The sequence below is a fragment of the Cryptomeria japonica genome, chromosome 3 (assembly GCF_030272615.1).
Source record: "Cryptomeria japonica chromosome 3, Sugi_1.0, whole genome shotgun sequence".
NCBI classification, from domain to species: domain Eukaryota; kingdom Viridiplantae; phylum Streptophyta; class Pinopsida; order Cupressales; family Cupressaceae; genus Cryptomeria; species Cryptomeria japonica.
In genome coordinates, this window is record NC_081407.1 from 27,409,731 (window position 1) to 27,553,909 (window position 144,179).

A 144,179-nucleotide genomic window follows, 5' to 3' on the forward strand; every position below is an offset into this window, starting at 1 on the left:
TATAAATGAGCAAAAACTCACCAGGAAAATAGGGGATGGTTAATAGAATCTATTAGAGGCCTTGGGAAGGATTACATTTCTTGCACATTTTATTTAGCTAAACATGTGACAAGCTCACGTTCCAAACCGCAAATTACTAACCATCGACGATCATCCAATTCAATCAAAACATCTCTGCTTTATCGATTAAAGTCCTATTTCACAGACTTCAGTTCTCTGTCGGTAAACCCTATCTTCCGGTAAACCAAATCACTTAGATGACAAAACAAAACATCAAGAACATCAGTAATCATCATTTGACATCAGTTGCCATCAATGACAACACAAATAACTGATCAAGTCATCTAATCAAAAAATCTCAATCTCTTCATTACAAATAGACTTCTATACTTTACCCGTGCAGTCTTTAGTCTTCAACTGCATCACCTTATCTATATCAGTTATGCCAAATACCAACACATTGTACATCAAAAAGTGTCACAACATAGTCATCTCCTATCCCTAAGACTAGCAGCTAGAGGTTAGTGACTTGATGTCCCCTCCTGATTTGGTCGTGGGGGTGGAGCCATGGGTGTGTATCGTGATGTGGAACGCGAGTGACTCCGTGAGGAGCTCCTACGCTCCCTATCCATCATGATCCTGTGATGTGTAGTTGATTCTGCCTGAGTTACTGCTAGATCATGCTCTGTCTGTTGCAGCCTCTCTAACAAGGTACTCTCCCTCTCTCGCCCAACCTCTAACTCCATTGGGAAGGGGGTGAACAGGTCCTCATGCTGCCCAACACTCCTCTGAGGTCTATGCACTATCTGCGCGGAGCTAGGAATGTGTGCGGTGGTGATGATGTCTATCACTGCATTCTGGATAAGGAAGCGTCGCTCCTAAACACCAACTATAGAGATAGAAAGAGGTTTTCATCAATGGCATTCTATATCATCAAATCTAAATAATTAAGATGCATAAATTAAACAATCATAAAACACATTACCTGGATCTCCCTCTTGCCAATGGGGGTCATGGAAAGAGACCTCCTATAACTGGGACCTGCTAGGCTCTCCGCACTCATAATGCCTCTGTACGGTGGGGACTGGAATCAAGATCCCTTATAGGTGATGGTATGATGAAAGGATAAGTATCTGGTAGAATACTGTGGGGGGGGGGTGAATCAGTATATTGAAAAACTGATACAAAGTTCCCAACTCAAACTCAATCAAACAAAGTAAACATATCTCAGTCAAGATCAATATTCATAAGAATACTTGACATCAACCAGTTTGACTGATAAGACAACTTTAACAATAAACAACTTCAATCTTGTAAACAAAAAAAATGCTTAATCATAACTCAATATATTCATCTCTCAATGCTTCTACTTAACATGCCTTATCAAAGATTAACCACATCAACAAATAAGATCACAACCACAAAAGCATTCACCACTTGACACAAATGTTTATACGTGGAAAATCCAAATAGGTAAAAACCATGGTGAGATGGGACTCACAAGGATAGCTATATGAACTCTTCTAAAGTTCACTTTGTTAGGAGCCAAGCTTGTTAAAGCTTTACAATAAGTCCTGTTAAGAACTAATTCCAAACCCGGTTAAGGGATTTACAAATATGCCTTGATTAAAAGCACAATACCTTGTTAGGAGTAACCTCATTAGAGAATTTAAGAATCCAAGCTAATGGACCACTTTGTTAGAGGATTTAATGAGTAACCAATCTTGTTAGAGCTTACCCGGTTAAGGGATTTAACTTCTGTTGTAATTGTTAGAAAACAACAGGTTTTCTTGATATGTCTGAGTAGCACTATATTTGCTTGATTAGATCCTTCTAAGCTTCAATCTACCTTCACTCAAAGTGTATATCCATTCATTGGCTGGGCTATTGCACACTCAATAGGTTTTCTACCAATCTTGCCAACAACTTTACAAACAACTTCATCGACCTTAAATAGAAATCAATTAGGTCAGTAACACAGCAAAAACCTAATTCTCATCATCGAGATTACAAACAAGTCGGTAAAATATTGACCATTAGAAATCATGAGAATCTCTTCACATTCTTCAATAAATTCCAACCGCTCTATGATCATGGCTTCATCGGACTTTGTAACTCATCACGCATTGTGCATTAGATATAATCCACTTTGCTCCTTCCCTAGACAAAAACAAACGCGCCATAACAATTTGAACATATCCTCATTCAATGATCACACATGTCTCCATCATTACTGCTTATCAGATAATAAACCACCAAATTTGATCAATTAGGGTTTAATAGCTAATAGGGTTTACCGGTTTCATTACATAGAAAGGTTTAACCCTTTACACCAGTTCAACTCACAAACTTTGCATACTGGTTTACAACATCTTTCACAAAGCTCTTCTAACCTATTACTAGCCAATATAAAAAAACAACAATATCAACAATAACATGAATACAATTACCAGTTCAATTGACATCAATGACAACATATCATTAATGCAATCTTTATGAGAATGGTGATTTATTCTCAACATTCTTACAACGATGGAGACACCTTTCTAGTAGACATTCCTTTCCCATTCGCGAAGAACAATTAGTTGAAATTTTAATTTCAAGCTTAAATGAGGAAATGGAATTTTACTTAGACATAAAATGTGCTAACACTTTCAAAGACGTCATAGCTCAAGGACTTAAAATAGAGAAAGCCCTTATCAAAAAGGGACTTGTTAAAATATACAATGACAACAAGGAGGGTCCAAGACCAGCCTACAATAGTGACAAACCAAAGTTTTGGGCTAAAACCAAAAACATTGTTAACGATGGTGTCGTAGACACACGAACTGTCAAAATCGCTCAACGCATAATCAAAATTATAGGGGTTGTTGATAATCGCAACAACCCCACTACCAATCAAGGTAATCCTCAAACCAATCCAGGAAATCAACCTTTAAACACACAGCAAGAGGAACCTAAAAATAGATACCTGACTTACAAATCCAATCGCACCTACACACCCTTGGGGGAATCTCTAGAAAAAACATTACACCAGCTCATCTCTTCTGATATTATCACATTACCTAAAACATCACACTATGAACCACAAGTCAAACCTTCCTGGTGGAGAGAAATTATTCTGAATTTCATAAAGGAAGAGGGCACAAAATGAACAACTGTCACTAATTAAAGGATACCGTTCAAGACCTCATTGATCGAGGTGACATAGAAGTGGATGGTCACAATGCAAAAACTTCTAATACTGATCATACTATGTTCAAAAAACCACTCCCATCATATGAGAAAGGAGGTCTCTCCCATAAAGGTAAGAATCAAGATAGCACGACAAATTATACACATGCAGCCTATATCTATACTATCAATAATCTTTATGATGCCAATGAACAAGTTGCTACCCTTACCATCCAAGGCAAGGATCTCGCATGCAATGTTGTTACCTGCTGTATCAACCTTATTTTACCAGGTGCACCATCAAAAGCAGCATATGTGCCCAAACATTATAACCTTATGTACCAATTAGATAAGACACGGGCACTTATCTCCATACTAGAGCTTTTGCATCTATTCCCCTCATATAAAACCATCTTAGATCAATCTCTCCAAGAAGGATTAGTTCCACCCGACCTCAATATAGATCAATTTCAAGCCATGGTTGGAAGTCTCAAATCATCACCATGTCTCACTTTTGCGGAGAATGATGATGCATCCTTTCAACAACCGCATAACACCCCTCTCCACATTGAGGGATTCATTCATAAACACAAAATCAAGCAATTCTTGATTGACAATGGAGTTGGACTTAACATTTTCGCATTGTAGTTAATCACAACATTGGGACATGCAAAAGATGCAATAGATACCAGAAAGAGGATTACCATCAAGGCCTATGATGATGTAGATTGCTCCTCTAAAGGGTGTGTCACTCTGCCAGTAAGGGTAGGACCCATGGTAAATAATGTGGTTTTTCAAGTCCTAGACCTCCCTCTTCCATATAATCTCCTATTAGGTAGACCATGGATTCATGACATGCAAGCAATAGCGTCTACTTACCATCAATGCATCAAGTTCCCACATAACAAAGAAGAGATGACTATCCTTAGTGATGCCAACCCATTCACTTTTTGCAACCATATAAGACATCAACCTGATATCATAGTTCCTAGCAATAGAGAAGCCACTACCTCATCATCTTACATTCACCCACCAAACCTCACCAATCCTCTTATTCCTACACCCAAACAAGAAAAGCTGAAAAAGGAAAGTACAAGATGAAGGCCCAAGAGAGTATGGTAAAGATTTTACCCTAATGCAAAAGATGGTAAAGATTTTACCCTAATGCAAAAGATGGGCTATGATGGCCATAGTGCATTGGGATTCCACAAGAAAGGTGTACAAGAGCCATTACAACCATTGTTACAACCCCGGGATACATCTGGACTTGGATTCAACTTTGGTTTAGACAGCTCTTCTAAGCTCAGGATTCTAGATAAACATAAGAAGACCCCTTCAAAGATCACCACTTCTAGAAGGAGGATAGTATCTATTGCCAATTAACCTTCGAGGTCTAAATTTTCAAGTTACGAAGATACTCCTCAATTTTCTACAAGTAAGCAAAGGAGTTATATTGCCCACCAAACTTTCAGTCTTGGGATAGGACTCTTGTCTACTTCAGACACCCAAGCAACATCAATAACACTATGTGATAAAATTACTGCAGGAGCTATCGACAAACCTGTCACATCAGCAAGCATCCCTATAACACATAGTGATAAAATTATATAGAGTGATTCTGAGACGGATTCACATGAATATGAGTGGGATTCTTCAATGCGATCGTATGCAAAAATATAGTCATGGATCACTATGTCTTACTGACTACAACGCATACCTCGACCATTTGCACATGAACCAGAATGGAGGGGAACTTTCCTTGTCTACGATGTTTTCTTACAGGTGAAATGCTCAACCGTGGTTTCTGATACCTCGGCCAAGATCGATACTACCATGCTCGATGATGAAAATTAATCACTATGAATAAGCCATGGATCACCATTTCATCTCATCTATTTATATTACATTTCGTTGCATATAACCCATTTATTTGTTCATTCATTGTTCATATTTGTTGTCCACATGCAATTAATTCAGGTTTCTATGAGAAAGCTAAGCATATAAGCCTTGTCTTAGGTACAATCACGACGAAGTTCTCTGATACATCATCTCACATCTCCATTCCATATCTGCATTATCCAGCCAAATTGACATTTATATATCATGTAGGAATGGAATTCTCATTTAGTTGTATTTTATTCATTAAGTGCATTCATTATCATTTAGTTGCATTTCAAATCATTAAGTGCATTCATTTACTCATTCAGGTGCATTCATTTATTCATTAAAGTGCATTCATTATCATTTGGTTGCATTTCAATTCATTAAGTGCATTCATTTACTCATTTAAGTGCATTCATTTATTCATTAAAGTGAATTCATTATCATTTAGTTGCATTCATTTATTAAGTGAATTCATTATCATTTAGTTGCATTCATTTATTAAGTGCATTAATTATCATTTAGTTGCATTTCAAATCATTAAGTGCATTCATTTACTCATTTAAGTGCATTCATTTATTTATTAAAGTGCATTCATTATCATTTAGTTGCATTTCAATCATTAAGTGCATTCATTATCATTTAGTTGCCTTTCAATCATTAAGTGCATTCATTATCATTTAGTTGCATTTTATTCATTAAGTGCATTCATCATAAAGTACATTCATTTACCCATTTAGTGCATTCATTTAAAAACATACATGACATTTTTTATATCATTTCATTCATTTAGATTCATTGAGTACATTTTAAAAATGCATAGTTTACTAATGTCATCCATATCATTATCTCATCATTTCAACATATAAAGTATTATCTATCAAATATCATTATTCATTATCTAATCTCATCATTTAGCACAAATCATCATCATTTCATCATATTTATATCATTACAAAAACATCATACATCCATTAAACGTGCATCCACATGTTAGCAAATCATCCACATCATACATATATAAATCATATCATTGACATATACATCTAGAAATCAAACATATCCATCTCATATATCTAGACATAAATCATATCATCATCCTGTATAAAGCAATCATGTCATCAAATAGATGCATATCATATCATCGTCACAACAACTGAGATCTCATCATATATCACATGAAAAAGAACACATGTATCGGAATACAATGATGTCCAAAATATCGGCTACCAAGAGCTATCCAAGTATCAGTATAGTAATAATGTAACAATGCACAGAAGTACCTCAAATGGAACTTTGACCAGATTCCACTACCCCACCACCCTCACCATCTCTCCGAGGAGGATCCATCACACCACCACTACTTTGACCCCTCTGAGACCATTCTGATCTTGCCCGCCACATCTGGGAATAGCTCATCGCTCATTGACTACTCAATACCACCTGCTCATATAATCCTCGCCAGTATTCAATCTTTGCCCCTACTCACCACATCTCCCTCATCATCTCCCCAGTCAAACCCTCTCCCTGCACTCTTGCCAAAACTTGTAATCTATCCCGTAGCTCCCTCACTCTATCCATGACATCATCTCTCTCACACAACTGCAGTCAACTCAACCCCCCGTGCAAAAAGCTAGACATCTCTAGCTGCAATCTCTACATCTCTGTCCTCTAGCAGTACCTCTAACTCTCAGATGTGAAAATCGGTCGTCGTTAGGCGAGTCTGTAACCGTAATATTATCACATCTCATAGGTCTCCCTCTCCCCCACCTACAACTCCCTATCCCATCTCCATCGTCTTATCACCACCCTCTCCACCACCAACATCTCTCCCTCCCTCTCTCATTGCTCCTTGTATCAGCGGACCCTGTGATAGTCGTAAGGGCTGCCCACCTCTGCCTCTCATCTATAACCATCCTCCTCCATCTGCTCCACCTCCCCCTCCTCCACCTCCTCCACCTCCACCTCCTCCTCCAAAACCTCCACCACCTTTACCACCTCCACCTCCTACATCTCCCCTACCATCTCCGCCACCCCTACCTAATCTCCTCCTCGTCCCCTGTCGTAGTGTTTTGTCATCCTCAAATGGTGGCGTGGGATTTGCAGGATCTGAGATCCATGGAATCGGATGAGCAGCTCAATACTGTGTATACTCCTCTATCACCCCCGCATCTGCAACCTCTGCTCGATATGGCCATGGCCTAGCCTGTAATGTCTGAAATTCGACTACCGCCTGCTCATGGGATAATATTGGACCCCACTACAACCTCTCTTTAACTACTCTAGCATACTCACATGAACCTCGGGGCAACCCATGTATACACCCAAACTATCTCATCACCCACCCTGGCAAATGGCTCTCTACCATGTACGTCATCCATCCAATGAGGAATCACCTCATGGACACATATGGCATCGCCTTTGCATCATCCTCGCACTGCTCACACTCTCAGTAGGGGCACCATATCACTGTATCTAACTCATCCAATGCACACCACCAGTACTCTAGCTTCCTCAGCTGGGGCTATGTCATCATACCTCCATACATATATACATAGGGCTGGTCAATCTCCCTAAATTTCAAACACACTGGTCTCGATATCGGAAAGTGCTCCAATGCCTAGATATGAAGCAAGGTAATCCCTACTCCCAGTGATGAAATCACATGGTACACAATATCATGTAAATCCCTATATAAATGTGCCAACCCACATGGTCCCCATGCATATTGAGTTCTCTCACTGATCATCCACTCAATCACCTACCTCCAGTCCACTTCAAACCCGTGCAACCTCCGATCCGGACATAGTAGCCCTCCCACAATACCTGATACCATTGTTGGTAATGCCTCATATGAATCCACTGTCCTCCCACGGAACCGATCCATCAAACACCTCTAAATCTGGATACAGGAATACTAGTTGTAGTGTCACCTCACCTAGCACCTTGTCATATGTCACAAGCTCCCCAATAATCAGGATATGTAGTATCCTCCAGATGTCCTCTAGTGTCACAGTCGTCTCTCCCATCGCTAAATGAAAGGAACTTGTCTCGTTGTGCCATCACTTGGCCAACGCTATCAGTAATCCATGATTCATCTGAATCATGAGTAGGTGCATCATATCATATAAACCTGTTGCACATATACAATCTATCTCTAGATCTGTCAACTGATCTCGTAGGCACTGTGTGGTTGAATGCCTCTCACACATCTGCAAGACCCCTGGGTGATCCTCCTACAAAAACCACAAATCACACAAACACTGTCAATAATCTTTGCTATGCAACACTGCCTCTTACCTAGACTTTATCGGATGCTTTTTCAAAGTATCCAAGTCTCATCGAGTAACTCAACTCAACACTGAACCTAGACTACCAAAAGGTGTTTACATCACTTGCCTAGTCTCAACGGGTTCACTTAGTCTCACAAGTCACTATTACGCATGCAAAAAGAAAATGTTGCTATCAACTATCCATTTGACATTCAATTTGGGGTAACCAACACTGATCCTTCTACATTTATAGGCAAAATCTCTACAACACTGACAAAAGCACCACAATACAATCAACAACTCTATTTACAATATACAAAAGCGCTACCCTAATCAACCATACTATTTTTATCTACAAAAGCGCTACAATGTGTGACACATGTGCTATACTAACCTCATTCATTCAACCAGACAAACACGCTAAAACTACAAAAATAATCGTGCTATACCTCCTATACCAAAGCGCTATATTGGCAATTGCATTAAAACTACTGCACAAAAGAACCATTGCAGCACAAATGCGCTACTTTGGACAACAAAAGTGCTAAAACAATGATTTAGCACCTTTTTCATCCAACATTTCCCCTAGCTATTAAATGCACTAAATGAACTCAAAAGGCAAAAGTCAAAACTAGACTTACTAGGGGACCATACTTCACTCGCTGGTGGTACCTCTACATGCGCTCGAATCGATGATCGGCAATGGGAAACACCATTTTCTCTCTCCTACACTACTGCACAGGGTGTCAAAGGCTCTGGATTTCTATGGCCACTTGTACAAATGAGGATTGTTTTACCCCTTCTCCGCTACATATAGCCTACCGCTGCATCACCCCGTGACCGCCATGACCCCCACGTACTTCTGAGGCTTGCCCTTTCTCCGTTTTACCCTGTTTTCTTCCATTCTCTTGCCATTTCCTCTAAATTCATCTACTCTACTGTCCCCTAACTTCTTTCTATTTTTTGAGAGATCCCCCAATTTTCTAAAAAAAATTCCCATCTCTCAAGGGGGCATACCTTACCACTACCTTGGTGAATACTGGGGCATGTACTATGCTTATTTGTTTTTATTTGAAACGATGTGATAAACCACATCGTCTCAGAGAGGGGAAAATGTAGACACCTAAATCTATCCACTTAATTGAATGAATATTTAGTATTTATTTGATTATTTAAATCATCGATCAGCAGTTAATTAAATTAATATTTTATTAATTCATCTTCAACCTCTTCTCCTATTAATTAAATAAATTATTCAATTTATCTAATTTAATTCATTTAACCATGTTCTAACAATTAACTAAATGAATAAACCATATTTGTTTAATTAATCTCTCACATTTAAATAAATAAATATTTATTTAAATCTCTAAAAAACCCTCCCACTTGCATTCTCCTACAAATGCAAGTTGCACAATTTTAGTTGAAATAAATGAATTTTATTTTAATTAAAATCCTCTTTTATCCTCACCCATTTTCTTAGTAACCCCCTTCTAGATTCTTCTAAACCCCTTCTAGACTCTTCTAACACCTTCTAATTAGCCTAATCCCCCTCTCTAATCATTTGCACATTCCTAAAAAAAGGTCACTTCTCAAAAATGCCTCAAAGTATTTCAAAGACTTTAATTTCTCAACAAGTTAACCCCCAAAGTCTTTCAAAGCCTTTATGGCTCTTACATAACCATTAATGGTTAACTCAACCTCCCCACATGATTAGAGACTTTCTCTCTAACTCAACTCTCATTTAACTCATGGGTCTCTTCAAGCATTCATTGCTTTGACCATGGTTATCTCCATTAACTCTTGCACAAGAGTTTATCCATTGGATAAAAGATTTATCAACTAACTCAAGCCTAACCAAACCCTCCTAAGGTAACCCTCATGTCATCTTAGGCATTAAATGCTCCATCTCTCTCCTCTCAAGCCATCTCATGTTGACACTTGTCATCATGGGATTGGGTTGAAAGACATCACATGGATCCCAAATCCATAAATCTTGACCCTTCACAAGCTCACCCAATCTTAGCCATTCAATCCACATTTTTCCCTATAAAAGGGCCTCATTCCCCAAGAAAAAAAAAGGACAGGGCATTAGAGCATTGTTATTATACTAAAATTCACATAGGCATTAATTAGGAGCTTTCTCATAGAAAATTTTTACAATTGCATAAGAATTTGTTTTCATTTACAACCATCTTGAATATTCATATGGCATCCATGGATAGTGCTAAAAGATGAGAGCTACACTCATTTGGGACTTGGAGAGGAGAGGAACAAGGAAGAGCCAACATCATCAATCATAGGGAGGGAGTATTAGATTTGTTTAGTCCTTTATTTTCCTCTTTTCTTTGTTACTAATCTTTCTTGATATGCTTTGAAATGGATTCATTTTCATGTTATGCTTATGGTTGAAAGTTTACTAATATGATTTATTTATTGTCCACTAATCCCGTTTTCATGGCATCAAGTAGGTAATGGGTTAAGAAAAGCTAAAGCTTGGACCAACAAGTTGAATCTAGAACCAGGTAATATCTAGTTGAATTCTACTTTAATGGATGCCCTAGGATGAACACAGAGACTTGAGTATTTATCCGCATTTTTTTTGTACCATACAACTTTGCCTAATTGGGCTGCTATATTTTTAAGAAACAACTTGAAAGCTAAATTAAGAAATGGTAATTCTACCCACATTAGGTAACGAGACTTGGAGGCTCCCTCAAGATGAAAATCGAGATCCCATGCCTATAGATAACAGATTTGATTGCATATTGATAAAGACTACTAGAAGGCGTGTTTCAAATTTCTGATGAAGTTTTGCCAAGGTTTAGTAGGGTTTAAGACCGGTGAAGAAATCATCAAATCGGTAGTGATTTTTGTTATGACGGTGATCGACGACGAGTCTACATGAAGGTGGTAACACGACACAACTCATGTGAATAATCTGATTGTTGTTTTGGCCCAATTCAAGGAAGAATTTCCTGGGAAACAACGAAACACTTAGTAGAGTGTTTTGAGGTTTTGACTTTGGTATAGATTAGATTTTTCGTGATGGGTTACGATCAACCAATGGTTGATATTGCGTTGTAATTTGATGTAATGATTTGTATATTGATCTAAGATGATCTCTTATGATTTGTATTGTAAATTCAAGATGTAATTAGGGTTTAGTGGTTGACCTAGTTGAGATGACTATTTAGGATGAAACAGTTGATGGTTATGATGTCAGTGGTCTTAGAGAATGTGTTGAGTCATGCACATGAAGGGTGATATCTTTATGAGAGTTGTAGAGTGTTGATCATAACTGGATCTAATCAAGAAAGCATAGAAGTGCAAGTAACATATCACTTTTTCATTATTGTTCCCTAATAGTTGCAACAGGTTAAATCCCTTAATGAGGTAGGTCCTAACAGGCCTTAAACATTTAAGTTCCCTAATAGGGCAACTCTCAAAAGAGTGTTAAATCCTCTCACGAGGTTGATCCTACCATATCATCAAGATCCTAATTGGGCTGCTAGGCAAATCCCTTAATCATGTGACTCTTAACAGGGTCTACTCCTAATAGGGCTTGTTGTAAGCTCCTACCAAGGCTAAGCTCCTAATTGGGCATTCTTCAAAAGAGTACAAATATTTGTGGGTACCAACTCCCACTATGGTTTTTCCCTATTTGGGTTTCCATGTCAAAAAATATGGTGTTCATGTGTGGAATTATTTTCATGTGATGTTCTTGTTTATTTTACATTTTATGCACTATTTCTGAGTACAATGGTTTGTTAGGATAACCGGTGAACAACTGAGAGGGGGGGTGAATCAATTGTTAATAGATTATGTGAATTAAAGAACTTAAAACCTTATACCGATATAACTGATTAAGCATTAAAGCATAAATGAAAACCAAAGAATCAATACCATACAACCATAACACATAACACCATGATTTGTACGTGAAAAACTCGATAAAGGGGAAAACCATGGTGGGAAGCCTACCCACAGTCAGATGATACTTCTACAACAAGTATATGATTACAATTGGGGCCTCTACATGTAGGAAGGCACATTGCCAAGAGCGCACTGCTCATCATAATGGATTCTCACTTACTACAACAGACGTCAACCACCTCAAAATATTTGGACAACAATCCAGAAAAGAAGAACTACCTATGATAGCATCAAACATGCCAGATTATAGTTCTAGTTAAGCTCAATACCGAAGGTCTAAAACCTCTTACATAAACCCAACTCAATCACCTATGATCGACCAAATCCTCTGCACAAATGATTATTACATTATTTGCTCCTTGCCTATGATCTACAATGAGATCTTACATACATTTATACCAACCCGGGACCTAACCAATTAGGTTGGCCACACAAATGATAATACAATAGATCCATTACATAATCCTGAAATAAAATCATAACACATGTTAGCCTAAGGCCAAACAAATATCATCCAATCAATAAAACATCCTGGAAGCGCATCGGAGGATCCACCAACATGTTTCATGCAAACCGGTCCATAAGCTAGATAACACCAGACCTAAATTAGATCCACACACACCAAAGAAATGATACTAATCAGACAAGGCACAAACACAATCACCATCAGCATCTTGAGTCCCTTTTAGAAGTTGTACCAACACCACTTATGCATAACATCAAAGATCTTCAATAAAGCTTTGCCGATAAAACCCTTACTGGATTAATAAAGCAAGCTTTCTAGAACATAAGATAGCATCTGATCATCAAGTCAATACCAACTGAATGAAACATACTTCAAAAGCATATGAACCATCCATACAAACATATTCCATCATCTAGATCATACCGGTGACAATCAACTGATTATCTTCCAATCCAATCCACCTACCGGAAGTCGGTAACCAACCATAATAGCAAGTGTTGACATCAATGATAAAACATTAATACGACACATAATCAATTCTATCATATGGCCAACAATCTCCCCCTTTGGCATTGATGGCAACACTAGATGTAAAAAACATCCAAGTGCCAAGAAAATGCCAAACAAGTCTCCCCCAATGGTAGACCTCCAACAATCTCCCATGAAATGATATAGAAATGAAGTTCTGAATCAAAACTGAAACAAAAGGACCAAATACCGCCAAACTCCCCCTAAGGAGTGCAATCAATGGTTTTTCACATATATTCCTCCCCCTTTGACAACAATGCCAAAGAATCAAATAGAATAAATAACTCTAAAACTCAAGGCTGACTACTCCCCCTAAGTAGTAGCACTGATTCATCAATCCAAAGAAAAATGTAGCTCTGATAATGCATACTGGACTGATGCACAACTGCATCAATTAAGTCTCTACCAGAGGGGTAGAAACCCCCAATCTGTCTCTCAAATACTCAAATGATTTCCAAGACAAAGGTTTAGTGAAGATATATGTTGTCTGCTCTTCAATGTTCACATAAACCAATTTGACTTCTTTTGCTTCCACCTTTTCCTTCAAAAATACTTGATTGATATGTGCTTAGTCTTGGAGTAAAATATCAGATTCTCTGATATCTCAATAGTTGTTGAGTTATGATAATAGATAAATACTAGATCATTACAACTCACTTGTATATCCTTCAACATCTATTTCATCCATAGAACTTGAGTACAATTGGTTGCGGTTGTAATATATTCACCTTCAGTAGTAGATAAGGAAATGCATGAGTACTTCTTGTCAATCTATGAAACCAACTTCTTCCCAAGGAAGAATGCTCCACCGGATATGCTCTTCCGGTCATCAACATCACCTGCCCAATCTTCATCTGTATATGCACATAAGGTAAAGTCATCATCTTTAGGGTAGCATAAACCATATTCAGTTGTTCCTTGCAAATACCAAAATATCCTTTTTATTGCACTTTCATGATTTTCTCTTGGATTACTTTGATATCTTGATACAATACCGACTACATTGATTATATCCGGTCTAGTCTAAGTTAAATATAGCAAACCACTAATCATAGATTTATATCTTATAGAATTTACTGAAGGGGATACAACCTTAAGTGACACTTTTTCTCTTGTAACCATAGGAGTACTAACCGGTTTAGAATTTTCCATATCAAATTTCTTAAACAATTCCCTTAGATACTTAGTTTGACAGATAAAGATACCTTTGTCAGTTTGAGTAATCAGTAAACCTAGAAAAAAACTTATTTCTCTAGTCATAGACATTTCAAATTCACTCTACATATTATCAAAAAATTCCATGCACAATTTTTCTTCACCTCAAAAAATGATATCATCAACAAATACTTCAATGATTAGAATATCATCATTTGTGATCTTATAATATAGGTGACTGTCAACATTACCTTTTATAAAATCAATCTTCAAAAGGTACTTATCCAACCTTGCATACCAAGCTCTAGAAGCCTATTTTAGTCCATAGAGGGATTTCCTTAATCTACAAACCATATTTTTGTCATCTGTCAATAAAAATCCATTTGGTTGCTCAATAAAGACTTCCTCCTCAAGTTCCCCATTCAGAAATGTACACTTAACATCAATCTGATAGACCTTGTAGTTCTTATAGGCTACATAACCAAGAAATAGTCTAACAGCTTCAATTCTAGCTACTGGTGCAAAAGTTTCACCATAATCAATTCCTTCCTTCTGAGATAATCCTTTGTAGACCAATCTAGCCTTGTTTCTTACAACTTGTCCATCCTCATTCAGTTTGTTTCTAAGAAACCATTTAGTTCCAATAACATTCTTATTTTTAGGTCGGGGAACTAAAGTCCAAGTATTGGTCTTTTCTATTTGATCTAATTCATCTTCCATGGCTTTCATCCAACATTCATCTTTACAATCTTCAACTACTGATTCTGGTTCAATCTGAGAAATAAAACATACCTCTTGATTTTCCAATCTTCTCCTTGTCATAACTCCCATGTTTTTGTCTGCAATGATCTGATTTTCTGAATGATTTAGGCTTACATACCTTGGTGTTTTCTTATTTTCAGATTCTTTGTGCTTCTCTTCAGTTACGATTGATTTTTCTAATGATGTCAGGGTAACTAGTTCAGTATTTTGTTCCGGTACAGGCACTACCAATTCAGTTATGATCATTTCCACTGTCGGTTCACTATCATAAGATTTAGCTTGGTCTTTGTACTGCTCATCCACTTTCACATTAGCACTCTCCACAACTCTCTATAATATTTTGTTGTAACATCTATATGCTTTGCTTTTAGTTGAATAACCAAGAAATATTATTTCATCACATCTAGGGTCAAACTTTCCAATGGAATCATCTCTTTTGATATAACACTTACATCCAAAGATTTTGAAATATTTAAGAGTAGGAGAATGACCAAACCATAAGTCATAAGGGGTCTTACCGATATCTTCCTTGATATGAACTCTATTGAATGTATAAATTTTTGCACTTACTGCTTCTCTCTAGTGGATATGATGCAAATTATCTTCCATCATCATGCTCCTGGCTGCATCCAAAATGGTTACGTTCTTTCTTTCCATAATGCCATTTTTTTGAGGTGTCCCGGGTGCAGATAATCGTCTCCTAATGCCATTTATCTCACAATAACTATTGAACTCACCAAATGTGAATTCACCACCTTGATCTTATCTCAGACACTTGATTTTCATTCCTGTCTCTATCTCAACCATAGCTTTAAAGATCTTTAATTTCTAAAAGGCTTCAGATTTCTCCCTTAGAAAAGAAACCCACATCATTCTAGAATAGTCATCAATGATTAACATGAAATATCTACCACCTTGAAAGCTTCTTGTATTAGCAGGACCACATAGGCTAGTATGAATCAAATTTAGAACATCATTAGATTTATTAGGTATGCTCTTACAAGAAGTTATGATTTGCTTACCCATTTGACATTCTTTACATTTCGGATTATGAGGCTTCACAATCCTAGGTAAATATCTAACTACCTTAGTTGAACTGATCTTTACAATGCAATCAAAATTTGCATGACACAACCTCTTATGCCATACCCAACTTTCATCAATATGTACAATAAAACATTTCTTTTCACCAGAGTTCAAATGAAAGATGTTACCTTTTTTCTGTGTATCGGTTGCAATCTCCAAACCCGATTGGCTAATGATTTTGCACTTCCCATCCTTGAATGGTAATTGAAATCCTCTATCTACCAACTTTCCTACACTCAAAAGATTATGCTTTGGACCTTCAACATAATAAACACTATCAGTGTTATGCTTACCATCCAGTGAAATGGTTCCTCTTCCTTTGATCATGCATGCCTTGTTATTACCAAATCTAACTTGACCGTCATCAAATTCTTGTAGGGTTAGAAACTTTCCTTTATCACCTCTCATATGATGAGAACGTCCACTGTCTATTAGCCATTCATCTGTGCCTTCAACTTTTGTTGCAAGGGCCTTTTCCTCATTCTTGATAACTAGTTCAGGATCATCTTCCTTCATAGCATAAAATACCCAATCTTTTCCATTGTCGAATCCACTAGCAGAATCTCCTGCCGATTCTTCTTCTGAGTCATTAGTTACTCCTTCCTCATCAGCATAGTAGCATGATTTCTTTTTGTATTTCTTGTACTTATGCTTGATCTGATATTCAAGGTTAGGCTTAAAGGATCTTCTTGCTCTTTCTTCCAATTTTGAATTCCTTTCAAGACATCTAGATGCAAAATGACCTATCTTATTACATGCAAAACATTTGAAAGGAGATTTTCCTTCATACTTACTTCCTAACGGACCTCTAGGTATCCTTCTAGCAAATAGGGCTTCAAGTTGATCAATCTCTTCATCTTCTTTTCTGATCTCTTCCAATTCATTTGCATACAAAACTTTCCAATCTTGCTTGTCGGTGGATGATGCAGATACCTTAAATGCAGTATCAACCTTTGTAGCTCCAGGAGGACCAGATTCTTCAACCTTAAAAGCAGATATCTTCCCAACAAGAGTATCTCTATTGATAGAATAATTAGGCATGGTTCTTAGCTCATTAATTTCAGTTACCTTCATCTTATATGTTAGCGAAAAAACCTGTAATACTTTTGAAACAATCTCTTCCTTGCTCAGAGATCCACCACAACACTGAATTCCCAATACAGTTTCATTAACCCTTTCCATGAATGCATAAATTCTTTCATCTTCTTCCATCTTCAAGCTTTCATATCTTACCCAGTAACATTCAAGTTTTGCAATTTTAACAGTAAGATCACTTTCATTCAGAGTCTCCAACTTGTCCCACATAGCTTTTGTCGATGATTTGTCTGATAGTCCCATGATTTATTGATCTGATAAGGCGCTTAAGAGGGCTTCTCTAGCTCTGCAATCATTCTCAATGTTTTTATCCAATTTTGCCAGTGCTAGAAGGCCAAATGCCGGATTATGAGGAGTGTAACCATTATGAGTTATTTCCCAAATTTCCTTTCCAATGCATCTTAATCTCCATCTGAATCTTCCATACTCTATAGTTTGTTCCATAAAGCCTAGGGTTGTCCTTCTAGAAAACATGAGTTGAACTATCAGTTGCCATAGGATCTTCCTCAAGTGGTTAAGCTTCTGCAAAAAGAGGACGGGCTCTGATACCAATTGTTAGGATAACCGATGAACAACTGAGAGGGGGGGTGAATTAGTTGTTAACAGATTCTGTGAATTAAAGCACTTAAAAACTTATATCGGTATAACTGATAAAGCATTAAAGTATAAATGAAAACTAGAGAATCAATACCATACAACCATAACAAATAACACAATGATTTGTATGTGGAAAACCCGGTAAAGGGAAAAACCATGGTGGGAAGCCTACCCACAGTTAGATGATACTTTTGCAGCAAGTATATGATTATAATAGGGGCCTACGCATGTAGGAAGGCACACTGCTCATCACAATGGAGTCTCACTAACTACAAATATGTTAACCACCTCAAGATGTTTGGACTACAATCCAAAAAGAAGAACTGTCAGGGATAGCATCAAACATGCTAGATTATAGTTCCGATTAAGCTCAATACTAGAGGTCTAAACCTCTTACATAAACCCAACTTGATCACCAATGATAGACCAAATCCTCTGCATAAATGATTATTACATTATTCGCTCCTTGCCCATCCTACATGATCCACAATGAGATCTTACATACATTTATACCAACCCTGGACCTAACCAATTAGGTTAGCCACACACATGATAATACAATAGATCCATTACATAATCCTGAAATAAAATAATAACACATATTGGCCTAAGGCCAAACAAATATCATCCAATAAATGAAACATCCTGGAAACGCATCGAAGGATCCACCAACATGTTTTATGCAAACCGATCCATAACCTAGATGCTGGCATTATTGGCATTAAGTTGTCATTGATGTCAAACTGGTTTGGCAAGGTCACCAGTAAGTAAGAAGTGGTGACTGGTATAACAAGAGAAAGACATATGATGACAATGCACATGTGAGTAAGTAGACAGAAGGAAGGCTACTAGTACCCATGACTTGTTTCATCTTCCTGTAAAGGAGGCTTACTGGTAAGGCACAAACCAGGATGAAGGTTATTTGTTTGTTATGAAGGCACAACACTTGGTGAGTAGAACAAAGAGGATGTGTTGTTGGTACAAAGGATGTTTGTTGGTCATATCGATAAGGTGAACTGAGTCGGTAGTCAACCTTGGTTGGCAAAGAATGCCAAACCAACATAGGAATCCAAGCAGAGGTGGATATCAACAAGCATGCCAAATGGATGCCAGGTAGAGGTATTGCATAGGTCATTGGAGTGTGCATCGACATAACAAATCAACAAGCATGTCGACTCTTAAGAAGAACTCACAAGCCATAGAGGATGCCAGAGGATTGTAGCTCGAGGAAGGAAAGTTGGAAAATGACTAAACTGATCCTACAAGAAGATTTAATCTTTGTACCTGTTTGCTGAAGGAAACAACAAAACCATTAATGGTGTATGACACAAAAAAGAAGAAAACCATGATGCAGACCTCCAGATTTAGAAAACGTATATTGGAATGTGAAGCCTTGCTGGTAATTGATCGATCTCATGAAGAACTTATCCCTAGAAAAGAAGATCAAATCAAATCAGATTCAAATCAAGTTGGAGAAGGAAAAACCTAACATGACATTGATTGAATGCATTTTTGGTAGGAATCCAAGATTATAAATATGTGAGCTCGAGACACAAATGAATGATGCTTAAAGTAGAGCGAAGTGAGCTTGAGTGTAGAGAAGGATCATCTTCCTTATAATTTATTCTAAGAAAGTTGCAGAGCGAGTTAGCAAACAAACTGGTGAGAGGGTTTAACTGGCAATGACAGAGTACCGGTAAACTATTGAAGTTCTAACAGTTAAGCTAACCAGTGAGGAGTAATTGATTAAGAAGGCATCCAAGTGTGACATAGTGTGTTGTGTGACTGAGAGTGAAGAAAGAGTAGCCAAGAATTAGAGAGAGTAATCTCATAACCAGTAGTGTGAGATCTAGTGAAGAAGAGAAGAATATTAACCAACAGAAACCTATTTGATCAAGAGTTGTAGAACTCATTTCCAACCAAAAGCTATAATTGTATTAAAATTATATTTCACTATATATCACTAAGTTGGATCTTGGTGCAGGGGTTGGTGCTCCTTGGGTTGGTGCCCTAAATCTTTGTAATTCAGTGTTTCACTTGTGAAGCTGGATTGGAGCAATAGTCTCCAGCAACATTTCTTACCGATTTTTTCCCATATTGGGTTTTCCTCGTACATCTAGTGTTGTGGGTTGTGTAGACACTTAAAAATAATTATTTTAATTATTTTTAATTCCTCGCATAATTAATTAATTAATTATGTTAATTCAAATTCCTCTCAATATTAATTAAATATAATTAATATTGTCACTATAGCATATGATTGTAAATCAATCCCTTTCTTTTTTCTTCTAAAAAAATCAAATCCTCACAAATCTTCCTCTTAGCTAATTAATTTCAATTAATTAGTTAACCTACATGATTCCTACAAATCATCTTCTTAGTTCATTCTTCTAGAAACTCCCTAAACTCACTTAACATTATTCTTCTAATTTTTTATTCCCTCCACTCATTCTCTCTCCTAGTCTAATCCTAATCCCACCTAACATTTCCTCTAATCCCCCTCTTAATGAATCGTTAATGGCTAATCGTCATGATTAGCCACAAAGTCAACTCCTTGCTTTTAAATAATCCTTTCCTAGATGAATGTTAGATTTTTGAAATCTCACATTCCTCTGGTATTCCCTCTCTCAAGGAATTTTTAATTCCTTTTTATTCCTCCAAACCCCATAATATCCTTTTTTGGAGAATTTTTAATTCCTCCAATGCACCTTGTGGAGTGTGGAGATACGAAATGCCTTTAAGGCATATTTCTTGGTCTCCACACCCTCTCTTGGAGCTTGTGTGAGCTCACAAGTAAATCTTAGCCCTTCATCTCGAATCCATCCTAGCCCTCCATTTTTCTCTCCTCTTCCTATAAATAAAGGGATCCACCTCTTCATTTGAACATCTTGAAATCCAGTAAGTTTATGTTGCCCTTTTGAGCCCAAGAAATCATCTTGGCAACTTGATCATCTCGTCCTTATCATTTTCAAATCCATTCAATTTGTGCACAACATTGGAGAGTCATCCACATCTAGTAATCAAAGGAGCACATCAAGTGGAGCATTATCAAGGGGCCCCTTCACTTCATCAAGCTCAATCCAAAGGAGAAGGTAAAATAGCAAGGTGAAATGGTTTTTTAATGATATTTTAGCATTCTACATGTTTATTTCATTATGTTTTGATCATTTAACCTTCAAATCTATTTTCCCCTCTTTAGATTGCATTTGTGTGTTTGTCTCTTTTGATATCCTCATTTATCTTACCAGTTTGACTATTTAGTGCTTAGGATAATAATTGGTATTCTAAGGTTGGTCTAAAAAGGAAAAGAATTTAGGAACCATTGATTCCCCCCCTCTCAGTGGTATATTGTGTTCAACAATTGGTATCAGAGCCTAGGTTCCCGGTTGTTTAAAAAACATGGGTAGATTCCAGTCTTAGAACACAATGGCAAGAAATGAGTTTGCCTCCTCAAAAGCTCCCATGTTCGATGGGTCTAACTATGTGTTCTGGAGCAGAAGAATGGAGACCTATATTTCCTCCCTTGGTTTTGATGTGTGGATGTCTGTCAAGAATGGGTATATTGTCCCTAGTGTTCCTCCCACTGATCCTAATGCCAAGAATGAGGATAAGGATAATGCAAAGGCTAAACATGTTATCCTGAGCGGGTTGTTTGATAATGAGTTTGTCAAGGTCATGCAATGTGCATCCGGCAAGGAGACTTGGGATAAAATGTAAAGGATATTTGAAGGAGATGCAAAAGTCAAAGAGGCCAAGTTGCAAGCACTAAGGGGCCAACTTGAAGGCATCAAGATGAAGGATGAAGAAAATATTGTAGACTACCTTCACAGATTTGATGAAATTGTGAATACCATCAAAGGACTTGGGGAAGAAATTACAGATGATATCCTTGTCAAGAAGGTACTTAGGTCTCTTACACCTAAGTATGATACAAAACTTCCTTCCATAGAAGAAGCCAAGGATCTGAACATCTTTACAATGGATGAGCTATTTGGGTCACTAATAGCCTATGAAATGAGAACAACTGGTGATGCATCCTCAAGGAAAGAGGCAGCGTTCAACTCCACCCAGAAGGGAAAAGAAGTAGGTACTCATAAAGGATCCAATGAAGAATATGATGCAGAGGTAGCAAACTTTGTTAGAAAGATCAAAAGAGGATCTGACAAGTATAAAGGAAAGCTACCACTCAAATGTTTCAACTGTGGTAAAGCTGGACACTTTGCTACAAAATGTCCTTATAATGAAGCTGATGGAGATGAGTCAAGAGGATCTAGTAGACCTGCTGGTAAAGATAAAAAAATAAATGTCTTATGAAGAACCCATAAGTCATGGAGGATGCCATATGATTGTGGCTTGAGGAAGGCAAGCTGGAAAATAACTGAACTGATCTTGAAAGAAGATTTGATCTTCGTACCCATTTGTTGAAGGAAACAACAAAACCATTAATGGTGTATGACAAAGAAAAGCAGAAAAGCATGATGTAGACCTATAGGTTTAGAAAACACTCATTGGAATGTGAAGCCTTGCTAGTAATTGATCGATCTCATGAAGATCTTACCCCTAGAAAACAATATCAAATCAAATTGAATTCAGAGCAAGTTGGAGAAGGAAAAACCTAACACGACATTGATTGAATGCATTTTTGGCGGGAATCCAAGATTATAAACATGTGAGCTTGAGAAAGAAATAAATGATGCTTAAAGTACAGTGAACTAAGATTGAGTGCAAAGAAGGATCATCTTCCTTAGAATTTGTTCTAAGAAAATTGCAGAGAGACTTTACAGACAAACCGGTGAGAGGGTTTAACTGGCAGTGATAGAGTACTGGTAAACTGTTGAAGTTCTAACAGTTAAGCTAACCAGTGAGGAGTGATTGATTAAGAAGGAATCCAAGTGCGAAATAGTTTGAGTGAAGAAAGAGTAACCAATAATCAGAGAGAGTAATCTCATAACCGGTAGTGTGAGATTCAGTGAAGAAGAGGCAGAAACCAATTTGATCAAGAGTTGCAGAGCTCATTTGCAACTAGAAGCTATAACTATATCAAAATTATATTTCACTATATATCACCAAGTTGGAGCTTGGCGCAGGGGTTGGTGCTTGTTGGGTTGGTGCCCTAAATCTTTGTAATTCAATGTTTCACTTATGAGGCTGGATTGGATCAGTAGTCTCCAGCAACATTTCTCACTGAGGTTTTTCCCATATTGGGTTTTCCTCATACATCTGATGTTGTGGGTTGCATTTGTGTGTTTGTCTCTTTTGATATCCTCATTTATCTTGTTGGTTTGATTGTTTAGTGATTAGGATAATAACCAGTATTCTAAGGTTGGTTTAAATAAGGAAAAGAATTCAGGAACCACAAAATCCCCCCCCTCTTAATGGTACATTGTGTTCAACACTAGATAGAACTGGACCTAAATTATCTCCACACATGCCAAAGCAATGCCGCCAATCAGATGAGGCACGAACATAATTACCATCAGCATCCTAAATCCCTTCTATAAGCTGCACCAACACCACTTATGCATAACATCAAAGATCTTGATTAAAGCTTTGCCGATAAAATCCTTACCGGATCAATAAAGAAATCTTACAAGAATATAAGATAGCATCTGATCATCAAGTCAATACCAACTGACTAAAACATACTTCAGAAACATATGAACCATCCATACAAACATATACCATCATCCAAATCATACCAGTGATAATCAAATGATTATCTTCTAATCCAATCCACCTACCAGAAGCTGATAACCAACCATAATAGCAAGTCTTGACATCAATGACAAAACATCAATGCAAAACATAATCAATTCCTATTGGCATTATGTGAACCGGTATGGGGGCATAATGACATTGTATGTTGTCATTGATGTTAATATGTTGAAGAGGTATGAACCGGCATATGTCTAAACCAGTATAACACTGTGAACCGACATTTGTGCCAAAGTGAAGTGGTGTGCTTGTTCAAGATGAACCAGTATATGGTTATGGGAACCAGCACATGAAAGAATTGTATGACTATCGGTTGGTAGTCTCAACTTCAGGCTTTTCGGTTGAAGTGCTTCAAGCCTGTATGGCTCAACCAGTGATTTTTGTGTGATGGGTTAGTAGTATAACGACAAACAGATCATGTTCCCACGTAAGCCCTATGCATGTGAAGGATCTTGCATGAAGAAGACTATCCCTATCCACCTTGGGAATGTGCAAAGTTTGTTAAACGGTGATAACGCGTGATGGGTTATCAACCGCCATGAAATCGGTGGATAATGGATGACGGAGAATGTATTGAGATCAATTCAAGATTGTTGCATTTAATACAGTATGATCCAATGGTCAGGATTGAACCATTTGAATTGATTAACCTAACAAGTTTAGGGTTTAGGGTTTTTGCTACCGACCTGTCTGTTTCCTATAAGGTCGATGTTGTGTTTCTTTCAAAATTTGCTTGCAAAAGTTGTATGTGTGTATCCAAGGGAAGAGATATGTGATTCTTGCCAAACCAAAGGAGAGAGGAGATACCTGCAAAGTGAATGTGTAGAAGGTGAAGAGGAGCCAAAACGGATCTACATTAGCATTGAGTGCTGCTACTAGATCATTGTAATTCCTGTTGATCTTTAACCACTTCAATAGTTGTGAAATCCCTTACGAGGGTAGCCTTAACCGGCTTGATACAAATCCCTTAATAGGGTAACTCGAAGTTATTGAGTTCTGGGAAGCTATAGAGCTCTGGAGATCCTTTAGCTATTGAGTTCTTGAAATCCTTTAACAAGGTAACCCTAACCGGGTTTAACCCTTCACTGGGTATTGTAGCCATCCCTTAATCGGGTGATCCCTAACAAGATCGATTCCTAGCAGAACCTATTGTAATGTCTTTAACCAGACAAGGCTCCTAACAGAGTGGACTTCTAACGAGTTCAAAAAGCAGCTTGTGGGTATTCATCCCCACCATGGTTTTTCCCAGTTGGGTTTCCACGTGAAAATATGTATGTCATGTGTGATGCTTTTATCTTGTGATGCTTTGTTATTCCTGTTAAGCTTATGATGGTTTAGTATTTTATGCCTATCTATAAAACATATTGAACTAACTATTGTGAAGATCTAATGATAGTTTACCTATTCATGCATGAGGGTGTAATGGTACTATAGTATTGAGCTAAGAGGAAAGCTAAGAGAGTAACTGAGTTATGATTGTTTTAGTTGTTCTGGGTCTTACTGGTTGCACTCTGTTTCAACTAGTGTCACTGTTTGCCAATCATTTGGAGTATTTGTTGTCAAACCAATTTTGGATTGCATTTTTGTCTGTACTGATTCACCCCACCCCCTCTTAGTACCGGTTTGGTACTATTCATTCATCATTGAGTTATCAATTGGTATCAGAGCTCTCTAGGTCCCCTATATTGTAAGCTTAACTGCTTGAGGTAAAGATCCCAGTAAAATGATGAAGAGGGAAGGTCCAAAGTTTAACAGGGAAAATTTAGGTATATGGAAAGATAGGGTGAAGATATTCATTGAAGCATGGGTGCTCAACACTAGATTTATGTTGAGAATGTCTATGTTATCCCTACCGTACTCTCACCGATGACCAAAAGAGAGAGATACAAGAAAATGGGCAAGTCATGGAAGCCCTTATTAGTAGTCTATCTGACATTGAGTTTATTGATGTTCAGGACAAGGTAAATCCCAAAGAGGTATGGGATGCTCTTGAAAATATCTATGGTGGTGATGAACGTGTAAAACAGGCTAAGGAAGAAAGCCTAAGAGGGAAGTTTGAAGATATGCGGATGGTTGAAGGTGAGACCATTCAACAGTATTTAATAAGAATCAAAACAGTTGTTGGAGAAATCAAGAGTGCAGGTGGTAAAATAGAAGATTCCACTGTGGTAAGCAAAGTCCTGAGATCCCTATTGTTGGTCTATGCAATAAGGGTTGTTGTTATTCAGGAGCTGAGATCAATAGACAAGACTAAGGTATCCTTGGACTCCATCATAGCCAAGTTGACAGCCTATGAGCTAAATAGTTTTAATGGCAGTGTTCAAAAGAATGAATCAGCTTTTAAAGCCTCTGCTACACCATCCAGAAAAGGAAAAGAAGCTAGCACTAGTGGTGAACCTAGACAGAGCAGAGAAATGGATGATGAGGAGATTCTGATGGCATTTAAAGCTCTCCTTGCTAGGAAGCTTCCTAAAGGAACCAGTAAATACAAAGGTAAGCTACGTTTGAAATGCTTTACTTGTAACCAAATAGGACATATTGCTATAAACTGTCCTAATGGAGATAATAAGGACAAACCAGAAAGGTTCAGGAAATTCTGAGGAAACCAGGGAAACTGTTTTGTGGCAGTTGATGAAGTTGTCACAGATGAAGAATCAAAGGATGAAGAAAATGAAGATATTGTGTTTGTTGCTGTCAAAGAAGATGTGTCAAATAAGAAGGCTCTTGTCTCCTAGTTTGATAATTCCAATGAGTGGATCATTGACAGTGGCTGTTCTCACCATATGACTAGTGGCCGGAGCAAGTTTCTATCCTTGGAGGAGTATGATGGAGGTGTGGTTCACTTTGGCAATGATGCACCATGCATGGTCAAAGGTAGAGGGTCCATCTCTCTGAATGTAAAGAGAAGTGCTGACAATGTGTACTGGGTTGATGGTCTCAGACACAACCTTCTAAGTGTTGCCCAGCTGAGTGACAGTGGCCTCACTCTAGAATTCAAGAATGGAGTTTGCAGAATCAAAGGAAAAGATGGTGAATTGGTGGCCACCAGCATGCAGACCAAAGGTAACCTATTTCATCTGAATGCAAATATAAGTACATGTCTTATGGATAAGTTTGATGATAGTGGGATATGGCATAGGAGACTCTGCCATGTAAACTTTGATAACATTGTGAAGGCTAGTAAGATCAAGGCAGTTAGAGGGTTGCCGATGCTAAGCAAACTGGATAATACCTTGTGTAGAGAGTGTCAATTGGGGAAAATGTATTCCTCAACCTTTAAAGGTAAATCTTTCACTGCTAACAACTTGCTTGATCTTGTGCATACTGATTTGTGTGGTCCTATGAAAACTAGAAGTGTGCACGGTGATAGGTACTTCATGATTCTCACTGATGACTGCTCAAGAATGATATGGGTCACATTCTTGAAAGACAAGTCTAAAGCCTTTGTGAAGTTCAAATCTTTCAAAGCATTAGTGGAGAAGGAAAGTGGTAAAAGGATCAAGTGTCTCAGAACTGATCAAGGAGGGGAATTCACTTCTGGTGAATTCAACAAGTACTGTGAAGAATTTGGCACCAAGAGGCAATTGTCTGCCCCCCGAACTTCACAACAAAATGGCCTAGCAGAGAGGATTAACCAGACTATGGTTGAAGTAGCTAGAACCATGTTGATTCAAGGAAAGGTAGCTCACACCTTTTGGAGAGAAGCGGTGAACACTGCAGTCTACACAATGAACTGGGTACTCATCAAGAAAGGTAAGGACAAAACTCCTTATGAGTATTGGACCGGTAAGACACCTATGGTTAGCTACTTTAGGGTATTTGGTAGCAAATGTTACATCAAGAGGAGTGAACATCAGGGCAAATTTGAAGCTAAATGCGATGACGAAATATTCCTAGGATATTCCACCAAGAGTAAAGCTCTCAAGTGTTACAACAATAGGACTCAGAGAATTATGGAAAGTATCTATGTAAGAGTTGATGAATCCTTTGAGAAAACTGAGGAAACCGACAGTGAGAAATTTGTAAATGAACTGGTTGCAACCTTTTAGGAACCGGTTGTCAGTCAACCAAGTACCAGTAATAGTGTTCCTGAACCAATGAATGTTGATACTGATGAAGATGACGATGAAGAAGAAAAGCAAGAAGAACCAGTCAAGACCATTCCTCAGTATGTCAAGTTGAATCATGATCCCAAGCAGATCATAGGACATAAGGATGTAGGAATCCTTACAAGAAGAAAGATCAAAGAAAACTCATGTATGATCTCTGAATTTGAGCCTAAATCATTCAAAGAGGCTCATAAAGATGAAGACTGGATCAAGGCAATGGAAGAGGAACTTGACCAGATAGAGAAAAATGGTACATGGTCCTTGTTACCCAGACCAGAGCATAAAAATGCCATTGGCACTAAATGATTGTTCAGAAACAAGTTGAATGAGGATGGCACAGTGATTAGGAATAAAGCCAGATTGGTGTGCAAAGGATATGCTCAAGAAGAAGGAGAAGACTATGGAGAAACCTTTGCTCCTGTAGCTAGATTGGAAGGAGTTCATATGCTTCTTGCATATGCAGCTTTTAAAGGCTTCAAAGTATATCAAATGGATGTAAAATCTACATTCCTAAATGGTGTACTTGAAGAGGAGGTGTATATTGAGCAACCAGATGGGTTTTCCCTATCTGAAGATAGTGACGTGGTATGTAGGCTACATAAAGCCTTATATGGTCTAAAGCAAGCACTAGGGCATGGTATGAGCGCCTACATTCCCATCTTGTGAAGATTGGATTTGAGAGAACAAGTGAAGATAGCAATATCTACTTGAAGTCTGAAGGAGATCAGATCCTGTTCTATGAGGTTTTTGTTGATGACATTATCTTTGGTGGAGATGACAAGATGAGTCATGAGTTTGTTGATGAGATGAAGAAAGAGTTTGAGATGTCACTTATAGGGGAGATTAAGTTCTTCTTTGGACTTTAGATCCAGTAGATGAAAGATGGAATTTTTATCACTCAGTCCAAATATGTCAAAGAGGTGTTGAAGACCTTTGGCATGGAAGATAGCAAAGTGGTTGGTACACTGATGGTGACCGGTTGTAAACTATCCAAAGAGGATGACTCCGCACTAGTTGATGAGAAGGAATACCGATCAATGATTGGTAACTTGCATTATGTAGTGCATAGCAGACCGGATATTGCACATGCAATTGGCATTACTGTAAGGTTCTAGAAAAGTCCAAGAGAATCCCACTTGGTTGCAGTTACCCGGATTCTTAGGTATCTGAAGGGAACAATTGACTATGGATTGTGGTACCTATACAACAATGGTTTCATTTTGAAAGTACTCATAGATGTTGATTGGGCAGGTAATGTGGATGATCAGAAAAGCACAACTGGTGGTGCATTCTTTCTTGGTGGTAGACTGGTCTCATGGATGAGTAAAAAGTAGAGTTGTATCTCTCAGTCTATAGTGGAAGCGGAATATGTTGCAACTTTCATGAACTGCACTCAGACAATTTGGATGAAGCATGCACTGAAAGGCTTCAAAATCCCTGTACCTGAACTGGTAAGTATATTCTGTGATAACACAAGTGCTATCAATATTTCAAAGAATCTGGTTTTACATTCTAGAACCAAGCACTTTGAGCTTAAGTATCATTTCTTAAGGGAAAAGGTTTAGAACAAAGAGATTGTACTAGAGCATGTGTCTAGTAAGGAGCAGTTAGCAGACATATTCACCAAGCCTCTTCCAAAGACTAAATTTACACACTTAAGAGGTGAATTAGGGGTACTGCCCCTTCAGGAGGTGAACTAAAAGTATTTGTTCCACATCAGTTAGGTATTGCATAGTCAAATTTTTTTTGATTGATGTGTTGAAGGATGCTACTCCTCAAGGGGAGCAACATAATTGAACAGGGATGCTTGTGCCTCCACTTTGGCATTGTTGTCAAAGGGGGAGAAGATGTCAAGCAGAGAAGATATCTCTATATATTGGGGGAGAAAATATGAAGCAGAGAGATATCTTTGTATATTGCCATCAATGCCAAAGGGGGAGATTGTTGGCATTATGTCAACCGGTATGTGGACATAATGACATTGTATGTTGTCATTGATGTTAATATGTTGAACAGGTATGAACCGACATATGTGTGAACCAGTATAACATTGTGAACCGGCATTTGTGCCAAAGTGAAGTGGTGTGCTTGTTCAAGATGAACCGACATATGGTTATGGGAACCAGGACATGGAAGCATTGTATGACTACCGATTGGTAGTCTCAACTTTAGGGTTTCTGGTTGAAGTGCTTCAAGCCTGTATGGCTCAACCAGTGATCTTTGTGTGATGGGTTAGCAGTATAACGGAGAACAGGCCGTGTTGCCACATAAGCCCTGTGCGTGTGAAGGATCTTGCATGAAGAAAACTATCCCTATCCACTTTGGGAATGTGCAAAGTTTGTTAAATGGTGATAACGTGTGATGGGTTATCAGCCACCATGAAATCTGTGGATAATAGACGATGGAGAATATCTTGAGATCGATTTAAGATTGTTGCATTTAATGCAGTATGATCCAATGGTCAGGATTGAACCGTTTGAATTGCTTAACCTAATAGGTTTAGGGTTTAGGGTTTTTGCTACCGACCTATCTATTTCCTATAAGGTCGATGTTGTGTTTCTTTCAAAAGTTGTTGGCAAAAGTTGTATGTGTGTATCCAAGGGAAGAGATACGTGATTCTTGCCAGACCAAAGGAGAGAGGAGATACCTACAAAGTGAATGTGCAGAAGGTGAAGAGGAGCCAAAATGGATCTGCATTAGCATTGAGTGCTACTACCAGATCATTGTAATTCCTGTTGATCTTTAACCACTTCAACAATTGTGAGATCCCTTAACAGGGTAGCCTTAACTGGCTTGATACAAACCCCTTAACAGGGTAACTCAAAGTTATTGAGTTCTAGGAAGCTATAGAGCTCTGGAGATCCTTTAGCTATTGAGTTCTTGAAATCCTCTAACAAGGTAACCCTAACCGAGTTTAACCCTTAACCGGGTATTGTAGCCATCCCTTAACTGGGTGATCCCTAATAGGATTGGTTCCTAGCAGAACCTATTGTAATGTCTTTAACCGGACAAGGCTCCTAACAGAGTGGACTTCTAACGAGTTCAAAAAGTAGCTTGTGGGTATTCATGCCCACCATAGTTTTTCCCAGTTGGGTTTCCACGTGAAAATATGTGTGTCATGTGTGATACTTTTATCTTGTGATGCTTTGTTATTGCATGTTAAGCTTATGATGGTTCAGTGTTTTATGCCTATCTATAAAACATATTGAACTAACTATTGTGAAGATCTGATGATAGTTTACCTGTTCATGCATGAGGGTGTAATGGTACTATAGTATTGAGCTAAGAGGAAAGCTAAGAGAGTAACCGATTTATGATTGTTTTAGTTGTTCTGGGTCTTACCAGTTGTGCTCTGTTTCAACTAGTGTCACTGTTTGCCAGTCATTTGGAGTATTTGTTGTCAAACTAGTTTTGGATTGTATTTTTGTCTATACTGATTCACCCCCAGCAAAGTACCGATTTGGTACTATTTCTTCATCATTGAGTTATCAATTCCATCATATGGCCAACATGGTTATGATGTATTATTAGAGGTTTATCAAAGGTTACCAGTTCTGATAAGAGTTGTTAGAGAAAGTGTTTGTTCTAATAGATGAGGATAATGAGGTGGTAAATGATCAAATTTATATGATTGCTTAAATGGTGAAAGAATTGTTTGATGTGGTAAATGATTTGATTAATGTGTAAAGAAAATATGATAAAGAGGTTGTTAGATCTAATAAAAATAAGTTGAGATATTTTGATAAATGATTTCACAACTGATATAAGTTTGATTTTGGGTTTAATTTTTCAATTGGTATTAATATTGATTCACCCCCCCTCTCGATATTAACCAGATCCTCATAGTATTAACACAGTGATATACATGTTATGACATTCATCGATATATATATATATATATATATATATATATATATATATATATATATATATATATATATATATATATATATATATATATATATATATGATTATGTTGTTATTTTAATTCTTGAAACAATGTATGCATTTCCTCGATTAAAAGTAACATATTTGGCAATAAACATGTATGTCTAATTTAATTTCCATGTGATTGATTTATCAATGCTTCATGATTAAATTGATACATGTGTGATTTAATTAAATAACTAATTATTTAATTAAATACTACCTTGGTGATGTAGAAGAAGAATGTGTTAAGCTTAAGAACTATATGACTAATGTGATTTAATTAACTCTAATTAAACACAACATGATATAATCCTACTTAACACATAAGAAATTGTATAACATGCTAGCACATATAAAATGTAAATCTATTACAATTTACATAAATGAATCCAAGACAAACAATAAAGTGAAGAAACATGCTTGTCAAGAATGAAGTAAGGTAGACTAAAAAATGAAATATCATTTAATACCACAACTTTAATGAAGATATGTTAACATATTATCCAGTTTTGAAGAAAGAAAAGGCACATGGAGAAAATAAACGAGAGAGAGAGAGAGAGAGAGAGAGAGAGAGAGAGAGAGAGAGAGAGAGAGAGAGAGAGTAGGCATTGTTGGAATCCAAGAACACTGAGAGGGGGAGGGGGGAGGGGTGAATCAGTGTTCTATTGGAATGATCAATTTTAACCTTATTAAAACATGCATACACCAACCGGTATATCGATAGAAATAGAGTTGAAAGAAGTAAAGAAACCAATAAGACAATCACATAAATGAGTACCATAACACACAAAATTATATGTGGAAAACCTCAAAGAGGAAAAACCATGGTGGGATTTGTGACCCACAATATCAATCCACTGGCCATATGAAGAGATATTACAAAATATAGGGGCATGTACTTGTAGGAAGGCTTACATCCTAGAGCACACTATTCAGTCACAAAAGGAGCCTCACTGACTACATATAAATCCAAACTACAATCCGGATAAATGATTGAACTACAAAGATAACATCTTCTATGCCTGAATATGTAATACCCTAAAAATGGTCATCTAAACCATGGGCCCCTAAACTCGACAACGTCACCAAGGTCCTAACCAAAGGCAATTAAATAAATCTTGAGCACATAATTAATTCTTTAATCATCAAATGTCACATGGCAAAATTAATCAACCAATAAATATTTAATTAATTAAATCATTCCAAGAAAATCATTTTAAACAATTATCTTATTTATTTTAATTGGATATCCTTGCATATTTAATTAAATAAACCAATTTGCCATTAAATCATCAAGAAAGAGGAATTGGAAATTATGAGCACAAATCTTCAAAAAAGGAAATAAATCAAAAAAGAAATTAATTGACAAAAAAGAATTAAAAATTTGAGAAAAGAAATCAATTGGAGATAATCTTGAAAAACAAATTAAAAATTGATAAATAATCTCAAAGAAAGCAATTAAAACAATTGAATATTAAAATTGAATGAAATAGAGAATAAATCAGTTTTTTCTTGATTTAATCTTAATTTTAGTTCAATTTCCTTTAAAACTGAGAAAAGCATGCAATAACATCAATTCACCTGGATTGTGCTTCCTCTTGGAAAATCTTGACCGCTCATCATCATTTGATCTCAGCCATTGGTTTCTTTCTGAATTTTCTATAAATTCAAGCTCATCTCTCATTCAAAAAAAATCCTAGAGAATATAATGTTATTATGTTGATTTTGCTCTAGGTTCGTTGAGAATATTGCATACATATTTAGATCATTTATCTCATTTATTGCTTAAATCTTGTTATATTAATCTTGCATCCATCTAGCATTAATATCATGCTCATATAGATTAAAATCCTTTGTCTTGGTGTTGTCTAGTCACTGGATTGCTTATACAAATCTAAGAGCAATCTTATACTCGCATCTTTTAGAAGGCAATGGGTTGATTTGTTATGGTTTTCATATTCATGTTTATATCTGTCTAACCATGCATGTAATGACTTGATTGAAGTGTTGTGTATTACAGATATAGGTCCACTTTTCACACACACATTTTTGGCGCCCACTGTGGGGTAGAAAACTACTTTTTCGGCCTCAAAATCATTCTTTTTATCCTGTAGGTTCCGTCTGTACAGTCTTTGCGAAATATCGTACGAGTAGTTTCACTGCATTGTACGACATTATATTGAAGCCTGCAGTTTATCATATGACACAATATTATATCCTATTAATTTTCATACGAATCAGAATATGGACTCGTACGACACACTATTTATGTTATCTTCTGTCATTCTCTATTGATTTATGACTCGTACGACATACTGCTTATGATATCTTTTGTTGTTCTGTATTGATGTCTGACTTGTACGATAAAAGTTTTCTGTTATTCTATTTTATGAGGATTGTTGTACGATTCTGTTTTCTGATAGATTAAAAACAAATTACTTTTCAGGGTTTTTCCTTGAATTAAATTTTGATTATGCTAACGCTGACCATGAATTGTCTTTTGTCTGCCTGAGATTTTCACAGCCTAACCAATTTCTTGTAGGACGCTTGTCAAAGAATTTATCAATCAAACATACACCTGTCAAAGAATAAAAACAACATGACTACTGATACGTTGTTTTTGCAGGTTGCCTAAAAGAGAAATCAATCAAACATCATGTATTCCTTAATTTTTCTAGGCACCTAACTTGCTATTTGGGTAATGAACAAATCTGTCTTTTGTGCTTTTTTTGAAATTTTTGAGAGGTAGGAGAGTATGCTCTTGTCTTTCTAAGACAATCAGAAATCTAGATCCTTGAGGATTTTTCTTTGTTTGAGATTTGTACATCTTTAGCAGGCCTGCCCTCCCAAGGGGTTGCAAAACTCTTAAAGGCATTATGGCCGGTGTGAGGGGAATGACCTAAGTGGGAACAACTAAACACCAAGTACTCCAACCCACTATAAAATAAACATGATTTGATGAAAATCAAGTCAACAACAGTGCTCGAGAATAGCTCTCCTCAGTACCTTTGGATATATTGAACCTTGGTTTTCAAGGTTGGGAGACCTCTTAATTGAGTTTATACCTCGACATGCCAAATGGAACCCTTACTAGATCCAATTAAAATTAGAGGCTACCTGATTCACCTCCAAAAGGTTAATAATCTTTGTGCAAGAGAGATAGTAACTCTCCCAAGACACTTGCCATATCGTGCCCCCATTAGCATTTGGAGTCGGCTAATACGACGTTGAGAATCCATTGCGTGAGACTCAGCGGCGGTATTCTGATTAGCTATTGGGTGTGTACCTAAGTCAACAAGCAAAGGTTTTCTTCTCTAAGCCAACTTCCATAGGGTTTGCATGTTGTGATTGGAGTTACTATTCATACTGCATGTTTTCTGTGTTTACATCCCTCAAACTAAAACTGGAATACTAAAACTAAAGAAAACAAATCAACAAACTCAGTGATCAAAACTCTGTCCATGTCACAAACTAGTCTATCCTGGTCAAAAATCAGTCCATCTTAGAATTGGTCGTACTCAGTTGTCATACCCAGCCATTGAAAAAACTCAGAGTTTTTGTCTCTGTCCTGTTAACAATCGTATGAGCCTGGTCATTTGTCGTCCTGCACCATATTTTGTGTCGTACAAGTCTAATAAATTGTTGTGCCAAGCTCAATTCTTTGTCGTACGAAACCCAATAGTCTGTCATTTTAAGCTAAATCATGTGTTGTACGAAACAAACTGCTCAGAATTATTTGTCGTTCGAGACCTACCCATTTGTCGTACAATACTAGACAACAATTTGTACAAAATAGAACTGTCATCGTCTTGAACCTGTTATATTGTCGTATGGTTTTAGAAATTTTGTCCTACACGTCTCTGATTTTGCCAGTCTAGAATAGTCAAACCTATCCAAAATAGTCTACAGTGAACCTAAAACTGGTTATCATCCTCCTGAGCATAAACAACCTTGATAGTGTACCTCTGTTGTTATATTGCACGATTTTGTCGATCATCTTTAAGGTAGTTCAAACAAATAACTTATTAAACCTAAGTTAACTTAGATAATGTCTTACAAAGGATAGATCATTCCTGAAACTAGATCAGATCTTAGTTACTTCTCTCAATTATTATGCTAAATGAACTACTAGCTACAATTTGATCTTGACTTTTGTAACACATCTAGCTCTTGGTCCTACCGGTTACAAATGCCTGTTTAAACCATAAATTTTCACAACAAAAGGGACAAAGAAAAAGAAACACCCTTTGTGTAAAAAGACAATCCATTCTTTGTGGCAAACCCCTTTTACAATAAACCGTCCTCGTCACAGATACTAATTTACAAAATACCAATCTTTGGTTAGCCCCTATCTCCCACCATGTCTGGGGAAAGACAAGAAAGAGAAGCTAATAAACGAGACACTCACAATGACTTTAGCAATCATGCCATTGATAGTGATTCCTCATCGACTGAATCTGAGCTTCCTGAACCTCCTGAAGCCAAAGTACATAGATGTCAAAATGATAAACAATTTCAAAAAATGATGAAGGTCATCATGGCTAGGGAAAAAGAAGACTATTTCCTAGAATTAGCAAGGCAAGGTGCCAAACTCCCTACTGGTTATAATGTGGAGGCCCTCGTCGCTAAAGAGGAAGAGACACCATGGGGAAAAATAAGCAAATAAATGCAAGCATTACAAACTGCGGTCACAAGAATAGAAGACAAAGATAAAACACCAAAACAATATTCTCTGGACACAATATGCCCATTCCCATTTGAAAATAACCTTTACATGTCTCCATTTCCTTCACGAGTTGAGATCCCAAAATTTGACAAATATGATGGTACCTCAGATCCTCAAGATCATGTCAGAGATTTTTGTGCCTTGTATGGAGTTCATGTAGATCAAACGTACCTCATGCGCCTTTTCCCAAGGAGTTTAGGGGGTCAAGCAATGGAATGGTTCGCAAGCCTACCCAAAGGGATAAAAATGTTTGAAGAACTAATACAACTATTTTTACAGCAATACACATACAACATTCATCACCCAATTACTATGATAGAGCTTTGCAATACCAAACAAAAGACAGGAGAACCCTTTCTCACCTTCCTCCAACGATGGAGAAAGATGTTCTCTAGATATTCACGAACTATCCCAGATCTTGAGAAAATGGATATCTTTGTCAACAACTTAGTCCCTGAATTGAAGTATAGTGTCTAGATGCAAGTACACCCTTCATTCAACAAAATGGTAGATAACACCCTCAGAATAGAAGACATGCTTATCAAAAAGGGAGATATATCACTTTGGAAAGAAACATCGCAAGGTTCTAGCTCTAAAGAAAAGAGTAAATACTAGAAATATGGAAAAGATAGCAACAAGGACGTTGTTAATGATGGAGTGGTAGATATTGTCCAAGCAAAAACAAAATCCACAATATTTAACTTGGCCTGTGGCACGCAAGCACTCAAGGCAGCTGAAACTACAACAGAGAATCTCCCAAAGAAAACAAGAGAATGGTGTAAAGAAAAACCTTGGCTTTCAAAGCCTAAGCGTGATTTTACTCCTATAGATGAATCATATGAATCAACTTTTAAAACTTTATTGGTAAATAATCTGATAACATTACCAGACAATTCTAGACCATATGACCCAGAAATTAGACCCAAATGGTGGAGAGAAAACGAATACTGTGACTACCATCGGAACAAGGGACATAACATAAACAACCACATGAAACTCTGACATGAAATCCAAGATCTCATTGATGCAGGCAAGATCGCTGTTGGAAATCATGTGACTAATGCTGATCATAAGGCCTTTAAAGATCCCTTACCCACTTATGAACAAGGAGATTCCTCAAAAGCCAAGGGAGGAGCTAGAGTCAATTATACTTACACTAACAATAATAATGTGATCATAGTCCCAGATCACCAAAATCAAGCACAAACTGCTAATGCCATGACTCACGCTCAAAGGAAGATTACTCTCCTAGGAGCTAGTTCCTCAACTTTTGATCAAACAATATCAAATCTACCAAATAGACAAACAGACATAATCATGGCCAAATCAAAACAACCAGCTTCATCACCTTCTCCTAGTTATAGTATTGTTGAACAATTGAAGAGAACCAATGCTCAAATCTCCATTTTGGAACTACTTAAGATTTCTTCTGCTCATAGAGAGGTCCTAGACAAGGCTCTACTTACGACCAGTGTCCCTAAAGATTTAGACATAGATCAGTTTCAATCTATGTTGGGTCACCTGACTTCACCTCATAATCTCACTTTCTTTGAAGAAGATGATAACTCATTGAGTCACCCACATAACCAGCCATTACACTTTGAAGCCATGATCCATAAACACTGAGTTAAATGTGTTTTGATAGATGGAGGCCCTGGGTTCAATATCTGTACATACAATCTACTGACACAGCTGGGATTTTCTACAAATGTTATTGATCCAACAAAGAAAATAACAATCAAGGCTTATGATGAAGAAGAAAGAACCTCTAAGGGTCTGGTGCGATTGTCGATCAGGGTAAGACCTGTAGAAAGAGATGTCATTTTTCAAGTCCTGGATCTTCATCTTTCATACAACATCTTACTAGGTAGGCCATGGATTCATGAAATGAATGTAGTACCATCTATGTATCATCAATGCCTGAAGTTTCCTTATAATGGAGTTGAAGTCAGTATTCTTGCCGATACAAGTTATGTCTGCAATGCATTAATGTAGAGTGATGATGCTTTTGCTCCTCATAATAGAGTGGCCTCCACAACTGAAAGTTTAGAACCTTTGCTGAAAGATTTACAAAAGAAATTAAAAATCACAAACACTAGCATAGATGGCTACAAAATAAAGCCTATACTCTCACTAATGTCTCTTCCTCCATCACCAAGACAACCAGGAAAACCATCAGAGGCTATGAAGCCACAAACTTCAACTCCAAAAGTCATTTACGATGGTGTATTTATACAGTCCTCTACTTCTCTTGCGAGTTAAATAGAAGAGGATGATGTTCTCAAGTCACTTTTCAAAGAAGACAGTGCAAATAAAGAAATACGACATTGTGAGATTTCTCCGACACAATATGGTCTAGGCTATAAGATGCTTCAACGCATGGGATATTCAGGTATTGGTCCTCTTGGCAAATGTCAAAAAGGTATTGTTGAACCTATTCAGTTACAAACTAAGTCTGCCAATGATAAAGCTGGATTGGGATATGATCCAAGAAAGTCATCAGATCAGAAGCACACGCCCCACCATCAACGTAAGTGGAAGAAAAAGGTACTACCTTTAACAACACAAGAAATTAATACTCAACAAACTCAGGAGGAATGTGATGGTGAGAAAAAAGAATTGCCCACCCAGAGAGAGGAAATGGATGGTAATCAAGTTCCAGTTATATCAACTATAATACCATAGGAAGTAGAAGTCCCATAGGATATGAGAGACGAAGTATACAGAATCAAAGAATTGTTTGCATCGTTGAACATTCCGGTCACATATATTGGCAGACAACAAGTAGATGATTCAAAAACTGATTCAAATGAGTATGAATAGGGTCTTGACCATCTCTTAGATACATCTACTACAGAAACCCCTGAAGAATCCAGAGTTATCACAGATGATGCACAAAAGCTGATACGCCTAAAAATACAAAAAGAAATAGAAGAAATCAGACTAAAAAGACAAGACTATGAACGATAGATGGAGGAAGAAATGACAAAAGAAATTTCTTCACCTACTAACTCTACCTCTAATGAGGTAGGAGAAATCAGGTACAGAACTCCAAAAGAAGAATTAGAAGCTACAAAAATAGAACCAGTCATTAGTCCAGAGGAAGTTGAATGGAAGAGACGACAGGGATTAACAAAACCATCAAAGTCATGTCCACAAGTGTGTCAATTACAAGCAATCAATGAACCAAATCATGAAGGAACTTCTAGAATCAAAGATATGGGTGTTGATACTATATATACCTTTACTAAGCCACTTGAAGATGAGTCACCAACTTCATCCTATGACTCTGATGACTCAAACAGGAGCTCTCTTTATAACAACAACTATTCAACAATGCATTATGACTACTCTGTCATGAATGATGAGATACTGTCTACTGTCACAGCATGGTATGTAGTCCAATCTAAAGTAGGTGACGAAGCTAGAAGTAGGTCAATTGGGTTAGGTCCAATAAATACTAACATGAATTTTGATAATCTTGTCATAACTCTTCCTGGTCTTGAGACACATACGCAAGGTAGTCTTCTAGAACTCGACTGGTCAGTCTGAAGCCATGATGATGGTACCATGAACTCCCTTGAGCCTATTCCAACCTTATCCTTAATGCATCTGGAACTAATTGATTGTACTCTTTATAACCAACCCTTGAATGTACCTACTTTTTCCAATGACTATACACTAGCCTATTATCTCAATGCAGTTGAACCCATGTACTCTTCCACCAGCGAATAGAATAAAAACATGAATGAAACAGATATCAAGTATCTTAGTCAAAAAAACAAGAAAAATAAAAATAAAAGATCTGATGGCGAAAACCACATTGTGGTGGTGTCAGAATCTAAAAAAGAGAAAATAAAGGATGTACCTAAAGGTGAAAACCTCTCTAAGGTGCTTGAAGGTGAGATACTTGATATACTGCCAAGTCACTTCCTAGAGAGATCTTCCATATTGATCAAGCCAACTTAGCCAGTGAACATTGGGAGTTAAGAGACACTACACATCATTCATTTAGCTCAATCACTATTAGCAGAAGAGTTAAAAGATTTCAGCAACCATTTTTTAGAAAAGAAGATCAACTTTGCATGGACATACTTAGATATGTCAGGACTAGATCCTGATCTCATCATGCATCATCTCTCTATTACACCAGCAGTTAAACCAGTTAAGAAAAAACTTCGTAAGATGCATCCTCATTTGGCACTACTAATGAAAGTTGAACTAGAAAAATTGCTAAAAGCTGGATTTATCAAAGCTATAGACTATGCAGAATGGATATCAAATATAGTACCTGTATCAAAGGTAGACAAATCTATTAGAGTTTGCACAGACTTCAGGGATCTCAACAAAGCATGTCCGAAAGATGATTTTCCATTGCCCAACATTGACATGATAGTAGATATGACTACTGGATATGAGATGTATTCATTAATGAATGGATTCTCTGGTTATAATTAGATCAAGATAGCACCTGAAGATCAAGAAAAGACAGCTTTCACGTGTGCATGGGGAACCTTCTGCTGGAATGTTATGTCATTTGGTTTAAAGAATGCAGGAGAAACTTACCAAAGAGCAGTAACCACTATCTCCCATGATATGATGCATAAAAACAAGGAAGATTATGTTGATCACACTCTAGTAAAGACTATGAAGAGATCTACGCATATTCAAGAGCTAGGCCTCATACTAGATAGAATGGAAAGATTCAAGCTCTGATTAAATCCTAAAAAGTGTGCATTTGGAGTAACATCAGGAAAATTGCTTGGTTACATAATTTCAATAAAAGGAATTGAGGTTGACCCTGAAAAGGTCCAAGCTATAATGGAAATGCGTCCACCCAAGAATATCAGTCAGATGCAAAGTTTACAAGGCCATCTTTAGTCAATAAGGCATTTTATATCTCAGCTAGCAAACAAAGCTCAACCCTTCACGAAGGTATTGAGGAAAGGGATTCAATACAACTGGGATAAAGATTGTGAACGACATTTACAACAAATTAAAGAATATCTTTCTAATCCACCCATATTAATGCCACCAATTCAAGGTAAGCCATTGATCCTATACATATCAGCTACAGATACTTCACTGGGGGCACTTCTGGCACAACAGGATGACAATAAAAAGGAATGAGCTATCTATTACATCAGCAGAACATTGGTGTCATATGAAATAAACTACACTATAGTAGAGAAAGCATGCTTAGCATTGGTCTTTGCATCACAAAAATTAAGACACTATATGCTGGCACACTCTATTAAGCTGGCAGCCAAGATTGATCCATTCAAATATCTTCTTAGTAAAGCAGCGCTTATAGGAAGACTGGCCAAATGGGTCATGGTCCTTACAGAATTCGATATTGAATATGTGGAATGTAAAGCCATCAAAGGATAGGTTATTGCAGACCAAATTGCTAAGGCTCCACTTGAAGACAGTCAACCTCTGCATATAGAATTCCTAGATGAATCAATCATGCACCTTACTAAACAATCATGGAAGATGTTCTTTGATGGGTCTTTCACTGAACATGGTTTTGGTGTTGAGATACTCTATATTACTCCCCAATAATACTCAATTCCAAAATCTTACAAGATTATCTTCCCTTGCACAAACAACATTGCAGAATATGAAGCTTTGGTAAGCGGGATCAAGCTAGCCATCGAGTGGAAGATTGTTGAATTACACATTTATGGAGATTTGCAACTCATCATCAACCAAATCAATGACCTATATCAGACAAGAGATGAGAAACTGATGCCTTAGAAGAGAATGGTGATGATCTCAAGAAATACTTTACCTCCGTATCATTTCAGCAGATCCCTAGAACAACAAATAAAGCAGCGGATGCAATGGCCACTTTGGCATCTATACCACAGCTACAGGAGTCTAATTTTCGCTTTGAATTCCTGGTGGAAGAGTTACATTACCCTACCTATGATTCTCCCAATTCCCAGATGGTATGTTCTATTATTGGACATGACTCATCTCGGTATAGCCACATTTACTCTTACTTGCATGACCAAGTTGTCCCTACTAATCTTTCCCAAAATGAAAAAAGGAACCTAATCTGAAATGCATCATGGTATGTCATCATTGCTAATGACCTATTCAAGTGAGGTTTAGATAATACTTTTCTTAGATGTCTAGAAACTAAGGAGTTACAATGCGCATTATCTGAGGTTCATGAAGGTGTTTGTGGATCCCATTTGAACGGTCTAACTTTAGCACGAAAACTACTAAGGGTTGGGTACTACTAGCCAGACATGGAGAAAGAAGCTATAAAATTTGCTAAAACCTATGAAAAGTGTCAACTACATGGGCACCTTATCCATGCTCCTGCAAGAGATCTCCTACCCTTTGTGACACACTGGCCCTTTCAACAGTGGGCATTTGATCTAATTGGCCAAATATACCCTGCATCATCTAATGGACACAAATTTATTATCACTGCCACTGAGTACTTCACTAAGTGGGTAGAAGTGGTTCTGCTCATCAAGGCAATAGGTAAACAAGTAGCTTTCTTTATTCTTAATTATATCATCTGTAGGTATGGTATACCTTCATCCATTATAACCGACAATGGAGGACAATTCAAGAACAAAGATCTAGATGAAATTTGTGAGAAGTTTAAAATTAAACAACACTGGTCCTTAGTATATTACCCTCAAGGTAATGGACAAGTAGAGGCATCTAACAAAAACCTACTGACTATCTTGCATAGAATAGTGAACAAATACGGGAAGGATTGGCATCTACAACTCAATCCTACATTATGGGCTTATAGAACAAGTATTAGAACACCTACTGGGGCTACACCTTTCTCTTTGGTGTATGGGTCCGAAGAAGTATTACCTATTGAAGTAGAAATACCATCTCTAAGAGTTTCCTCACAAGGTCTTGTTACTGATGAAGACTATAAAATGTCTAGATTGCAAGAGCTTGAATTGCTGGATGAGCATCGGCAAGTGGCATTTGATCATCTCAGAGTGTATCAAAAGAGAATGTCTAGAGGATATAACAAAAAAGTTCGACACTGAGAATCTTAGGTTGGTGACTTAGTTCTGAGAGAAAATCCTAAAAATCAACAGTTTCAAGACAACAAAGGGAAGTTTGAACCCAACTGGCTAGGTCCCTATATTGTTACTACAGCTTTTGGCTCTAGTGCCTATCAACTCTCAACATTGGAAGGAGAACAACTCCATGAACCGATCAACACCATCCATTTGAAGAAATTCTTCACTTAAATTTTCTCTGCTCCAGTAGCCTATATAGCTAAAAGGTCTTGAAGAAATCCTAAAAATCAGAAATTGTCCTAAAGAAATTCAAAAAGAAAAGAGAAAAAGAAAAACAAAAGAAAAAAAGGAAAAAAGAGAGAAAATGCCCTAGTGAAAACCTGGTAAATAGGCACCTTGGTAAAAAAAAATATATGCATCTCTACCAAGCCAGTGAAAACCTAGCAAATAGGTGCCTCTTGTACTCAAGTGCTCCATCTATCAACGCAATGTTGGCATTCCCACTTTCATGCATCTTTGCTTTCGCTTATACATATTTCAGTCACTTTTTTGACATCTTGGTTCATTGGAACCCTCATGGCTTGAAACCAATCACTGTCCTAGTCTTAGGGTAATCGACTGAGCAATTTACATATCCTAAGCATTGTCAAACAAGTCATCCTTATGTCAGTAAAACCTGGTCGTCCACTTTGAGTCAGTTACCTGTCTCCTAACTACTGAAGAGTTTTTTCACTGAGTTAACAAGCAAAACAACATAACGGAAAACAATCACTAAACAGTTTGAGCTATACATGCAAATTTTATTTGTGTGCTATCTTTTATATTGGTTTTTAATTATTATCCCTCTAAGTAACTCAAAAATGTCTATCTTGACTAAGAGGAGCAAGAATTGGGGGCATAATATTTTCTTGTTTTCTACTTGTAGGAATGATCCCAATGATCTGGAAACATCTAAATTAGCTGGGTATCTATGATAAGAGCCTTCACATCAAGGTGAAATCACCTCACATACCTCGACTCTTCTTATTTGAATGCTACAGGGAGGTTCCATATCATTTCTTTGTCTGTTTTGAGGGAATTTCTTCATTGTGCAATCCACGTCCATGCGTAATCTATCCAAGGATATGAATGAGAAAAAAGGGTCATTGCGAACAAGATTAATACTATTGCACATGAAAAGAAAGGAACTCTACTTTGCCTGCTATAATTGTCCAATGCTCAATGATGACAAATAACCTTTTCAAAGTCTAGTGACTAGGTTTAGGTTGCATCTCGTTTTGCATCTCATTTTGCATTTCATTCTACATCTTGTGCATTTAGAGTGATGTCAGTATGGTAACAATGATCTCCCTATTTTCTGAATGAGCACTGGAAGCTTCATCATTTCTAAGCTAAGTGGTCTCTTTTCATCATTTCTCTGATCGAGTACTTGTGTTTTGAGATGTTAGCTGCATACATGAGCATCTTATATAGATTCATACATTCACTATCATCCATTTGCATTCATCTTATTGCATAGAAAAATAAACATTTGCATTACTCATTACTCATTCTCATTCATTTATGTGCATATGAAAAGAAACAAAAATAGACATCAATAATCATTTGCATTACATTCATCCATGCTAAAAAAGAAATGCATACATATAGAATAAAGCATATAGAACAACATCTCATAGCCAATCAACACAAGTACGATGAAATCAAATCAAGAGCTCATAAATCGACTGCCATGATTCCATTTTCGGGATTGAAATAGAATTTCGAGATTATTTTGCTAGTAAATTTTAGAATTTGGACCACTTAGCACTCTTTTCATCAAAAGCTTATTCTTTCTTCAAATTGCGCTCAATTTCAATGCTGAATCTTAGTTCAATTTCATTCTACACATCAACTTTACGACCGACTTTATGCTCAATTTCTTATCAATCAACACAAAAATTCCAAAAATTCCTCTGATTCACTTTGTGCTCAAATCATTATCATCGCTCAAAATTTCCTATAATCATGTACCCTCGCTATCTTTCAATTTCTCTCCCGAGGGGGCATACTCATGACCTTATAGCCTTACATCTTCAAATGTCGAGAAAATTTTCAAATCTTCATCGAAAGTCAAGCAAAACATCTTTTTCAACTAAAGAAAATTAGTCAATCAAATCCTTATTGTAAGGGGCATCTCATCTTCATCACTTTATATCAAGTTGAGATCTCTCAATCATCTAAATCAAATCAATCGCTAGGGGCATATCAGTTTCATCGCTTCATATCAAGCTGATATTTGTCTTTTATCTAAATCAATCTCTTAACATTAATTAGTTTCATTGCTTTTCAGCAAGCTGATTATTCGTTTAAACTCAACCAAGGGTTTAAAGAGTTTCTTTGATCACACTCAATCTAAGCAGGTGTTTAGTATTCATCACTTTGGATCAAGTTGGACAGTTTATCTTCGCTCATCGTATCTTGATCAATCAAGTTCAAGATCAATTTTTATCATCACTCACTATTTCTAGATCAATCAAGTTCTAGATCAGTAAGATCCACTTCTTGATCAATCAAGTTCAAGTTCGGTATCTTTTGTTTTCTATCATTCCTAAGTTCAATCAAGTTCGGGAACGGTATCGCTTTAATCAGACTTCATTCAGCTTCATCGCTTTGAATCAAGCTAAACACCTCATTTTTTAATCTAGTTCATGATCAATCAAGTTCAGAACTAGCATCTCCTAGACATCAATTTTTCTTTGAACTAATGCGTTGCTCGCACATTAATTCAAAGAGGGACAAATGTAATACCATAAAAATGGTCATCTAAACTATGGGCCCCTAATCTCGACAACGTCACCAAGGTCCTAACCAAAGGCAATTAAATAAATCTTGAGCACATAATTAATTCTTTAATCATCAAATGTCACATGGCAAAATTAATCAACCAATATTAATTAAATATTTATTTAATTAATTAAATCATTCCAAGAAAATCATTTTAAACAATTATCTTATTTATTTTAATTGAATATCCTTGTATATTTAATTAAATAAACCAATTTGCCATTAAATCATCAAGAAAGAGGAATTGGAAATTATGAGCACAAATCTTCAAAAAAGGAAATAAATCAAAAAAGGAATTCATTGACAAAAAAGAATTAAAAATTGAGAAAAGATATCAATTGGAGATAATCTTGAAAAACAAATTAAAAATTGATAAATAATCTCAAAGAAAGCAATTAAAACAATTGAATATTAAAATTGAATGAAATAGAGAATAAATCATTTTTTTCTTGATTTAATCTTAATTTTGGTCCAATTTCCTTTAAAACTGAGAAAAGCATCCAATCACATCAATTCACCTGGATTGTGCTTCCTCTTGGAAAATCTTGACCGCTCATCATCATTTGATCTCAGCCATTGGTTTCTTTCTAAATTTTCTATAAATTCAGGCTCATATCTCATTCAAAAAAATCCTGGAGAATATATTGTTATTATGCTGATTTTTCTCTAGGTTCATTGAGAATATTGCATACATATTTAGATCATTTATCTCATTTATTGCTTAAATCTTGATAGATTAATCTTGCATCCATCTAGCATTAATATCATGCTCATATAGATTAAAATCCTTCATCTTGGTGTTGTCTAGTCACTAGATTGTTTATACAAATTTGAGAGCAATCTTATACTCACATATTTTAGAAGGCAATGGGTTGATTTGTTATGGTTTTCATATTCATGTTTATATCTGTCTAACCATGCATGTAATGACTTGATTGAAGTGTTGTGTATTACAGATATAGTTCTAGTTAAGCTTTATTTGTTCTGCTCTGAAACCCTAAACCCTTTACAAAAATATCCTCTCATACATAATCTCTCTCATATATTTCACATCTTCTATCCATCCATATTCGCATCCTTATTATTGTCATTATATATCAAAATTATCTAATCCAACTAACCTATATACCCTATATAATTTTTCATGCCTTATGTCAGCTTACAAAGATAATTACGATATCAATAAATATGTTGGCTAGATAACATAAATACATGAATATCAAAAAAACTGTCGATGCTAGATCCATAAGATGTCGGCCTTCAATACCGATAACCTAATTCTAAACCATGTTGGCTTGCATTTTCGGTAACCAAAGAATTCCTTTCAACCTACCGGTTTCAATACCAGTGCCGATGGTGGTGAAGTGTTTGTGAAGTTCCTATCAGTACATAATTGAACCAAAACATGAAGCCAGAACAAGATACCATGTTGCCATCAATGACAACATATTGAAAACAACTAATTGAGTGTCAATTGCCAACAATCTCCCCCTTTGGCATTGATGGAATGAAAAATGGTCAAGGTTTCTAACTATCGGTTTCATCCTAAACCTACTCCCCCTGAGCTGAATATCCATTAATACAAAATACTCCATACTTCATAGTTTCACCTATACTCCCCCTAATGTATACAACTCCCTTTTTCTTTTTCACATCTATATCACTCCCCCTTTGACATCAATGCCATCAAAATTTCCCAAAATAATACTAAAAATCCAAAATCGAGACGAAGAATGAAAGATATTGTACAGTGAATATCCCAAAAATACCTTACCAGAGCTTAATAGATTTAAAAATTTCCAGATAGGCCTTCTCCAAAAGCTCTAGATAAGTATCCCAACTAGATTTGAAAGTGCCAGAAATAGATACAAGTCCATTTAGCATAGGGGCAAATGACTCTTTCTCATTTAACTTTGTTGGTGTGGGCTTACCAACCATATCTATACACTCCTTCTTATGTACACTGAGTGAATCCAACCAAGGACTCACTAAACCTCTAAGACTTCTGGCTCTTCTTATGATTTTATCTTTTTCTTTATGAAGAGCAGAAACTTGGGCTTCCAAAACCAAAATTTGACCATCAATGGATGTAGTCAATGAATTCAATCCATCAAAAGAATTGGCTATTCCTGCAATTTTCTCCTGAGATTCCTTAATCTTCTTATCCAAATTAACTATGTTACAACATACTCTATAAATATTTGTACACTTCTTTAAATAATTATCTATCAATTTCAACTTTCATTAATCTTCTTCCTCTCAGACTCAATCACTTGATCAAATGTAGCTCTTTTTGCCCATGTGAACCTCTCCAATGCTTGCCAGTTTGATATCTGCTATAAGGATTAAAAATCCTTTGAAATGTGCTCTGTAATTGTCTTAAGTTTGTCAGATGGGCTTGCTTCTCTGTCAAACTTGCACTCTAGGACTAGTCTATGCAAAACAATGATAGATTGATCAATAACCCCTTTATCCATAGATCCCTCCTTCATCATTTTCTATGAAGCCATCATCATGAGTTCAGTTGAACTCATCTCGGTTATTCTTTTCTTTTCAACCTATGAGGTGTCAATTGACAATAACGATGGACTCTCTACTAGTTCGCTACCGAATTCCTCTTTCTTCTCCTCTGATGTTTTAACCTTTATAGCTTCCTCACTTGCACCGGTGGCTTTGCCACTTGGTGCAGTCTCAATAACTATCGGTTCCTCCCTAGGAACTGTAACCTCATCCTATACATTTGTATGTGGAGGACTGTTGTCCTCAACATTAGTATCTTGTACATTATCAACCTCTACACTCTCTGTATTTTCCAGTATCTCAACATTTGTCTGTACATTTGTATCTACCGGGGACTCAATTTCCACTATCTTATTTTTTTTCAAAATTGAGGGTGAAGTACCCATAATATTGTTGTCATTCGCACGAAGATTGCATTAATGAAATTTTATGTTGTCATTGATGTCAATTAACTGATAATGTTATTGTTATAATGTTGTTTGGTAACCGGTAGGAAGAGCTAGTGAAGGAAACTGTAACCGGTAGGTAAGTTTGTGGAGTGAACCGGTATTGCTGTGTGTTGGAGATTTGAACCGGTAAACCCTACTTGTTGATATGAGAAACCCTAAACAATTGAATTGGTTGTATTAGTTTATGATCTGACGATGAGAGGTAATCATTATGACATGTATGCATATTGTATGAAGAGAGTTTCAAAGTGTTTTTGGTGCATTGAGATAACAGTTTTTATCTAGGGAATGAGCAAGTATATTGCATGTAATGCAAAGTGTGTGATGAGTTAATGAGTTCGATGAAGCGGTGATCAAGGAGCAGTCAAGGCTATCTTGAATGATGTGTACAGATTGTTATGTAATCTAATAGTCATACTTGAACCGACTTGTTTGTAATCTCTATGAGAGAATTAGGTTTTTGTTGTTCTACCGACCTATTGATTTATTTATAAGGTCGATGAGTTGTTTTGTTTCAGAGTTGGCAAAGTTTTAGTTGGGTGTGTGGTTGCCAAACCAGATGATGTATCTCTAGGCTGTGTAAAGGAAGATAGGATCATGAAAAGGATCTGAACAAGAAAGTTTAGTGCTATCCAAACTGTTGGTGTAAATAATTATTCTTCTTGGATATTATTACACCTTACTTAAGTTTACTTAGGAAATACATTACATAGTAGTTTGGGTATGAGACACTTGGGTGTTTGTGCCACATCGGGATAGTGTGTGTAGGAGAATTTCCACCTTTTATGGTGTGATCTTGTTGTTACACTCCACATTCAGTGGGTGATCCACCTCATGTGGACTATTATATTGTTTCTCCTACCTACCTACTCTTGTTTCTTATTGAGCCACATGTCATGTTTGTGTGCTCACATATCTATATAGCCTTGCCTATATAAGCAGGCTCATATTCATTGTATGTAACATCACTTGATGATCCAATTGATCAATATTTTCATCTTGATAGAAAACAGTTTATTTCTATCATATATTTTGTTCTTTCTTATTTGTGCTTTCCATTGCCTCTTGGTCTTGGTAAAATCTTACATGGTATCAGAGCTTGTCCATGTCTCACATGGTATCAGAGCCATTAGAGTGTCATTGGTTTGCTAATTGAGAGAAATTTGATGCTATTTGGGGTTGTGTTTTTTAGAGTTTTCTATTGCAGGTTAGTATTGAAGCTTGATGGGTAAAATCTGAGGTTACCATTGGATTGAGGAGGTCCAAGAAAGTCATTTTTGCCTTTTGTTTCATCAAAATCGGGCTTCAAAAGCCAAATCTAGAGGCATTTGAAGTTTGACGCTGCGGCGGAAATTTTCCAGAAATTATAATTTTGCAGGCAATTTTCAAATAGCGATATCTCACTCATCCGGACTCATTTTTTCGAGCAATTTTTTTTTGTTTTGGGGTAGAATTTTGTGATCTGTACAGTGGTGCAAAATTTTTTTGATTTTCGGATACAAGTTTTTCGAAAATCATGAAATCCTGATTTTTACAACTTTGGAGGCTTCGTTTGGGCTCATATGGACTCCTTTTCAGGTGCCATTTTTTTTGAAAGTGCATATTTTTTCATCTACTTTCATAATCTGCCATCTATTTGCAGTGATTTTAAGTAGAAATTGTACTTTCAATATTTGGCCATTTTTGGCATATTTTGTACTTGTATTTTGCTTGGATCTCAATTTAGATCACTAGTAGTATTTGTTGAAGTCTCTTAAATCTCATTTTGAGAAGTTGTAAATTGAAATCAGAAGTCCACTTTGTCTTATTTTGCAAGTGGCCCATTGTATACACACTAAGTATAAAGTGCCAAAATCACCATTTTGGGGGGATTTCTTGATTGAGTATTTTTTTTTTGGGGGGGGGGTGTCTTGTGTGATTGTGCCTCTCTCTATCTTGTGTTTTTTCATTTTGGTGCTATGGGTTCTCTTAAATTTCCACTTTTAACTCCTCATAATTATGCATCATGGAAAATTAAGGCATGGAGTAAATTAATGGAAAAAGGACTCATTCATTATGTAAATGAAACTATTACAGCACCACCTAATCCTAAGGTTGATCCTAATGCTCACATTGAATGGCTTACTAAGAATGCTATGGCACTTGGAATTCTTAGAAAGTATGTATCAGATGACCTCATTTTTCACATTGATAAGTGTACAATTAAAGAGGCTTGGGATATTTTTAAGAAATTGTATGGTCAAGTTGATGAGATTAAGGGCTACAAGCTTGATAGTGAACTCACAACTTTAGATCCCAAGGATTTTTATACAATCCAAGATTATGTCACAAAAGCAACTGAGCTAAGAGAAAAGCTAAAGGATTGTGGAATTGACAAAAAGGATGTTCAATTGGTTTATAACTTGTTGGACAAGCTTCCTTCAAAGTATGCAGCCTTTGTATCTAGCTTTCACACCCATAGGTTAGCTCAGGGTTCCTCATACACTTCTCCCTCATTTGATTCATTCACGGAGATGTTGATACTTGAGCAATCCAAGTTGACCACAATGGGGATTCTCAAATCTTTAAAGTCACAAGCTTTGGTGGCTAACAAAGGGAATCAAAGTAATCAAGGAAAAGGCAAGAATCAAAAGCAACCTAAGTCTAAACCACAACAAGATGGAGCACAATCTTCCTCTCCACAACAAGGTGATTCACCATTCTCACCTAAGAGGAAATCATATAAGGAAAATCTTTTTTGTGGATATTGCAATAAGTCAGGACATGACGAACATCATTGTTATAAGAAGGATATTGATGAGTTGAAGAATCTTCTTGAGAAGAATAGAATCAACCTACCTTCTAGAATGTCTACATCGGCTTCTTCTTCTAAGGATAAAGGAAAGGATCACTCTTTTGGGACAGATAAAGGAAAGGGACAAGCTCTTTGTGCTATTACAAGTCATGATTCAGGGAGATGGCTTCTAGATTCAGGGGCTTCTCATCATATGGCATCTTCGCAGTCTATGTTTTCTACATTTAAGCCTTGCCACATGCCGCAGATTTTGATGGGAAATCATACATACATGGATGTGATTGGGAAAGGATCTATTGCCTTGGGGATAACTCCTTCAATGATGTGTTGTGTGTACCCCACTTGACAAATAATCTTCTTTCCATATATCAAATCACACATGGGGCAACTAAGAAAACTATGGAGTTCACACCTGATTTAGTTATCATTGGAGACTTGGAGAGTGGAGCTATCATTGCGACTAGGGTGGTTGATCATGCATCTTGGTTGTACTCTTTTTCAGATTTTGGTCCTATTGATAAGGTTGATTCTTCCTATGTTGATGATTCAGATTTTGAGGAGAACTTTGGGCATTTGAACTTGGGGATTCTCACATGTGACCCCATTCTTGAGCCTTGTATTTCATCTCCTTCTATTGATATCACAACACCTATTGCACCTGATGATGCGGATAGTGCAACAGTTTTGCCTTCTTGTGATTCAGTGCAGCAGGATATTTCATGTCTTCCAACTTCGGTTGATTGGGATGCCTACTTGACAGACATTGCAAGTTTGTTTGTGGACTCCTACATTGCAGATTTGGGAGACACCATTCATGACATTCATCTTCTCTTTGATGAATATGATCCTTCTTTGATTGTTGCAAGGGAACACTCTGACCCTCTTGTTCATTCTCTACATGATCATTCTTTTGAGGTTGACATGAGTGTGGATACTTATATACAATAGTTGGAGGAGGTCTCTTTATTTTTTGAGGAGACATGTGAGTCTTTGGGACATGTTCTACATCCATCTCCACTAGATCTTGGAGTGCCTTTTTCAGCAATGTGGCATAGTTTACCACCTTTGGAGGCGGTATCTTTCAGCATCGACATGTGCACACTTGAGCAATTTTCAGAGATTCCTTTCATCATGAGTATTTTTTCTCCATCTTCCTTTCATGGTTGGGGACACTTTTTGGATACACCTTTGGTTTTGTTTCTTCCTAAGGGGAGGAATATTGTTTGACGTTCATGGAGTAGTTTCTTCATTCATCTTCGAGCTTCTATCATTGGTGCAGATTCCAGATTGAGGGCGGGCTTCCTAGTCTCTCTTCTTCTTCTCTCATATGGGGGGGAATTTTTCCTCATATGGGGTTTTGTGCTTCACATACTTCTATGAGAGTTCTTTGTATCTAGTTTTCATCTCTCTTTTGGGGGAGGGTTTTTTCCCATTGGGTTTTTCTCTCTTTCCCCACTTTGTGAGAGATTTCCTTACATTGGTTTTCATGCATTTGCATTTGTACATGGGTACCTAACATGGCCTTGTAGCCGGGACCCATCTTGCATCTCTTATTTTCATTGTAGACTTTAGGGAATTCCCCTAAGTTGCACTTAAGGGGGGGTGTTGGTGTAAATAATTATTCATCTTGGATATTATTACACCTTACTTAAGTTTACTTAGGAAATGCATTACATAGTAGTTTGGGTATGAGACACTTGGGTGTTTGTGCCACATCGGGATAGTGTGTGTAGGAGAATTTCCACCTTTTATGGTGTGATCTTGTTGTAACACTCCACATTCAGTGGGTGATCCACCTCATGTGGACTATTATATTGTTTCTCCTACCTACCTACCCTTGTTTCTTATTGAGCCACATGTCATGTTTGTGTGCTCACATATCCATATAGCCTTGCCTATATAAGCAGGCTCATACTCATTGTATGTAACATCACTTGATGATCCAGTTGATCAATATTTTCATCTTGATAGAATACAGTTTATTTCTATCATATATTTTGTTCTCTCTTATTTGTGCTTTCCATTGCCTCTTGATCTTGGTAAAATCTCACATGGTATTAGAGCTGGTCCATGTCTCACACAAATAGATCAGCAAACCCTTGTTGTTTTCTAACAATTACAACAGTTTGAAATCCCCTAACCGGTTAAGCTCTAACAAGATTGGAGTTATTTAAATCCTCTAACCAGGTGGTCCATTAGCTTCAATTTCAAATCCTCTACCGAGGTTACACCTCACAGGGTATTGCTTCTAACAAGGAATTATAGTCAATCCCTTAACCGGGTGGTCCCTAAGATGATATGTTCTTAACAATGTTGGCAAATGCACACTCCAATGAGAATTTGTAGGTGATTGAAGGTATTTTCATTGATGGAAACCTTACAATCATATGTTACCAGCATGCACCGACACTGGCAGACTCTACACCGGCATATAGTTCACCGGTATCGAAAAGATTGATTACCGGCACCATGGCTGACAGGAATTTTGTTTAATTGTAATTTGTATTTAATTGTAAAATCTTTTTGTAAGCCGACATGGCGGATTGTAATAAGAATCATACAAGTATGAGATCTTGTAGATCATTTAGGAGGAGAGGATATGGTTAGATTATTGCAAACCTAATGTGCGAATTGTAAATCGGATTTTGGATAAGGGTTTATGATTATTACAGAGCTTAAACCGGTACTGAACCTGGCATAGTAGATGCTGATCTGAAGTAGTACATGACATTGGATTTTCATAATCCATTTTTGTAAGTCAGTGAGACTTCTTTTGTAACTGAGTAGTGAGCTCTAGGCACTCGGCCTTCCTGCATGTGTACGCCCCTATTGTAATAGTAATATTCTCTTATTGGCCAGTAAGCAAATATTGTGGGTCACAAATCCCACCGAGGTTTTTCCCACACCGGGTTTCCTTGTTAAAATATTGTTTTATGGTGTGTCTTTCATGTTGTGCTTGTTGTTCTTATTGACTGCATTAATTTGTTTTTACCGGTACACAGTTTTGGAATGCTTTTCATATAATAAGTTCAGATAACTCATTAACTAGTCAAATACTAATTCACCCCCTCCCCCTCTCAATATCTTTGGGAATCCTAACAATTGGTATCAGAGCCTGGTCCTCTATTTTCAAAAGCCTAACAACTTGAGGAAGATTATGACACCGGTATAGATGGAAAACTTGAGAAAGAAATTGGAAACAACTCTTTCAGACTATGATGCAGAAAAAGTGAAGAATATCAAACTTGAAGATGATCTGAAGGCTGCATAGGATATCATTCAAGGACTTCAAGTGAATCTCACTATTGCAAGAAACAAAAGAAGAGAACTTTGTGAAAAGATGTAGAATAGTGATGATGAAAAGGAAACTCTTAATGATCTGGTGAACAAACTGAGACAAGAAAATAGTACAATGAAGAATGAGATGCAAGATATGACTATGAGATTTTGTAAAGAGACTGAAAAATCGGAAGAAGAATGAAGATGACTTGACCAGAAGAATCAATGATGCTGCAAATGAAAATCTAAGACTCAGTCATAAGAATGATATGCTAAAAACAGATCTAATTCACTTAGAACATGACAAAACTGAACTCATGAGATAGAAAGATTTCTTGGAAAATGAATTGGCTACTGCAAATCAACACAAGGAGAAATTCAAGAAAAGTTTAGAAGAACTTGATGACATGTTGAAGAATCAGAAACCTAATGGTGATACAAATGGCCTTGGCTTTGAAGTTGGTGAAAGCTTCGGTACTGCAAACAATCATGATCACAACAAACTAGTAAGACAACCTAATGCTTACAAATTTAAGGGGAAATGCTTTAACTGTAACAAGTATGGTCATAGAGAAAATTAGTGTAGATCTAGAAATTATTAGAACACTAATACACCCACTAATCAATGTTCTAAATGCAACAAAGTTGGTCATAATTCATAAAATTATAGAATGAATGTAAGATGTTATTGTAGCGTCCTAAAATTGCGACACTTGCAATTTCGACTGCATTTGGGTCTTCACGATGGTGATGCAACATGGAACCTGAATGGAGACCCTGAAACTTGTTCATGACACCAAAAACTACATTTTTCAGCACCCTGGCTTGATCCTCCTTGCACCCTGTTGTCCCTGGAGGTGGGACCATGGTGCCCAGCGCCCTGGTCCCTGGCCCTATTTTGGGCCCAGTCTCTTATGGGGCTTCGGGTCTTTAAGTTTGCAAATTGGAAAATAATCTTCCTAGGTCGGCCTAAGGTCAGTAAAATCAGTCTATCAGCCCTAATTGACAAGTATATAAACTACATTTCCTCTCTCAAAAAGGGAGGAGGACATATGTGAGCAAGGGGCAGAAATGATATTCAAACATTCAAGCATTCAAGCATTCAAGCATTCCTTCAAGCAATTGATCATTCTAAGTCTCCATTCAAGGCTAAGTGTTGCATTCAAGACAAGGATTCAACCATTGAAGAGGAGATCACTTACAACATACAACATACTACATACATTACTGTAGCGTCCTAAAATTGCGACACTTGCAATTTCGACTACATTTCTGTCTTCACGATGGCGACGCAACACGCAACCTGAATGGAGACCCTAAAACTTGCTCACGACACTGAAAACTGCATTTTTCAAGCACCCTGGCCTGAACCTCCTTGCACCCTGCTGTCCCAGGAGGTGGGACCAGAGCGCCCAGCGCCCTGGTCCCTGGGTCCTATTTTGGGCCCTGTCTCCTAAGGGGCTTGGGTCTTTTTTGTTTGCAATTTGGAAATTATCTTTCCTGGTCGGCCTAAGGTCGGGAAAATCAGTCTATCAGCCCTAAATGACAAGTATATAAACTACATTTTTCTCTCTCATTTGATATGAAGAGGATATGTGTACAAAGCGTGGAAATTATACTCAAGCATTCAAGCATTCAATCATTCTTTCAAGCAATTGATCATTTCAAGTCTCCATTCAAGGCTAAGTGTTGCATTCAAGACAAGGATTCAACCATTGAAGAGGAGATCACATACAACATATTACTACAACATACAACATACAACATCTAAACCTTCGCACATAAGGATACCAACATCCTTAGAACAAGGTATTAGTACTTGTTTTACAGTCATTTACATTTATAGCTCTTGCTCATTTCTTGGTTAATTCCAAAACTGGGGTTTGACCTAAAGCAAACCCCCAATCCCTAACCCCCCAATCGTCTTCGCTTTTCTGTGTGTAGGTTGCAGGTACGCGGCTGAAATTGAAGATCTGGAATCCTTGTGCAGAGACGAACAGATCCCCCTTTGTTTCGCGGATTTTTCGGACGACCGTGGCGCCGGGCACCATCGTCCCGACAACTTTTTCTCAAATTTGCAGGACAGCACCGTATCGACATTTTACTACTAATTCTAGGTCCCCAGCTTCATCCTATAACCCGAACTCAGTTTATAAGCGAATCTTTATGACTTTCTATGCATGCTTAGCTTAATTTCCTTAACAACATTCTTTACAAAAGAGGGTAGCCTTGCTTTCCTAACCCTTGAAATTCATTTAGCATCCAATCTTGCATTGCGTGGGATTGGATCTTATGAGTTTCAACCCCTCTTTTGAACGTAAAGTCTCTCCCCTAAGTGAAAAACCATCGAATCCTAGCGAACCTCCCTTCTCTCTCCTCAGAGTCGGAAGAGGGGAGAACAACTAGGGTTCGATCGTGATTTTTCCACTTTACATTTTGGTGAACCCGACGTGAACATCCGTTCTGATTTTTCATGCTTAGATCTTAAAAAATTGATTACATTTCCATGTTTGATCTTTTGCAAAATTTTAGAGGTGATTGCATAAAAACCCTAAATTTTCTTTTTAGTAATTGAACTTGCGAAATGTCTAAATGTTAATGCCTGTTTCAGATCTGCCCTTCTATTACAAATTTTCAATTCATATTTGTGCTTTAATTCTGAAAATTAAGTGGTTAAATGTCAAAACCCTAATTTTTGAAACCCTCTTAATTCAACCTTTGTCCGACAATTTGACCAATCAAAACATCTCCAAATCAGCTGTAACTTTGGATTCTGCAATAAAATCACAATATCCTTCATCCCTGAAAATTTGGAAAAAAGTTGCGAGGACTGTGTTGCACTCCGAGCGCCATCGTCCCTGACATTTTTTCCAAAATTTCGGGAGCGAGATCTTGCTATATTTTCCTGCTAAAATCCAGAATTTTGGCTGATTTTGTCAATTATAACACTTTCAAAATTACAGTCAAAGTTGGTCTTGCGATTGCTTGGTCTAAGGCTTCTAATCATTCAAAAAATCATTGAAATTAAAATTTTGTGTCAAAATTGTGTTCTTACTGTCCTAAATCTGAAAAGTGTGTTAGCATTCATTAAAAATTTTAGTGCTTTATTCAAATTCTTGCATTTTGTGACTTTTGAAATTAAGTGCTTAATTACAACAACTTTGATTTCCGCTTTCAAAATTGAATTTTGCGTGAAATTGAGTCAATTTTCAAATTTCAAAATTTGCATTGCTCTTGACATTCCCTCTAAAATCACAAAATTCAAAATTTCAGTTTCCCTCTCTTTTTCAAAAATTCAAATTTTGCATTTTTCGACAATCTTGATAGGGTTCAATTTTGAGATTACAACTTTAATTTGGCCTATCTACAGATCGTAAAATCACTCAATTTTTTCAGATTAGCTCTAAAATCATCATACCTTTCATCCCTGCAAATTTTGAAAAAAGTTGCAAGGACCGTGTTGCACTCCGGGCGCCACGGTCCCGGACATTTTTTCTGAAATTTCGGGAGACTGTTGTGATTGCATTTAACAGCTTAAATCCAGAAAATTGGTTGATTTTACTGAAAATTGCTACCTCTAAATTCAAAATTTTCTCTCTCTCTCTAGTGCATGAGTTTTACAACAGTAAGCCCTACTTACACTATTCCCATTAGACGAAGCCATAGAATTAAGTCTTTCCGAGGTTTAACTACTGAGGAGATGGAACCTAATTTGAATAGCCTTTTTAATGAGGACATGGGTAATTCCTCTAATCCTCCTAATGATGAAGAAGCTCTCCATGAGGTTTCTGAAGAACAAATTTCGAAATTGGATAACCAATTTGACGATTTTCGACACTGGATGTCTCAAGAATACCCTGATAGTCAAGCTCTTCCTTTAATTGAGGGTCTAAAACGTATGCTTCAAAGTGATAAGAATGGAATTGATATTTTGTGTGGTATTTCACACATTGTGAATTTGAATGTGATGCCTATGAAGAGTTGTGCTGAAAATTTAGGTTATACACAACCTCCTACACAAGAAAATCATTCTATTCCTTTGACGACTCCTATTGCTAGTATACCTACCTTTACATCAAACATAATGGCTACTTCTACACAAGACATTCCTCCTGTGATCACCAGTCAAAGGGGCAACCCTTCTTCTTCAATTAACCCTCTTCCTTCATTCAATCCGACTTCTTCATTCATTCCTTCAATGAGTGTTCCTATTACATCTCCGCAAATGAACATGACGCAAGGGGGCAATTCATTTAATCATTCCATTCCTCCTTGTAGTGTTCCTCCTGTCCAATCATCTCCTATGACTAATTATCATAGAGTCCCACCACCTTACTCTTTACCTTCTTTCAATAACATAACACCTCCATCTCAATCTAACACATCCAATATGAACTCTTCGACTGAAGCGACCATTAACAATCTTGCACAAACTGTCTCTTCTTTACAACAACAAATTGCCTCTATGAATCAATCTAAGTTTAGTGTGCCCACATTTGACATTGCGAGCCCACTTTCTCTTGACATTGTTCGAGCTATCCCTCCTAAACATGTTGAAATCCCGCATTTGGAGCTTTAAAATGGTAAAGGAGACCCTCTAACACATGTTAAGACTTTTCAAACAATTTGTACTGATTTTGCTTATGACCAAAGGTTGCTTGCAAAACTGTTTACTAGAACATTAAGAGACAAAGCCCTACAATGGTATTGCTCATTGCCTTCTTATTCTATTACTTCTTTCGAACAACTTGCAAATGCTTTCATTCAACAATTTCAAAACAATATAAGTCCTAAAGTTACTTTGATTGATTTAATGCATTGTAAACAAGGTGTTAAAGAAAAAGTGACTGATTTCATTGGTAGATATAAGCATTTGTATGCTCAAATTTCTTTTCCAGTGCCTGACAATGATATTCAAAGAATCTTTATTTCTAATTTACAAAGAGATATTCGAGACAAACTTCTGTTTTCTGAGTTTACTTCTTTCCAACAGTTGTGCGCCACTCTTCACAATTATCAACTGACTGTGAGTCAAATGGAACAATCACATCCTATGGCTCCGAGTGATAAGGGTGATAGCAGTCAACAACCATTTGGGAAGTTTAAACCGAACAGAGATTCCATCAAATTCAATGAAAACATCATCAACAACAATGTGAATGCAGCATCAGGTGTGCCTCCTATTTCTAAATTTTTCAAGAAAGAAAGAAAGTATACTCCTTTGAATGAATCATTGCATAGTATTATGAATAAGTTATTGGAACAAAATGTGCTTACTCTTCCTCCTATAAGACAAATTGATCCTGCAAAGATTACTTCACCTTATTTTGATAACAAAGCTTTTTGTCAATTTCATCGTCAGCCTGGGCATGATACTGAAAAATGTTTTTCTTTAAAGGGTAAAATTCAAGATTTGATTGATAATAATACTATCTCTGTTTCTGGAGTGAATGATAAAGGCAATACATCTGTAGCTCCTCCTAATCAAAATCTTCAGATTTTCACTGATCCATTGCCTTCTCATACCTCTAATGCAATTGAGGCTAATGATTCCTCTCTCTCATCTGATGGTCTTGTGTCTATGACTCCGAATGTGATTAACTTCGTAGAGCAGCAAGAAATCCCTAAAGAACCTTCCATCACATTTGATTCTAGCGAAACCATTAGGGTACCTGATGGTCCTTTATACATAGTTGCAAAAGTTAAGAATACACCTTGTCGTGGAGTGCTTATTGATCCTTCGTGCATGGTTAATGTTATTACTGAAGAATTTCTTTTTACTTTGCAATTGAATCAAGTGATATATGACAAAACAGATGTGATTGTGAAATTATTTGATGCATTTTCTTCTCCTGCAATTGGTTCTATTACATTGCCTATTGAAGTCCATAACAAATCCCTTGATGTGAACTTTGCTATTATTCCATCTTCCGAACAATTTCGTGTGAAGCTTGGCTATCCTTGGCTATCTTCCATGAAAGCTATTGCTTCTCCTATTCACAAGTGTTTGAAATTTCCCCATAATGGTGAAGTTGTTACTGTCAATCATAGTCTCTTTAAACCAGCTGAAAGAACCTCTAGTGTTCCTCTTGATTACTTTTGGCCTAAACAATTCCAATCTCTTCCTCCACGAAGTGATCATCTTTTCAAATCTTATCAAAAGTGGAAAACAGATATGATCTTATCTCTAAGTGAACCTAGAACACCTAAACTTGACATTCCTATCATTCTTGAGAAGGAAGTTCTTCCTTTGAAAGATAAAACTAATGTCTTTCCTCAAGAAGAATCTCAACCCATCCCTATGGATGTGACTATGTCTATACCTAATAAACTTCCTAAGAGTAGACCTATACCTCCTCGTCATGATGGACTTGGTCTTCTCCCTAAACCAAAAATTCCTCCTTTATATGGAGCAGTTCCTCCTCCTTCTTTTTATAGAGAGAAGAGACCTTCTTCTTCTCCTATTATCCAGCCTAAGAGACCACAACCTAAACACCCAAGTGCTAAGGATGAGAACATTCCTCCTCCTCGATCTTCTCCACTTCCTACTAAGACTAGACGAAATCGTTCTGCACGTGAACGCCGACGAAAGCGTCGTCTTAGAGCTCAAGCAGTTGCTTCTCAAACTTTGCAATCTCCAAAAACACCTTCAACAAGCATTATTCCATTTTCTCCTCAGCCAAACATTGAGCCTAAATCTCCTAAACATAAGATGCATGATGATCTTGATCCTATGCGAGTTAAAGATCCTATTTTTATAAATCTTGATGATGATATAGATGAAAATGTTACTCCTCTTGCTTCTGATAGTGAATATGAACTTGTTGATGTCGATAACCATTTATCTAATGAATTTTCTAAAGCACTTATCCTAGCTCCTAGACAAGAACAATGTGGCTCGGAACATGAACATAGCCCTTGTTTGGATCTTGTGATAGCTCCATCTACTGTGTTGGATGTTCCTCCTCTGGCGTGTTCCCTGCCTTCCCGAAACATTGATCAGCAAGATCGGGGGGTAGATGACATGCTAGACTAGTTACATTAGCATAGCAGATTCTCTCCTCCTCTCTTTCATTACTTCTTCCATATGTTATTCTCATTCTTCTATTTGTTGTCCTTGGTGTTGTCTACTTGAGGACGATGCAAAGCATTGAGATCTCTCGATCTCTCTCATGTTGACTCAAAAGACACATGTGTTCCCTTCTTCTAGGTGACCTTCCTTGATTGGGGAATGAAGAACAATTATGCATACATACATATGATATATACATGACTTATCATACAGCATACTGACCCTGAGGAAAGCGAAGTCACCTCGTGCTTTATGTTTTGTGTCTATTATCCTTGGGCTTATCTCACACTTGGGGGCTAAATCCTTGCGATAACGTGCTCCTTTCCTTTCTCATTTCTTATGTGTATCACTACGTTAAAACAATCACCCCCGGTGAGGCGTGTGCGATCGCTTTAACGTAGGGGGGCATACATCCTGTTCATATCTTTTCAAGATACTTGAAAATTTCTTGGCAAATTTAGCCTTGCCTTGAAAATTTTTTGATATCTTTTTTGCATGACTCATAGTGAGGGAGCCTTACTACTGACAGTCATGGTTCTTCCTCGCGATCTCCCCTTTTACTTTGTCAATCGAAGATGTAAGATCCTTAGTCCACTGGGGGCTTGGTGTATCTTGCCTCCTTGACATGGTGAAAGTCTTTCAATGTTATTTCCTTGTACTTTACCGGAAGTATGTGCATACATACTCCCACTAAAGTGGGGGCTAAATGTAGCGTCCTAAAATTGCGACACTTGCAATTTCGACTGCATTTCGGTCTTCACGATGGCGACGCAACACGCAACCTGAATGGAGACCCTAAAACTTGCTCACGACACTGAAAACTGCATTTTTCAAGCACCCTGGCCTGAACCTCCTTGCACCCTGCTATCCCGGGAGGTGGGACCAGAGCGCCCAGCGCCCTGGTCCCTCAGGACCAGGGCGCCCTGGTCCTTGGGTCCTATTTTGGGCCCGGTCTCCTAAGGGGCTTGGGTCTTTTTTGTTTGCAATTTGTAAATTATCTTTCCTGGTCGGCCTAAGGTTGGGAAAATCAGTCTATCAGCCCTAAATGACAAGTATATAAACTACATTTTTCTCTCTCATTTGATATGAAGAGGATATGTGTACAAAGCGTGGAAATTATACTCAAGCATTCAAGCATTCAATCATTCTTTCAAGCAATTGATCATTTCAAGTCTCCATTCAAGGCTAAGTGTTGCATTCAAGACAAGGATTCAACCATTGAAGAGGAGATCACATACAACATATTACTACAACATACAACATACAACATCTAAACCTTCACACATAAGGATACCAACATCCTTAGAACAAGGTATTAGTACTTGTTTTACAGTCATTTACATTTACAGCTCTTGCTCATTTCTTGGTTAATTCCAAAACCGGGGTTTGACCTAAAGGCAAACCCCCAATCCCTAACCCCCCAATCGTCTTCGCTTTTCTGTGTGTAGGTTGCAGGTACGTGGCTGAAATTGAAGATCTGGAATCCTTGTGTAGAGATGAACAGATCCCCCTTCGTTTCGCGGATTTTTCGGAGGACCGTGGCGCCGGGCGCCAGCGTCCTGACAACTTTTGCTCAAATTTGCAGGACAGCGCCGTATCGACATTTTACTGCTAATTCTAGGTCCGCAGCTTCATCCTATAACCCGAACTCAGTTTATAAGCGAATCTTTATGACTTTCTATGCATGCTTAGCTTAATTTCCTTAACAACATTCTTTACAAAAGAGGGTAGCCTTGCTTTCCTAACCCTTGAAATTCATTTAGCATCCAATCTTGCATTGCGTGGGATTGGATCTTATGAGTTTCAACCCCTTTTTTGAATGTAAAGTCTCTCCGCTAAGTGAAAAACCATCGAATCCTAGCGAACCTCCCTTCTCTCTCCTCGGAGTCGAAAGAGGGGAGAACAACTAGGGTTCGATCGCGATTTTTCCGCTTTACAATTACACCTTCGCATGTAAGAATAACCAAACATTCTTACAACAAGGTATCAGTACTTGTTTACATTACAAACATTTACATTTACAGTATTCTCATTTCTTGGTTAATTCCAAAACTGGGGTTTGACCTAAAGGAAAACCCCTCATCCCTAACCCCCCAATCGTCCTCTCTTTTATGTGTGTAGGTTGCAGGTATGCGGCTATAATTGAAGATCTGGAATCCTTGTGCAGAGACGAACAGATCCACCTTCGTTTCGCAGATTTTTCGGAGGACCGTGTGCACGCCGGGTGCCATCGTCCCATCAACTTTCGCTCAAATTTGCAGAACAGCACCGTCTCGACATTTTACTACTAATTCCAGGTCCGTAGCTTCATCCCATATCCCTATTTCTGTTTATAAGTGAATCTTTCTTGCTTCTACACGCATTCCTAGTTCAGTCTTTCTATCTACATTTCTTTACAAAAGAGGGTATCCTTGATGTCTTAACCCTTGAAACTCATTTAAAATCCAGTCTTGCATTGCGTGGGATTGGATCTTGTGGGTTTCAACCCCTCTTTTGAATGTAAAGTCTCTCCTAAGTGAAAACCATCAACCCTAGTGACTCTCCCTTCTCTCTCCTCGGAGTTGGGGAGGGGAGAACGACTAGGGTTCGATTTTTCCGCTTTACAGTTATGTTTGTGGAAGATTTGGACATCTATCTAATCAATGCATAACACATACCAGCATAGGATATGGGAAAGCTATTCAGAAAAACAAATTGACTTGTTCTGCTTGCAACAAGATTGGACATATTGCAAAATTCTGTAGAAGTAAGACATCACTGGCAAATAACAAAGGACCCAGCTTGAAAAGAAAAGAAAAAGTTGAAGAGGTAAAGCAAGAATTCTCAAAGCAATGGATCAAAAAGTTAGATCAGAATGTTGATGGGAATACTCCTCCACCAGTAGAATAGAGTATCACTCCACCGATAGGAGATTATTCATCTAACTAGGAAATAATCCCTTGGGGGTATGGCAACAAATTGAAAACATGCTAATTTACCCTTGGTTGATGGTGAGAAGTTGGATTACTTCTTTACTGGCAAATGAGTTAAGTTTTTGACTTAACTAACAGGCATTAAATATGGTAGTTGAAGGAAATAACATTATAAAGCAAGTGTTTTGGCTCCTTTTTCATTCACCAAGCATTGAAATCTCTAGAGAGCATGAAAATCCCGAGCGAAGGCATCCTTAGCGAAAAGTGAAGCAGTTCATTCAAGAACTCATCCTAAAGGTAGGTTAAGGTATTTATAACTATGGCTTCTTCATCTGCACCTGAATTTATTGCAAACCCTACTGTGATTGAAGTTATCAAGCGCCCTAGACCCGTGTTCAAACTTATTCCCAAAATTGCGAAGAAAGATGATACCCTAGGAGCAGTTTCAAAAATACCTAAGGGAGTAGTTTATGCAGAGGATCCTAGAATGTATATACATTGTCATATTGAGGAACTAGGAGATGATGAAATTAAGAACATGTATAGGACTGTAATTTGTGATGAAAATGGTAATGTTAAACCGGAACACAAGGTAGTGGAAACCCTAGGTTTTGTGGACATTCTTAGTATCCCCAATTTTCTGAAACATGTGATAAGGATATTCCTGAGTAGAGTCCATGGAAAATTCATTTGGTTGGATTCCATCCACAAGATCACTAAAGAGGCAGTTAGGGCAGTAACATGCTTACCTTCCACCAGTAGAAGGCCTGCCAGAACTAAGAAATTTTCAAATGACACTCTGATGACCTTAACCAGCGCAACATTTGACAAAAGATCTCTAAAACTCAATGATGTGAAGGACATCAATGTTATATTTGTCAGTATAATTCTTGGTTATAAGGCTACACATACAAACAGACTAAACTATGTCTCTAGCTTATGTATTAAAAGTGCATATGACATGGTAAATGATAATACAAGAATTGATGTATGTGAATGGCTTAAAGATGAACTGTTAGACAACTTGAAGAAAATCAAAGGTGATAAGTGTTAGCATATGTGTAGAACTTGGTGACATTATGATATTGTATGTTGTCATTGATGTCAATATGTTGAAGTAAGCAAATTGGCAAAAGAACTGGTATGATAATGTGAACCGATATATGTGAAAAAGTGAAGCAGTATGTTGGAATGAGAACTGGTATATGGGAAGTTTTGTATTGGGGTTTCTTTTGGTATGACTACCGGTTGGTAGTCTCAACTTCAAGGTTTTCGGTTGATGCATTCCAAGCCTGTGTGATTCAACCGATGACATCTTGTGATGAGTTAGCATTGTAATGAAGACCAAATAGTGTTGCCACGTCAGCCTTGTGCACATGAAGGATTTCCTTGAGGATCTTGCATTGAGATTGAACCTATCTACCTCGAGAATGTGTGAAGTCTTTGTAAACGGTCGAGAGTGCATGATGGGTTATCAACTTCCTAAAGCGGCAAAGAATGAACATTGGAGAAAGTCTTGAGATATGCTCAAGATTGTTGTATTCAATGCAGTATGGTTAACGATCAGGATTGAACCAATTGAATTGTTAAACCTAAATGTTTAGGGTTTAGGGTTTATGCTACCGACCTATCTGTTTCCTATAAGGTCGATGATGTTTTTCATTTTAAGGTTGTTGACAAATGATATGTGTGTATCTAGGAGAAGAGATACTTGATTCTTGCCAGACCGAAGAAGTGTATTGATACCTGCAGAGTGTGATTGTAGAAGAAAAGGAGCTAAAGTGGATCTGCCTTGGCATTGAGTGATGTTATCAGATTAGTGTATATTACCTATTGACTTCTAACCATTTCAGTAATTGGAAAATCCCTTAACTGAGTAGCTTTAACAGGGTGACTCAATTCAATGAGTTCTTCAAATCCTCTTGCAAGGTAACCTTTTATAGGGTTCTAACCTTTAACCGGGTATTTAGCCATCCCTTAACTGGGTGATCCCTAGTAGGATCGGTTCCTAGAAAAACCTATTGTTAAAGTCTTTAACCGGACTAGGCTCCTAACAGAGCGGACTTCAAAAGAGTTCAAAGAGTAGCTTGTGGGTATTCATCCCCACCGTGGTTTTTCCCAGTTGGGTTTCCACATGAAAAATCAGTGTGTCATGTGTGATGCTTTTCATGTGATGCTTTAATATTTTTTGTCAAGTGGTAAAGCATGTTGAACCGATAGTCATTATATTTTTGATGATATATTACTTGTTTATGCATACGAGTGAAGTGGAAATGAGATATTAGATTGTTTAGAGATCTAAGTGTTTAACGGTTTATGCTATTCATGCTTTCACTGTGTGTAACCGGTAGTGCCCTGATTTAGACCAGTGTTACTGTTTACCAATTAAGTGTAGTCTTTGTAGTCAAACTGGTTTAGGGAAATTTTTTGTCTGTACTGATTCACACCCCCCCCTCCAAGTACTAGTTTGGTACTTACTATTCATCATTATTCATCAATTGGTATCAGAGAATCTTCCAGGTCCTCTGTGTTGTAACCTTAACCACTTGAGGAAAAGATCCTACTCTAATGATGAAGAGGGAAGGTCCAAAGTTCAACAAAGATAACTTTAAGATATGGAAGGACAGAATGAAGATCTACATTGGAAGCATGGGTACTCAACACTAGAGCTATGTTGAGAATGCTTATGTTATTCCTACCGGTACTCTCACTGATGACCAAAAAAGAGAGATTCAGGAGAATGCGCAAGTCATGGAATCCCTAATCAGTAGTCTATCTGACATTGAGTTTATTGATGTTCAGGATAAACATAATCCCAAAGAAGTATGGGATGCTATAGAGAATATCTATGGTGGTGATGAGCATGTGAAACAAGCTAAGGAAGAGAACCTTAGGGGAAAGTTTGAAGACATGCGGATGGTTGAAGGAGAGACCATTCAATTGTTGGCATTATGTGAACTAGTATGAAGACATAATGATATTGTATGTTGTCATTGATGTCAATATGTGACATGATGTGAACCGGCACATGTGATATGTGAGAAGAGGGATCCGGCATATATATGAACCGGTATATATGCCAAAGTGAAGCAGTATATTTGTTCAAGATAAATCAGCATGTCAAGATGAACCGACATGTAGTTATGGGAACTGGCACATGGAAGCATTGTGTGACTACCGATTGGTAGGTAGTTTCCACTTCAGGATTTCTAGTTCAAGTACCTCAAGCCTGTGCGACTCAATTGGTGATCTTTGTGTGATGAGTTAGTAGTATAATGGAGAATAGATTGTGTTGCCATGTAAGCCCTATGCAAGTGAAGGATCTTGCATGAAGAAGACTATCCCTATCCACCTTGGGAATGTACCAAGTTTGTCAAATGGTGATAATGCGTGATGGGTTATCAGCCGCCATGAAATCGATGGATAATGGACGATGGAGAATGTCTTGAGATTGATTCAAGAGTGTTGCATTTAATGCAATATGATTCAATGGTTAGGATTGAACCGTTTGAATTGCTTAACCTAACAGGTTTAGGGTTTAGGGTTTTTTCTACCGATCTATCTATTTCCTATAAGGTAAATGTTGTGTCTCTTTCTAACGTTGTTGGCAAAAGTTGTATGTGTGTATCCAAGGGAAGTGATACGTGATTCTTGCTAGACCAATGGAGAGAAGTGATACATGATACGTTGTTGTTAGCATTGAGTGTTGTTACCAGATCATTGCAATTCCTATTGATCTTTAACCACTTCAAAAGTTGTGAAATCCCTTAACAGGGTAGCCTTAACTGGCTTGATACAAATCCCTTAACAGGGTAACTTGAAGTTATTGAGTTTTGAGAAGCTATAGAGCTCTGGAGATCCTTTAGCTATTGAGTTCTTGAAATCCTCTAACAAGGTAACCCTAACTAGGTTTGATCCTTAATCGGGTATTATAGCCATCCCTTAACCAGGTGATCCCTGACAGGATCGGTTCGTAGTAGAACCTATTGTAATGTCTTTAATTGGACAAGGCTCCTAACAGAGTGGACTTCTAAAGAGTTCAAAAAGCAGCTTGTGGGTATTCATCCCCACCATGGTTTTTCCCAGTTGGGTTTCCATGTGAAAAATATGTGTGTCATGTGAGATGCTTTTATCTTGTGATGCTTTGTTATTACCTGTTGAGCATATGATGGTTCTGTGTTTTATGCCTTTCTATAAAACATATTGAACTAACTATTGTGAAGATCTGATGATAGTTTACCTGTTCATGCATGAGGGTGTAATGGTGTTGTAGTATTGAGCTAAGAGGAAAGCTTAGTGAGTAACCAGTTTATGATTGTTTTAGTTGTTCTGGGTCTTACTGGTTGCACTCTGTTTAAACCAATATCACTGTTTGCCAGTCATTTGGAGTATTTGCTGTCAAACCAGTTTTGGACCATATTTTTATCTGTACTGATTCACCTCCCCTCTCAGTACCAGTTTGGTACTATTCATTCATCTTTGAGTTATCAATTGGTATCAGACCACTCTAGGTCCTCTGTGTTGTAAGCTTAACCGCTTGAGGTAAAGATCCAGTCAAATGATGAAGAGGGAAGGTCCAAAGTTTAACAGGGAAAATTTTGGTATATGGAAAGATAGAATGAAGATATTTATCAAAATCATGGGTGCTTAACACTGGAGTTATGTTGAGAATGTCTATGTTGTTCCTACCGGTACTCTCACCGATGACCAAAAGAGAGAGATACAAGAAAACGGGCAAGTCATGGAAGCCCTTATTAGTAGTCTATTTGACATTGAGTTTATTGATGTTTAGGACAAGGTAAATCCCAAAGAGGTATGGGATGCTCTTGAAAATATCTATGGTGGTGATGAACATGTAAAACAAGCTAAGGAAGAAAGCCTGAGAGGGATGTTTGAAGATATGCAGATGGTTGAAGGTGAGACCATTTAGCAGTATGGAATAAGAATCAAAATAGTCATTGGAGAAATCAACAGTGCAGGTGGTAAAATAGAAGATTCCACTGTGGTAAGCAAAGCCCTAAGATCCCTGTTGCTGGTCTATGCAATAAGTGTTGCTGCTATTCAAGAGCTGAGATCAATAGACAAGACTAAGGTATCCTTGGACTCCATCATAGCCAAGCTGATAGCCTATGAGCTAAATAGTTTTGATGGCAATGTTCAAAAGACTGAATCAACATTTAAAGCTTCTGCTATATCATCTAGAAAAGGAAAAGAAGCTAGCACTAGTGGTGAACCTAGACAAAGCAGAGAAATGAATGATGAGGAGATTCTGATGGCATTTGAGGCTCTGCTTGCCAGAAAGATTCCTAAAGTAACTGGTAAATACAAAGGTAAGCTACCTTTGAAATGCTTTTTCTATAACTAGATAGGACATATTGCTATAAACTGTCCAAATGGTGATAACCAGGACAAACTAGAAAGGTTCAGGAAATTCAAAGGAGCAAACCGAAGAAACTATTTTGTAGCAATTGATGAAGGTGTCACAGATGATGAATCAGAAGATGAAGAGAATGAAGACATTGTGTTTGTTGCTATAAAGGATGATGTGGCAGACAAGAAGGCTTTTGTCTCCCGGTTTGATAATTACAATGAGTGGATCATTGACAGTGGCTGTTCTCACCATATGACTGGTGACTGGAGCAAGTTTCTATCCTTGGAGGAGTATGATGGTGGTGTGGTTTGCTTTGGCAATGATGCATCATGCATGGTCAAAGGTAGAGGGTCCATCTATTTGAATAGAAAGATTAGTGCTGACAATGTGTACTGGGTTGATGGCCTCAGACACAACCTTCTGAGTGTTGCCTAGCTCAATGATAGTGGCCTCACTCTGGAATTCAAGAATGGAGTTTGCAGAACCAAAGGAAAAGAGGGTGAATTGGTGGCCACTGGCATGCAAACCAAAGGTGACCTATTTCATTTGAACTCAAATATAAGCACATGTCTTATGGCTAAGTTTGATGATAGATGGATATGGCATAGGACACTCTGTCATGTAAACTTTGATAACATTGTGAAGGCTAGTAAGATCAAGGCAGTTAGAGGGTTGCCGATGCTAAGAAAACTAGATAATACCTTGTGTAGAGAGTTTCAATTGTGGAAAATTTCTTCCTCAACCTTTAAAGGTAAATCTTTCACTGCTGACAACTTGCTTGATTTTGTGCATACTGATTTGTGTGGTCCTATGAAAACTAGAAGTGTGCAAGGTGATAGGTACTTCATGATTCTCATTGATGACTGCTCAAGAGTGATGTGGGTCACATTCTTGAAAGACAAGTCTGAAGCCTTTGTGAAATTCAAAGCTTTCAGAGCATTAGTGGAGAAGGAAAGTGGTAAAAGGATCAAATGTCTCAGAACTGATCAAGGAGGGGAATTCTCTTCTGGTGAATTCAACAAGTATTGCGAAGAATTTGGCATCAAGAGACAACTATCTACCCCCCGAACTCCACAACAGAATGGCCTAGTAGAGAGGAATAATGAGACTATGGTTGATGTAGCTAGAACCATGTTGATTCAAGGGAAGGTAGCTCACACCTTTTGGAGAGAAGCGCTGAGCACTGCAGTCTACACAATGAACCAGGTACTCATCAAGAAAAGTAAGGACAAAACTCCTTATGAGTATTGGACTGGTAAGACACCTATGGTTAGCTACTTTAGGGTATTTGGTAGCAAATGTTACATCAAGAGGAGTGAACATCAGGTCAAATTTGAAGCTAAATGTGATGAGGGAATATTCCTTGGATATTCCACCAAGAGTAAAGCTCTCAAGTGCTACAACAATAGGACTTGGAGAATTATGGAAAGTATCAATGTAAGAGTTGATGAATCCTCTAAGAAAACTAAGGAAATTGGCAGTGAGCAAACTGTAAATGAACCGGTTGCAACCTTCTGGGAACTAGTTGTTAGTCAACCAAGTACCAGTAATAGTGTTCCTGAACTGGTGAATGCTGATACTGATGAAGATGAGGCTGAAGAGGAAAAACAAGAAGAACTAGTCAAGACCATTCCTCGGTATGTCAAGCTGAATCATGATCCTAAGCAGATCATAGGAGATAAGGATGCAGGAATCCTTACAACAAGAAAGATCAGAGAAAACTCATGTATGATCTTTGAATTTGAACCTAAATCATTTGAAGAGGCTCATAAAGATGAAGACTAGATCAAGGCAATGGAAGAGGAACTTGACCAGATAGAGAAAAATGGTACATGGTCCTTGGTACCCAGACCGAAGCATAAAAATGTCATTGGCACCAAATGGGTGTTCAGAAATAAGCTGAATGAGGATGGCACAATGATTAGGAATAAAGCCAGATTGGTGTGCAAAGGATATGCTTAAGAAGAATGAGAAGACTATGGAGAAACCTTTGCTCCTTTAGCCAGATTGGAAGGAGTTCATATGCTTCTTACATATGCAGCTTTTAAAGGGTTCAAAGTATATCAAATGGATGTAAAATCTGCATTCCTAAATGGTGTACTTGAAGAAGAGGTGTCTATTGAGCAACCAGATGGGTTTTCCCTATCTGAAGACAATGACATGGTATGTAGGCTACATAAAGCCTTATATGGTCTAAAGCAAGCACCTAGGGCATGGTATGAGCGCCTACATTCCCATCTTGTGAATATTGGATTTGAAAGAACAAGTGAAGATAGCAATATCTACTTGAAGTTTGAAGGAGATCAAATCCTGATCTATGAGGTTTTTATTGATGACATTATCTTTGGAGGAGATGACAAGATGAGTCATGAGTTTGCTGATGAGATGAGGAAAGAATTTGAGATGTCACTCATAGGGGAGATTAAGTTCTTCATTGGACTATAGATCCAGTAGATGAAAGATGGAATCTTTAGCACTCAGTCCAAATATGTCAAAGAGGTGTTGAAAACCTTTGGCATGGAAGATAGCAAACTGGTTGCTACACCGATGGTGACCAGTTGCAAATTGTCAAAAGAGGATAATTCTGCACTAGTTGATGAGAAAAAATACCGATCAATGATTGGTAAGTTGCATTATGTAGTGCATAGCAAACCGGATATTGCACATGTAGTTGGCATTACTGCAAGGTTCCAGAAAAGTGCAAGAGAATCCCACTTGGTTGCAGTCAAGCGGATTCTTAGGAATGTGAAGGGAATAGTTGACTATGGATTATGGTACCCATACATCAATGATTTCATTATGAAATTATTCATAGATGCTGATTGGGCAGGTAATGTGGATGACTAGAAAAGCACAACCGGTGGTGCATTCTTTCTCGGTGGTAGACTAGTCTCATGGATGAGTAAAAAGCAGAGTTGTATCTCTCAGTCTACAGTGGAAGCAGAGTATGTTGCAGCTTTCATGAACTGCACTCAGATAATCTAGATGAAGCATGTTTTAAATGGCTTCAAAATCCCTGGATCTGAACCAGTAAGTATATTCTGTGATAACACAAGTGCTATCAATATTTCAAAGAATCTAGTTTTACATTCTAGAAGCAAGCATTTTGAGCTTAAGTATCATTTCTTGAGGGAAAAGGTTTAGAATAAAGAGATTGTACTGGAACATGTTTCCAGTAAGGAGCAGTTAGCAGACATATTCACCAAGCCTCTCCCAAAGATTACATTTGTGCATTTAAGAGGTGAATTGGGGGTACTACCCCTTCAGGAGGTGAACTAAAAGTATTTGTTCCACATCAGTCAGGTGTTGTATAGTCAAACTTTTGTTGATTGATGTGTTAAGGGATGCTACTCCTCAGGGGAAGCAACATAATGGAATAGGGATGCTCATACCTCCACTTTGGCATTGTTGTCAAAGGGGGAGAAGGAGTGAAGCGGAAAAGATATCTACAGAAAATGGGGGAGAAAATGTGAAGAGGAGAGATATCTTTGTATATTGCCATCAATGCCAAAGGGGGAGATTGTTGGCATTATGTGAACCGGTATGAAGACATAATGATATTGTATGTTGTCATTGATGTCAATATGTGACATGATGTGAACCGACACATGTGATATTTGAGAAGAGGGAACCATCATATGTATGAACTGGTATATATGCCAAAGTGAAGTGGTATATTTGTTCAACATAAACCGGCATGTCAAGATGAATTGGCATGTAGTTATGGGAACTGGCACATGGAAGCATTGTGTGACTACCGGTTGGTAGGTAGTTTCCACTTCAAGATTTCTGGTTGGAGTACCTCAAGCTTGAGCGACTCAATCGGTGATCTTTGTGTGATGAGTTAGCAGTATAACAAAGAATAGATCATTTTGCCACGTAAGCCCTGTGCACGTGAAGGGTCTTGCATGAAGAAGACTATCCCTATCCACCTTGGGAATGTGCGAAGTTTGTCAAACAGTGATAATGCGTGATGGGTTATTAGCCACCATGAAATCGGTGGATAATGGACAATGGAGAATGTCTTGAGATTGATTCAAGAGTGTTACATTTAATGCAGTATGATTCAACGGTCAAGATTGAACCGTTTGAATTGCTTAACCTAATAGGTTTAGGGTTTAGGGTTTTTGCTACCGACCTATCTGTTTCCTATAAGGTTGATGTTGTGTCTCTTTCTAACATTGTTGGAAAAAGTTGTATGTGTGTATCCAAGGGAAGTGATACGTGATTCTTGCCAGACCAAAGGAGAGAAGAGATATCTGCAAAGTGAATGTGCAGAAGGTGAAGAGGAGCTGAAATGGATTTGCATTAGCATTGAGTGTTGTTACCAGATCATTGTAATTCCTGTTGATCTTTAACCACTTCAACATTTATGAAATCCCTTATAAGGGTAGCCTTAACCGGCTTGATACAAATCCCTTAACAGGGTAACTTGAAGTTATTGAGTTCTGAGAAGCTATAGAGCTTTGGAGATCATTTAGCTATTGAGTTCTTGAAATCCTCTAACAAGGTAACCCTAACCTGGTTTGACCCTTAACTGGGTATTATAGCCATCCCTTAACCGGGTGATCCCTGACAGGATCGATTCCTAGCAGAACCTATTGTAATGTCTTTAACCCAACAAGGCTCCTAACAGAGCGAACTTCTAAAGAGTTCAAAAAGCAGCTTGTGGGTATTCATCCCCACCATGGTTTTTCCCAGTTGGGTTTCCACATGAAAAATATGTGTGTCATGTGAGATGCTTTTATCTTGTGACGCTTTATTATTACCTGTTGAGCATATGATGTTTTTGTGTTTTATGCTTGTCCATAAAACATATTGAACTAACTATTGTGAAGATCTGATGATAGTTTCCCTGTTCATGCATGAGGGTGTAATGTTGTTGTAGTATTGAGCTAAGAGGAAAGCTTAGTGAGTAACTGGTTTATGATTGTTTTAGTTATTCTGGGTCTTACCGGTTGCACTCTGTTTCAACTAGTATCACTGTTTGCCAGTCATTTGGAGTATTTGCTGTCAAACTGGTTTTGGATTGTATTTTTGTCTGTACTGTATCACCCCCCCCTCTCAATACCGGTTTGGTACTATTCGTTCATCTTTGAGTTATCATCAACACTATGGAATAAGAATCAAAACTGTTGTTGGAGACATCAAGAGTGCAGGAGGTAAAATAGATGATTCCACTATTGTTAGCAAAGTCTTGAGATCCTTATTACTGGTCTACGCAATAAGGGTTGCTTCTATTCAAGAGTTGAGGTCTATAGACAAGACAAAGGTATCCCTAGACTCGATCATTGCTAAGTTGATCACATATGAGCTAAACAATTATGATGTCAATATTCAGAAAGCTAGATCAGCCTTTAGAGAATCTACAACACCATCTAGAAAGGGAAAAGAAGCTAGTACCAGTTGTGAACCAAGACAAAGCAAAGAAATGGATGATGAGAAGATCCTGATGGAATTTGAAGCTCTTCTTGCCAAGAGACTTCCTAAGGGAACTGTTAAATACAGAGGTAAGCTCCCTTTGAAATTCTTTTTTTGCAATAGGATAGGACACATTGTTGTAAACTATCCTAATGGTGATAATAAGGACAAACCAAAGAAGTTCAGGAAGTTCAAAGGAGGAAACAGGAGAAACTATTTTGTAGCAGTTGATGAAGGTGTCACTGATGAGGAATCATAAGATGAATAAAGTGAAGAAATTATGTTTGTAGCAGTAAAGGAAGATGTGTCAGACAAGAAGGTTCTTGTCTCCCGCTTTGATAATTCCAATGAGTGGATTATTGACAATGGTTGTTCTCACCACATGACTGGTGACCGGATTAAGTTTCTGTCTCTGGAAGAGTATGATGGTGGTGTGGTTTGATTTGGTAATGATGCACCATGTATGGTAAAAGGCAGAGGGTCCATCTCTCTAAATGGAAAATGCAGCACTGATAATGTGTATTGGGTAGAAGGTCTTAGGCACAACCTTTTGAGTGTTGCCTAGTTGAATGATAATGGACTCACTCTAGAATTCAAAGATGGAGTGTACAAAATAAAAGGAAACAGTGGTGAACTAATGGCCACCGGTATGCAGACCAAAGGTAACTTATTTCAGCTGAATGCAAATATCAGTAAGTTTGATGATAGCTGGATATGGCATAGGAGACTCTGCCATGTAAACTTTGATAATATTGTGAAGGCCAGTAAGATTAAGGCAGTTAAAGGATTGCCTGTGCTAAGAAAACTAGAGAATCATTTGTGCAGAGAGTGTCAACTAGGGAAAATGTCTTCCTCAACCTTCAAAGGTAAACCTTTCACTGCAGACAATTTGTTTGATCTTGTGCATACTAATTTGTGTGGTCCTATGAAAACTAGGAGTGTGCAGGGAGATAGGTACTTTATGATTCTCACTGATGACTGCTCAAGAATGATGTGGGTGACATTCTTGAAAGATAAGTCTGAAGCTTTTGGAAAGATCAAAGCTTTCAGAGCACTAGTCGAAAAGGAAAGTGGTAAGAGGATTAAGTGCCTAAGAATTGATCAAGGAGGAGAATTCACTTCTGGTGAATTCAACAAGTATTGTGAAGAGAACGACATCAAGAGGCAACTGTTTGCCTCTTGAACTCCACAAAAGAATGGCCTAGTACAGAGGAACAACCGAATTGTAGTTGAAGCAGCCAGAATGATGTTGATTCAAGGCAAGGTTGCTCACACTTTCTAGAGAGAAGCGGTGAGCACTGCAGTCTACACTATGAACCGGGTACTCATCAAGAAAGGTAAGGATAAAACACCTTATGAGTATTGGATTGGTAAGACTCCTATAGTAAGCTACTTTAGAGTTTTTGGTAGAAAATGTTATATCAAGAGGAGTGAGCATCAAAGCAATTTTAATGCAAAATGTGATGAAGGAATATTCCTTAGATATTCCACCAAGAGTAAAGCTCTTAAGTGTTTCAACAATTGGGCTCAAAAAATTGTTGAAAGTATTAATGTTAGAGTTGATGAAACCTCTGAGAAATCTGAGGAAACCGACAGTGAGCAAGTGGTAGATGAACCGGTTGTAACCTTCTGGGAACCGGTTGCAAAACAGCCTAGCACCAGTAACAGTGCTCCTACACCGGTAGATGTCGATGTTGATGAAGATGAGAATGAAGAAGAAAAGCAAGAAAAAATAGCTAAGATCATTCCTAGGTATGTAAAGATGAATCATGATCCAAAACAAATCATAGGAGACAAGGATGCAGGAATTCTTACAAGAAGAAAGGTCAGAGAAAATTCTTGCATGATCTCTAAATTTGAGCCTAAAACATTTAAAGAGGCACATAACGATGAAGACTGGATCAAGGCAATGGAAGAGGAACTTGACCAAATAGAAAAGAATGGTACATGGTCTTTGGTACCCATACCTGAGCATAAAAATGTCATTGGCACCAAATGGGTTTTCATAAATAAGCTAAATGAAAATGGAACAGTGGTAAGAAACAAAGCCAGACTAGTTTGTAAGGGATATGCTCAAGAAGAAGGCAAAGACTATGGAGAAACCTTTTCTCTAGTAGCTAGATTGGAAGGAGTTCATATGCTTCTTGCATATGTAGCCTTCAAGGGATTCAAAGTATATCAAATGGATGTAAAATCTGCATTTCTGAATGGAATACTTGAAGAGGAGGTGTATATAGAGAAACTAGATTGGTTTTCCCTATCAGAAGACAGTGACATGGTGTGTAGGCTACATAAAGGCCTGTATGGATAGAAGCAGGCACCTAGAGCATGGTATGAATGCTTACACTCCCATCTTGTGAAGATTGGATTTGAAAGAACAAGTGAAGATAGCAATATCTATCTGAAGTCATAAGGAGATCAGATTCTGATCTATGAGGTATTTGTTGATGACATAATTTTTGATGGAGATGACAAGATGAGTCATGATTTTGCAGATGAGATGAAGAAGGAATTTGAGATGTCACTTATAGGGGAGATTAAGTTCTTCATTGGACTATAGATTCAACAAATGAAAGATGGTATCTTTATCACTCAGTCCAAGTATGTCAAAGAGGTGTTGAAGACCTTTGGCATGGAAGACAGCAAACCGGTTGGTACACCAATGGTGACTGGTTGTAAATTATTAAAGGAGGATGACTTAGCATTGGTGAATGAGAAGGAATACCAATCAATGATTGGTAAGTTGCACTATGTAGTACATAGCAAACCAGATATTGTACATGTAGTAGGCATTACTGCACGGTTCCAGAAAAGTTCAAGAGAATCCCACCTGGTAGTAGTCAAGCGGATTCTTACATATCTGAAGGGAACTATTGACTATGGATTATGGTATCCGTACAGTAATGATTTCAACCTGAAAGTGTTTACAAATGTTGATTGGGCTGGTAACGTGGACGACCGAAAAATCACAACTGATGGTGCATTCTTTCTTGGTGGTAGACTAGTCTCATGGATGAGTAAGAAGCAGAGTTGTATCTCTCAGTCTATAGCAGAAGTGGAATATGTTGCAGCATTTATGAACTTCACCCAGACAATCTGGATGAAGCATGTATTAAGTGGCTTCAAAGTTCTTGTATCTGAACCGGTAAGTATATTTTGTGACAACACAAGTGCAATTAACATTTCCAAGAATCCGGTTTTACATGCTAGAACCAAGCACTTCGAGCTCAAGTATCATTTCTTGAGGGAGAAGGTTCGGAACAAAGAGGTTGTACTGGAACATGTTTCCAGTAAGGAGAATTAGCAGACAAATTCACCAAGCCTCTATTGAAGGCTACATTTACCTATTTAAGAGGTGAATTAGGGGTGCTTCCCCTTCAAGATGTGAACTAAAGGTGTGTGCTCCACATCAGTCAGGTATTGCAATTGATAAATCTTTTTCAGGATTGGTGTGTTGAAGGATGCTACTCCTTAGGGGGAGAAGCATAGTGGAACATAGTTGTTTGTGCCTCCACTTTGGCATTATTGTCAAAGGGGGAGAAGATGTGAAGTGGAGAAGATATCTATAGTATTGGGGAGAAGATGTGAAGTAGAAAGATATCTTTGTATATTGCCATCAATGCCAAAGGGGAAGATTGTTGGCATATGTGTAGAACTTGGTGACATGATGATATTCTATGTTGTCATTGATGTCAATATGTTGAAGTAAGAAAAATGGCAAGAGAACTGGTATGATAATGTGAACCGGTATATGTGAAAAAGTGAAGTGGTATGTTGGAATGAGAACCGGTATATGGGAAGTTTTGTATCGAGGTTTCATTTGGCATGACTATCGGTTGGTAGTCTCAACTTCAGGGATTCCAGTTGATGCATTCCAAGCCTATGTGATTAAACCGATGATATCTTGTGATGAGTTAGCATTGTAATGAAGACTAGATAGTGTTGCCACATCAGCCTTGTGTGCATGAAGGATTTCCTTGAGGATCTTGCATGGAGATTGATCCTATCTACCTTAGGAATGTCCATAGTCTCTGTAAACGGTGGAGAGCGTGTGATGGGTTATGAACTTCCTGAAGTGGCAAAGAATGAATGTTGGAGAACATCTTGAGATATGTTCAAGATTGTTGTATTCAATGCAGTATGATTAACGGTCAAGATTGAACTGATTGAATTGTTAAACCTAAATGTTTAGGGTTTAGGTTTTATGCTATTGACCTATCTGTTTCCTATAAGGTCGATGATGTTTTTCATTTTGAGGTTGTTGTCAAATGATATGTGTGTATCCAAGCGAAGAGATACTTGATTCTTTCCAGATCGGAGAAGTGTATTGATACTTGTAGAGTGTGATTGCAGAAGCAAAGGAGCTAAAGTGGATCTGCCTTGGCATTGAGTGTTGTTATCAGATCAATGTATTACCTATTGACTTCTAACCATTTTAGCAGTTGGAAAATCCCTTAACCGGGTAGCTTTAACAGGCTTTTGTGTAAATCCTTTAACAAGGTGACTCAATTCAATGAGTTCTTCAAATCCTCTTGCAAGGTAACCTTTAATAGGGTTCTAACCTTTAACCAAGTATTTAGTTATCCCTTAACCAGGTGATCCCTAGCAGGATCGATTCCTAGCAAAACTTATTGTTAAAGTCTTTAACCAGACTAGGCTCCTAGAAAAGTGGACTTCAAAAGAGTTCAAAGAATAGCTTCTGAGTATTCATCCCCACTGTTGTTTTTCCCAGTTAGGTTTCCACATGAAAAATCAGTGTGTCATGTGTGATGCTTTTCATGCGATATTTTAATATTTTTTGTCAAGTGGTAAAGCATGTTGAACCGGCAGTCATTATATTTCTTATGATATATTACTGTAGACGTATAAAAATGATCATATTCCTAAAATGAATATTTTATGTTCATTCCTCTATTTAGTTAAATCTAATTTAATTAAATTACCTACATTCTTCTATTTTATTAAGTAGATTATTCAATTTACTTAGTTAAATTCACTTATGTCATTTAATTGAATAAATTATTTTATTCAATTAAACCCCTTCTCTCTACTTTTCATTAAATTTATAGTTTACCCCAAATTGAATAAATCTAATTTATTCAAATTCCCAAATTACAACTAAATTGAAATAAAACATTTTATTTTAATTAAATCCTTTTATTCCTCATCCACTTGCAAAATCCTACATCTCCCACTTGCCTCCTAAACTCCCTTCTAGACTCTTCTAATCACTTCTAAATTAGCCTAACCCATCTCATAAATATTGTCACATCCCTAAGCAAGGGGAAGTCACTTCTCAAACCCTCAAAGTCTTTGAAAACCATTAAAGGCTTCAACAACTTAACTTTGAAATTCTTTTAAACCATTAATGGTTAACTCAACCCTCTAGCATGATTAGAGACTTTCTATAAACTCAACCCACATCTAACCCAGGGGTCTCTTCAAGCATTCATTGCTTTGACCATGGTTATCCCTTTAACCCTTGCACAAGAGTTTATCCTTTGGCTAAAAGATTTATCCAATGGATAATTTTAACCTAACCTTAACCCTTACCCCCTAGGGTAACCATGAGGTCTTCTCAAGCATTTAATGCTTTCTACCTCTCCTCTCAACTGGGCTTATGTTGACAATTGTCACCATTTCATTGGTGAAAATTGTAAACATGGATTGCCAACTTTCAAACTTGACCCTTGATTAACTCTTTCAATCCTAGCCATCCATTGCCTTATTTTCACTATAAATAGAGCTCTCCTTCCTCCCTTTAAATGATCCATGCAAGCTTTAGTATCTCATTTATGCTCAATTTTATCAACACATTTAGCCTCTTTTGTATTAGGAAATAGTCTAAATAAGCATTTTTAGAGTATTTTCTTTATTATTATCTTAGAACATCAACTAGTATGTCATGTTAGGACAATGTTTCTACTAATCTTGTCATCTTATAATATATTTTGTTGCATTTGTATAATCATGCATAGCTTAGGATGCATTTCCATAACTAAATCAATCTAAAGCATCCCTCATTCTTGCATTAGCCATCCCTAAGTCACTTTACTCAATGATCTAAGAGAAAAGGCATTGGCTTGAGGGACCTTGTGAGATAGAGAACCATGGAGCCAACCTTGGGAAGTTGAGTCATTCTTCATGACTCCATAAATTGCACCAAGAAGTCTTGTGGGTGTGTGAGCAAGCCTCTTTCAGACCACTTTTTCACATTTTGAGTTTCATAGACCCTCTTTTCCCACACACATTTTTGGCGCCCACCATGGGGCTCAAACCCATGATCCCATTATTCAAATTGGTTTTCAAAAAAAGAACTTTTGCAGGTACGCAGGAAATAGGAATCAGCGCGTGGAGAATAATATTTAGCGCATCTCGCTAACATTATAGTGCATCCCATACACTGTTTAGCATGTGGGGTTTATACTCTAGTGCGTCAAGTCCCTAGCTTAGCACATCATCTTAACTGACCTTTTCCTGTAGGTCTCGGTGCGAAAGGAAAACAGAGCAGCGCATCCATAAAATAGAGCAGTGCATTCGGAAAACAGAGTTGCGCATCGGGTCTGTTTGATAGTGCATCCAACTCATCCTATAGTGAGTACAGTTTGTCTTGTAGCGCATAACAGACAAAAAACAAAAATGAAATTGTAACTAAACTTAAATCTAGACTTGTAGAAGTCCAGCAAAACCTAGATTTTTCTAACTGTTTGATTGGAACTTTTGCAGGACTCTGACAATTTCTTGCAAGTAGAGCTGGATTTTATTTGTAAAATTAAAATAGTTTTAAATTTTACTAACTTAGTTAAGTTAGTTAAAATTTAGAGTCATTTTAATTTTTGTTGGATAAAATTGAACTCACCTTACTTTGGGCTGTAAAACGAACCACAACAATAATCTTTTCTTGCTTTTCTAGGAGAAAAATTATCAAATTGGGTTCTAAAAAGAACAAAACAAATTTTCATTTTTGCAAAATCAAAGGGCTTAAAAAGAATTTCACCATCCTTTGGTGTATAAAAGGATCCATTTTAGGTTTTAGCAAAGTAAAGAATCACACAAAGTCCCAAGGTCATTTGCAACCAAAGAGAGAAGATCATCCCCTTTGGATCGATTTATTTTGTTGACCAACAATCGATTTATTTTGTTGATGAAACATCGGATTTACTTTGTTGACCCTTTCTTTTCAAATAGATTAGAAAATAATTGCCATGAAAGGTTGAAATAAACACCATGTTTTTGTGGAGCAACATCTCCATATAGATCTTAGAAAATCATTGACTTGAAAGGTAAAAAGAACCTTGTTTGCCTTGTCTCGAAAGTAGAAGGTACATGCTCTCCCCTTAATTGGGTGATCAAAAAGCCAGACTACTCTTACGCTTTTAGTCATACGGCATTTAAATCCTTTAGAAGGCCTACCTTCCCGAGGGGTTGAAAAACTCTTAAAGCCATTTTTGGCCGGTGTGAAGGGAATGACCTAAGTGGGAAATGACTTTGACGCCAAGTGTTCCAACCCACTATAATCAAATGTAGAAAGTGACGAAAGTCCTTTTCAATGGTTGCACGCAACGATTAGCCTTCCCCCAATATCCTTGAGATACGTAAAGCCTTTGTTCTAAAGGTTGGGAAGCCTCCTGATGGAGTTTATTACTGACGGCCAAACAAGAAGCTTGATTACGAACCTTAGCATAGAAACTTTGAGCCGAGTCAGTAACTAGACATTTGTAATATCATAGTGCAAGGGTGGGGAAGAATCCACCCCCAATATTAGTCACCATATATCTCCCAAGATAACTACTCAATTGTGAAGCAATTCACTTTGAGTTAATTTCTGGAAAAAGGCAAAAAAATGGGCGCCCCCTAGGGGATGACACAGTTGTTTGAGCTGATGGAGTATCGAGACTAGTGGGCTATGATATTATGACCTTTGAATAAAGAGTCTTTTTGAAGTGTATTCTTTGTATCTGAAACCTGTTAAAAACATTGGTGATTTGAACACATCCTCGCCAAGCATACACTTATTGTTTAGATTAGGAAAAACTATTGTCTCTTTGGTGCTGTGCTTTCATTGGTTACTTCAGAAAATCATCTATCACTGAAAAACTCAAGGCAAAAACTCTAAAATTGTAGAAAACAATCAAGTCAGGGCAGTTTAGCGTATAAGAACAACATCTCAGTGCATTGGAACCATACTTTAGTGCATCCGATCCTATCTTTAGCGCGTAAAGTTTTAACAGTGACGCTTCATAAAAAATCTAAAATCAATAGTAGCAGTTAGTGCATTCTGAAAATAGTGTAGCGCATGGAAGCATCAGCTTAGCGTTTTGAAGTCAACCTTTAGCGCATAAAGTTTAACTGTTAGTGCGTAGAAGGCCCATATTAGCGCATGACCCTCTGAGTAGAAACTGAAACAAAGTTAAATATTATAAATCAGTTAGCACGTAGAAGGGGGTAGCATAGCGTGTAGGGTCTTTTCATTAGCACATTGAGAACTTTCTATAGCGCATCACATCTCTATTTTAGCACGTGACAAAAACCAGAAAAATAGGGGGCAAAATAGAGGTCAAATTGAAAAATTTTGAAAACATTTTTGGAAACCTCCTTTCATCAGCCCGAGCTTCCTCAAATCAAAATACCAAAGAACAAAGTATCAAAAGTTATTTCCAAAGTAAGTTTCTCATCAAACAAAAGTTGTCCAAAATCTAAAACTGGTCGCATGATAAGCATATCTATCCTATCAAAATTAGGAAACCTCATCGCAGATATCAAATAGGTCCTTTAATCAAACGGATTTTCATCCCAAAACACACTTGTTCTAAAAACTCCAAGTTGTCAAACTGAGTTTCTATATCGGGAAAGCTCATATTCCATATCGTTTGACACACTTTGTCATGAGGGGACATCTAAACCTTCTCTTAATAAAGTAAATCTTAAGTTTCCAAAACAAGATAAACTGAATCCAAAACAACTCAAAGGAAACCATTGATTGCTTGTGCATGACTAATCCTCATATTCTGAGAAGAAAGAATATTTATCATAACATTAAGTTGAAGAAACGGAAACCAAGTTCTTCAAAACTTGCCAAAAGAAATAAATTTTTATACATCAATCGTCAACTCTTCGTATCTCATCGAACATTCCTTCGTCATGTATGATTATATATTTAGAACAAATCAAATGAATTTGACAAGGAACCTTTGAAGACTAGAGCATTCTGTCAAAAATCCGCATTCAGTCAACAAATAAATCATGGAGGAAAGATCAATCCAACATTTTTTCCTGATGAGTGCATCACTTACAACATCCCCCGACTTGAACCACAAACCCCTGAACAAAATATTGAAGAAGAGTTCATTCCTTTTGTCACAGAAAGCTTCTACTAGATGCCTATTTTTACTCACTCTCAACAAAACAAACAAAGAGAAATGCAATCAGAATCCAGCATGAATCGGAGATTATCAAATCCTTTTGAGCATCTGAATCTAGAGGACGCCAAAATTTCTGAAGAACTTCTTCAAGAATGTCAAGAAAGTGCTTCATTTCAAAAACTTGTGGAAAGACTCATGGAAAATGACAAAGAAAAATACCTACCCATGCTCACAAGCAAAGGGGTTAAGATTCCTAAATACTTTGACACAGACATGTTTAGAACAATATCTCAACATTACGAATATCAAGAACAACAACGAGAAGGAGAAACACGTGACCCTGAGAAAGATATCCCTGAACAAAACATAGCTGATAAAAATACACCAAGATAAAATATCCCTGAGCAACACATCCCCGAGCAAAACATGTTGTTCCATACACCATTTCAACCTAGAACTAATGCAAGGGAAGAACTCTTCCCTCAGCAAAATAATGCACCTTTGATTGCCCTTACTCAACAAATGCAAATGTTACAAAGACAAATGCAAGACATACAACAAGGGACAATAGTAAGGTATTCATTAAATGAAATTTGTCCTTATCCGTTTGACAGAAGATTGAACATGATACCTTTTCCTCCAAACTCAGACATTCCCAAATTTTACAAATATGATGGAAAAAGCAATCCCTGTGATCATGTTCGAGAATTCTGCACAATGAGTCTTGAATTCACTCATGATGACACCTATTTGATGAGGTTATTCCCAAGAAGCTTGGGAGGAAAAACAATGGAATGTTTATCCAAAATCACACCTCCTATCAGATCATTTGATGAACTAGTCAACAAATCCATAACTCAATATTCTTATAACATTCAACATGCTATCACCATGTTAGATGTCTATATCACCAAACAAAAAAACAATGAAACATTCATGGTTTTCCTTCAACGATGGCGGCGTATGGTTTCAAGATATCCTCGAGATATCCCCAAAAATGAGAAAATGGAAATTTTCATTGACAACATGAATGGTGAGATGAGTTACAGACTCAAGCTCCAATGCATACCATCTTTCACCAAATTGATTGAGAATGGAATTCAAGTGGAAGAAGCACGTGTCAAGAAAGGAATGTTAAAATTCTTCAAAGAAGGAAAAAGTTCATCCCATTACAATAACCAAAACAACAACAACTTGGACAAATCTAGATTCTGGACTAGAAACAAAAACAATGGAAATGAAGGAGACAATGAATCAAATGATCCAAAACCTAAGCAGCCTGTGCTTGCATTATCAGGTAATACTCAGGCTATAAATAATCCCAAAGGTGCTAACCTAGATGCTAATACTTACACACCGAATACCAATCAAGGTCAACCCAACACCAACAATGCCAACAATGCTCAAAACAATCACACAAATCGAGGGCCTAATAACAATTCATGAGGTAACACCAACAATTTTCAAAAATGTGTCTACACACCACTGGGACACTCACTAGAGTCATCATTTAGAGAACTCCTAGCAAGCAAAATTATCTCTTTACCAGCAATCATAAACTATGAACCACCAATCAAACCACCTTGGTGGAATGACTTGCACTTTTTTTATTTTCATCGCAACAAAGGTCATCAATTAAATGATTGCATGAGACTGAAAAACATTGTTTAGGACATGATTGATAGAGGTGATTTAACAATGGATGGTCTCAAGACAAATGGTGACCATGGAGCCTTTAAGAATCCTCTTCCAAACTACAACAAGGATGGAGCTTCAACCTCAAATAATACACATGGAGCTCGTATCAATCACATATACAATAACACCATCAATCATATATCAGCTGAGGACAATTAAGTCAATGTCATCACAATCCAAGATCAATGTGATCATGAATTTGTCAATGTAACAACTAGAGCTCAAAAATATGTCTTAAAGGGACATACGTCAACAACAAACACCGTACCCAAAATTCAATATGATCTAGTCAGCCAACTGCGCAAAACTCCTACTCAAATATCTATACTAGAGTTGCTGAAACTTTTGCCAAAACACAAAGACGTATTGGAACAAGCGCTATTAGAAACAAATGTACCTCAAGATCTGGATGCTGAAAAATTCCAAGCCATGGTCGCTCATATGATAGGGCCTCATAATCTCACTTTTTCTGAGCATGATAATATCTCGTTGAGTCATCCACACAATACTCCTCTCCATATTGAAGTCATAGTCTATAAACACTGAGTAAAATGAGTATTAATAGATGGAGGAGCTGGACTTAATATATGTACCTTAAAACTTATCTGTGCATTAGGCTTCTCGGAGGAGTCTATTGATCCATGCAAAAAGATTACTATAAAGGCATATGATGATGAAGAAAGATCCTCTAAAGGAATAGTGGTGTTGCTGATTCAAGTTGGACCGATACAAAGATATACTATGTGCCAAGTCTTAGACATAGACCTCACATACAATATCTTATTAGGTCGACCCTGGATACATGAAATGCAAGCAGTGCCTTCTACGTATCACCAGTGTGTCAAATTCCCCTATAATGGGTAGGAGGTTTCTATATCTACTGATTGCAATCCATTTCAACATTGCAATGCAATGGGGGCAGCCCAGGATAGTTTGGTTCCACATAATAGAGAGAAACAAAATTCCTCAGCAACAGATCTTCAATAAGAGAAGTCTAAATCATTACCTAGAGATTTCAAGCAAAAAATGAAAATCAAAGAACAAGGCATGGGGGAATACTCTTTGGAACCCATGTGTTTGACTAACTTACCCACATCACCTAGATCTCATGGATTACCTATAGCATCAACACATCAAGCAATTTAGCCCATCACCAAGTTTGATGGCACATTCATTCAACTCGGCACTTTAGCACATGAATCCAAGGAAAAGGATATCCTCAGTTGGCTATACAAAGATGAGGAAGAAGATAGAGCAACTATTATGGAAGTAGCTATACCCACACACCTATATGGAAAAGTCTACTTAATCATGCAACAAATGGGATACAATGGCAAAGGACTTATTGGTAAGCGTCGGGAAGGTGTCACAGAACCAGTGGATCCTCCTTCACAATTTAGTAAAGACAAAAAGGGATTGGGCTTTGAACTCACTCTACTACCAAAGAAGGTACCACACAAATATCAAAAACCTCAGTGGAAAGCAAAGAAGAAGTACAAAGAAGAATCCTGGCAAGAAGCACTATTTGCGTCAGCAGAGACAATCCGTAAGGAATGTGAATATCAAGAAAGGAAGCAACGTCAAGGGGAGTCCATCATTCACAAGAAGACAACATCTATAGAAGTCAATCATATTCAAGAGGAAATATCCAACAAAGCAGTATCATCTCCTGATAACATCATTCCTCCCCAAGGAGGGATAGTATATGAACAAATACAAAAGGTTGAAGCAGGATCTGACACAAAATCAGAGAAAACTATCAAACTTGTCTCAATCATCAAAAACCTATTCTCACCATATAACATACTAGTTCACAACACTAATAGAATCTAGGATGATACCTCTGAGACTGATTCCAATGAATATGAATGGGGTAGCTGCTCAAATGCTACTGAAGATACCATAGAAAATAGTAGTTCTATATCCCTTTCTCAAGAAGAACATAGCACAGAAATTAGACTACTTGAATCTGGAACACAGAATATCTATGATGCTAAGGAAAACGAGCAGCAACATTATGAACAAGTCTATACGGAAGATGATACCATCGGAGACCTCAATGGAATCCTTGACTTCTTTAACACCCAAACCAATCACAATGAAACCTCTATCTTGACACTTACAGCAGCAGAACTTGATCCATTGAACGATTCCTTACCACTTGTCTTTCTGGACCTCATAGACTGGGATGAACCCGAAATTCATGATATACCAATTTTCTTGAATGATGAATCCATTATCCATTACTTATGCACTGTTAACCTGGAAATAGACTCTACCAGTGAACAGAATAGCGATGTCTGCAATCAGGAGGGTGCCAAGTCTCTCAGTCACAAAAATAAACCAAATAAAGGATCTAATGCTGAAAACCAGTCAATGGTAGCTATGGATCACAAAAAAAGTAAACATAAAGGATGCATCTGAGGGTGAAAACCTTTTTAAGGCACCTAAAGATGGGAGACTTGACACTCTTCCTAAACATTATCATGAGTGATCACCCATATTGATTGAGCCCACTCAATCAATCAACATTGATACTACAGAAGCAGCCAAAAACATACACCTGGTAGATTCTCTAACAGAGGAAGAAAGATCAGAATTTATAAAAAAATTTACAGAAAAGCAAATCAACTTTTCTTGGTCATATGCAGATGTGCCAGGAATTGTTCAACAATTGATCATGCATCACTTGTCTATGGCTCCAGGAGCTAAGCTAGTTAAGCAAAAATTGCGAAAGATGAATCCACATGTGGCATTCATGGTAAAAGATGAAATAAAGATACTATTAGATGTCAGATTTATTCAACCTATTGACTATGCAGAATGGATTTCAAACATTGTGCCAGTTTGAAAACCAGATTGCAGTATCAGAATATGCATAGATTTTAGAGATGTCAACAATGCCTATCCAAAGGATGACTTTCCTTTACCAAGTATCGACATAATTGTAGACGTCACAGTAGGCCATGCAATGCTATCACTAATGGATGGTTTTTCAGGATATAACCAAATCAAGATCGCTCCAAAAGATCAAGATAAAACAACATTCACTTGTCCTTGGGGAACATATTGTTGGAATGTCATGCCTTTTGGCTTAAAGAATGCTAGGGCAACTTATTAATGAGCAATGACAACAATCTTTCATGATATGATGCATACCTTCATGAAAGACTATGTGGATGATTTACTAGCTAAATCCTTCACCAGAGCAGAACATCTAAGCATCTTAGAAAATATTTTTGAACTATTGGAAAAATTCCAAGTCAGGCTCAACCCTAAGAAGTGTGTCTTCGGGGTTACATCAAGCAAATTGTTAGGCTACATAGTCTCAGAAAAGGGAATTGAAGTGGATCCAACAAAGGTACAAGCCATCATGGAAATGCCACCACCAAAGAATATTAGCCAACTCAGATCTCTACAAGGATAGTTCCAATCAATCAAGCAATTCATCACTTAGCTAGCAGATAAAAGTCTACCATTCAATCATCTGCTACATAAAAATGTACCATTCAGATGGGAAGCCAAGTGTGCAGAATCCTTCTATCAAATCAAGTAATATCTGATGAACCCACCAGATCTGGTACCGCCGATAGTAGGAAAGCCACTTATTCTCTACATTTCAACAATAGATAAATCTCTGGGGGCACTGTTAGCACAAGAAGATCAACAAGGCAAGGAATGAGCAGTATACTACATCAGCAGGACATTGAACGGTTATGAGCTCAATTACACATTTACTGAGAAAGCCTGTTTAGCTATGGTCTTCACCTCTCAAAAATTCTGCCACTACATGCTAGCTCACACAATTAAGCTATTCACAAAAATTGATCCTCTCAAATATTTACTCAACAAAGCAGCTCTTACAGGCTGATTGGCTAAATGGGTCATGATTCTTAGTGAATTTGGTATCCACTACATGGAGCAAAGAGCTATCAAGGGACAAGTAATAGCAGATCAATGAGCAGAAGCACAACTACCTGGTAAGCAACCAATGGAGATCAAATTTCCAGATAGGGATATTCTTGCTATCTCTACAAAATAATGGACCCTATACTTTGATGGATCATTTACTTAACACAACTCAGGTGTTGACATTTTATTCATCACTCCAGAAGGACACACCATACCAAGATCCTACAGACTTATGTTTCCGTGCACAAATAACATTGCTGAGTATGAAGCACTGGTCACAAGAATCAGGATAGTTGTAGAATGGAAAATCACATAACTAAAAGTCTACGAAGATTCACAACTGGTTATTAATCAAATCAATGATGACTATCAGACTAAAGATGACAAGTTGCTACCCTACAAAAGAATGGTGGATGACTTCAAATAGTACTTTGTACACATCAGCTTTGCACAAATACCAAGGTTGGACAAGAGAGCAGCCAATGCAATGGCTACTATCACTTTAGTGCTACAAATTCAAGAGCAACAGTCTCATTATGAATTCCTAGTAGAGCAACTATTTTCCCCAGCCAATGACAATTCTGCATCCCAGGTCATCAATGCCCTAACTGGTTCAGACTCCCCCTTATATGGAATGATATATGAGTATCTTAAGACCAATATCCTACCCATTGACTTGTCCTGAAACCAAAAACGTAACTTTATCCAACAAGCTGCCCATTATACCCTTACTGATGATACTTTGTACCATCAAGGTCTAGATGGTACTCTTCTTCATTGCCTTGATTGTAATGAATCTAACTCCACTTTACATGAGCTTCATGAAGGTATCTGTGGCACACATTCTAGTGGTACTACTCTTGCTAAAAAGCTTCTAAGAATGGGATATTACTGGCCGACAATGGAAAAAGATTCTTATCACTTTACAAAACAGTGTCCTAAATGCCAAATCCATGGCAATCTTATACATGCACCAACACAGGAACTGCAGCCATTCACAACATCCTGGCCCTTTTGTTAGTGGGGACTAGACTTAGTAGACAAAATTCATCCTTCATCGTTAAATGGGCACAAGTTCATTATCACTGCAACAGAGTACTTTACCAAGTGGATTGAAGCAGTCCCCATGACCATAGTGACTGGGAAACAAATTGCCTCTTTTATCCTTAATTACCTGATCTGTAGATATGGCATTCCAAGTTCCATCATCACAGATAATGGGCAACCTTTCAAAAATCAAGATGTGAGAGAACTATGTGAATGATTCAAAATCCAACATCGTTTCTCTACACCATACTACCCATAGGGAAATGGTCAAGCAAAAGCATCCAACAAAACGATATTGAAAATTTTAAAGAAGACAGTCAATGATGCAGGCAAAGATTGGCATGTACAACTCAATCCAGCACTTTAGGCATATAGAACTAGCATCCGCACACCGACAAGAGCTATGCCATATTCATTGGTGTATGGATCAGAAGCAATTTTACCCCTAGAGGTAGAAATTCCATCTCTCAGAGTCTCTTTGAAAGGCTTAATCCCAGATGAAGAATATTGAGTTAACCGACTGCAAGAACTTGAACTTCTAGATGAAAGATGCCAATGTGCCTACACTTATCTCAAAGCATATCAACAATGCATATGCAAAAGCTACAACCACAAGGTCATCCCTAGAAAATTCAAAATAGGTGATCTAGTACTCAAAGAAAATCCTAGAAATCAACAGGATCGAGAAAAGAAAGGGAAGTTTGAACCTAACTGGTTGGGTCCATATGTCATCATCTCAGCATATGGATCAGGCACCTATCAACTAACTACCTTAGAAGGAGATGTACTTGATGAACCCACCAACAACATCCATTTGAAGAAATACTACACTTGAGCAGTCTAAATGCATGGAAAAAGTAAAAATACAAAAAATCAAAAAATTAGAAAAACCAAAGAAAAAGATGCAATAAAAACAAATGGTGAAAACTTGGCAAACAGGCACTATTGTGAGAGGACAACTCCTCCATCTATTCTTATCAAACTTTTGTATCCATGCATCCAAGTCCTATCGACCATTGACCAACACCTTTATCAAACTAAGCATTATCCAGGACATACTTAGCATTGTCACTGCCCTTGTTTATCACAAATCATTTCATCATATCCCACCATGGCTTGGTAATCACTATACATATCCATGTTGGGAAATATATTTAGCTGGGTGCTAAACATCGATCTGCATCTTGTCCTATCAACATATCACGCATTGCAGCAGACTAGGCAAATCATGTCAAAACCAAAATTCAACAAAACATGAGGAGAATCAAACATGGATACATTTAACAGATTCACAACACATGATGAATGATTTTCTGAAGTAACAAATGTTTGTATCTTGCATGAAGTTTTGACTATTTTTGCATTTGAACTATTTTCGAACTATTGGATCCTCTACATTTTCTCAATGATGCATCGAGCTAGATAAAGTAATGATGAATCCAATATCTTTTTAGTCTTCTATCTGGGAGGTGATCACTTGTACTGTACAAAGACTTTTCTCGAGACGTGATTCAAAGCACATCACCGAAGACATGATTCCACTTTGCACATACAAATGGTTTAATCTTGTCTGTTTATCCACAAGCAACATTCGGGTCATCTTGGTTCACTTATACCTTGACGCTTATGCTATCTTGCAATATCAAAAATCATGCAAATTTTTCTCAGGTCATTATGGTTCAATTATACCATTATGCTTGTATAAATTTTCAACATATCCCAACAAACCAATGCTCAATGATGATACCTCCAAAAGAAAGCAAAACATGTGACTATATCGGGATGACCAATACAAAATGAGGATGCTGAATTAGTTGCATATCATTTTACAATTAGTTGCATATCATGTTACAATTAGTTGCATATCCTTTTTCAATTAGTTGCATATCATATTATAAATTATTGCATATCATACATCTCATTTTCAAGATAAATCTCACACCATATCATATCACACGTCTCATTTTCAAGATACATCTCATACATCCTATATTATCACATCATATTCATCACATATAAAATCGCATAAGCATTGCATCATCATATAAAAAGAATCATCCATAACACATCACATGAGGATCAAAGAAAATGGTGTCATATATATATATATCTCAAAATGATCAAATGTACAAAATATGTCATGTTTGTGCCCAACACAATAAAATGATCAAAATACAATAGAGACAACATCTCTTAGGTGTGACTATCTCCAAATGGTGATGGTCTCGCAGTAGATGTCCCAGCACCTAGATCTCTAGGTGGATCATGTCAAATAGGCCCTGTCAAGCTCCTTCTCTTTGTCCTCGACCTTGTCTCTTGGGATCAACTCGATCTCGAGGTTGTATAACTCAAAACTTGACAGTCCTTGGGCATCGCGTCCTCATAGTGCCTCCTATATTACTCTGCCTCCTTGGCTCTCAAAGCCAGCTCTCTCAAAGTGTCTCTCATCGGGCCACCTGCTATTGCTCTCTGCAAACTCCCTGCAAGCTCCTCAGCTCATCCTAACCACTCCAAAACTATATCCTACTCCATGGTCAGTTGTGTGATCTATCACTGATGTGCCAATAGTTGTGCCTGCAATTATTGTACTAATAGTTGTAGGTCCCTAATCTATGCATCCTCCCGATGAGTTAGGATCCGAATCAGAAGGGGCACCTGGGAAGAAGTACTCCCCATCCTTCCCCCTGACCTTGATACTAGTAGGGGTAGCACATCAGTCCTCCTCCTCTGAGCCAGCCATCTCAACTCATCAGTCCCTCCCACTGCTGCTATCACCTCTCCTACTCTCTCCTCCTCCCCTCCATAATCGCTAAGCCTCCTCTCCCTCTATCCATCATAGCCCATCGTACCACTCTCTCCACCCGAATCCCTCTATCCCCTCCACCTCTACCTCTGTCTCCTATCCTACCCTGATCTCCTCTCCCTCGTTGACCTTGACCCTCTCCTCCATCAAATCCTCTGTCAGCGCCTCCCTCCTCCTCATTATCGTCAAAAGTGGGATGCATCTCCATTGGATCTGATATCCTGTCCACTGCACGAGCTACAAACAATCTGGCAAACTCCTCCGTCATGCCCGTATCGAATATCTCAGGGACATAGTCCCATATCTGGCCAGCTAGCTAAATGAACTCCTCTACCACCACCACACTATCAAGAATGGGTCCCCAATCTAGTATATCCTGCCTCCGTCGAGCATATAAGCAGGTCCCCTATAGTATCCCCTGCTGTCATCCATACTGTCACAATACTCGAGTGGCTAGAAATCTCTCAATAACAAAGGGCATCCGCCCTATTAGATATTGGGTCATGAAGACATAAGGCATCTCCATCCCATCCTTTGCCCATACCTCACAACCTGTATAGAGTTGCTAGACAACCATATCAATATCATCTAGAACCCTCCTCCAGTGCTCTAGCTTGCCCAGCTATGCTGGACAACCATCCCTCGATATCCGTATGCATACAAGCACCCGATAGGCCTATCTCTATCCACCAGTGGCTTCGTTGTGGGAATATGCTCCCAACACCATACCTGTAATAGTGTCACTCCCACTGATAAACTACCATACCCCAAATATACCACCTCATGCAAATCCCTGTATAAGTGGGCCAGCATAGCCGACCCCCATGCAAATCGGCGGCCCTGTGTCACCATCTCCTCCAGAATGAATTCCCATCCTACAGATAGTCCCTTCGACCTCAGGTCAGGACATAAGAAGTCACCTATGAAACCTGCTAGTACTGATGGAAGAGGAGCATAATCCAAATCCAAAAACTCCAACCAAGGGATCTCGTATCCACACACTGTATCATCTTGAAAGATCTAATGTAGTGCCTCTGTCCCACCCTCCTCCAACTGCTCATAGGGTAGCAATGAATCTACCATAGGAATCCAAAGAATCTGGTAGCAATCCTTTGGCATCACTATAATCTTGCCTGTAGCCAAATGAAAGGTATTCATGTCACTGTGCCACCTCTCAGCCAGCGCTGTCAATAACCCTCGGTTCACAATAAACTGAGGCATATCTAATAAGGAGGTTAGGCCACACATATCAATAATGTCTCTGTCAGTCGGTGTCAATCATGGTATCAATACCCATAGTCTAGGAAAATGCTCACGCAACTGCACCACTCCAATATGCTCTTGTCAAAAAGCAAAAAAAGTCCAATATCAATTTCCTCATCAAAACATAGATATTAAAATCACATTCATATCCAAAACTTGAAAACTTTGAACAAATCTAAATCAAGTTTCACATCCATATCAGCTTGTAACACAACTCAAGCTCCGCAATTCATATCCAAAACTTGAAAACTTTGAACAAATCTAAATCAAGTTTCACATCATATCAATCCATCAAATCATATCAACTTGTAATACAACTCAAGTTTCAAATCATATCAACTTGTAATACAACTCAAGTTTTCAAATCATATCAGCTTGTAACACAACTCAAGCTCCGCAATTCATATCCAACACATTCATATCCAAAACTTGAAAAATTTGAACAAATCTAAATCAAGTTTCACATCATATCTAAATCCACGTGAAATCTATAATAACTTGAAACATCACAAATCCAATCAAGTGATGTCAGAACTCATATTGGACAACTTTTGACAACAGACACACAAACGGACAATTTGCACCTATCCCGACAGAACTAACCTCCACCTACCAATTTTCTTCATCCAAAAAATCACACTTTACCACAAAAATTTTCCCTATGCGCTAAACAAACTTGTCTACGCATAAAAAATATACTCATGTGCTAACCTGTGCTCTTCATGCACTACCCAACCTACCCTATGCGCTAGACAAACCTATGTGTTCCCCTTTTCTTCTAATGTGCCATCCAATCTATCCTATGTGTTGAAACTACCCCATGCGCTACCCTATCCTGCTATTGTGCTACCTATCTAACCCTATGTGCTAGGGTACATAGACACGCTATTTGGCCCTACCCATGCGACCTCCTCATCCCCTATGCACTAGGTCTATCCGATGTGCTACCTATTTTATTCAATGCACTACCCTGTGCACCTTATGTGCTAAACTACTGCTATGCACTAATCTAGTTAACATATGCGCTACCCTATATCTTTTGGACACTACCTAACTTGAAAAACCCTATGCGCTACGAAATTTATCGTATGCGCTACGAAACAACCCCAATGCACTAAAACATAAAATCTGCATGACAAAATTTAAAACATGATTAAAAATGACAAAATAAAAAATAAAAAATGGGTCAAAAAGGTTGACTTACTGGTGGTCCATATGCGGCAAGCCTCTGATACCTCCGAACGCGCTCGAATCGATGAGAAGAGAAGGGAACCAACATTTTGTATTTCTCTCCAAAAGTCTCTCTCTCCAAGGTCAACAAGCACAAATGAGATAAAACAATGCACTTTTCCCCTTTTATAGGGTGAATTGAAATTAGGGTTTGGAGATGGGGCATGTATCTTGCTCGCAGTCTCCGTCTAACCCTAGCAAACATTATTATCAGGAGATGAATCAACTTTTCACATTCCACATTGACAAAATTTAAAATGGAAACAAAATTATCAAATTAAATCAAATTTTCCAAATTTTGATTCATCTCCCGAGGGGGCATTATCAAACATCATTTATCAAATCTGGGGCATCACTTATCAAAATTGGGGCACGACATGAAAATCTTAAAATGACATCACACTGAACATAATCAAATTTTGATGATAGGTCACTTCAAAGAGGGGAAAAACGTAGACGTATAAAAATGGCCATATTCCTAAAATGAATATTTTATGTTCATTCCTCTATTTAGTTAAATCTAATTTAATTAAATTACCTACATTCTTCTATTTTATTAGGTAAATTATTCAATTTACTTAGTTAAATTCACTTATGTCATTTAATTGAGTAAATCATTTTATTCAATTAAACCCCTTCTCTCTACTTTTAATTAAATTTATAGTTTACCCCAAATTGAATAAATCTAATTTATTCAAATTCCCAAATTACAACTAAATTGAAATAAAACATTTTATTTTAATTAAATCCTTTTATTCCTCATCCTCTTGAAAATTCCTACATCTCCCACTTGCCTCCTAAACCCCCTTCTAGACTCTTCTAATCACTTCTAAATTAGCCTAACCCATCTCCTAAATATTGTCACATCCCTAAGCAAGGGGAAGTCACTTCTCAAACCCTCAAAGTCTTTGAAAACCATTAAAGGCTTCAACAACTTAACTTTGAAAGTCTTCCAAACCATTAATGGTTAACTCAACCCTCTAGCATGATTACAGACTTTCTCTAAACTCAACCCACATCTAACCCAGGGGTCTCTTCAAGCATTAATTGCTTTGACCATGGTTATCCCTTTAACCCTTGCACAAGAGTTTATCCTTTGGATAAAATATTTATCCAATGGATAATCTTAACCTAACCTTAACCCTAACCCCCTAGGGTAACCATGAGGTCTTCTCAAGCATTTAATGCTTCGTACCTCTCCTCTCAACTGGTCTTATGTTGAAAATTGTCACCATTTCATTGGTGAAAATTGTAAACATGGATTGCCAACTTTTAAACTTGACCCTTGATTAACTCTTTCAATCTTGGCCATCCATTGCCCTATTTTCACTATAAATAGAGCTCTCCTTCCTCCCTTTAAAGGATCCATGCAAGCTTTAGTATCTCATTTATGCTTAATTTTATCAACACATTTAGCCTCTTTTGTATTAGGAAATAGTCTAAATAAGCATTTTTAGAGTATTTTCTTTATTATTATCTTAGAACATCAACTAGTATATCATGTTAGGATAGTGTTTCTACTAATCTTGTCATCTTATAATCTAGTTTGTTGCATTTGTAGAATCATGCATAACTTAGGATGCATTTCCATAACTAAATCAATCTAAAGCATCCCTCGTTCTTGCATTAGCCATCCCTAAGTCACTTTGCTCAGTGATCTGAGAGCAAAGGCATTGGCTTGAGGGACTTTGTGAGATAGAGAACCATGGAACCAACCTTGGGAAGTTGAGTCATTCTTCATGACTCCATAACTTGCACCAAGAAGTCTTGTGGGTGTGTGAGCAAGCCTCTTTGAGACCACTTTTTCAAATTTTGAGTTTCATTGACCCACTTTTCCTGCACATAATTACTTGTTTATGCATATAGGTGAAGTGGAAATAAGATATTAGATTGTGTAGAGATCTAAGTGTATAACAATTTATGCTATTCGTACTCTCACTGTGTGTAATTGGTAGTGCCCTAATTTAGACCGGTGTTACTGTTTACCAGTTAAGTGCAGTCTTTGTAGTCAAATTGGTTTTGGGAAAGTTTTTGTCTGTACTGATTCACCCCCCCTCTCAGTACCGGTTTGGTACCTACTATTCATCATTATTCATCAATATGAAGGGAACTTTCAGATTTGGTAACTTGCTTGTGTGCTTAATGCTATACATTACAAAGGAAGTACTCAGTATTGTTAGGAAAGACTTTGGTTTTGATATATCGGTAGGAAAGCAACTACTAGACATACTAAACAACATGGGAGATGATAGAGAGAAAAACATAAATGAATATATTCAAACTTAGAAAGCAAGAATGAAGACAAGAATAAGGCTATCTCAAGAAATTGTTGATAAGTATCAAAAAGAGATATACTTTGTGATCAAGAAAGATGAAATCTAGATGGAGGCAGGTGTCCCTAGGACTATTTGGGTTAGCGAGATGGGATATGAGGCTGATGACAACATAGTTCAAACTTATGCAAAAGCCCTCATAGAAACCCCTAAGGAACCGACAGAAAAAGTATTTGGCAATGCTGAAACAATTGAAAGTGGCATTCAATCTCAAAAAAGAGTTAAGAAAACTAAGCAGATAGTTAGGAGAGGTTCATGACAGGAAAAAGCAATAAAGGAAGATGTTTTGAATAAAACTGGTGTAGTCACATAAATCTATCCATTTTAATTAAATGAATATTTCGTATTTATTTGATTAAAAATCCACTAGCCACCAATTAATTAAATTAATATTTAATTAATTCATCCCCAAACATTCTTCTATTAATTAAATAAATTATTCAATTTATTTTAATTAATTCATTAAATCAAATTCCATTCAATTAAATAAATAAAATCAATTTATTTAATTAAATCCCCCTATTCCTCTTTTAAATAAATTAAATAAAACATTTATTTAAATCATTATCCCCACCCCACTTGCATTTTCTTACAAATGCAACTTGCACACATTTATTGAAATAAATGAATTTTTATTTTAAATAAAATCCTATTTTCCCTCACCCACCAAATCCACTTGCAAAATCTAATCCCCTTCTAGATTCTTCTAACCCCTTCCTAATTAGCCTAATCCATCCCCTAAATATTGTCACATTTCTAAGCAAAATGGAGTCACTTCTCAAAGTCTAAAAGTCTTTGATAACCATTAAAGGCTTTCAACCTTCAACCACTTAATTCCTCAAAGTCTTTGATAACCATTGAAGGCTTCCAACTTTCAACCACTTAATCCACAAAGTCTCCAATAACCATTAATGGTTAACCCAAACCCTCCCACATGGTTAAAACATTTGTTTTGACTCAACCTCTACCCAACCCAAGGGTCTCATCAAGCCTTTAATGCTTTGACCATGATTATCTCTTAATCATTTGCACAAAGGTTTATCCTTGCATTAACTCCTAATCCAGTGGGTAATCCTAATTTAGACTTGACCCTTAGCCTTTAGATAACCATGAGGTCTTCTCAGGCCTTTAATGCCTCCAACCTCTTTTCTCAACCCAATCCTGTGTTGACACTTGTCACTATTTTATTGGTGCAAATTGTGCACATGGATCCCCAACTTTCAAGCTTGACCCTTGATTAAACCTTTCAATCTTGGCCATCCATTGCTCCATTTTTCCTATAAATAGAGCCCATTCCTTCATAATCCAGATCCTGAAAAACTTGTATGCATCTAAGCTATAGATATTTTAGAGAGCATTTTAGCATAAGCAATCTAACATCTTGTCTTTTTTGGTTAAAATACATCATTTTAGCATTAGTATTAGCTTTTCATTTCATATTTGGAGCCATACTACAATCTCAATCCTCCATAAGCATCCATAGTGCAAAAAGCTGCTGAGAGCTACACTATTTTGGAACTTGGAGAGGAGAGGAACAAGGGAGAAGGAGCTAATATCATGTTAAGAGATAGTTGGAGATGTCTCATTGTCTTTACTTCTTTAGTTAAATTCATTAGCATGTTTTTAGTGTCTCTCTTGGAATGCCTTCATATGTTTTAGTTTTTGATTGACTAACACTAATGTTTTGTGTGTTTTTGTGTTATTTGATCATAGACTAATCTTTTGCCATTTAGAAGGGCATCATTTGGTGAACCCGACGTGAATCGAACACGCAACCTTCTGATCCTTTTTTTTTTAAAATTAACATTTTGCTTGTTGAAATTGCCACACAGGTCGCGCTTCGGTGCTATTGAACACGTTTTAGCGCTGTTGCAACAATTTCTTTTAGCACTATTGATCCTAAGATAGTGCCATTGAAAAGGTTTTAGCGCTATTGGCAACATTCTAGCGCTTTTGTCACAGTTCTGGCACTATTGACACCCTTCCAGCGCTTTTGTCTTCTCGGATTTTTCTCTTCTTTCAGTGCTACGGTGCAAATTAGCGCTTCTGCGACCGCAGAGTAGCGCTATTGTATGAATCAGCGCTTCTGTAAAAAAAATAGACTAGCGCTATTGCGACAGAATGTTGTCCGATTCACTTTGTAACCAAAAAATCAGAACTTAGGCTTATGGAAGCCCCCCCTTGAGCATCGGTTTTTATTAACTTTTTTTTTTTTTTTCTTTGTGCAGGTTAACAACCCACCAAAAATCACAAAAAAATTTTCATTTAGTGCTTAAAAAGAACTTAAAAAAACACAAAATTTTTTTTATTGTTTTCTAGTTAGGACTCATCTTTATTTTTGGTGCTTAAAATCAACAACACAAATTTGATTTCCTTGCATCAATTGGGACTTAAAAATCACAATCCACACTTCAATTTTTGGTGCAGTAAAAAGAACAATCCACTTGTTTTTGATTTATTTTTGGCAAACAAATTTTCCTTCAAAGCAAAACGTGTTTTTCATTAAGTTGAAAAGGATTTCCCAATTCTAGATTACAAAACACATTACCTTTGAAGTTAAAACGAACACCATGACTGTTGGAGCAATATCTCCAAATAGTTAAATCATCTTTGCAAATGCTGGATTAAAAAGAACAAGTGTTTTACGTATCTGGCACGCTTGTGCACAAAAGTCAGTCGAGTGGACCTACTTCTAACACACACTATCCTCTCCCTTGGCTCTCGTGGTCCTAGGTGCAAGAGAAAAGTGTTAGTAACGCTCACATTTTATCTTTTTAAGAGAGGCTTGCCAAGGGATCGATACTCTTGGGAACAACCTCGAGCAGTAAATCGTTCGAGCCGCTATAGAAATCAGGTGAGAGCGAAAGCTATAGCCTTGGGTATAGTTGTTCCTACAGTGTAACTAGCCGAAAGGACAAATGGGCCCCACCACCAGTTACAAGGCTCTTAAGTGAGTCACTGCAGAATGAACTTATGTCCAAAAACATCGAACATGACTAAACACCTTTAAGTAGTAGCCCACCTGTTCTATTGATTGAGGATATTTGAGGTATAATTTAGTGCAAGAGCATAGAAGGTTTTGCTCCCAAGATACTCACCATACATATTTCCTTGAGTAGAAACATAGCTTTTTGAAAAGTCACTTGTGGCTTGATAAAAGTGGTGACTCCCCCATCATAGGGATCATCTATTTGTTATGCTTGTGCAAGACTTAGTATATCACATCCTTACCTGCCACAGCGGGATTCATAAGGTATGTAGTACCAAAGTCGAAGAAATATCAAGATGTGGGCTAAATTTATCACAATTGGCCATTTGACCTTAGGGATAAAGAGTGTTTGAAGTGTGTTCATTTTACAGACCTAGTGCAAATTGAGCCGACTTCAAGCTTTGGAAATACATCTTAAAATACATCTAAAGGAAGGGTCAGAAACAAGTCCAAGAATTGGGTTGATCTAGACCCATACTCATTTGTGCCTTTGAGGCAACATTCTTGTGTTTGTGTGCTTGCTTTGTTTTCTTGTCAAAGAAAAATCAAAAAATCACTTCCCAAAAACAAAGTATTCATCCAACATTTCTCAAAAACAACCAAAAATACCAAAAACACAGTGCAAACAACAAAGAATCACATTTTATGCCCATTCTTCACATCTTGCAAAAGAAGAAGTGTCATTAGAATATTACCTTGAAAAGGAGACCACTAAGCTCAAAGGCTTTAATCAAAAGAAGGAAATTCTTCTATCTCAATAGACAAATCTTTGTCTCACATAGAGTCTTTCTACATCGCATGCGTCTATACCTTCAAGGTAAAACAAACGAGTTTGATTCAGAATCATTGAACAGCAGAGCTTTTATGCAATATAGAGCTCTGAGTTATCACAAAAATCAAGGAGGAAAGATTAATCCCAACTTCTTCCCAAACATCTGTATCACCTACAACACACCTCGAGAAGTGCCACCAACACCTGAAAGGGAAGAAGAAGAGTTTGTCCCATTTGTGACACAAAGTTTTTATTGAAAGTTGAAAAACCAAACATCCAGCATCTTATTCATACATCATCACTTCATCATCAATCCATCCCAAAACTCTCAAAACATTAAGAGGTTCTTCTCCCAAGATTCCTTTTTAGATATTGCTTGAAATCAAACACATCACATCACTTTTTAGATTGTTTCTACATCTAGGATAAGCTCATCCTAAGAGACACATCTACGCAGGTTAAAACTAGTTCATGAGTGAATCCTCTCATTGCTAGGTAGTCAAAATCTGTAACACATCTCAGATTTCTCTACACCTTATCACATCCAAACTTATCAAACAAACAAGCAATTCAAAGAAGGAATTTCGGTTACATCTACCTTAGAGTGCTAGAGATCTACATACAACACAAATCACCAACCATCAATCTTTCATTTCATCACCAACTCATCATCATCTTCAATCAACTTCAACACAAACTTGCAAACAAAATGGCTCAAACCCGATCACGATCAAGGCAATGAGAAATAGAAATTGAGGAAGAAGAGGACAACCTCAATGAATTTCAAGAAGCACTTGGAGGAAATGTGAATGACGAAAACCCAAGTACTCCCACTCCTTCAACAATCGAAAGGGTTCAGCATAACCCTCATTTTAACAGATTATTTGACGAAATACTCAGGAGCAATGCGGATGCTCACTTCTTAAAACTCGCTCAAGAAGGAGCCAAACTCCCCTCAAACTTTGATCTTGCCCAATTAAGACAAGCATCAGAAAGACAAAGTCACCATGAGGAGGAAAGGCGTAGAGATCCCATCAGATATAACATCCCTCGAGGTAACCCACCACCTCCTCCTCCAAATGAAATGGAGATGTTGCGGCAACAAGTCGCGAATCTCGCCCAACAACTTCATAGTGGTGTTAAGACCAATCAATTTTCACTTAATGACATCTGTCCCTATCCGTTTGATAGGAATCTTTATATGCCACCCTTTCCACGCGGGTTCGAAACACCAAAATTCGAAAAATATAGAGGAAAGGGAGATCCCCGTGATCATGTCCGAGAATTTCATTCCGCTTGTCTTGAAGTGGCTTATGAGGACACATACCTAATGTGCCTTTTTCCCCAAAGCTTGGGAGGAACAACCACATCATGGTTTTCCCGACTACCAGGTGGCATTAGAACATTTGAGGAACTCAACTAGAAGTTCCTATCTCATTACTCTTATAACATTGAACGTGACATCACCATGGCTGATCTATGCAATACCAAACAAAAACCAGGTGAACTATTCTCAGTATTCCTGCAATGATGGCGTCAAATGTCTAGCAGACGTTCTCTTCAGTTACCTGAACGGGAACTAGTGGAAATTTTCATTTCCAACTTAAACGAAGAAATGGAATTTCACCTGGATGTCAAAGACACAGACTCTTTTAACGATATGATCACCAAGGGTATAAAATGTGAATGGGCACTCATCAAAAAAGGACTCATCAAAATCTTTAATGAACCAAAAGATGGTCCTCACCCGCGCTTCAATAGTGATAAACCAAACTTCTGGAACAAGAATAAGAATATCGTCAACGATGGGGTTGTGGATGCTCGAACTATCCAAAATGCACAACCTATGGTTCGATTTGCAGGACAAAATCCTCCACCTCAGAATAACACAAATGTTCCTTCCAATCAAGGTCGCATCACATCTCAGGATGAACCATGACCTCGTCCACAAAAACAAAAACACACATACACTCCCTTAGGGGAACCCATTGAAACAGTGATGCGACAACTCATTTCTCAGAATTTGATCACTCTACCTAAGCTATCAAACTATGAGCCGCAAGTTAAACCGGCATGGTGGAGAGATACTGAACACTGTGAGTTCCATCAAGGAAGAGGACACAAGACAAGTAATTGTCACCGATTGAAAGATCTCATTCAAGATCTTATTGATCGAGGAGAAATTGAGATTAAAGGACATGATCCAAAAATGACAAATAATGATCACCTGATGTTCAAGAATCCACTTCCATCACAAGATCAAAGGGGTCCTTCCACTTCCCGGCGAGGCACTGATACCACTGACTATACGCAGGCTGCGTATAACTACACTGTAAATCACTTGTATGATGCCAATGAACAAGTTGCAACCATAACCTTCAAAAATCCCACCTCAAATTGCAATGTTGTTACACGTCATGGCAAGGTCACCATCAAGATAGCTCCACAAGGCACCACCTCCGTCCCAAAGCAATACAATCTTAACAATTAGACAAAACCCCTGCACTTATATCCATTTTGGAGCTTTTGCGTCTGTCACCCTCTCATAAAACAATCTTGGATCAAGCACTCCAAGAGGCGTCAGTCCCTGCAAACCTGAACATGGACCAATTTCAAGCCATGGTTGGAAATCTAAAGTCATCACCTTGTCTCACTTTTTCCGAAAGTGACAACTCTTCATTCCAACAACCTCATAACGCCTCACTCCACATTGAAGGCTTTGTCAACCAACACAGGATCAAGCGAGTCTTGATCGATAATGGAGCAGGCCTAAACATTTACACACTACAATTGGTCACAGCATTGGGATATGCAATAGAATCAGTGGATCCTCACAAGAAGATCACCATCAAGGCCTATGATGATGCAGAGCGTTCATCCAAAGGAGCTGTGGTACTACCAATCCGAGTGGGCCCTGTGGTAAAGCACATCATTTGTCAGGTTCTGGACCTTCCGCTGCCATATAATCTATTATTAGGGAGACCTTGGATACATGCCATGCAAGCCGTTCCATCTACCTACCATCAATGTATCAAGTTCCCACATAACGGTGTAGAGATCACAATCCTGGGTGACACAAATCCCTTTGCATTTTGCCATAATATCAGCCATCAACCAGAGATTACCGTTCCTAATAATAGAGAAGCCATTTCCTCCACATCATATGTAAATCCTGCCTCTCTTGCCAGTTCAAACACCCCTATACCCAAGCAAGAAAAGCTTAAGATGAAAGTCGCAGAGGAAGGTCCCGGGGAATATAACTTGAGTCAGCTCTTTTGTGTGGGACAAATGCCCACTTCTCCTAGAACACATGGTAAACCACAGCAGTTACTCCAGCAACCACTAATCATGCCTGCATGTGCTTTGATGCCTTTCATCCTTGGGAAGAGTCAAGAGGAAGAGACACAAGATGAGGACCTAGTGGAATGGATCTATAAGGATCCCATCACCACTGATAAACCGCAAGTTACACTTCCTACGGAACAGTATGGTAAAGGCCTCCTCATTATGCAAAGAATGGGGTATGATGGTCAGAGTGCTTTGGGATCCTGCAAACAAGGATGACATGAACCGCTATTGCCAGAGTTCAAACCCAAAGGTAATACAGGCCTAGGCTTTGAAAAAGAAGTCCTTCCTAAACTCAGATTCAAAGGAAAACCCAGCAAACCATTTTGCCCACCTACTGCAAAGAGGACACCTTTCATAATCAAAGCACCATCAAACATTATCCCCACTACCCCATCAAGGCTCACGACTCCGCCGCAACAATCACCAGTGCCAAACATCCCACCAATCAAATCAGTAATCCCATCTGCGACAACCATCACATCAATAAAACCATTCATAACAGCAACTATATTGGAACCCGCAGCAGCATCTATGGTACCAGCCATTCCAAAAGAAGCCACTAAGTCACCATTACCAATACTTCCAGTAACAAATCCTTTAATCCCCATCACAGTTCCTGCAGCACCGATCATTACAAAGATACATAAACCAATCACACCTGTCGTGTTTAACTCCAAAGACATCCCAGTATGGTATAGCAATCGGATGCTGGAGAGTGATTCAGAGACTGACTCACATGAGTGGGAATTTGATTCTGTACAACTTAACACTTCAGATGAGGAAGACACATCACCACCTCCGCCACGCAAAGACATCCCTATTTACGGAGAAGCACAAATAAAGACCACTTGGGTACCTGAGCTGGAAACATCTTCCACAGACCCTATGTCTCATCCTACGCCTGATTCTGACAAGGAGAGTACCATTAATGACCTTCACCATAACATCTTAACCCTCACTGATACATCTCCCACACTTAACCTAATCGATGAAGTAATGCCCATTATCCACCCTGAACTCATCGAATGGAACCAATCAAATCCTCCATGTCTTGACCTCTTCCAAAACGATGAGGCTATCATTGACTTTTTGGAATTACGAGATAATCTACCAAGCGGGGATCACAAAGCTGGATTCACCATTGAACTTAATAGCACAGCATACTTCGGGGCGGATGCCAAACCTTTCAGCTGCAAAAATATAACAATGAAACATGGATCTTCCAGTGAAAACCACACTGTGGCACTGTTTGATCCCACAAAAGTAAAAAGAAAGAGCGTATCCAACAGTGAAAACCTCTCTGAGGCGCCTGAGATGAAGGGTTTGACATTCTCCCTGCAAGCACACAACAGGAACGATCAACGATCCTCATTGAGGAGACTAAAGAATACAATGTGGGGACTCCTGAAAACCCTCATATCATACATCTGGCATCTCTTCTCACTCTAGAGGAACAGCCTAAATTTATCGAGTTCTTCCAGTAGCGTCAGATCAACTTTGCATGGTCATATGCAGACATGCCTGGGCTTGATCCTGATTTAGTTATGCATCACCTCACCATAGCAGAAGGAGCCAAACTTGTCAAGCAGAAGCTTCGTAAGATGCATCCCCAGATTGCAGTGCTAGTCAAAATAGAACTCAAGAAACTCCTAGATGTTGGTTTCATTAGACCAATTGATTATGCAGAATGGATCTCCAATATTGTGCCAGTTGGCAAACCAAAAGGGGGCATCCGCATTTGTACAGACTTCAGAGATCTAAATAAAGCATGTCCTAAGGATGACTTCCGTCTACCAAATATTGACATCATAGTGGATTTGACAGCAGGACATGCCATGCTTTCACTCATGGATGGCTTTTCAGGATACAATCAAATAAAGATCGCACTAGAGGACCAACATAAGACAGCCTTCACACGTCCATGGGGCACATACTGCTGGAATGTAATGCCTTTCGGTCTAAAGAATGCAGGAGCAACCTATCAAAGAGCAATGACCACCATCTTCCATGACATGATGCATACTATGATGGAAGATTATGTGGATGACTTACTAGAAAAATCACTTACTAGAGAAGGACATCTCCACATCTTAGATCAAATCTTTGATAGAATGGAACAATACCATGTTCGACTCAACCCAAAGAAATGTGTCTTTGGAGTAACCTCCGGGAAACTTCTAGGATACATTGTCTCAAGCAAAGGCATTGAGGTCGATCCAGCAAAGGTAAAAGCAATCATGGACATGCCACCACCAAAGAATATCAGTCAGCTAAGGACATTACAAGGGCAGCTTCAATCCATCCGAAGATTCATTGCACAATTGGCTGATAAGTGTCACCCATTCACACACCTACTACACAAGAACATACACTTTCAATGGGATGATAGATGCCAGCAAGCATTTCAGGCACTTAAAGACTATCTCATGAATCCACCCTTGTTGATGCCACCAGATCCAAGTAGACCGTTGTTACTTTATATCTCAGCGACAAGTATAGCATTAGGTGTATTACTGGCACAACATAATGCAGAAGGTAAAGAGTATGCTGTATACTACATCTCTCGCACACTGGTTGGCTATGAACTCAATTACACACCTATTGAGCGAGCTTGCCTAGCAGTAATCTTGGCAGCCACTAAATTGCGGCACTATCTATTGACACACAAGGTACAACTCATCATAAAAATTGATCCACTCAAGTATTTACTCAGCAAAGCAGCACTGACAGGTCGCTTGGCCAAATGGGTAATGATTCTAAGTGAATTCGACATTGAGTATGTAGATCGTAAAGCTATCAAAGGTCAAGTTATTGCAGATTAGTTGGCCGATGCACCACTCATAGGCGATCATCCCCTCATTTCCAATTTTCCAGATGAAGAGATATTCATGATCACAACAGCACAACCATGGAAACTATATTTTGATGGGTCATACACTAGGCACGGCTCGGCGGCAGGCATTCTGTTTATCACACCTCAAGGTGATAGCATCCCGAAGTCTTACAGGCTCACATTTCCATGCACAAACAATATAGCCGAGTATGAGGCCTTGATCACAGGACTCAGGTTAGCCATCCAATGGAAATTACAAGAACTGCAAGTATATGGCGATTCCTAACTAGTCATTCGACAAGCAACTGATGAATATCAGACCAAAGATGATAGACTCATGCCATATAAGAAAATGGTGGACACTCTAAAGACATCATTTACTACTATCACTTTTGAGCAGATACCAAGAGATCAGAATTGAGCTGCTGACGCCATGGCTACCATCGCATCTCTACTAGATCTTCCACAGAATTCAACACGGTACGAGTTCTTGGTAGAACAGCTTTGGATCCCTGCTTATGATATCCCTGAATCCGAAATGATATGTCACCTTGTTGGTTCTGAATCCCCATGGTACGGTGAGTTCTACACCTATCTCCGCGATCACACCCTTCCTCCCAACCAATCAAATAACCAACGAAAAACCTTCATTTGCCAAACTGCTCGATATACCATTATTGCCGAAACCCTATACCGACGTAGTCTTGATGGTACTCTCCTTCGATGTCTGGAATAGGATGAGATAACAAAGGTTTTGGAAGAGGTACATGAAGGAATTTGCGGGACTCACTCAAGTGGTCCATCACTAGCCAAGAAGATCATGCGAGCTGGATACTATTGGCCATCTATGGAAAAGGATTCCTACTACTTTGTCAGGAAATGCAAGAAATGTCAAGTTCACGGTGACCTGATACATGCACCAGCACAAGAACTACAACCAATCACAACACCATGGCCTTTTTGTCAATGGGGCCTTGACCTTGTGGGTAAGATTCATCCATCTTCATCCAATGGCCATAAATTCATTATTACCGCTACCGAATATTTCACAAAGTGGATCGAAGCTGTTCCACTTACCCAAGTCACTGGCAAGCAGATTGCCTCATTCATCCTCAATTACATCATCTGCCGGTATGGTGTACCCATGTCCATTGTCATAGATAACAGTCTTCCTTTCAAAAATCAGGATGTCCGTGAACTTTGTGAAAAATTTCATATCCAACACCGCTTTTCCACTCCCTATTACCCACAAGGCAATGGTCAGGCTGAAGCATCCAATAAAAACATACTGAGGATCCTAAAGAAGACAGTCAATGATGCCGGCCGTGATTGGCATGTTTAATTAAATCCAGCACTATGGGCATATCGAACTAGCATTCGAACCCCTACAGGTGCAACTCCTTATTCATTGGTCTATGGTGCAGAAGCTATCTTGCCTATTGAGGTCGAGATACTATCATTACGGGTTTCCTTGCATAATCTCATTGATGATGAAGCATACAGAGTCTCACGTCTTCAGGACTTAGAGTTACTTGATGAGAAACGACAAACTGCATACAATCATCTCAAAGCCTATCAGCAGCGCATGAGTAGAAACTACAATCATCGAGTTAGATCTCATACATTTGAGGTAGGTGATCTTGTTCTTCGAGAAAATCCTCGCAACCAACCAAACAGAGAACATCAAGGCAAGTTTGAATCAAACTGGCTGGGCCCATATGTTGTCACTACTGTATTTGGGTCCGGGGCATATCAGTTGGCTACATCAGATGGAGAACCGCTTGCAGATCCAATTAACAGCATGTGCCTCAAACGGTTTTATACCTAAGGTGTACAGAGCATCAGGCTCCCCTGCATACCAAAAAATACCGAAAACATTCAGAAAATGTCCTGAAGAAAATACAAAAACATTCAAAAAAAGTAAAGAAAAATCATGCATCCAAATAGTGAACAACCACTCCGGTGGCACCTTGGGTAAGTGCGATGGTGAAAACCTGGCAAACAGGTGCCACTCGTAAGGGCTATGGCTCCATTATCTTTTCAGACTCATTGCGATCATATTCATGCACACACACATCCATCCATCCCAACCATGGCTTGTTATTTGATCTGCAATTAAGATAGTACTCCATGCGTCTAGCATCCCACCTTTTCATAAGTTAGGTCTACAAACTGGGGGCAATACCCTTACCCTAGTGATGGAAGTGGATTCTACATTATCTTGTATATCATTATGCTCTTCATTTAGGCAATCATCAGAAAATATCAAAAAACATTCAAAAATGACTCTCAAAATACAAAAAACATTCAAAATTGTTTCACAAAATCCAAAAAACATCAGAAAACCCATCAAAAATCACACAAAAAACATGGCAACACCTTGTACATATTTATCCAATCAGATACAAAATAAACATTGACAACTACTCACACACTGACCATTTACCAATCAAACCAACACAATCGACTTCAACAATCCAAACCTGTCTTTAAACAAGGATGCATCCTTCCTTACCAAAACAAAGACAAAAGTGACATTTTCTTTGACAAGAAAATTATGTTAAGCTATCAAATACCTGGTTGATTTGTGAGTACAATCGTTTGTTTATCTGTATCAGAATCTTTCTGCATTGTTTTGTATCGTTTGCGCATTATTTCCGATGAAGTTCTGGGGCATGTACTAATGGTGTCTACGTGGGAAGTTCACTAAGCTACGTGATCTTAGGCAAAAATACAGTCATAGATCACTACGGCTTGCTGACTACAGCGTATACCTCAACCATATGAGCATGAACCATTACGAAGGATCCATATTCTTTATTCTTTATATATATACTGTTTGTTTGCAGGTACAATGCTCTCCCTTTGGTTCCTCCTACCTCATCCAAACTGGATAAAGGTGTTATCTCTTAGTACGGTATGCAATTGTCTCAGGATATGATCAGCCTAAGATCAAGGAGGATGATCCAAGTCATGCATGAATGGAGATAATCCTTGTCTGTTCCGCAAGCAATACTCTGGTCGACTTGACCCTTATATCAAGTCATTTGTATTGACTTGCTATATTAAAATCCATGAAAGAAATACTCAGGTCATCTTGAATCATTGTGTCAAGATGCTTGTATTCTCTTCCAACATTTTAAAGCTCAATGATGAAAATAGAGCACTATGGATCGTCATTTCACCTCATCTATTTATACATTTGCATTCCGTTGAATATCACCCATTCATTCATATGTACATGCAAAAATAACTAAAAGCTGGTCTTGGATACAAATCACGACTGAGTACTCTGATACATCATCAATGCATCATGCAAAGTCTTACAAGATCTTGCATTCTTCATGATCATATCATCATTACATTTAGGAAGGGCATCTTGCATTACGTCCATTCATGTCATGTTAAAAACTTAAACACTGCATATAGTTCATTGTTGACATTAGTTTTCATTAAAATCATTTGCATCATTGCATCAATCATAAATAAATTAGATCCATTCATGGGATTCAATTGTCTTTGATTGTATTAAATCATTTAATAAACATTCATTTCATATTAATTATCCATTATCATTTTATTGTCTTCATTTATCATCTGCATACATTTCTTTATAGTTAAAAGGTCCATTCATTCATTACCAAGTATCTTATTATGCTCATCGTAAGCTTCATTCACCTTGCATTCATTATCATTACATTAAGGTGCAGATATTATACCCATTAGTTATTGTATCATCCCATTATCATTTGTACTTACAAACATATTTAACGCATTTTAGATTCATAAGACCATTTGTTTACAAAACATTGGTTCATACCATTTCATATACCCATTTTACGTATGCATGCATTTAAAACACATTATCATATAAACACTTGTACTTTACATTTGTTTATCCATTTACATTCATTTACCACATCATCATATACACATTTGTACTTTACATTTTGTTTCTCCATATTACATTCATCTGAACACATCTAGATGCATATCCATACATAAAATCATTCATCTAAACCATCGCATTAATATCGTCACATTAATCATCTTATCATTGCATCGCAATAGGAAACACCATAAATCCTGTTCATAAATCATCATAAGCATACATCATCATCATGGCATTCCATACATAAAGCATTACATCAAAATTCACATACATCATACACATATAAACCTGCATTCATATGTCAGTATACAACATCATAAATCATCATAAAAACATGCATAAAAGAAACATCTCATCAAATGCATACATGTACACATATCCATCTACGCAAGAAAACATAATCATGCATAAACATCCATACATCATCACATGCATAATCATCACAAATATGGGATCTCCTCATATATATCAACTCATATATCAGAGTACAATGAAGTCTACAAAATCGGCTACCAAGAGCCATCCAAGATACAGTCCAAAAATAGACAATGATACAATACATATATGCAAAAAAATGCTCTCTCAAATGCCGCTCTGGCCAGATGCTGTACCACCACCACCACCCCTACCTGCTCCACCACTGATACCTGCCCCACCTGATCCATCTCTCCGTGGAGGCCTCATCAAACCCCCACTCCCTCCTGCATCTCCTGATCTATCCCGCCTCAAAGGACCCATCACTCCCCTACTGCTCTGCATCCTCTGTGATCACTCGGATCTCGTCTACCGCATCTGGGTATAACTAAGAGCTCGCTGACTGAGTGGCACCACCTGCTCATATAAACCTCGCCAGCACTCTATCTCAGCCTGTGCTCGCCCAAACTGCCTCATAATCTCCCCTGTAGGACCCTGTGCTCCTACTCCCGCTCGGACTCTCTCCTGCAGCTCTGCCAATCTCTCCACCGCAGTATCTCTCTCCCGCAGCACCACTGTCAGCTCTGACTCACGTGCAAATAGCTGCACATCCCTAGCTACTACCTCCGCCTCTAATCTCTCCACCCGGGTCTGCAAATAACCTATCATATGCTCCCGCAGATCCCCAGTAGCTCCCTCCCCCATGTCCATGGCTGCCGCACCTGTATCACCCCCTGCACTACCCTCCCCTACACCTGTATCCATTGGGATCTCTCTCTCCATCCCCCTCCCACTCAGCTGCACTCCTCCCTGCATCAAAGGTCCCTGTGATATCTGTAGAGGTAGTCCACCTCTCCCTCTCCGCTGCCTCGGCATCCCCAAACCTCCTCCACCTCCTCCACCACCTCCTCCTCCTCCTCCTCCTCCACCTCCTCCTCCATCTCCTCCTCCTCCATCTCCTCCATCTCCTCCTCCTCCATCTCCTCCTCCTCGACCTCCTGCTCTCCGTCATCATCCTCGTCCTCTCTCATCCTCAAATGCTGGGATCGGCTTAGCTGGGTCTGATATCCGCAGGATCGGGTGCACCGCCTGATACTGTGTATACTCTGCTGTCACACCTGCATCCACGACCCTCGGTCGTAAGTCCCATGGCCTCGCCTGCAATGTCCAAAACTCTGCCAGTGCCTGATCATACGGTAGCACTGGACCCCATGCATATCGCTCTCGGATCACTCGTGCATACTCCCCTGATCCGGTAGGCAGTCCCTGCTGCCGTCCAAACTGCCTCATCACCCATCCTGGCACCTGTCTCTCCACATGATAAGAGGTCCTCCCAATGAGGAATCGGGTCATGAAGCAATATGGTAGTGCCTCTGCATCATCCTCCCATGGCTCACACTCTAAGTATGGCCGCCAGATCATTGCATCCAGGTCATCCAATGCTCGCCGCCACCACTCTAACTTCCCCAAGTGGGGCTGACTCATCATGCCACTATACATAAACATGTATGGCTGGTCCACGGCTCGGAATCTGAGACTCACTGGTCGAGTCACTAGTAGGTGCTCCCATGCCCACACATGCAGCAGCGTCATGCCCACTGCTAGCGACCCCCGCCCTCTGTACACTACCTCGTGTAACTCCTGATACATCTGCGCTAACATGCACGGCCCCCAGGCATATCGGGTCCCCTTAGTAACCATCCTCTCTATCACCTGTCCCCATCCCACCACCAATCCATGTGATCGCCTGTCTGGACACAGCAGTCCTCCCACGATCCCTGACAATACTGCTGGAAGGGGCTCATATAGTGCCGCTATATCCTCCCATGCGATTGAGCCATCGTCAATGTATACATCCTCATCAAAAATCCTCTGACATGAAACAGTCCCCCAGGATCTATCGTATGTGACCAGCTCTCCTCAAATCAAAATCCGAAGGATACGCCACACGTCCTCCAAGGTCACAGTCATCTCTCCCTGAGCTAGATGGAACGTACACATCTCACTATGCCATCGCTCTGCCAATGCTGTGATCAGGCCATGATTCATCCGAATCACGGGCATGTGCATCACCTCGTACAGGCCAGTAGCTGCAATACAATCTATCTCTATCTGTGTCAACTGATCTCGCAATCCCTGTGTCGTGGGGTGGCGCTCGCGTATCTGCAACACGCGCAGATCCTCTTGCACATCGACATTCATCCAACCACCATCAGTTGTTTTGTTATCAAACTTTCTTAAGTTTAAACCTAGACTATCATCAAATACTTTGATCAAGTATCTTCGGGTCTCAACAGGTAAGCAATCATGGCCACCTAGACTTCAACAGGCATTTATTCTAACAAATGACCTAAGTCTCATTGGGCTGCTATGGTTTAAAACAACTCCCACTTCACCTCGCCACCCATCAATCGTTAGGCATCAGGAGATTTATTTTGTCCGAAACTGGGGCATCTTGTTATACTAAGGCAAAAGCGCTATTTTATCTACAATAGCGCTAAATCTACACAATAATGCTACAACCACATCAATAGTGCTCAAACCAGACTACAATAGCACTACAAAACCAAAAGCGCTAAATCCACTATATAATAGCGCTATTACAGGTCAATAGCGCTCAATTAACCCTACGATAGCGCTACTTAGACACAAGCGCTAAAACTTGCATACACTAGCGCTAATGAATACAAACGCGCTCAAACTAGCTTACAAAAGCACTATTGCGGAACAATAGCGCTAATTGATGGAGCAAAAGCGCTAAAACCATAGTTCCAGCGCTCTTGCTCCGACTTGACTTTGACTCAACTAAAAACCTATCAAAAATGCATCAACAGTAAGTTTTCGAATTTGCATACCACTGGTCCGTAGTCGGCTGGGTGCTGGAACCATCGGACTCGCTCGAATCGGTGCTCGGTGATCAGAAACGGCATCGTAGCTCCTCCTTGCTCCTCCAAATGTCACTATCAGAGCTCTAGTTTTCAACTGGTCGTGGTCACAAATGATCCTATTTTCACCCCTTTCACCCCATTTATACCCCCTGCCGTCACCGTAACTTCGCCCCGCTCATCGCCGTGGTCCCCATGAACTTCCCAGCCCCCCATTTCTCCATGTTTCCCCCAATTTCTTCTATTTTTCACCCGTATGCCTAACTTCTTCTCTTCTACCACCCTGCCAATTTTCGTTCTTTTTCGAGAGATCGCCCGATTTTTCAAAAAAATTCGACCTATCTCTCGAGGGAGCATACCACCCATTAAATTTACATTTTATGGGGCATTTCTTCACACTAGTTTTTCTTTCTTTGAAACGATGCGATAAACTGCACCGTCTCAAAGAGGGGCAAATGTAGTCACATAAATCTGTCCATTTTAATTAAATGAATATTTCGTATTTATTTGATTAAAAATCCACTAGCCACCAGTTAATTAAATTAATATTTAATTAATTCATCCCCAAACATTCTTCTATTAATTAAATAAATTATTCAATTTATTTTAATTAATTCATTAAATCAAATTCCATTCAATTAAATAAATAAAATCAATTTATTTAATTAAATCCCCCTATTCCTCTTTTAAATAAATTAAATAAAACATTTATTTAAATCATTATCCCCACCCCACTTGCATTTTCTTACAAATGCAACTTGCACACATTTATTGAAATAAATGAATTTTTATTTTAAATAAAATCCTATTTTCCCTCACCCACCAAATCCACTTGCAAAATCTAATCCCCTTCTAGATTCTTCTAACCCCTTCCTAATTAGCCTAATCCATCCCCTAAATATTGTCACATTTCTAAGCAAAATGGAGTCACTTCTCAAAGTCTAAAAGTCTTTGATAACCATTAAAGGCTTTCAACCTTCAACCACTTAATTCCTCAAAGTCTTTGATAACCATTGAAGGCTTCCAACTTTCAACCACTTAATCCACAAAGTCTCCAATAACCATTAATGGTTAACCCAAACCCTCCCACATGGTTAAAACATTTGCTTTGACTCAACCTCTACCCAACCCAAGGGTCTCATCAAGCCTTTAATGCTTTGACCATGATTATCTCTTAATCATTTGCACAAAGGTTTATCCTTGCATTAACTCCTAATCCAGTGGGTAATCCTAATTTAGACTTGACCCTTAGCCTTTAGATAACCATGAGGTCTTCTCAGGCCTTTAATGCCTCCAACCTCTTTTCTCAACCCAATCCTGTGTTGACACTTGTCACTATTTTATTGGTGCAAATTGCGCACATGGATCCCCAACTTTCAAGCTTGACCCTTGATTAAACCTTTCAATCCTGGCCATCCATTGCTCCATTTTTCCTATAAATAGAGCCCATTCCTTCATAATCCAGATCCTGAAAAACTTGTATGCATCTAAGTTATACATATTTTAGAGAGCATTTTAGCATAAGCAATCTAACATCTTGTCTTTTTTGGTTGAAATACATCATTTTAGCATTAGTATTAGCTTTTCATTTCATATTTGGAGCTATACTACAATCTCAATCCTCCATAAGCATCCATAGTGCAAAAAGCTGCTGAGAGCTACACTATTTTGGAACTTGGAGAGGAGAGGAACAAGGGAGAAGGAGCTAATATCATGTTAAGAGATAGTTGGAGATGTCTCATTGTCTTTACTTCTTTAGTTAAATTCATTAGCATGTTTTTAGTGTCTCTCTTGGAATGCCTTCATATGTTTTAGTTTTTGATTGACTAACGCTAATGTTTTGTGTGTTTTTGTGTTATTTGATCATAGACTAATCTTGTGCCATTTAGGAGGGCATCAACTGGTATTAAGGAAAGTGAAGTGGAAGAACTTCAACTAGAAGTACATCTTTCACCGGTTGTAACTTCTTCTGACAGCGAGATATCGGTTGTATTCAAAATGGTAGAAAGAAAAAGAAAACCCTCACCGGCACCCTCATCTACACTCAGAAGGACTAGACAAAAACAACAGGCAGTTAGGCTTCTAGCTAAGAAATTGACACCAAATAAGAGAAAGCAAAGACAGGTTATTCCACCATTTGATAAACTTTTGAATGAAATAACTGAGGATGGGAAATTGAAAAACATCAGTAAGTTATATAACACACTATCAAATGATGAAAAGGAGAGCATAGAAAATAGTGTAATCTTACACTTAGACATTTATAAGAAAATTCTGATGGAAATTGTGGATGAGATACCCAATGATTTATATAGAAGGTTAGAAGCTAGAAGGGTAGCTATTGTTAAATTAGATAAGAAAATCAAAATAGAAAAGCTACTTGTAGTTCACCCAATGAAATCCACCCAAGAAATTGATGAGATGATCAATGAAGCAAACTGGATAGTATTCTCAACTAGACATGGACATGTTGCACTTATGGTAGGTAGAGTAAATGAAATAACAAAAGAGACTACAGATCAGTGGGACATATTTTTTGTAGAGAAAGAAAAACAAGAAGAACTAAAAATACCAAAACCCTTTAAGGTATACCAAAAGGATAAATAAAAAGGAAAAGGCAAAGTAGGTGGACCACCAAATATAAAAGTGACAGACAATTTCCCACCACCTTCAATTACTCCACCGGTACTAACTGATAGTTCACCAACTATTGAGAATGTGGAGACTCCACATGAGGATATGAATCCTGATTCTGAGGTGTTATACACAATGAACATTGACACTCAGCAAGTCAATATTGTGGTGGATAAGGAATCACCTGAGAAGATAGATGTGGCAACAGAGCCACCAGCAGGAAATATTGGAATTGAAAACATTGGAATTGGGGAACAACAACAAACTAAAGAATCAAATGATCCCCCGGACACTGGAAAGGAAGAGACCACAAATGTGCATACTGATACATCTACTGAGCCACCGACAACCACTGGAACTAAAAAACCAACTGAGTCACTGACAGTAGATAGCACAGAGGCAAACACAGAAAAACCGACAGTGGACACTACAATGAAATCATCTGAAGCACAAACAGAGAAACCATTAGAGCAATAGGCTCTTGCTGAAAAAAACATGGAGAAATAGGTAGAGCAATAGGCTCCTTCTCAGGTACCTACTAAGACTGTACCACTGGCTTCATCTGAAAATCCCAAGCCCTTGGTAGTGGAAATGCAAACTCAAACAAATCCTCTAGAGAAAGAGGAAAGCAAAGCTATCACAAACACTGGCGGATTACAAATTGTGAGAATAGTTGGACAATCATCCGACACATCAATGACTGAATTTAGGCCAACAAATGTAATAGAGGTACTCTTGGATTCAATAAAGAAAATAACAGAGTGCAATGCCCAAGCTTATAAGGCTATAGATGACACTTTACCAATTTCGAAGATGATAGCTCCAAAGTGTATCATAGATAATAAAGATTCTTTGATCCAATTAGACACATTGTCTAAGTATATAACCGGCAACCTAATAACACTAGACTAGATAAATGAAGGTACATTCAAAGAGAAAATGAATAAGGAGAAAGAAAAATTCTTTGAGGAAACAGTGAAGAAGAATAAGGAACAAATGGAAACCATATTACCGGTATTAGGAGAAACAATTTTGGATTTCAAGAAATTGTACAAAGATACTTGCAAAATTAATATTTTGATAGAGGACATAGATTCAAAGATCAACAAAGCACAAAAAGAAATCAACAATATTGCTGACAACTTAATAGGAACATCAAATTCATTTTTGGAAGTTGAAAAGAATATTGCAGTTCTTGAGGAGAAAATTGAAAAGTTAGAAAAAGATAAAGAAAAGGATTCAAAATGCAAACTAGGTCCCAAACTAGATTACCTCATTTCTTTGAGAAAAGAAATTTCTGAGGCTCTGGTTCTAGGACTTAAGACACCAAAAGAGAAAATGCACATACTCACCGGTATAATTCAGAGAGCTGAAGTGGCATTAAAGGACAATGAAAGGTTTAGTGACAGTCAAAATTTTGCATTGGTAGACATCTATCAGATTGTAACCCACCGGTTACAAGGATCCCGGTAGGAACCACACTCCATTGACAGTGAATGACAACCTTTGTCATTAATGATAAAGGGGGAGTAGTGGAGATGAGAAAAATGATCAGAGACATCATCAGCTCAGGGGGAGCACACATTTTGGTAACACAGTTTTGACAAGTTTTGGCAGATTCTTTTTTTGGACACTTTTTTGGATTTTTCTCATGAGTGTTGCCATCAATGCCAAAGGGGGAGATTGTTGGCAAATGCACACTCCAATGAGAAATTTTAGGTGATTGAAGATATTGTCATTGATGTCAACCTTACAATCACATGTAATAGGCAGACACTGGCACTCACAGACTCTACACCGACATATAGTTCACCGACACCGAAAAGGATTGATTACCGACACCATGGCCAACAAGAATTCTGTTTAATTGTATTTTGTATTTAATTGTAAAATCTTTTTGTAAGCCGACACGGTGGATTGTAATAAGACTCATATAAGTATGAGATCTTGTAGATCATTTAGGAGGAGAGGATATGGTTAGATTATTGCAAACCTAATGTGTGAATTGTAAGGCAGATTTTGGATAAGGGTTTATGATTATTACAAAGCTTAAACCAGTACTGAACCTGGCATAGTAGATGTTGATTTGAAGCAGTACATGACATTGGATTTTCATAATACATTTTTGTAAGTCAGTGAGACTTCTTTTGTAATTGAGCAGTGAGCTCTAGGCACTTGGCCTTCCTACATGTGCAAGCCCCTATTGTAATAGTAATATTCTCTTATTGGTTAGTAAGTGAATATTGTGGGTCACAAATCCCACCGAGTTTTTTCCCACACTGGGTTTCCTCGGTAAAATATTGTGTTATGGTGTGTCTTTCATGTTGTACTTGTTGTTCTTATTTACTGCATTAATTTTTGTTTATCGGTACATAATTTTGGAATGCTTTTCATATGATAAGTTTAGAAAATTCATTAACCGGTCAGATACTGATTCATCCCCCCCTCTCAGTATCTTTGGGAATCCTAACAAACAAGACTTTTTGTAAAGCTTTAATAGGCTTGGCTCCTAATAGAACGAACTTCAAAAGAGTTCAGATAGTTATCTTCTGAGTCTCATCTCATAGTGGTTTTTCCCATTTGGGTTTCCACGTCAAAAATATTGTGTCAAGTGGTCAATGTTTTTGTGGTTATATTTTCTATGGTTGATTTGTGTAACTACTTAATCCACTTTGATAAGTTATGATAACCAGAAGTAATATGAAATGAAGTTTTACTTATGTCAGTAAAAGTATTTGGATGTTTATGAGTTTCAAGTTGTTTACTGTTAATCTATTGTTAAAATCAACCAGTTTATTCTAATAGTGATATTGCATTTATAGTTCAGTGGTTTAACTTGTCAGTTCTAATTTTACTTTGAGAGGTTGATTCGGATATTGGTGAAAGTTTATTATTAGTTTTTCTATCTACTGATTCACCCCCCCATCTCAGTAGTTGATCGGATCCTTATTCTTTCATCATACCATCAATTGGTATCATAGCTTCTCAGGTACTAAGGTCTAAGCCTAACAACTTGACGTAAAGATCTTGTAGAACATGACGAAGAAGGAAGGTCTGAAGTTTAATAAAGAGAACTATAGAATATGGAGTGATAAAATGAAATTTTATATCAAATCTAGGAAATCAATACTGGGAACATGTTGGTACTCAATATGTTGTATCAAGTGGGATTATGACATGATCAGAAGAAAGAGAAACAAGAAAATAATCAAGCACTGGAGGCTATTATCAGTTCTTTGTCTAATGTTGAATATGGTAATTTCCATGGTCTGGAGACTGCATATGAGGTATCGAAGAAACTTGAAGAGATTTATAGCGATGATGAAAATGTGAAGATTTCCAAGGAAGAGAGTCTAAGAGGAAATTTTGATGACATGCGGATGGCTGAAGGTGAGAATATCCAACAATATGGTCAAAGGATAAAAGAGATAGTTGGTGAGATCAAGAGTGCCGGTGGTAAAGTGGAAGATGCCATAGTGCTTAGTAAGGTGTTGAGAACCCTACTACCGGTCTACACTATCCTGTTGGCATATGATGAAGCGGTGACAAAGTATGTTGTCATTGATGTCAATATGTGCTCAAGCAAGTACACTGGTATGCACCGATATGAAGAGATGTAGTGAACCGGTGTTAGGGTTTCATTAAGTGTGACTACCGGTTGGTAGTCTTAGCTCTAGGGTTTCCGATTTGGCAATATAGCATGTGCGATGCAACCGATGATATTCTGTGATGAGTTAGCTAAGAAATAAGGATGAGATCAAGATGCCACATCATTTTTGTGCACGTGAAGGATTTCCTTGAGGATCTTTAATGTGAAGATCAACTGCATTAAATGTCTACCACAGGAATGAACATTCTTCTTAGCGGTATGAGAAGAAAGAGTGATGGGTTACTGATTTCTATGTGCGGTGAAGAATGGACGATGCAGAATGACTTGTGATCTATTTGAGATTGTTTCATTTTATGTAAAGTGTTTGGATGGTCAGGATTGGACTGCTTGTAATTGTAAACCTAAAATACTTAGGGTTTAGGGTTTATGTTACCGATCTAATTCTTGTCTATAAGGTCGATGAGTTTTGATATTGTTTTTGTTGGCAAAAGTTGTGTGTGTATCTGAGTGATGAGATACTTTCCATACCAGTGAGTGAAAACTGCAGAGTGTGATTACAGAGTAGAGGAACTAAAAAGGATCTACCTTAGCATATAGTGTTGTTATCATATCAGAGTTTTACCTATTTTCTTCTAACCATTTCAACAGAAGGAAAATCCCTTTGTCGGGTAGCTTTAACAGGCTTACCGTAAATCCTCTAACCAGGTGACTCAAGTTCATTGAGTTCTTTAAATCCTCTACCAAGGTAACCTTTAACAGGGTTTCAACCTTTAATAGGGTATATAGTCATCCCTTAACTAGGTGATCTTTAACAGGATCGGTTCCTAGCACAAACCTTATTGTAAAGTCTTTAATTGGACTAGGCTAATAACAGATTGAGCTTCTAAAGAGTTTAAAACAAGCTTGTGGGTATTCATCCCCACCATTGTTTTTCCCATTTGGGTTTCCACGTGAAAAATATGTGTGTCATGAGTTGTGCATTTTTCATGTGATGATTGAGTATTCTTTGTTAAGGTGATTATGCATGCAGAGATAATGGTTATGATATTACTGATACACCACATGCATATATTTATGGGTGAAGTAGTTATTAAGTATTGAATGATATTTAAAGTATTTAGTTTTAAAGGTTTAAGTTGTCTGATGTCTTACTCTATTTAACCGGTATTGCCATGGTTAAGTTCAGTAATGAAGACAACCGGTTAAGCATCATTTTAATTTGATAAGTTGTCGAAGAAGTTTTTGTTATTGGCATTTAACACTCTAGTGAGAAATGATGGTGTTGTCATTGATGGAAACCTACTAGCAAACCTACTAGAATCCTTCTGGTAACCACCTGGCATTCATCTGGTAAAGACACCCGCAGGCACCGGCACTGACAGACACCTCACTGGCAATGACAACAATGCATACTGGCACCCCAGCCGATAGGAATAAACTTTTGTTTATTGTATTTAATTGTAAATATCTTTCTATAAAGCTGACATGGTATATTGTAATAGACTCATATATGTATGAGATCTTGTAAATCATTTTGATATAGAAAAATAGGAGATGAGATAGGAATGAGCGAATAATAAGGAAGATATATGTGAATGCATAGGGTGGATTTTGTATAAGGTTTATGGTTATAGCATGAGCTTAAACCAGTATTGAACCTGGCATAGTTGATGCTGATTTGAAGTAGTACATTGTATTGGATTTTCATAATCCATTTTGTAAGTTAGTGAGACTTCTCTTTTGCAGATTGAGCAGTAAGCTCTAGGTAGTTGGCCTTCCTACATGTGCAGGCTCCTCATTGTAAGTAATATTTATTCATTAGCCAGTGAGTGAATATTGTGGGTCACAAATCCCACTGAGTTTTTTCCCACACCGGGTTTTCTCATTAAACATCTTGTGTTATGGTGTGTTTTCTATGTTGTCTTTATTGTTCCTGTTTACTACATTAATTCTTAGTTACCGATACACTGTTTTGGAATGCAAAATACTTAATAAGGTTAAATATTCTCTTAACTGGTTAGATATTGATTCACCCCACCCCCCCCCCTCTCAATATCTTTGGGACTATCATTAATCCTAACATTTGTATGTATTGATTCACCCCCCTCCTCTCAATACTAGTTATGGTATTTTATGTTCATTATTATTCATCATATCCGAGATGCAGCCATTCAGGAGCTAAAATCTATTGACAAAACTAAGGTAACCCTTGACTCCATCATTGGTCAACTTACTGCTTTTAAATTAAATGGTTATGATGACAGTGTTTAGAAATCTGAGTCTGCATTTAGAGCTTCAGTTTCTAACCCATCTATGAGGAAAAGTAGAGTTGTCAGTCACAATTATGAATCTAGATCCAGTAGAGAAGTTGATGATGAAGACATTTTGGTTGAGCTTGAAGCATTGTTGGCCAAGCAGTTGCCTAGAGAAACTGATAAATACAGAGGTAAATTACCTTTGAAATGTTTTGCATGCAAAAATATTGGACACATTGCAGGTAACTATCCTAATGGTGATAAGGAGCACAAGCGAGAGAAGTTCAATAATTACAAGGGAAAAGGCAGAAGAGATTGTCTTATTGCAGTTGATGGTGGTATCACTAATGAGGAATCTGAGGGTGATGCTAATGAAGACATTGTGTTTGTAGCCATTAAAGAGGAAACATCTGATCAAAAGGCTTTAGTTTCTCGCATGGATAATTTTGATGCTTGGATCATTGATAGTGGTTGTTCACATCACATGACCGGTGACTGGAGAAAATTTCTTTCTTTGAAGGAATTTGATGGTGGAGTTGTAAGATTTGGTAATGACTCACACTGGATGGTTAAAGGTAAGGGAATTGTTTCTCTTAATGGAAAGAGAAGTGCAAATAATGTCTACTAGGTTGAAGGTCTATAGAACAATCTTTTGAGTGTTTCTCAACTCAATGATAGAGGATATCCATTGGAGATTAAGAATGGTATGTGCAAAATCTATGGGAGCAAAGGTGAACTGATTGCAACTGGAAAGCAGACTAACGGTAACTTGTTTCACTTGAATCCTAAAGTCGGCAAATGTTTAATTGATAAATTAGATGATAGTTGGCTTTGGCATAGGAGATTTTGTCATATAAATTTTGATAACATTGTTAAAGTGAGTAAGTCCAAGACAGTGAGAGATTTGCCTCAGTTGGACAAACCGGTTAATGCTATATGTAAGTAATGTCAGTAGGGAAAGATGGCATCCTCAACTTTCAAGAGAAAATCTTTTTCAAAGTAACATATGTTAGATTTGGTTCATATAAACCTTTGTGGACCAATAAGGAATAAAAGTATTCAAGGTGACAGATACTTTATGATCTTCACCGATGATTTCTTAAGAATGATGTGGGTCACATTCTTGAAAGATAAAACAAAAGAATTTAGTAAGTTCAAGGCATTCAGGGCCTTAGTTGAAAAGGAAAGTTGTAAGAAGATAAAGTGTCTGAGGATTGATCAAGGCGATGAATTTACTTATGAGGAATTCACTAGTTATTGCAAAGAAAATCGTATCAAATGACAACTTTCTACACCGAGGACACCACGGAAAAATGGTATTATAGAGAGGAACAATCGGTCAGTTGTTGAAGCTTCTAGAATAATGTTGATACAAGGAAGTGTGGCGAAAAATTTCTGGAGAGAAGTTGTCAGCACAACTGTCTAAACTATGAACCGGATTTTGGTAAAAAGAGGTAAGGATAAGACTCCTTATGAATACTGATATGGTAGATCACCTAATGTTAGTTATTTCAAGATATTTGGCAGCAAATGTTTTATTAAGAGAGGTGACTATGTTAGCAACTTTGAGGCTAAAAGTGATGAAGGTATATTTCTTGGTTATTCCACCAAGAGTAAGGCCTACAAATGTTATAACAATCAGACATAGAGAATCATTGAGAGTGCTGATGTTCGAGTGGATGAGTATCCTAAAGTCTCAGGGGAAAATCGTATGGAGAAAAAGGATGAAGATCCTTGCATTTTGTTTTTGGAACCAGAATTTGTGAAACCTAAAACCGGTAAAGAGAATATTGTTGTACCAATTCAACTAGAATAGGTAGATTCAGAAGAAGAAGATGATAATGAAGAAGAAGAACCTAAAGATAATGATCATGTTATTTTGAGGTATGTGACACTCAATCACAATCTTGACCAGATTATTGGAGATAAGGATGCTGGAGTGCTAACCAGAAGAAGAACTAGAGAAAATTCTTGCATGATCTCTGCTATTGAGCTTAGAACTGCTAAGGAAGCATTTGGAAATGATCACTGGCTCAAATCTATTGAGGAGGAGCTCGATCAAATTGAGAAGAACATTACATGGACCCTAGTACCCCGACCAGTAAATAAAAATGTGATAGGTACTAAGTGGGTATTTAGGAACAAGCTGAATGAAGATGGCGTAGTAGTTCCCAACAAAGCTCGTTTGGTTTGCAAAGGTTATGCACAAGAAGAAGGAGAAGATTATGGTGAGACTTTTGCACTAGTGGCTAGACTGGAAGGTGTCAGAACTTTACTTATATTTGTAGCACATAAGGGATTGAAAGTATATCAGATGGATGTGAAGTCAACATTTATAAATGTAATACTGGAAGAGGAAGTATACATTGAGAAGCAAGATGGTTATGCTTTGACTAATGAAAAAGACATTGTATGTAAGTTCAACAAAGCACTATATGGATTAAAGAAAGAACTGAGAGCATGGTATGAAAGGCTTCATTCACACCTGATGAAGATAGGTTTTCAGAGAACCAGTGAAGATAGCAATATATATCTCAAATCTGAAGGAGATAAGATACTGGTTAGTGAAGTGTTTGTAGATGATATCATATTTGGAGGTAATGATGACATGAGCAATGACTTTACAAATGAAATGACAAGTGAGTTTGAAATGTCTCTAGTGGGAGAGATAAAAAATTTCATAGGCTTGCAAATTTAGAAAATGAAGAGTGGTATTTTCATCACACAGTCTAAGTATGTGAAAGAGGTATTAAAGATATTTGGTATCAGTGACTGTAAACCAGTTGGGGCACTAATGGTTATAGGTTGTAAGTTTTCTAAGGAAGATGAGGCCACATCTGTTGATGAAAAGGAATTGTAGCATCCTAAAAATGCGACACTTGCAATTTCGACTACATTTGGGTCTTCACGATGGCGATGCAACACGGAACCTAAATGGAGACCCCGAAACTTGTTCATGACACAAAAAACTGCATTTTTCAGCACCCTGGCCTGATCCCTCCTTGCACCCTATTGTCCCAAGAGGTGGGACCATGGCGCCCAGCGCCCTGGTCCCTGGCCCTATTTTGGGCCCGGTCTCTTTTGGGTCTCGGGTCTTTATGTTTGCAAATTGGAAAATAATGTTTCCTGGTCGGCCTAAGGTCGGAAAAATCAGTCTATCAGCCCTAATTGACAAGTATATAAACTACATTTCCTCTCCCATTTTAGGGGGGACATATGTGAGAAAGACGTGGAAACGATATTCAAGCATTCAAACATTCAAGCATTCAAGCATTCCTTCAAGCAATTGAGCATTCTAAGTCTCCATTCAAGGCTAAGTGTTGCATTCAAGATAAGGATTCAACCATTGAAGAGGAGATCACATACAACATACAACATACTACATACATTACACCTTCGCATGTAAGAATACAAACATTCTTACAACAAGGTATCAGTACTTGTTTACATTACAAACATTTACATTTACAACATTCTCATTTCTTGGTTAATTCCAAAACCGGGGTTTGACCTAAAGGCAAACCCCTCATCCCTAACCCTCCAATCATCCTCTCTTTTCTGTGTGTAGGTTGCAGGTACGCGGTTGTAATTGAAGATCTGGAATCCTTATGCAGAGACGAACAAATCCACCTTCGTTTCGCGGATTTTTTGGAGGACCGTGTGCACGCCGGGCGCCATCGTCCTGTCAACTTTCACTCAAATTTGCAGAACAGCACCGTCTTGACATTTTACTACTAATTCCAGGTCCACAGCTTCATCCTATATTCCTATCTCTGTTTATAAGTGAATCTTTCTCACTTTCCATGCATTCCTAGCTTAATCTTTCTATCTACATTTCTTTACAAAAGAGGGTATCCTTGATGTCTTAACCCTTGAAACTCATTTAGAATCCAATCTTGCATTGCGTGGGATTGGATCTTGTGGGTTTCAACCCCTCTTTTGAATGTAAAGTCTCTCCTACGTGAAAACCATCAACCCTAGTGACCTCCCTTCTCTCTCCTTAGAGTTGGGGAGGGGAGAATAACTAGGATTCGATTTTTCCGCTTTACATTTTGGTGAACCCGACGTGAACATCCTCATTCTGATTATTCATGGTTAGATCTGAAAAATTTGCTTCCTTAACTATATTTCCATGTTTGATCTTTTGCAAATTTTAGAGGTTGATTGCATAAAAACCCTAAAATTTTCTTTTTATTAATTAAACTTGTGAAATGTTTAATTGTTAATGCTTGTTTTAGATCTACCCTTCTATTGCAAATTATCAATTCATATTTGTGCTTTAATTCTGAAAATTAAGTGGTTAAATGTCAAAACCCTAATTCTTAAGACCTTCTTGATTCAACCTTTGACTGATAATTTCACTGATCAAAACACCTCCAAATCGGCTGTAACTTTGGATTCCACAACAAAATCACAATATCTTTCATCTCTGAAAATTTCGAAAAAATTTGTGAGGACTGTGTGCACCCCGAGCGCCATCGTCCCCGACATTTTTTCCAAAATTTCGGGAGCTAGATCTTACTGTATTTTTCTGCTAAAATCCAGAATTTTGGCTGATTTTATCAAATTTAACACTTTCAAAATTAAAGTCAAAGTTGGTCTAGCGATTGCTTGGATTGAGGCTTCTAATCATTCAAAAATTGTTGAAATTGAAATTTTTATCAAAATTGTGTTTCTTACAGTCCTAAATCTGAAAAGTGTGTTAACATTCATTCAAAATTTTAGTGTTTTATTCAAATTTTTGCAGTTTGTGACTGTTGAAATTAAGTGTTTAATTGCAACAACCTTGATTTCCACTTTCAAATTTGAATTTTGCATGAAATCGGGTCAACTTTTAAAATTTCAAAACTTGCATTGCTTTCTGCATTCCTTCTAAAATCATAAAATTCAAAATTTCAGTTTCCCCCTCTTTTCTAAAATTCAAATTTTGCATTTTTCAACAATCTTGGTAGGGTTCAATTTTGAGATTGCAACTTTAATTTGGCCTATCTACAGATCGTAAAATCACTCAATTTTTTCAGATTAGCTTTAAAATCATCATAACTTTCATCCCTGAAAATTTCGAAAAAAGTTGCGAGGACCGTGTGCACTCCGTTCGCCACGGTCCCGGACATTTTTTCCAAAATTTTGGGAGATTGTCCTGATTGTATTTAACAGCTTAAATCTAGGAAATTGGCTGATTTTATTGAAATTTGCCTCTTTCTTTAGTGCATGAGTTTTACAACAATAAGCCCTACTTACACTATTCCCATTAGACGAAGCCTTAGAATTAGGTCTTTCCAAGGTTTAATTACCGAGGAGATGGAACCTAATTTGAATGGCCTTTTTAACGAGGACATGGGTAATTCCTCTAATCCTCTTAATGATGAAGAAGCTTTCCATGAGGTTTCTGTAGAACAACTTTCAAAATTGGATAACCAATTTGATGATTTTTGACAATGGATGTCTCAAGAATACCCCGATAGCGAAGCTCTTTCATTAATTGAGGGTCTAAAATGTATGGTTCAAAGTTATAAGAATGGAATTGATATTTTGCATGGTATTGCACACATTGTGGATTCGAATGTGATGCCTATGAAAAGTTGTGCCGAAACTTTGGGTTATACACAACCTCCTACTCAAGTTAATCATTCTATTCCTTTGACGATTCCTATTGCTAGTATACCTACTTTTACATCAAACATAATGACTACTTCAACACAAGACATTCCTCCTATGATCACCAATCATGGGGGAAATCCCTCTTCTTCAATCAACCCTCTTCCTTCATTCAAACCGACTTCTTCATTCATTCCTTCAATGAGTGTTCCTATTATATCACCACAAATGAACATGACGCAAGGGGGCAATTCGTTTAATCATTCCATTCCTCCTTGTAGTGTTCCTCCCTTCCAATCATCTCCTATGACGAACTATCATAGTGTCCCACCATCTTACTCTCTACCTTCTTTCAATAACATAACACCTCCATCACAATCTAACACGTCTAATATGAACTCTTCGACTAAAGTGACCTTTAACAATCTTGCACAAACTGTCTCTTCTTTACAACAACAAAATGCCTCTATGAATCAATCTAAGTTTAGTGTGCCCACATTTGATGTCGCGAGCCCACTTTCTCTTGACATTGTTTGAGCTATTCCCCCTAAATATGTTGAAATCCTGCATTTGGAGCTTTATAATGGTAAGGGTGATCCTCTAACACATGTTAAGACCTTTCAAACAATATGTACTGGTTTTGCTTATGACCAAAGGTTGCTTGCAAAACTGTTTACTAGAACATTAAGAGATAAAGCCCTACAATGGTATTGCTCGTTGCCTTCTTATTCTATTACTTCTTTCGAACAACTTGCAAATTCTTTTATTCAACAATTTCAAAACAATATAAGTCCTAAAGTTCCCACCACCTTACTCTCTACCTTCTTTCAATAACATAACACCTCCATCACAATCTAACACGTCTAATATGAACTCTTCGACTAAAGCGACCATTAACAATCTTGCACAAACTGTCTTCTTTACAGCAACAAAATGCCTCTATGAATCAATCTAAGTTTAGTGCGCCCACATTTGATGTCGCGAGCCCACTTTCTCTTGACATTGTTTGAGCTATTCCCCCTAAACATGTTGAAATCCTGCATTTGGAGCTTTATAATGGTAAGGGTGATCCTCTAACACATGTTAAGACCTTTCAAACAATATGTACTGATTTTGCTTATGACCAAAGGTTGCTTGCAAAACTATTTACTAGAACATTAAGAGATAAAGCCCTACAATGGTATTGCTCGTTGCCTTCTTATTCTATTACTTCTTTCGAACAACTTGCAAATTCTTTTATTGAACAATTTCAAAACAATATAAGTCCTAAAGTTACTTTGATTGATTTAATGCATTGCAAACAAGGTGTTAAAGAAAAAGTGACTGATTTCATTGGTAGATATAAGCATTTGTATGCTCAAATTTCTTTTCTAGTGCTTGACAATGATATTCAAAGAATCTTTATTTCTAATCTACAAAAAGATATTAGAGAAAAACTCCTGTTTTCTGAGTTTACTTCTTTGCAACAGTTGTGCGCAACTCTTCACAATTATCAATTGACTGTGAGTCAAATGGAACAAGCAAATCCTATGACTCTGAGTGATAAGGGTGATAGTAGTCAACAACCATTTGGGAAGTTTAAACCGAACAGAGAGTCCATTAAATTCAATGAAAACATCATCAACAACAATGTGAATGCAGCATCAGGTGTGCCTCCTATTTCTAAATTTTTCAAGAAAGAAAGAAAGTTTACTCCTTTGAATGAATAATTTCATAGTATTATGAATACGTTATTGGAACAAAATGTGCTTACTCTTCCTCCTATAAGGCAAATAGATCCTGCAAAGATTAATTCTCCCTATTTTGATAACAAATCTTTTCGTCAATTTCATCATCATCCTGGGCATGATACTGAAAAATGTTTTGCTTTAAAGGGGAAAATTCAAGATTTGATTGATAATAATACTATCTCTGTTTCTGGTGTGAATGATAAAGGCAACACATCTGTAGCTCCTCCTAACCAAAATCTTCAGAATTTTACTGATCCATTACCTTCTCATACCTCTAATGCGATTGATACTAATGATTCATCTGTCTCACCTGATGATCTTGTGTCTATGGCTCCTAATGTGATTAACTTTGTGGAGTAGCAGAAAATCCCTAAAGAACCTTCCATCATATTTGATTCCAGTGAAACTATCAGAGCACCTGATGGTCCTTTATATATAGTTGCAAAAGTCAAGAATACACCTTGCCATGGAGTGCTTATTGATCCTTCTTGTATGATTAATGTCATTACTGAAGAATTTCTTTTTACTTTGCAATTGAATCAAGTAATCTATGATGAAACAAATGTGGTTGTGAAATTATTTGATGCATTTTCTTCTCCTGCAATTGGTTCTATTACATTACCTATTAAGGTCCATAACAAACCTCTTGATGTGGACTTTGCTATTATTCCATCATCTGAACAATTTTGTGTGAAGCTAGGCTATCCTTGGCTATCTTCCATGAAAGCTATTGCTTCTCCTATTCACAAGTGTTTGAAATTTCCCCATAATGGTGAAGTTGTTACTGTCAATCATAGTCTCTTTAAACCAGCTGAAAGAACTTCTAGTGATCCTATTGATTACTTTTGGCCTAAACAATTCCAATCTCTTCCACCACGAAGTGATCATCTTTTCAAATCTTATCAAAAGTGGAAAAAAGATATGATCCTATCTCTAAGTGAACCTAGAACACCCAAACTTGACATTTCTATCGTTCTTGAGAAGGAAGTTCTTCGTTTGAAAGATAAAACTAATGTCTTTCCTCAAGAAGATTCCCAACCCATCCCTATGAATGTGACTATGCCTATGAATAATAAACTTCCTAAAAGTAGACCTATACCTCCTCGTCATGATGGGCTTGGTCTCCTTCCTAAACCAAATATTCCTCCCTTATATGGAGCAGTTCCTCCTCCTTCCTCTTATGGAGAGAAGAGACCTTCCTCTTCTCCTATTGTTCAACCTAAGAGACCACAACCTAAACTCCCAAGTGATAAGGATGAGAACATTCCTCCTCCTCAATCTTCTCAACTTCCTACTAAAACTAGATGAAATCGTTCTGCACGTGAACGCCGATGAAAGCGTCATCTTAGAGCTCAGGCAGCTGCTTCTCAAACTTTGCAATCCCCAAAAACACCTTCAGCTAGTATTATTCCATTTTCTCCTCAGCCGACGATTGAGCCGAAATCTCCTAAACATAAGATGCATGATGGTCTTGATCCTGTGCGAGTTAAAGATCCTATTTTTATAAATCTTGATGATGACATAGATGAAAATGTTATTCATGATGAAAATGTTACTCCTGTTCATTCTGATAGTGAATATGAATATGTTGATGTTGATAACCATTTATCTAACGCATTTTCTAAAGCACTTATCCTAGCTCCTAGACAAGAACACCGCGGCTTGGGATATGAACATAGCCCTTGTTTGGATCTTGTGATAGCTCCATCTATTGTGTTGGATGTTCCTCCTCTAGCGTGTTTCCTACCTTCCCAAAATACTGATCAGCAAGATCGGGGGGTAGATGACATGCTAGACTAGTTTCATTAGCATAGCAGATTCTCTCCTCCTCTCTTTTGTTACTTCTTCTATGTGTTATTCTCATTCTTCTATTTGTTGTCCTTAGTGTTGTCTACTTGAGGATGATGCAAAACATTGAGATCTCTTTTGGTCTCTCTCATGTTGACTCAAAAGACACATGTGTTCCCTTCTTCTAGGTGACCATCCTTGATTGGGGAATGAAGAACAATTATGCATACATACATATGATATACATGAATTATCATACAGCATACTGACCTCGAGGAAAGCGAAGTCACCTTATGCTTTGTGTTATGTGTCTATTATCCTTGGGCTTATCTCACACTTGGGGGCTAAATCCTTGTGATAACGTGCTCCTTTCTCATTTCTTATATGTATCACTACCTTAAAGCAATCACCCTTGGTGAGGCATGTGCAATCGCTTTAACATAGGGGGGCATACATCCTGTTCATATCTTTTCAAGATACTTGAAAATTTCTTGACAAATTTAGCTTTGCCTTGAAAATTTTTGATATCTTTCTTGCATGATGTTGGATACAATTGTTTAATTGTGTATTGTCTTTGATGTTACACAAATGTCATATCAGTCTACCGAGCTCAAAATGTTCAGCAAGGTAGTTAGACAGAGTCTACCGAGTTCAGACAGTAAGAGAAGCAAGTTACAGAGTCCACCTAGCACTCCAGAATACTATACCGAGTTCGCAGTCTTTACCGAGTTCAGTCGGTCTTCGAAGAATATGTGAAAGAAAGTCAGTCTTTATCGAGTTCGTAGTCTTTACCGAGTTCAGTCGGTCTTCGAAGAATATGTGAAAGAAAGTCAGTCTTTACCGAGTTCGCAGTCTTTACCGAGTTCAGTCGGTTACCGAAGAATCAACAGTGTTCACCGAGCATCAGTGAAATGTTTATGCAGCCGACCAAAGCAGAATTTATTTATTGAAACTTGTATATGTAGCCGACCTATGTAATATTTATTTTAACTTGTAATTGGGCCGACTTGGTAACCTGAATGGTATATATGAGAGATCAAATTGCAATTTCGAAGTGTGGTGAAGTGTGAAAAGTATGGAAATGTGAAGGAGCAGAAATGTGCGAATTCTGATATCCTTGAGGTGCAGAAAAGATATATGTGATCAGTAAAGATCTATTGGCACAGAACAGAGATCTGTATCAGCAAGATAAGTTGTATTTAATTCAGATCACTTCATTGTTGCTTTCTAACCATTGTAGCAGTGATACCGAAATCTCTTAACAGAGTTGGTCTAACAACCATTTTTGTAAATCCTCTGACAAGGTGACAATTTGGTTGAATTGTTCTTAAGACCTTTCACAAGGCCACTCCTAGCAGGGTGATTAAATCCTCTAACATGGTCACACCTAACAGTGTGTTTTGTAACCTTTAACAGGGTTGGCTCCTAACAGGGCTCACTTCAGAAGAGTGAAAATCAGTAACTAGTTACATTGGTGGTTTTCTCAAAATTGGGTTTCCACGTTATATCTGGTGTTACTTGTGTTCATGTCATTTGCCTTATGCATGTTAATGTTTAATGAACAATGATAAGTTAATTTACCGAGTTTCAACAGTTTATATTTAAGACATCTAAGGGACTTGTGGATTTATTTTTGTGGTAACTGATTCACCCCTCCCCTCTCAGTTACTCCATCCATATTTCCAACAATTGGTATCAGAGCTTTCGGTGCTTGGAGGAAGGATTTCAAGGATCTAAGCTAAAGATCAAGATGTCTTACAAGAGGGAAATTCCAAGGCTAAACAGAAATAACTTTTCAGCATGGCAAGGTCTCATGAGACTCCATTTGGCTTCCATTGGAGATAAGGATTGACACATCTTGACACAGAATATGTGACACCCACTGGTACACTAACTGTTGTTGATATTGCTGCAAAGAAGACTCATAACACCATGATGATAGACATTGCATCTGCCCTAAGCTATGAAGAGTTTGATGATGTCAAAGACTGCAAAACTGCATTTGAAATGTGGAACAAGATGAAAGATATCTGTGGTGGTGATGACAATGTGAGAAGAGCCAAAGCAGGAAGCTTGAGAGGACAGTTTGATCAATTAAAAATGAGTGAGGATGAAAATATTGCAAAGTATGTTGAAAGAGTCAAAGCCAATGTTAGTGCAATCAAAGCTTCTGGAGGTGATATCTCAGAGGAAACAGTCATAAGCAAAGTTCTCAGAACATTACTACCCATTTATGCAATCAGAGTTTCTGCAATTCAGGAAAGAAGATGTGAAGCAAATCACAAGATAAATTTAGAGGCCATAGTTGGAAGATTAACTGCATTTGAGTTAGACAACTATGACAACTATGTTCCAGCTTCCAAAAACATGGAATCAGCATTTGAAGCTAAGGTTTCACTCAAGGAGAAAGGCAAAAAGAAAAAGGAATCTCGGTCAGAAAGTGAAGATGAATCAGAACCAAGTTCAGACAGTGATCTTGAAATAATTAAAGCTCTTCTAGCAAAGAAATATTCCAAAGGTAGAGGAAAATACAGAGGCAAAGTTCCTCTAATCTGTTTTTCATGTGATGAAGTCGGTCATATTGCTGCTAGATGCCCAAACAAGCAGAGCAAAGATGAGAAGAAAGATCACAAATGGAATGGCAAAAAGGACTACAAATCATTCAAAGGTAAGAAAACATGCTTTATGGCTAAGGATTCTGATAATAGTGAAGATGAAATTGTTTATATTGCTATAAGAGATGATTTTGATAATGATGAGGAAGATAAGATGGCACTTATTTCTCATATAAGCAAAAATGATATTTGGATCATAGACAGTGGTTGCTCTCATCATATGACTGGTGATAAAACCAAGTTTGAACATTTTATAGACTATGATGGAGGTAGTGTAAGGTTTGGTAATAATGAACCTCACTACATAAAAGGAACTAGTAGAATCCCTATAACCAAAGAACTTGTATTTGAAGATGCCTACTGGGTTGAAGGTCTCAATCACAACTTGATGAGTGTGGCACAGCTACTTAATAGTGGACTCAAGGTGGAATTCATGCATGGAAAGGCCAAACTGCTAAATAATCAAGGAAAGCTGATTGGATCAGGCACTCAAACAAAAGGTAATTTGTTCCGACTTGAAACAAGTGAAAATTCATGTTTTATTGCTCAAGTTGAAGAAAGTTGGTTATGACACAAAAGGTTATGTCATGTAAATTTTGATAACCTAGTGAAAATAAGTAAATTCAAAAAAGTAAGAGGTATTCCAGATATAAAGAAACCTGAGGTCGGTCTATGTAAGAATTGTCAAATTGGAAAGATAGGAAAGACTAGTTTCAAAAGCAAAAACCATCAATCTGAAGATATATTAGAAATTGTGCATACTGATTTATGTGGACCCATAGGAACTGAAAGTTATACTGGAGAAAAGTTCTTCATTCTTTTTGTTGATGATTACTCAAGAATGATGACTGTCATGTATTTAAGGAACAAATCAGAAGCATTTGAAAAGTTCAAATGGTATTTGGCTAGAGTAGAAAAAGAAATAGGTAAAAGACTTAAATGTCTAAGGTCAGACAGAGGTGGTGAATTCATCTCTCATGAGTTCAATAACTTTTGCATTGAAAAAGGAATCAAAAGACAAGTATCAGCCCCTAGAACTCCTGAGCAAAATGGAATATCTGAAAGAAGGAACAGATCTATCATGGATTGTGCAAGAACCTTAATGATTGAAAAGAATATTGCTATCAAATACTGGAAGGAAGCTATCAGCACTGCTATTCATACCTTGAACCGAGTACAGCTAAAGAAGGACTCATTCAAAACCCCCTATGAATTATGGTATGGCTACAAACCTAATGTAAGTTACCTAAAAGTATTTGGAAGTAAATGTTACATTTTGAAAGAATCTAGAAAAGGAAAATTTGATGTGAAAGGTGATGAAGGTATATTTCTCGGATATTCTTGCAAGAGTAAAGCATATAGATGTTTGAACTTGTCTACTCATAAAGTTATAGAAAGTGCACATGTGAAAGTTGATGAGTTTGCAGAAAGATCTGAAGAAGAAAGCAAAAGAGAACCAGAAGATTATAGAAGATTTGTGTCTATTGAACCTGATACAATACCAAATACATCTGCTAATCAGGAATCTTCTACTCCCGAGTCATCAGTAACCGAGTTACAGAAAAAGCAAACGGAGCCAGTATCTACCGAGTCTGATGAACCAGAACCAGTGTCTACCGAGTCTGAAGAAACCGAGCCAATATTTACCGAGCCAGACCAGCCAGTTGAAGAACAAGAGGACAATGATGAAATTCATTCTAAAGGCAAGAAACCTGTATTAGCCAAGTATGTCAGACGACATCACTCAGCAGATCAGATCATTGGAGACAAATCTGAAGGAACCATGACAAGAGGTAAGTTGAAAAGCACTTGTTTACTTGCTGATTTTGAACCTAGAAATGTCAAAGATGCATTGGGAAATGATAGTTGGACAGAGGCTATGAAAGAAGAGATAGAACAGATAGAGAAAAACAAGACATGGACTCTTGTACCCAGACCTAAGGATAAAAATGTGATTGGAACTAAGTGGGTATTCAGAAATAAACTGAATGAAGATGGCAAAGTTTCAAGAAACAAAACAAGACTTGTATACAAAGGATATGCTCAACAAGAAGGAATAGACTATGGAGAAACTTTTGCTCCTGTTGCAAGATTGGAAGGAGTCAGAACCTTACTTGCATATGCCACCTACAAAGGATTCCAAGTTTATCAGATGGATGTTAAATCTGCATTTCTTAATGGTATATTGGATGAAGAGGTTTATATTGAACAACCTGAAGGTTTTGTTGATCCACAAAAGAAGGACATGGTCTGCAAATTACATAAAGCATTGTATGGTCTGAAACAAGCCCCTAGAGCATGGTATGAAAGATTGCATAACTATCTTATTCAGATTGAATTTCAAAGAACTAATGATAACAGTAGCTTGTATATCAAGGAAGGATCAGATAACAAAATTGTCTTAGCATAAATATTTGTAGATGATACTGTTTTCACAGGAAATGATGATCTTTGCAAAGAATTTTCAGTACAAATGAATAAGGAATTTGAAATGTCTATGTTTGGTGAGATCAAATTCTTTGTTGGTCTTCAAATTCAACAGAACAAAAATGGTATCTACATTACACAATCAAAATACATCAAAGAGATACTGAAAAAGTTCGGTATGGAAGATTGTAAACCAGTTGGAACTCCTATGTGTACTGGATTGAAGCTTACCAAGGAAGATGAATCACAACAAGTAGATCAAACACTGTATAGATCTATGATTGGAAAGCTGTAGTATGTTGTTCATACTAGGCTAGATATTGCTCTTGCAGTTGGTATTGTTGCAAGATTCTCAGCAAAACCAAGAGAAAGTCACATGACGGCAATCAAAAGAATAATGAGATATTTGAAAGGAACTGAAGAGTATGGATTATGGTACAAATTTAGAGGAAATTTTGATTTGAAAGTATTTACTGATGCTGATTGGGCAGGAAACATCGATGACAGAAAAAGTACAAGCGGAGGAGCATTCTTTCTAGGAAAGAGATTGGTTTCCTGGACAAGCAAAAAGCAGAACTATATATCCCAATCTACAGCAGAGGCAGAATATGTTGCTGCAGTAGTAAATTGTTCAAATGTTGTTTGGTTTAAACAGCTATTGGCAGGCATGAAAATGGAAATCAAAGAACTAATTGTTATGTTCTGTGATAATACAAGTGCAATTGACATATCCAAGAATCCAGTGATGCATCCCAAAACCAAGCACATTGCAATAAAATATCATTTTGTCCGAGAATTGGTGCAGGACAAGGAGATCAGATTGGAATATATTCACACAAAGGAACAAATTGTTGACATATTCACAAAACCATTGGCTAAGGATGCATTCTTGTATCTAAGAGGTAAGTTAGGGGTCACTCCCCTATCTGAAATTCACTAAAGAAAAGTTTTAGTGATGCATCAACTCATCCTAAGTGAAAAATCTACTAGTTGATGCAGTATAATCAGGAAAATATTGCATATGAATCAGTACAAAAGGTAAATTATAAATCAGATGAAGTCTTATTGTCTTTGGCATATGTTGTCAAAGAGGGAGAGTTTTACTGTCATATCCTACTAAAATTTGAAAGAAAGATCATTAAGATAAAGAGGGAGAGTTGTTTGATAAAGAGGGAGAGTTTTACCGTCCAAAGATGAAGTTACTTCACAGAGGGAGATTATTGAAAGAGGGAGTGTTCTCTATCCAAAGGGAAAGTTATGTTGGCATGTTGCTGTCATAAAAGAAAAGACCTGTTTTCAAATTTCATTCTGCTATGACATGTTGTGTTGCCATCAATGCCAAAGAGGGAGATTGTTGGATACAATTGTTTAATTGTGTATTGTCTTTGATGTTACACAAATGTCATATCAGTCTACCGAGCTCAAAATGTTCAGCAAGGCAGTTAGATAGAGTCTACCGAGTTCAGACGATAAGAGAAGCAAGTTACAGAGTCCACCTAACACTCCAGAATACTATACCGAGTTCGCAGTCTTTACCGAGTTCAGTCGGTCTTCGAAGAATATGTGAAAGAAAGTCAGTCTTTACCGAGTTCGCAGTCTTTACCGAGTTCAGTCGGTCTTCGAAGAATATGTAAAAGAAAGTCAGTCTTTACTGAGTTCGCAGTCTTTACCGAGTTCAGTCGGTCTTCGAAGAATATGTGAAAGAAAGTCAGTCTTTACCGAGTTCGCAGTCTTTACCGAGTTCAATCGGTTACCGAAGAATCAGCAGTGTTCACTGAGCATCAGTGAAATGTTTATGCAGCCGACCGAAGCAGAATTTATTTATTGAAACTTGTATATGTAGCCGACCTATGTAATATTTATTTTAACTTGTAATTGGGCCGACTTGGTAACCTGAATGGTATATATGAGAGATCAAATTGCAATTTCGAAGTGTGGTGAAGTGTGAAAAGTATGGAAATGTGAAGGAGCAGAAATGTGCGAATTCTGATATCCTTGAGGTGCAGAAAAGATATATGTGATCAGTAAGGATCTATTGGCGTAGAACAGAGATCTGTATTAGCAAGATAAGTTGTATTTAATTCAGATCACTTCATTGTTGCTTTCTAACCATTGTAGCAGTGATACCGAAATCTCTTAACAGAGTTGGTCTAACAACCATTTTTGTAAATCCTCTGACAAGGTGACAATTCGGTTGAATTGTTCTTAAGACCTTTCACAAGGCCACTCCTAGCAGGGTGATTAAATCCTCTAACAGGGTCACACCTAACAGTGTGTTTTGTAACCTTTAACAGGGTTGGCTCCTAACAGGGCTCACTTCAGAAGAGTAAAAATCAGTAACTAGTTACATTGGTGGTTTTCCCAAAATTGGGTTTCCACGTTATATCTGGTGTTACTTGTGTTCATGTCATTTGCCTTATGCATGTTAATATTTAATGAACAATGATAAGTTAATTTACCGAGTTTCAACAGTTTATATTTAAGACATCTAAGGGACTTGTGGATTTATTTTTGTGGTAACTGATTCACCCCTCCCCTCTCAGTTACTCCATCCATATTTCCAACAGCATGACTCATAGTGAGGGAACCTTACTGCTGACAGTCATGGTTCTCCCTCATGATCTTCCCTTTTACTTTGTCAATCGAAGTCGTAAGATCCTTAGTCCACTGGGGGCTTGGTGTATCTTGCCTCCTTGATGTGGTGAAAGTCTTTCAATGTTGTTTCCTTGTACTTTATCGGAAGTATTGGCGTACACTTATACTCCCACTAAAGTGGGGGCTAAATGTAGCATCCTAAAAATGCAACACTTGCAATTTCAACTGCATTTGGGTCTTCATGATGGCGATGCAACACAGAACCTGAATGGAGACCCCGAAACTTGTTCATGACACCAAAAACTGCATTTTTCAACACCCTGGCCTGATCCCTCCTTGCACCCTGCTATCCTGGGAGGTGGGACCATGGTGCCTAGCGCCCTGGTCCTTCAGGACTAGGGCGCCTAGCACCCTGGTCCCCCCGGACCATGGCGCCCAGTGCCCTGGTCCCTGGCCCTATTTTGGGCTTGGTCTCGTTTGGGTCTCGGGTCTTTATGTTTGCAAATTGGAAAATAATGTTTCCTGGTTGGCTTAAGGTCGGGAAAATCAGTCTATCAGCCCTAATTGACAAGTATATAAACTACATTTCCTCTCCCATTTTAGGGGGGACATATGTGAGCAAGACGTGGAAACGATATTCAAGCATTCAAACATTCAAGCATTCCTTCAAGCAATTGAGCATTCTAAGTCTCCATTCAAGGCTAAGTGTTGCATTCAAGACAAGGATTCAGCCATTGAAGAGGAGATCACATACAACATACAACATACTACATACATTACACCTTCGCATGTAAGAATACAAACATTCTTACAACAAGGTATCAGTACTTGTTTACATTACAAACATTTACATTTACAACATTCTCATTTCTTGGTTAATTCCAAAACTGGGGTTTGACCTAAAGGCAAACCCCTCATCCCTAACCCCCCAATCGTCCTCTCTTTTCTGTGTGTAGGTTGCAGGTATGCGGCTGTAATTGAAGATCTGGAATCCTTGTGCAGAGACGAACAGATCCACCTTCGTTTCGCTGATTTTTCGGAGGACCGTGTGCACGTCGGGCGCCATCGTCCTGTCAACTTTCACTCAAATTTGCAGAACAGCACCGTCTCGACATTTTACTTCTAATTCCAGGTCCGCAGTTTCATCCTATATTCCTATCTCTGTTTATAAGTGAATCTTTCTCACTTTCCATGCATTCCTAGCTTAATCTTTCTATCTACATTTCTTTACAAAAGAGGGTATCCTTGATGTCTTAACCCTTGAAACTCATTTAGAATCCAATCTTGCATTGCGTGGGATTGGATCTTGTGGGTTTCAACCCCTCTTTTGAATGTAAAGTCTCTCCTAAGTGAAAACCATCAACCCTAGTGACCTCCCTTCTCTCTCCTTAGAGTTGGGGAGGGGAGAACAACTAGGGTTCGATTTTTTCGCTTTACAGGAATATAGGTCAATGATTGGAAAATTATACTATGTTGTTCACATCAAACTGAATATAGCTCATGCAGTTGGTCTAGTTGCTAGATTTCAAAAGAATCCGAAGGAAACACATTTGATAGCAACCAAGAGGATATTCAGATATTTGAAAGGCACTATTGACTATGGATTATGGTATCCATATGAAGGAAACTTTGACTTGAAGGTGTACACAAACGTAGATTGGGTAGGTAATGTTGATGATAGGAAAAGCACAACCGGTGGAGCATTCTTTCTTGGAGGAAGACTTGTTTCATGGAGTAGCGAGAAGCAGAGTTGTATATCACAGTCTACTATTGAAGTGGAGTATGTTGTAGCTTATATGAATTTTACCCAGGCTATCTGGATGAGGCACATTTTGGAAGGTTTCAAGATGAAGTTTACAAAACCTATAAAGATCTTATGTGACAATACCAGTGCCATAAATATTTCCAAGAACCCTATTTTGCACGCACGAACCAAGCATATTGAATTGAAGTATTATTTCTTAAGGGAAAAAGTGCAGAGTAAAGATGTGATCTTGGAGCATGTTTCTACCAAGGAGTAGCTTGCAAATATCTTTACTAAACCTCTACTTAAGACTACT

General features: G+C 37.8%; 2 protein-coding genes across 2 annotated transcripts; one reads left to right on the forward strand and one right to left on the reverse strand.

Annotated features, from left to right (window-relative positions):
• Positions 1–6,961: 6,961 nt before the first annotated feature.
• Positions 6,962–95,176, reverse strand: LOC131873932 (uncharacterized). Its single transcript, XM_059217111.1, has 3 exons — positions 94,996–95,176; positions 16,662–16,841; positions 6,962–7,164 (listed from the first exon to the last, which is right to left on the reverse strand). The coding sequence occupies exons 1-3, from the start codon at positions 95,174–95,176 to the stop codon at positions 6,962–6,964; spliced, it is 564 nt and encodes a 187-aa protein (XP_059073094.1).
• A 24,169-nt stretch (positions 95,177–119,345) lies between these two features.
• Positions 119,346–119,978, forward strand: LOC131873933 (uncharacterized). Its single transcript, XM_059217112.1, has 2 exons — positions 119,346–119,453; positions 119,679–119,978. The coding sequence occupies exons 1-2, from the start codon at positions 119,346–119,348 to the stop codon at positions 119,976–119,978; spliced, it is 408 nt and encodes a 135-aa protein (XP_059073095.1).
• The last annotated feature ends 24,201 nt before the right edge of the window (positions 119,979–144,179 follow it).

Excerpts from the sequence above, each read along its gene's own strand:
- LOC131873932 (XM_059217111.1), bottom strand. The coding sequence starts at position 95,176 with ATGACGGAGGAGTTTGCCAGATTGTTTGTAGCTCGTGCAGTGGACAGG. Across the intron at positions 16,842-94,995 it reads GGGTAGGATAGGAGACAGAG|AAGAAGAATCGGCAGGAGAT; the intron begins GTAGAGGTGGAG and ends CTAATGACTCAG. Across the intron at positions 7,165-16,661 it reads ACGTTCTCATCATATGAGAG|ATCCTGCAAATCCCACGCCA; the intron begins GTGATAAAGGAA and ends CATGGATCTCAG.
- LOC131873933 (XM_059217112.1), top strand. The coding sequence starts at position 119,346 with ATGGTAGGTAGAGTAAATGAAATAACAAAAGAGACTACAGATCAGTGG. Across the intron at positions 119,454-119,678 it reads AAATACCAAAACCCTTTAAG|GAATCACCTGAGAAGATAGA; the intron begins GTATACCAAAAG and ends GTGGTGGATAAG.